Consider the following 144,179-nt stretch of genomic DNA (forward strand, 5'->3'; position numbering starts at 1 on the left):
CGAGGCGGAATGAAACGCATACACGGCAACGGGTGGTTCTTGGTGCGGAATCGCGTACGCTAACAAGCTCCGTTAGGCTACCTTATGCACTAGATTCGTGTCTTTCTTATCAGCCTTTTGAGCGCGTGACTGTCGCTTACCCTATCACTGTAGCGATCTATATGGCTTCGGCATCGGCAAAGGCGACTCGTCTGTAGTGAAGCTGAACTGCTGAATGCGCGGGCCTGGTGAACAGGATGACGCTGTTGTTTTGACTGCAGGCAATGATAATAACCCGGTCTCGCCATCGACGAAAAATACCAGTACTTCTCCACCTCCAAATTACGTTTCTTATGCGCAATACATCAAGGGAGAGAAGTGGACAGAACGCACAGCCGCCACCTCAAACAGATCGCTGTGTCACTAGGGGCCCTGTGAGTGGCGCGTCCATTAGGCGAGCGAAGGGTCGGTCGCCTGTCTGCCAGCCTGTCTGTCACATGGGCCAACACATAAGCTCGGTTAGAGAAGCAGCCCACACGATAAGTAACCAAACTGATCCTCTTCAACGGCTTATGCCGCCTATGCTCTTAAAAAGCTTGGGCAATCTGCATTCTTTTTTAAAATTTTACCAACTGCTGATTACTGCACTACTGGAGCGTGCGCGCCGCTTACCTGTCCGAAGGACGAAGCTTTCGCAAGAATAATTTTGGACGACTACCCCTTCCAGCAAAACTGGCCCCGCTACGATACAAATTTAAAACCTCACCGGCGACGCACTATATGTAGGTTCTTGCACGCCCTGTCCGCTTATAGCAGTTTCAACATGTCGCTCGGACTAATGCCGAAACGTCTATCGCTGGTACCTCTAACACGGAGGTAATTTTCAAGACAAAGCTTTCAAAATACATCGTAGTCGGCAAGAGGAAACCGCAGCGCCCTTTCGCCCAAATTGTGGGTACGGCAAGCAGAGGAATAAATACCGATTTCTTGTTCTTCTTTTCTCAGTAATGAACCAAATGCTAAAGGATAGACAAACTAATGGCCGAAAAAGCTGAACTCCAACACGCGTCACTTAATCTAGACTACTAGGCAATATGCCAGTAAGCTTAACAGCGAATATTAAGCGAAGAACCACAAAATGCAGAGTGCGCAAAGTAATATGTTAAAAACAAACCATCCTATTCGACATAATTAGCCACCACAGCCTTTTTAGCTTCTCTGCAGACACCTCAACTGCTCCGTATAGTAAGGGAGGAAGGTGGGATAGTAAATAGGGTCCCTTTTCAACGTCTAAGATACAAAACCATAGGCTGAACGCGGGTATTGGTATCTAAAATAATGGCGATTGAATATCATTCCATTTCTGGTTCAAAACAACAAGAAAAGCAATCACCTTACACAGATATTGTACAGTATTTGCTTAATGCGGGGACATTTCACTTTATTTCGCCTAAGTAGCTTAATACTCCTTGGCTGTCACTCTCTTCTCGCCTTATAGGCATCGGCAACGGCGGCCCTGCCCAAGTTAGTGATTCACTTGGAGGGAGAGAGAGCGAATGAAGGAAAAAGGGATATTAAGTGATGAGTAAGTGATGCAGTACAGCTAGTTAGTCGGAGAGCGACTGAGGCAGTGATTTTTGAGAGTAAGCGAATGAATAAGTGAGCGAGTGAGTGAGTGAGTGAGTGAGTGAGTGAGTGAGTGAGTGAGTGAGTGAGTGAGTGAGTGAGTGAGTGAGTGAGTGAGTGAGTGAGTGAGTGAGTGAGTGAGTGAGTGAGTGAGTGAGTGAGTGAGTGAGTGAGTGAGTGAGTGAGTGAGTGAGTGAGTGAGTGAGTGAGTGAGTGACACAAATGAATCACAAAATGAGGTTTTAGGTCGATTATCAATAGATATTCGCGGTCTAGACAAGGAGCTGAGGTAACTGAACCTTCATCTAAAGTAGTACTGTAATGTCTTTCGTAGCCTAAAGTGCCCTGAGACCGAAAATATGATTTATCGCCGCAGTGGTGGGGCAGTGGTTATGGCGCTCGACCGCTGTGCCCAAGGATGCGGGATCGAATGCTGGTCGCGGCAGCCGCTTTTCGACGGAGACAAAAAGCAAAGCGCTCATGTGCTATGCGATGTCAATACACGTTATAGAACTCCAGGTGGTCAAAATTTTCAGATCCTTTCACTAGGGCGTCTCTCATAGTCCGAACTGCTTCGGAACGTTAAACCTCCCAAAACGAACCAACAAACCTTATAGAATGTTTCTTGTCCGTTATTTTGTTTTAGATATATTCTACTCCTCCCAGCATTTTCAGTCAATGCTGATGTGCTTTATCGGTCAACAAATATCTGGATGGAAAACCGCGTTGGCTTCAATTTTAGGTCAAACAGTACTGTTCCGATGTAGCTATACATGAGCATAAACAGATTCGAATCCTAGTGTTTAAATCCAAAGCCGATCAATTTCAAACTAAGGCGTTTCTGAGAAGGGAGCCAAGATAGGTGACCTTTTCTCTAAATGATGCACACAAGCTTTCTCTGGTCCCTCATTTTTATAGCAGGAGTGTGTCATAAACAAGGGAAGGCAAAAAGTTATAGTGCAAGCTGTCATAAATGCATCAAGCAGGACGCTTACGTATATGCATCATGCTGTATCAGAATAAAGCTAGAACAGGGTAATCGTTGTATTTTGTTATAAGTGAGCTTACAAAACTCACACTTAAGGACAACCGACTTTGTTATTTAAGGCCTAGCCATCAATTGTGTGGGGCTGTCAACGAGCCTTGGAACGCGCGTAAGTACATACTTCTGTATTTTCCTTTTTTCCCCATCGAGACTAAAGCAGCATGCAGTACCGAGTAGCCAAGTAGTGAGTCTCCTCCATGAGCTCGGGGCAAATGAAGATGAGTGATGAAATTCAACGGTGCGCTAACCCGACCGTTTTTGTGGCTCCGGTTTTCTAGCGTTCGTTAGAAAACCAAAAGGGCATCGAAGAAGCTATTTCTAAGCTGCAAGGCGTAACTTCGTTCCCTGCGTCCATCACAGTATTGGATGCCACGTGCCGCGAAGGAATATGGCGAGAATTTTATGGACCCATTTTCCTCTCGCTAAGCAACGATGCGTGTTGCTTCTCATGAATACCGGGCACCAACGCGGGGAACGATCGTCTAAGCCTTTATTATTTATGCCTCAGAGACCTGTATTCGGTCGTCGGCCTATCAAATGGGATTAGGATACTCTCGACCCGGTGCTTCGCTGTGGCCATCGTCGTAACCGCTGTAATATCTTTAGCTTGTGCTAACAACATGCGAAAGATGCTTACAATACAAGAGATGCTTGTATTCTTCGTGCATCACTCTATTAGCAATAAAACAGAGTTTAAAAAAACAATACATCGGAACATTTCTAGCCTATTTCGTAATTATGTTTATCGTTGTAGCTTATTTCTGACCCGTTTCCCTGGAAGCAAATTATTCAGTAACGTTTTACTCCGATATTCTTCTGAGAGCAAGAACAGCGGGGTTATGGTCGAACTGTTTTTGTCAAGTTCAATTTGGAAGAATCCTCACATCCTCCATGCGTTCAATGCATTCCCGAAATATGCATTCTAGCAATCGACTTGCTACGGAGTAATTTCGACCACCTGGGGATCTTTAACGTGAGAGCAAGCTATTTCACCCTAACATTTTCACACGCTCTTTAATTGAAGTTTGCAGATACGGTATGTGCAAGCCGTAGACACCAGCGCCCTTTCACTTGGACAAGTAATGTTTTCTTATCTCCAAGACAGAAGGCGTGATTTTAGTTTAAATGGAAAAGCGTGGTTTGTTTACTTATTCCCGCACTTGTACGTACGTTGCACTTGATAAGCGCATCTTGGCAAGTTTCAGCGCCAAAAGCACTATAGCTATAATCTTGTTCAAAGCCCATAGCCCCCATCTCACTAAAGAATGGTACTGAATCTTTGTATATACACTATATATAGTAGGTGATTTCAAATGCGTTCCCCACTCTTAAGAGTTATTTGACCTTGCTAGTGTGTGAGCGCTGACCTCGTCGTGAGAGAGGAAGATTACAGTTACACTTTGAATGCAAGCTAACCGTCTAATATGTCTATAGTTTCAGGGGCCTAACCAATTTGTTCGCCTTGTTAGTGCGACGCAAGTCACACATGGCAGTGTGCAAGAGGGCGTTTAGGGAAGCTATCAATTGACTCTGATGGCAACGGGACAGTAGTGAAATCAACGCTCCAGATTGGCATACCATAAAGGAGATAAGAGAAAGCAGGATGGGTCGGTACAGTATGTGCAGGGGTGCAGTGCAAAGAATAAGCTGTTGTAGAAATGCAGCGTCGCAGGGTTAAGAAAAGTGGTCGTTTAAATTTAGCGGACTCCTTGTGAGTGTCGTTCTTAAGCCGGGACATGTGTAGTGGTAAGTTTTCATGTCATTTCACAAATATGAAAAAAGTGTGCCAAGCGGTGTATCCATCTAACTTTGGCTTGAAACAGCAACCCTCGTTGACTGAACGGCCGCAGAGGAGATATTTAAGTTTGCCACCAATGATTGGATACAGCGTTTTAACCACAGACAACCGTCACTGAAAACGAAGCCGTTCATGCGCATCTTGCACCGAGTTATTTTACCAGAGGCAGCCCTACAGCAATGGCTGCAACGTCGTAGCAGTCACAGTAGAAAAGCGCTTCACTACTGAATAGACTCTGTTACTCCGTCAAGTGCGATATCCCGTACTGGCCCCATCCTCATGAAAAGCCCACACCCTTGTATTGCAGAGTAGCAGAGTAAGAAGTAGACCTGCCAGTCCTCCATTAAGCCTCTCCCGCTCCACCAGCTCCCGCACCATTCCCTAATACCCTCGCGTCTCATTCGTCCAGGCAAGCTCCCTGCCGCCCCTGCTCCATTGGTTCGCCTTGTGGTCCAGTTCTTAATACCACGAAGCCATCGATTGTCTGTTTTCCGCATTGAATACAATGCCCATCTCTACTTAATCAGATTAGTTTAAGTTAGGATGCCGATAAGTACCATTTATTACCTAGCACCTCAATGTCTGTTTACTACCAGTAACCATAGTACCTCCTTGAGATATCTTCTGTTCAATATTATGACTTTTCCTTATGTTCCAACTTTCTGCTAAAGCTTTTGTACTGGCAAAAAAATAAGGCGGGGTTCAAACTACTGCATGATTTAGCTATGTGTTTAGCTTTGTGATCCTGTTCCCGCAGGTACTCTGTGGAGAGGGTAGTCCTCCTCTATCGGACGCACCTGCTCACTGTCGACAATAGAGGCAGTAACAAGATTTTGGGCTATATGCAAGATCAATCTGTATTACTTTCCTTAATATTAGGCGCAATGGTCCTTGGGAGTAGGACAGTGATGTATGGCTGTCCAAGTTGCCATGAGCCCAGCTGTAAACAAGCCGTGCGAACTTGCCTGCTTGGGCTAGGGACAGCGTGTCCAACTTGACCATCCTAGAGTCGGGGAAGGCTGGGTCCCAATCTCTTCTCCCATCTCAATGGAGAAGCCTGAGATGGCAACGCCTGCTAGTGCGCCAACTACACGTGATCTCATGACGTAATAAAAACCGCCCAGCAACTGCCACCTGCAAGAGACACAATTGGGAGCGGGACCGTGATATATGCTCTGGCCACAATGCAGAGAAGTAGCACTAATATAAAGGCCCTGTTTCATCAAGCTGTATGAGCGTGCCTGTGTGGCCTAGGGGCAGCTTGTCTAGCTACATATGCAAGAGTGCTGGAAGGGTGCATTACAATCTATCCTTAACATCGTATGGTGAAGCACCAGTTGGTAGCGCCTACTAAATTTTCAGGCACTAAATTGTCAGATGTGGAAAAACACGTAATTTCGAATTCCCGGTTAGGCCTCGTAAAGTAGTTTTCGCACAAAAACAGTAACCTTGTTGAAAGAAGGTTTAGAGGTCCTCCGGGAAAAACGTGAACTATCTGGCTGCTACCGACTTGGGGAAAGGAAAGGTAGGACAATGAAAGGAAGCACGCAAATCTGGGTTGATGATATCATAATGCACTTGCGTCGCAAGGAGTACCCTGTACGATAGACGTGCCGACAAAGATTCAACTGGCAAGACAGTCTGGTATACGTATGCAGCAAATGCACCGGTCAATCGCGCTATATACTAAGGCCCCAAAAGAGATTTCTGCCTTTTATTTTCCGGTGTAACTGGAACTTCCGATTCCAGTGGCAATGAATTTTGAGGCCCTTAAAACACCCCATGTCGGGATGACTTTGGTGCAGTCTCTAATAAATCAATCCTAAGGACAATTTTCAAGGGTGTTTTACCGCTGGCATTCTCTGGCGAACCATTTTGAACGTGTGAATATTTAACTTGTCGCCTCCATTCATTGCCTTTGGGTCGATATTCAGCTTTTTGCCGAATTAAAAATCTCAGGCTGTTTATTCACGCATAAAAAACGCCTTCATTTGTCTGCTCTTCACTCGACCCTTTGCCCGCTTCCCAGGAAAAGAGAATAACAAAAGCGAGGACGGTGAATCCAGAGCTACCTACCGTTGAAGTTCGTCCTCATTATCAGAAGCACCTGCGAAGGCAACGAGTGAAACAGATGAGCCTCGAGGTGCAGATAAGTGCGGCGGGTCGCGGCGAAAGCGGAGGTCTCGCTTCCGAAGGCGATCACTCGTTCGTTCGCACGGCTAAGGAGGTCCTTCGAGGCCGGGACGCGCTAGTGGGACCGCTTATTCGTTATTCGCGCGGAAGTATCGAGATTAACGACGTTCCTGCCGCACGGCGCACTAGCTTCTCGCACTTAGTTGGAGTCGCGGTCCGCTCAGCCTCTGGCGCACTTTGATATACTGGCGAAGTTCGCCGCCCTTACCGAGCCAAAGGAGAAGGGGCCCGGGCAGCCAAACATCCTCCCGAATTCTATCCTTAGTCTCGGCTCCCGCTGGAATCCGTGTTAACGAACCTCATTTGATCCTCTCGCGCCTCCATTCTGCCTTGTCGTAGCTACTTCTCGAATAAACTTTACCTTGAGGAATCTGTAGGCTTAAAATGTACGATGCAGCCATTTAGTCGGCCCTTCCTACATCAGTTCGATTTATTTTGAACTCTGGCGCGAACCGTCGGCCAGCAAGCATATCTACGGCATGTAAGGTGTACGTGAGTGACCTCGCTTTAAAGGAACTAAGCTCTTGTGCTAAGCACGTTCAGTGAAGTCACGACATTTTTTCTAGAGGTCACCATCTTATCTTATTGTTATTATCTTGTCATGATTCGCATATACAGGACCCATCGATGTCAGTAAGAAATATTGAGAGATAGAAAAAATCAGTCACAAAATCAAGTCAAAAAGTGCGGTCGAGGTCTTGAGCTCCAGTGAAGGTTGTGCGTTCGAGCCCGAGAAAACGTCTTCGGCTCGAGTACCAAAAAAGGTCATCGGTTCCAGTATGCATGGTCAAGGGTTTCATTTTCCCTAAAGGCCGTGCAATCGAGCCTTTTGCTCGTGGGACAGCAACTGTGGTGCTGTACATGAGGTCGAGTGTTTGATCTGCTTGTACGCGTCAATGTCGCCATAGCAACGCTCACGCCAGCTTTTGCCCATTCATCGAAGCGCTGAGTGAGACAGTTGGCCTCCATAAGAGATACGCTTGCGCCTTATCGTCTCTGGCGAGCCATCGCCAGTTTCGGTTTCGGCTTTGACGTCAAAGTCAAGTCTAGGTTACGTGAGGGATGAATAAAGTAGCGATATAATCATTCCTGAGTCGCTTTAGTTAACCGGAACAATAAAGCCAGCCTGCCAAAACGGTAGGAAGTACAAAACCTGAAGAGTCAGCGATTATATCGCTTTTTTTTCATGCCGCGCGTGACATATACTTGATCGTGACGTCACAGCCATCTCTCGGCTGCTGATACCGGAACCGAAACTGGAGAGAAAAGAAATTTAAATAAAAAATTACTTACCAGTCATAGAAAGAGCACGCGTGGTGATTCTTATACAGGAATGTCTTACGTATGATTAACAAAAAACATTGGAACCAAATAACGCATGTGACGCATCGCATTTCTATGTCTTAACGCACCAATAACGCTTGCTACGTATTTTCAAGCCAAAATGCAAACTCTAAGAGCGACTATAAATTGGAAAGGTGCCTTTAAGCACCCGATGTTGCGAGGTGTGGGCTGTGCCACGATTGAATTTAGCTGATTTAGGTCACCTTAAAAAAAAAACATGCAGACAAATATTTTAATAAAAGCCATGTTTTAACCTGACAGCGTTAAAGGCCCTGTTATGCGGGAAAATCCAGCGTCGGCGATATCAACGAAATTTACTCGAATGGCTTTAGCAGGTGGTAGTCCTCCTGTGAAATGGCCGCGTAGTGTTAGGTCTACGGGTTCATCACATAAAAGGAGCTGCCAACTCGGGTTTCTGCTTTCAGATGGGTGAGCAAGATTCATCTCACCCACTCATGTAAAAGTTGAACTTCTAGGCCCCTTGGGCGAGACGTTTGACGCCTTACTCATATTCCACGTAGCAACGCTCGGACGCGTATTAGCAAACCATATCCCGTAGGAGCACTCGAGCAGACGACGGCTTTGGCTCTGAGCAGCGCCACCGGGCGACAAATAGTGTATATATTGTCTAAAACGAATAAAAACGCCTTTAAAGGCAACCGTTCCCGTCGTTTTTGTGGCGCCATGGATCAACAGCACCCATCTAATGTCCTGATGCCACTGAAACATCTGTTCGATTCCTGTGTTGTAACTTTTTTTCTGAATATGTTTTTGCACCACAATTATATTCTGCCTTCAGTGAGTGTATGTTACCTTTAGGTTGCGTTCAGAGAGTCTTTCAGCAACAATCGGCATGACAACAATTACACTAAGCAATTACATTCCCCATTATAATTTCCTGCATCAGTGAGTGTATGTTACCTTTAGGTTGCGTTCAGAGAGACCTTTCAGCAACAATCGCCGATTAACTCGCTCAGAGCGTCATCTGCTCCAGTGCGCCTACGGGATATGGTTTGGCAATACGCTGCCCGGACAGTTTGGTCAAAACAGGGCTTTATGCGTATCTGTGACCGATGGTCTTTCACATGATTGGAAATATATATGTATTTATATAAATATATTTGGAAACTAGAAATATAAATAATTTTTCCTTCTTTGTGATTCTACACTCAACTTATTTTGGTGCTTTGATTGGGCTTCCCATAGCTGGCGTCATTGGCTTTTGTTCGAGCCCTGCCTTTCGTCGCCTATGTAAGCAATCCTGTAACTTTGTACATCACTGTGTCATTGTTTCCATGCTCATTAAGGAGGCTGTTCCACTTTCTTGAGGCTACTACATTATGTGAAAGACCGTCCTCTCTAAATATAAAGCTCGGCGTTAACCAAGCGCAATAATCTGCCTGTATGTCCTATGGGCATCGTGTCTAACCCCGGATTCAAATGCCTTAGATTCGACATCACAGGAGCTACACCTCACAGGAGCTACACGAGCTCCCATGCATGCTCACTCCCGTCAACTCGTCTATGTCACTTGCCCACTTGACGTCGCACAAGCCTAAAAATCTCTGTCCGGCCATGCAACCTGCACACTACCCCTAACCAGAGCGCGCCCATAATTTTCCGTTTTTCTCTACCAACGCTAACGACGACAACGCCGGCGTCGAAGCCGAATTTTCTGCAGAATGGGGAAGGTAATGCTGCCGCTCATGGAGGAGCTTCCGGCCAGGAACAGTACACAGGTACAGTGGGTGCTTTTCAACTATACTCTCAAAAAAGGTGCATGAGTGCGACAAAACACAATAAATATCCTAAACACAGGGTAAAGTTTACTCACAGCTTCACTCTTACACGCCCGTTCACGGTCACTTCACGAACTCGCCTGGTCAGCTTGTCAGGATTAGAATACCCGATCTATCGGATACAAGAGCCTCGCTCTAGGCGCACAGTTATCAGTATGTCCCACTTTATTTCCTCATAATAGTCACTGTGTAGAATGTTTTGCATATGAAGTGGTTCTTACAGAAACGCCAGCTAGTGCTACCAGAAACAGCGGGAGCACGTGGAGCAGTTCAAACAAGGTTCTGGAGCAATCTTGCCTCATTAAAAACAATCAAACATATTATGAAATCAGCCATTTTTTCAGTTGTAGATGACATAGTTAAAAGAAAATATAGAGCTAGTTAATTTGATTAACGTAAACTTCTGATAGTGCGAGCAATGCAAGGCTGACTTTGATTACAAATGCTTTCAATCAGCTGTGCTACCTAATCAGATATAACCGGTCATTGACAGGTCGCCTTAGCGGTGCAATGAAAAAAGACGTAGCAGCAAACCGGCCATATAGCGAAGAATAAGGCATCTTTACCACTGGCCGGTTCTCCATGTTGTCAGCGACGTTGTTGAGAAGTTTAAAGACAAAAACAAAAGGCCAAATAAACTTTTTACTCCCTTTCGACCCCCTGTACGTGTTAAGAATATATAGAACTTTCATTATCTGTATCTGTGCATTCCATTCAGTTTATGTTTAGAGATATACAAGTCCCAGAGCTACTGTCCTGTCAGGGCACGCACTGTCCCGACTACCGTCGATAATCTGAAACCTTCTATGAAGGGTGCCTGCATGGACAGATGTATCGAAGCACCCTACCTCAATGTGTTGAGTGGCGCCACCGTACACATATAAGGTTCGTGGGTCGATGAAAGCGTTTCGCTAGTGCCTCATAGAGACGATCCTGGCTCAGCCAGTTGGAAAGGGCTATTGCAGCCTTCCACGTCAATATGGTGTGATGTTAATTAAGGGCCAGTAGATGAGAGAACATTTCCGACCCAAGCCTGATGCTTCCTTTGGTCTCGAACACAAAATTTCTTCTATCTGTATCGTTCCTTGGACTATGCCGGATAATAGCCGCAAAAATAAATATAATAATCTCTCGCACGACGTACCAAAGCAAAGCGCGTTACTCAGAGCAGCGTGGACTACGTGTTTCATGAGCGCAGCTTCTTTTTTTTTTTTTTATTCTTTCCTGATTGGTGGTACCGCCGGCATAGGATTTGCAAGGGAGGGGAAAGAAGTGAAGTGAGATGAGGCAGCTTCAGTGAGAACACGCGAAAATTGGAAAATTCCTTTCAATGCCTGAGCGGATTCAAATTAGGCAAGTTCAAAGAATAGAAGCAAGGCTGCGTAAAACCCCCGTCGTGGTCTGGTGAAGCTCAGCTCATGCGTTACCACGGGGAATGCGGCGCGAAGTATACCCAACGAAAATTGTTCAGGATTGACGTCACAGAGACAAGGCAAGGAGGCCATACTCGGTACCAATTTTGGAGAAATACAAGGGTTGTAGATAAAAGGGTACTGATGTGGTTTTAATTGGTCCTATCTTTCAGCTACATTTGATCCTGCGAGCACAATCCGAAATATGACTGATATAAGAAAAACGAAAGAGGAAACCGCCGCCATTCTTTTCATCTTTAAGATGCGAGACGAGTATCTTTTTCAGTATTCGAAACGAATCTCTGCATTTCACCTCTCTAAGTAACCATGAGATAGACATATGACCAAAGGTTGCACAACTGAGTCAGACATTATTTACTAAAAACCACGCTTTTAGGCACATAAGCTTTAATAATTTTTGCGAAACACACCACGCAGTTACATATTTACGCTGTCTCTTCAGACAAAAAAAGATGAACATTGAATTATTCACACAGTCCTTTCCATGGATGAACTCACGAACTTGGGAGTGGAGCAAAAAAATACAGACGTTTGTACTTTTCTTCTCTGGTGGTTCAAGGATGGTTTGTTTGCTCAATCTTCACAGATTTTGCGAATGCCACAAAGTTATGAATAAATAAACACACTTAGGCTCCGCCTTAATGTCTGATGCGATACTGGTTTGTAATGCTTGCCATACACGCTTCCGCATACAGTCATAGATGCCAACTTACGTGAAACACCGCACGACGTATATAAACCTTCGCCTGTTCCTCTACTGTACAAGCGCGAATGGCTTGGACTAGTTAGGAGCGTGTCTGGCTGTAAACCAAACGTAGTGGGTTTTTAATCTCGCCTATACCGGAGGGAATTTTCTTAATGCGAAGGCCAATACTTTATAAAGTGAAATCGCTTAGGCATGGCGGCGACTTTTTGATTCAAATCTACAGGCCACGTATTAATCGATTTTATTGCATGCGCAACGTCACGTTTAACATAAGTGTTTTAGGAATCTTAAAATTCATTCGCGAGGTCATGTGTCTCTCACGTCATTATAGTGCCCAACAATTAGAATTATACGCTCATGGCCAACTGCATTGACGCCGGCATTTTCACGACAGGTGACCATTACGTTATGCCCTAAAAGCTACCAAGAACCTCGTGGCATAAAAGAATATACGAGTGCAAGGCATCAAGGAATGGATTAATGTCATGCAGCTTTTCAAGGACTTCTCTGGATGAGCTGAACAAACAGTGTTTTGCTTTAAAAACAAAAAAAAAACTGAAAGTGTACTGTCCACCTTGCTCTCCAAGAGTTTTGAGCAGCTGCAGCCTTTACTTAATACAAAGTTTCGGTTCCCACGTCTTTTTGTTCTGGTTTGGTTTAGTGGCTTTAGACAGATTCAGGCTAAGAACACAGAAACGGAGGATTCCAGATAATGTCAGCCACCTGGGGTCCTTTGACATGCGCTGACATCGAACAGTACACAGGTGCGTTTACATTTCATCTCCATCATAAAGCAGCAGCTACGGCAGGGTGTGGACTTCTGTCCTCGACATCAGCAGTCCAATGTCCTAACTACTCAGCTTCCACGGCGGGCGACGTGCCTTTAAAGAACTCTACTACGTTATTCACATTACTGTGGGCTCTCGTATTAATTCTCACACCGATATTCGCAAACTGAGCTGGTACGCATGCGGCTGATGATGACACTTATTTTACTATAATGTTCACAATAGTACGCACCAATTTGGAATTGCTTATACCGCCTTTTATTTTGCAACTTTACAGCTGAAGGAGAAATATGTGTGATATATTTCCAAATTCACAATTTCCGTTGCCTTTACTTCTGCTGCGTCCTGGGTCCTTCTTCAGGCAAAGAAGCAATCAGGCCTTTTTTGAGAACTTACTTCACAAGGAGCATGCATTTTTCAAGTTGTTTTTTTTCTTTCATGTTGTTTTTCATCGTCAGCACAGATGCTAGAATGGTCTGCCATTTCTAGATCTTCTGTCGTCGTCGTGCTTTACACGTGCTGTAGAGAAAGCCAGCTGAAGCAACAATGGCTGAAGACCGACGCAGCAGAGCACGAAATACGAGGACACGGAACGTCGGCAGAAGGGAAGCTTGCCAGCCAACGTGGCACGCGATCGTCGTCTATAAGACGACGAGCGTACAGTTCGTGTGACCCATTCGAAACGTGCTTCGAGGCCTGCCGCACAGCACAGTTCCAAGAAGAGTCGAGATGAAGGTCTTTCCCTTTGCTTTCTTCGTGTTTCTTCTTGTTGCAGTCGCAGTTCGCGCTGACCATGGGAATGGTGAGCATGCTGAAGACGGTGAGTAGCCAGAGCTGATCATTTTCGCCTCAATTTTCCTAAATATGCTAAGGCCGGGCTGTAGAATAAAAAGTGTAATTTTTTTGCTTTGAAATAGGCTGCCACCATTCATCCCTAGTGCAAGTCGCAAGCTTAAGCATGCGTTCAAAATACTGTTTCACAATGATCGAGATTTTATTATTTTTTAAATGCGAAGGATAACTGCATTCTAAATCTTCCTAAAGCGTATCTGCGTGAAGAACTTGAAGGCAGCTGATTATACTGTGATCAGTGAGAAGGAATGACAAAGATCTGCGAAATATGTGGTGTTCTGTTCTCATTAAGCGTCGGCTCCTGACTTAGAAAACGAGTTAAAATACTGCGTTCTTCGTATTTCTTATTAGTGCAGTCGTAGTTGCGCGTTCAGCTTTCCTTGTTAAGTCAGTCTGTTTATAAGAATATTTTTATTGCAGAAGTCAATAAAACTCATTCAAGCGTCTTATTTCCACAGACAGACTGATGCGAAGAAAATCCAATTTTAATTCTAAATCAGCTTTTCATGGCGTTTTATGGTTACAAAATATATCTTTACTGTATATAAAATAATTTTTAATCTTGTCCCACCAATCAATCGAAACCTGTGGAATCCACACCAAAAAGGGACAACTAATTAATTGCTCTTCTGCGAATGGTGGTGTGCCGATTGGCTCTGGGATCAGTGACAAAAACCTTTTTGTTCCTGAAAAAAAAAAAAAAAAAAAAAAACGCGAAATCAGCCGGTGATGGCGACATTCTTAATTTATTTTCGGCCTTTTAAATCTTCTATAAGCTCCGTTTACTGTTTCACATGTTTTGGGATGCCTGTTCTAAGCTCTCTTTAACGTAGCATGACTTCTGGAGCCCTTTCCCAGGCCTTGCACCCTGGTATGCCGAGCATCGGGCCTTGAACTGACTTGCATTAATTGAAGAAAACCGACCTGTATAGTGGGCGTCAAGCCCACTCCATCCCCATTAGCATCAATTTCGTTCAAACTCCATAATCTATATGGTACGTGTTTTTTTAGGAGTTTACAAGTCCTTCTATGAGGCAGGTCAGTGTGGTTTGTGCTGATGGATTGCACTGCAAGGCGGGCATTATACGCGCGGTATAGCTCAGTAATTAAGCAATTAATTACCAGAAATTACCTGACGAACTTTTTATTTTTCCACTTTGAGCGGTCATCACTATAAAAATAAAAGAAAGGCCGTGAACAGAAAAGCTTTGTCAAGATTTTAAATTTTCACTATTGGCAAGGCAGTTCACAATACTTAACGTTAAATAACGTATATATATATATATATATATATATATATATATATATATATATATATATATATATATATATATATATATATATATATATATAGTTTGCGAGAACATAACGTACTAGACTGCTAAAAGAGTATATAGCGAAGTATACGCTTCATTAAAGGAAACATTTTCTATTTTTCATTTCACTCGACGTTGCGATCGAGAAAGATCGGTCTCCGATCGAAACGTCGAGTGAAATGAAAAATAAAAAAATGTTCCCTTTAATGAAGCGTATACTTCGCTATATATATATATATATATATATATATATATATATATATATATATATATATATATATATATATATATATATATATATATATATATATAAAGGGGAAATGAGGGTGATCGTTCAACGTGACGCTGGCGGTAACACAGGACGTTTCACGTCCGCCGCTTTGGTTGAGGGTGGCGCTGGTGAACACTCTCGAGGTTCGTATACAGACAACATTAATACCCAAGAAAGAAGCAGGGGGGACAGCGGCCGATGTAGCTCAGTTGGAAGAGCACCGGACGCGATATTCGGAGGTCGTGGGTTCGGCTCCCACCGTCGGCACGTTGTTTTTTCTTCTACTTTGCGTTTAACTATCTTTCCCTTGAACAGATTACATTACTAATTTATGTGATTATCAAAGTAAACATTAAAAAAAAAGAGACAAAGTACAATCCCCAATGCTTTCCTTGGCCACGCCGACTGTTGGCTTCTATCCTTCACACACACATATATATATATATGTACGACAACTATATATATATATATATATATATATATATATATATATATAGTTGTTGTTTTTTTTTTTTGCCTCGTAAACCTGGCTACTCGTAACGCACATTTTTAAATGGCGCAGCGTTGTCTATTTTATGCCGTAGAAGTAGCGAGTGTTTTTTTTTTTTTTTTTTTCTCAACAGTATAACATCCAACGACATTTTAAAAATGTGCATTGCGGGAAGCCAGCTTTAGGAGCTAAAAATGCGTATTTCATACGTTAAATATTTTGAACTGCATTGCCGATAAAGGGAATTTAATAATCGGACTTCGCTTTTCTGCTGACGGCCTTCATTTTCTTAACATAATGCTGACCCTTAAAGTCCGAAATAAATAGTTCATTACTCAACTTTAGATAATTGTCTAATCACTGAGCTCTACCACGCACATAATGGCCGCCTTCCTGTAAAATACACCCGCACAGACTGCACTGACGTCTCACTCACAGGGTTTGAAATAATGACTTGTAAAAAGTTAAAAATAACACCCTGTATATATGAAATTCGACTTCGATGTCTCATTATAGTGTGTATATTCGCATTAATGAGATGCACGTTCACGCAGATGAAGCGGATGAGCTTCTGGACGACCTCACGGAAGGCAGCGAGGAATTGTCCCGGAGCAAACGGTCGGAGAACGCGGATAACCAGCGCCACTACGGTGAAGACGACAGACACCACTTTCGCTTTTAGAGGCAGCTGTCCCTGCACGATACATTCGCTACGGTGTTGTGCGAATAATCTGTCTGTGTGTCGTTACGTTCACATAAATTTCAGAGGGCTACTAAATCAATATTGAAACCTTGCGGCGGAAACGTTGCACATGATGTTGTCTGTCGCGGTCTTAAGCTATATCCGACTCACGATTTTTTTTTAACTCTAGCATAATTGCCAGTTGCCTTCAATAAACCATGCTTGCTACCATGTCCCAGGCTCTCAATTGAAAATGATGCAACTCTTTCTGTTAAACCGTCAAATGGATGATGCAGACAGTCGCGACTTCCGGATTGAATTTGAATCTAACAGCAGAGCAGAACGAGGGAGAAAAGTGCGCTTTGGATGCAGAGAGAATGACTCCGAAGGGGTAACATAATGGGTGTGTGGTAGGTGGGAGAAGGCTATGGGTTAGTGATATGTCATGTCAGAGATTGCGCTAGTATATATATATGTCATCCCTTGACCAACCTGAAAATAAAGAAATATCAGCATATTCTTCCCGTTTACCACCTTCTCAACAGATCTACCTTGCAAGCACTGCTCCCAACGCTTCGTCACATCAGCAATGCACCATGACCACTAAATACTACCGATGGCAGGTATCCTAGCGAAATGGACACTAAAACATGACCCAGTCGTACAGATGCGTCTTGGGCAGTTTTGACACAAATGTTCAACATCACTGACGTGGGGGAGCATTCCTAATGTGAGAATGCACTGCCGAGTTTCTCCAGGGTTTGAAATTTTCGAGCTTTTAAATTAACAATAAACATCACCGAAGTGGCACTCAAAGCAGGAAGGATGCCTCCCCCTTATGTCCCGCGTTAACCCTACCCAGTGCCAGCTGCGGTCATGTCAATCTTCCAAACCTCTGCATTTCATTTTAACTCCACCTTCCTTTAGCGTCCCCTCAGTTTGTCTAAGCGTCTGCGTTGTAGTAAAGACATGCTCAAAGCTTTAGGGTCTGCAATGTAAATGTTGTCTTTTTTAGTGTGAAGATCTCCATATCAGCACAGGTTGGTCAGCCGTGAAGCATGTTCCCGTACAAACCTTAACTCCTACTCTATAGCAGTGAGGTTTGCATTTAGTAAATACTAAACTCCTCTCCATGACGTTTTATGCCAACCATGTAAACAAGAGGGGCTTAGGTGCAGGCACAGTTGCGTCTAGCTGAGCTGGGTAACATCGCCATGTTTTTATCCTTTGTTTACCCGCTTGCCGCAGTGGCTCGACTAGAAGAGGGAGAAAGAGGTGGCGTCGATGGCGCGGGCGGCGGCGGCGGTAGCGGCGAGCCTCGAGGTGATCGACGCGGAGGGCGAGGCAAGTCCCGCTGGGGTCAGCGTGGAGGAGAGGGCTTACCAGAAGAAGGTGGAGGTCGCCGAAGAGAACGCTACAGGGGCTCACGTCGACAGGGACCTGGTTGTGGGGGACCTCCGGAAAAGGACGGCGGCCGACCGGGAGAAAGACCTGAAGGGGTTCCCAGGGAAGGGCCCGGGGAAACAGAAGGTGCCCAAATATGAACCCCCTGAAGAACAAAATGCTTCATCCACACACTTTGATCACAATTTCACGAAGGAATAAAAGAATATGGATGGCACATGCATGCATCTCCAAACGAAGCAAATTTGAACCGCCTGTCTACATCGGCCTTCCATTTCCTTTGCTTAAAAGAAGCTTTGGTGTAGCGTAGTTTGGTTTACGGGGTTTAAAGTCTCAAAGCGACTTGGGCTATGAGAGACAGCGTAGTGAAGGTCTCCGGAAATTTCGACTACGTGGGGTTCCTCATCCTGCACAGACATCGAACACGCCACATGGGCGCCTAGCTCTTCATCTTCACAGAGAAGCGACAGCCGAGACTGGGTTTCGATCCCTCATCTTTGGGCACAGTAGTCGAATGCCGTAACCACTGTGCCATCCTGGCAGATTTAAGGGAAGGACTATCGCATATCGTGATGCCTGATGTTCCTGCTCCTTAAGCGATATTTAAAGCCTTGGCCCGACGGTTTGTGATTTTGAGAAAAGTGGAAGCTCGGGCTAGTCGGGGGCTCATGAGTTGGGAATGCAGGCTTAACGCGAAAAAGAAGGGGTATGTCAGAGGATTCAAGACGCAGCGCACTCTGTGTCTTTCTCATGTCCTTGTTTTTCTGGCGCTAAGTCTTGTTTTCGAAATCGCACCTGTGAAGTATTCGCACGTATTAGCTTACCTCAACTGCACAACTACTACCATCGTTACGGTGACAAACCCAGCCATGATGAAGCTGAGGACTCGGGAACATCAGAGAAAGAAATAGAAACGGCGATCTAGCCTCCCTAGTATACGTACCCGCCGATTCGTTAGGAAGAAGCGACATGATTTCACAAAATCGAAGTTAGCTCTCAGTAATTCACCTCAATTTTAGGATTTAAAGATACAAGCACGCAGAAAAGGCATACAGCACACATCTAAAGTGGTAGTCTTTGTGAGCCTTGAAAAAAAAAGCCAGGCAAACACAATTTTCTTTCTACAAACGGTTTGAACCGGTGCGGTAGGAACGATGTAACTCGCATTGCAGTAACTGAACGACATGTGCAGCTACCTCTCCCCGATTCTCTCTCCCCTCTTTCTGCAAACAAAAGTGCGTTTATAAAGATCTTCCTGCATTCCGTAGACAGAAGCTACAAACTAAAATGGTACCTGCCAATTCGTTGCCTCAGTGTAGCACTCCCGCAACTTCGCACCTTTTCCTGCCTTAAATTTTTAGGTAACGATACGACCACTGCAAACGATGATATGACGGTTGTGCCTATATCATCCGTTACTGACCTTATATACCTTTCTCTGCATCACATAAGCAATAGTTAGCTAGCTAGACAACTCTTCCCGGACACGGCGGACAACGTAAAAGTTGAGAGAATTTTCGTTTTCATAAGGGTTGTCCACAAGATGAAATTAACAATTACAGACCGATTTCAATGTTGCGTATATTTTCGAAAGTGTTAGAAAAAGCTTCAAAATCACGGCGAAACAACTTCTTTAATAAACTACAGGTTCTCCTGACTGCGCAATATGGTTTTCGAGCAAATAGTTCAACTGTAATCGCCCTTCTGAATATAAAGAAAGCGATTATCGATAATTTTGAAGAAAAAAAATTCGATGGCAGTCCTGTCCTTTAGTTTCGGAGAAGCATTTGACATCAAATTTAAAACTTTTTATTTATTTGTAAAATTGCATATTTCTGCATCAAATTTTATTTTACAAACTTTCTTTTTACGTTATCCGTGGCGTTACGCTTAATCTGATCAGCAGCTGTCTGACGTAGGAATGCCAATTTAATAACCTTAATAGGATATTCGGCTAACTTAAAACCGATTTAATAAGATAGTGAATTTCAGAGTCGTGGTGACGATCCGAATTGATAATCCTGGTGATCCGAGTTGATATTGATGACGAAACCCGAAACAAAACTCGGAACAGGCTAGCAACAGGGCAGACCCCTTCCTCGGCATAACCGACGATTCACTGCACCTTTCCGCGTAGCCAAAAGCACTCAACTGGGCCCTCGGGCTCTGGTTTAACCCATAGGGGTCCAGCCCAAAACCGCATAATATTTCAGCAAGCATCAGCATGATTGGTTGCTTCATGCCTACCACTCCTTTCCACTTTCTCCCGAGGCATCTGCACCCGCAAAAGGAGTATAAAAAAGTAAAAACAACATGCAAACGGCGGTGCCCCGAGTGGCCAAAATTGGCCTGTCAAATTACGGGCTCTGCCACACCACTGCGCCCTGTACCTATTACAGAGAGTGAGAAGAAACAAAGGCAGGCGAGAGCGTAACTTTTCGTTTCTCCCCATGTCGCCTACGCGTTCATATCCAGTACTTGGTCACTTCAACGTCATGATTGTCAATGGTAATTTAGCGTTGTCGTTCAGATGTATTCTTCCCCTACTACTTCGCGCCAGGCACCGCGATTAGTGGACGTCGTCCTGGCTCGCTGCGTTATTGCTGTCCAAACGATAAGCCACGGAACCTGCAAGCAGGTACATCTCCATTGACAATGCCTGAGCTTCGTTGTTCAAACATCGACGCACCATCCACGCTAGCGCATGCTCACCCCACCCGAGGTTAAAGCAATTGCCTTTCTCATGCAAACGTCTAGTCGTCGTAGCTGGATAATAGGCGCAACCCTATGTCCGGCTCTGCTTATTTATGTACACCTGCCTGACTCGGTATGCGGACAGCGATCGTTTCTTTGTTAACGTTTCCAATATGACGCCCGCTTCCCGGTTCTGGCTGAGTTAGCGCGTTCTACGTTTTCTGGGATGTAGGTTTTCGTGCGCCACAAGCGCGTTTCCTTCCCACACGCTTATTCAGGTGCCCGTGACTACCACCAATGCCCTGCTGTCTGGGTGTTAGGCGCCCGCTTACCCTTCAGCCGCTTCTTCAGGCTTCCGGCCATCGTAAGATTCACACAAATACCTCAACACTTATTAGCATTTTCTCTAAAGCTAGACTTTGCTCTAATCCTGCTTAAACGTTAATGAAATTTTGATTTAGCTCGCTCTAATTTATGTCACTCTTTCCGAATTCGGGGCACTACTACAAGGACAAACAAAAGTCAAAGGATTGAGTTTCACAAGAATAAATTTTAGGTATTTTATTGTTTATAATTTACATTAATTATATTGTTGATATAACCAATACACATGAATTATCTGTGCTCGGATGACGCGACCTAGTTGTTGTTGTTTTTTAGGAGAAAATTAATCCCCTCTAGAAATATCCGCGATCCCCTGGCTAGATGAGCTTTCGTGCGAGCTCTGTCGAAACTCGATATAACTTAACATGCAGAAAACTCAGCATGTAGTGTTTGAGCCACGCAATAAGCCTCAATATTTTAGTATCCAGATCAGGTGCAAAGACAATGCCCTTGAACGCGTTTCCATTTACAAATGCTTAGGCGTCCTTTATGAGCAAAATTTATATAGGACACCTCATATAAATGGGATTCACACAAATACCTCTACACCTATTAGCATTTTCTCTAAAGCTAGACTTTGCTCTAATCTGCCTTAAACGTTAATTGCATTTTGATTTAGCTCATTCCAATTTATGTCACTCTCTCCGAATTTGGGGCACTACTACAAAGACAAACAAAAGTCAAAGAATTGAGTTATTGAAAACAAAATGAGCACTGCGTTGCATAGCAAAATTAGATCCTTTGGAATCTACAAACCCATTCTTAAAGCACAATGTTTTTATTTTAAACAAAAGCTTGTAATACAATGAAGCTACCCCCGATCAAGTTTTCTTCAGTGCTTTTCAACCGCAGAGCAATAAACCCTAAGGTTTCACGCATACTTATTTACGGATCCCTCAGATGAGAACAAAGTGCATGAGGCATAAAAATTTGATTACTTAATTCCCGATATACGAAACAAACACCCAATCTCTATGAAATTTCTGCAGCAGCCTTGCGACCATCATAACTTCATGAACAGAGAAAAGTATTTCTTTGATTATTTAGAGTTTTATTTATTAGAATTTTCGTTGTTTATTTTTGTATAGTATGCGCTTCCTATTTAGTTGCGTTTTTATGTCATTAAGCAAACTTTTTTGTTTCATATTTTTCTCAATATGTGTACGTATTGAGCGCCGTTTTCTGCTTTTTGCTTTGTGGAGTAGTATTATTTTTACATGAACAGTTGGTGCTGATTTGTCTTGACATCCTGCTGAGCAATGTAACCAGTGACGGGGCCTCGTGCGGTAAAAGTGAATTGCCTAAATTCCTGTCCCCTGAGACCAAGTGTGTCTGAATAAAATACTTCAATCTCCAGTGGAAACGCATTTTCATAATACTGCAATAAATAGAAAAAAAAAATGCTTTTACCCAGAAGCAATCACCTCTTCGCTTCGTTTGAAAATAACTTCAGTCTCAATTGAGCCTTGTGACTAAAATTTATTTTTTTTTCCCTACATAGTAAGCAAGCTGCGAATAATGTATTTAACGACCACCAAGGGTGTTCATTACTCGTTCAACTGTCGCCATAGCTTTAGTAGTTACCATGCAACACTTTAACACCACTTTATGCCATAACCGAATGCTTATGTCAGAGGCTATACAAAATCAAGGGAAGCAATGGTGAAATAATCGCCTGACATGTAAAACCAACGGTTACGAAGAAAAATAAAAGCCAGAAGCAACCAAATGTAATGAATGCATCTCAAGCGAAGCAAACTAAGAGCAGCTTGGCGCCGTCCTTCTTGTGTCCGCACGCTTCGTCTTTTTCTGGTGTTTTTTATATGGTGACACGCTTGCAAGCTCACGGCGATCTCTTCAAATATTGTTATTTCAGAATATTCTGAGCTCACCTTGGTGAGCTCCGGACTTAATCAAAACCTTCCCTCGGTGGAGCTCTCTCTTGAATCTGCAGTAGAAAGAAGTGGGACTAAATCATAATGACTTGCCTGACCCTGTACAAATAAAAAAGGCAAAATCAGGACAGATGGTTACCAAGATGACCTGAGGCTTTCAAGTATTATGGTATATGATTTTGCCATCCCACGACACAAAGGTAAGTTAACTTTCACTACAGTTAAGAATTACCAGAATACGCAGAGTCAACCACGGAGCACGATGCAAATGCTGGAATGGGTTAGAAAACTACATTTAGGTCGCCTTCTGACAAACTGCGGCGCTGCACCTATCCAACGCAATGACTGTCTTCGATCAATAGTGTCAAAAGCCCTGTGAACACTGAAAACATTTGTTGATGGGATAGTTGGCCCATATTGAATGAAGGCATGTTAATGTGATATAGCGGACTCAAGAGATGTGGACAGGACAAGGGTGTCGTCCTGTCTGCCTCTCGCGTGTCCATCGTGTTTAGCGCTAGGTTGTTTTCCTTGCGAACACGGAGAAATAAAGTGGTTATAGTAGAGTAGAGTCTTCTATTAAGAAGAAGAAAATATGGCAGGTCTTAACTGTCACCATGACCGACCAGTGAGGTTATATTTCTACATCGAGTCGCAAAGCAGCGCGCAGTATGTGACTAGCTGAACATAGCGATGTTCACGTCTTGTTGCAATGTTGTTACTGGGACGGACTTACTGGAAGGCGTGACAGTTCACCTTCAGGAGCACACTCTAAAATCCAGCCACGCTTCAGCGTCCTCGTTGTTCACAGTATCGCGCCAGAAGTCGTAGTCTCGCGACTGTGTACCATGGCAATAAGAATCATTTTTACTAAGTGTCCGAGCTCCTGGTATTCCCGGAACATGCCCACAGAACACAAAACGTTTTCATAACAGTTCACCATATAGCAACTGATGTAGCGCTCACCTAATAAGGTACCGCACAAAATGTCGTTTTGAGGACGATTTCTTCTCTGCTTGCAAGGAAATATGTTTTATCAGCACACACAATCTGCAAATTCGAACTATTGGGTCCAGTTCATTGCATCGCAATGGCACGGCGAGCGCCAGAAATATAAGAAAATGAATCATCTTAAAGAAAGTTGCCTCTTTTGAAAGGTGCGAGGAATATCGAGAATATAAGAACAAACCTGAAGGACCAACTTCTTTGTCACTTTATAAAGACAAAATATTTCGTAATCTGTGATTTGTCTTATAGCGCGAACGCAGAATGAGGCTGGGGTCTCATAGCTGTAGATCTTTCATGGACATTACAGGAGACGATCTTACGAAAGAGTGTGCACTGCAGTGGGCGTACATACGCCCCTGCTGTGCGAAGCTAAGCCGAATCACACAAACCTGATTTTAATAAGCTTTGTTCACTAACTGACCTTTATCATGAATTATTTCGTTTTGGCATCAGTGCGGGCTGCTAATCTCACAAAGGGAAATCGACTAGTGGAGCCTTCAACTATGCTGCAGTATATATACCTTTTATATTTATACTTTTTTCGGTTAAACTTCTGTCGGTCTTATACTTCCTCAACGTTGAGGGCCACTTCAATAAATTTTCCTTTGTTAGTGCATATTGATTTCATCCCCCTATCGAGGTATGCTTAGGTTTCTACAGAAACAAAAGACAAATTTATTTCTTAAAAAAAATGTAACTTATTGATAGCTCGAAGTCAGCGGCGACCTATCCTCGCCTCTAACATTCGCAGCAAAAACTGCGTGGAAACGTAGCAGATTTTTTTTTTTTTTCGGGGGGGGGGGGGGGGGGGGGGGGGGGGGGGGGGAATTGGTTGGTGGTGGCAATATCTGTATTTCATTTGTCGGTTTTTCGTAGCTGATGTAACTTATGTTTTAAGTGCAGTTTCAGCGTAGTTATCCTCTAGGTGCAGTAATCTGTTCATACTATCTCACTTCAACTTCTTCCCGGTGTGCCTTTAAGAGAGCGTGACTTTAACCATATGCAGAAGCAATATAAACAGATGACGTGGAGACGACCTGCAGAAGAATTTAAAATAAAAACTCTTGTGCCTTGTGCAAACATACGAGAGCCCCCCGCTCGCAAGGGCGCTTTCTTTTCTTACGACTGAAAAAGAATAAAAACGAAATATATATTAAAAGAGCCTTGGAGTGGCGCCTCTCGGGGTCTGTCACGATACGGCAGGCTTTGTGCCGTTAAAGACTGTGTATGCATTTCTAATCATGACTGCATCATCAGCAACGTCATCACCGAAATGTGTTCAAACTAATGTCGGCTCCCGGCTGTTATTCACAGGCGGATTTTTCTTTTTCTTGTTGTTGCTTCTATCCTGTTCTTTTTTTTTCTTCTATCTTTTTTGCTCTTCGCTACGAGGGATTTACGCACGAATGATGAAAGAAAAAAAAAAAACAACGCCTGCAGCTGTACCCTTGAGCCCGGTTCGGAAGGCGCAAGGAGGCGGTCGCATGCTAACGGCCTTGTCTTTTGAGCCGCACGCACAGGTCGCTGCGTCCACGGTCGAGTGGCGAACCCGCGCCGATGGCGTGGAGCCGTCACTTTCGAAACAATCACGCACGCGATCGTTCCGTGTCGAGGCTTCCAGCCGGGAACACACCCCAGCGCAAATCCCACCAGCTGCGGAGGGGCAGTGCGCGCTTTGCTTAAATGAAGACCGGAGCAGTCATCGCTTTCTGTTTTCTTTTTGTTTGTTGTTACACTACAATGCTCTTGTCATGCCAATAAAGTCAGGAAAGCGGGCAGAGTGTCAATATGGTCAGTCTCTCGCTTTCATGTAGGCATATGATCAGACACTATAGCGGCGTAGGCAGGTAAGAAAGGGGAGGTCGGAGTTCACTCAGATATTTCCGGCTTAAGGGGTTAACCTACGAGAGGCACTGTACAACCGACAAGTGGTCGAACAAGCATCTTCAGAAACTGCAGCCCGCCCTCTAAGCCACACGCTCTCCTTGTTAGCTGTGCGTAAGCAAGTAGTAATACAGATTTCCTTGGCGAGAAAATATAGTAGAAAATTTTCAGATTTAGTGACGCCAGACTAACGTTGTGACAAGATGAGCAGAAAATAATGCGGCGGGAATCCACTAACGATGTGAACTTATACGTGTCTTGTTCTTCTTTTTCTGGTAGTTGTGAAGTAAACTGACAGCTAGCAGTTTTTTTTGTTTTTTTTTTTTTAAGAAGTTATATATGTGTGCACATGTTAGCGGAAGAAATCACGGGAAAAGCCTGTAAATCCCGTCCCCAGCTTTCAGAAATGTGCCGTTGCAACGGCCTAAACCTAATGTAGGTAGTATCTTTGCCACATGTTAATTATATGCTTCGTCATTTATTCTCTAACCAACATCCGACCATCGAGGTAATGCTGCATGCAGTATAGCTTTAAACCTGACACACGGACTTCATCATAGAACCCTTCTAGCACACAGCAACAAAACTTGTCTGTACCTTTTCCTTCGATTTATCTGTAACTGCAAAAATAACCACAGCTAGCAAAATCTCTTTGGGTAACTTAGTTTACCTCCATTATCCTGGATGGCTGTGCTGCCACACATAGGTAACGTTTAGTTCAACGGGGTCAATCGGAGCTTAATTCCTTTTTAAATGAAGGCGCAAGCACAGTGTACATGTTAAGGCAGGTTTATTACAGCGTACCTACATATTACCTAAAGTACAGTCGCCTTCACGGTATTTCTGTTTGCACTTTATGTTCCCATACACATTGAAATGAAAAACACGTGAATCATTGTTCAAATGATCACTAGAATACTAATATTCATAGGCCACACGCAACTAAATGCTTATTTTCACACTAAATCTGTTCAGGTTTTTAATCGCTTGTTATATATCTATATGCAACTAGGTGCAAATTGCAGTTCCGTTTTGAGCGTTATACGTGTATATGAAATAAGGAAGATTCAGCAGCCTTTATTAAAGTCAACGACTTAAATTATAATGTCGCTCCTGAAACATAGAAACACGATCGCAGAAGTTCGCGCTACCTCCTGCTAGGGCACGCAGCTGCCGCAAAAATGTATTTCATTCTCCTCTGTGCACCTGTTGCTCTTCCCGCTTATTCCACACTCTGGGCAGATTTTCTCCTATTAAGCTAATTACTGCTAGTGCACTAATAACATTTATGGTTTGATTTGCTTTGGTGATGACTTACTTAAATTGCGGTTGTTTAACTTCCCAATGTAACTTGGGCTGTGGGGAGTGCAACGTGGAGTGATTGGGATGATTTCGGTGGCCTGGTGTCGTTTATATTATGCACTGACATCGCACAATTAGGCGCCTTGCAGGAGGAAAGGAAGCGTGATTCCGTTTTCTCAACGGAGGATCCACCCAGCAACCCAGAAACATAAGAGCATCAATTAAAACACCCTCCTAAACTTCTTTCTCCTCACTTGTTGTTTCTCAGCGAGTTAAACAGCGATTGTTGCTGAGAGGTGGCTCTGAACACAACCTAAAAGTAACATATTCTTACTGAAGGCCGGAAATGATAACGGGGAAGATAATTGCATAGTGTAACCGTTGAGATACCATCACCTGCTGACTCTATTCATGGCTGGTTTTGCGGCTATTAAGAATCAAGAACATCACATAATGCAACCTAAAGGAGAACACATCCCAGGAAAGATGTTAGTAATTTATTTGAATGTTGGGAATTGTAAAAAAAGAAATAAAAAATTGAAGTCAGTAGATTTCAGTGTTCAAATAAGTAGTATAAATCAATTGCGCCACAGAAGCGTTGGGAATGGCGGGCGGGAGTCACACGGTGCGGTAACAACGACCCAATGCAATTAACTGCACTGAAATCGTCTAAACCTTTCCATGGCGTGTGTTACCTTTAAAGGCGATAGCCTTTCTAGGCTCATAGAATGAAATCCCGTGCGCGAAAGTTGTGCGCGAGATCTGTGTTGCGAAATCTGTCATATTCCGCGAGATTCCGCGAGACTTAGTTTTTGTCTATCATTCCTGCCATCCGCAATGCCACACTTGAACGCGCGCCAAGGAACGCCACGCGACAGGAGCGATGGTGTACCGTCGAAACTCACTTGCCGTAGAGTGTGTGCCAGATACTACGCCTTTCCTTTCCTCTAAACCAATTATAATTTTATGTAGCACTGCAACGAACACCGATAAGAACCGAACGATGAGAGGCAAATTATAGCCGAAGAAGGGTAAGCATTCGCCGTTCTCCTATCAAGACATCTAAGAGACCCTCTAATTTTATTGCGAAAGCAATACTACGCCAGGTTCGTACGCCAGGTACGCCAGGCATAGTCCGTGGCAGCAGTCATGAATGACCTTGAACAGCCGCGAAGAAGAAGAAGGAGAATGCTTTCGCTCCATATTCAGTTCAGCAGCTTTGAACCCTTCTCAGTTTTTAAGTACAGTTCAGAAAATATTTTGAGCCAAAATCACCCTTCAACTAGCTGACACTTGACCACGGAGGAGAAAAAGTAGTTTTTGAACCCTACAGTTGAGAGATCAGAATTACGCTTTCCAACCACAAAACACTCCCGCGCTGTGCATTGAACATTGTCGTCTTCAATAAGTTCGATCTGCGCCGCTCCTTCATATTTAACCTAGATAAATACACAATACACATGCGCCATCTCGCTAAAGACACGGACCGCAGCCGTACCTAGGGCGGCAGCGAGCCAAGAGCTAAGCGTCAGCACACGACCTCGACTGCGGCCAACAGCTGACTATCTTGAAAAATGGCTCAAGGGTAGATGGACGTTTACATTTTTTTTCTGATTCGCCGTTGAAGCCCTCCTATCGCAAATTCATTTTCCTTATTGGCAGGCTCTTCAGGTTAACTATTTTTTTGGTTTGCACATATAGCATTGCTAAAGCAGCGAATTATCACAAATTTCCGCACGAATGCTGGCCAGCGACCACGCGCTGTCTTTATACTTTCGCCCTGGTATACACTCATTCATTGCGCTGCTGATGGGTAAGAAGACTAGAAAAATGCGATCAGGGCATTTGGAAGGAACGTGATTAGGCTCGATGAAAAGTGAAAATGAAGAACGAAGCTAAAATGGCAATACAAAACCGCAAACACTGTTCTGTGGCAATGCTGTCCCTGGTCCAATCAGCACTCACAAAATAAAGCTGTCGATGTCATTCGTTTCGGCTCTCCAGTCACAGCTTCGGCATTTTCTCCTTACGGCCTGATTTGTGTGGTTGTCTTCTCGCTTTGTTTACTTGCACCAGAAGCCGTACACAGCCGCCCCGTCTAGGTATTAACACCGTGATCGCGTGTCTGGTTTAGCGTGCTCTCAGAGCAATTTTCCAAGAAAATAGGAACGAGTTGTGGCTAGCGGAATTTGCGTGGCGATTTAGGACGCTCTTCGTCGCCAAATGTATTCAGCTGAAGATACACACCGACCGCTTGACAATGAACGCGCGCATCTTCCTTTAGTGCGACAGTATAAAAGCTATCCACGCAGCGTGTCAACTCAGCCAAAGAAAAAACTCCGCCCCTGGTTCCCCAAGCAAGTCGAGCATTGAGCGAACGTTCGACATGGGCAAAGTAAGGGTGGCTGCGCTCGTCCTGACACTTCTGGCCTTCATGGTGGCCGCCATCTGCTCCGTTCAAGGTGAGTAACCATCGGTGGACGCTCTTGTCTTCATAGGCCTAGTTCATCCGATCTAACCAATAGTATATTTCGGTGCCGCCTAAGCAACGTGCCTTTATCTCTTGGAATTAACGGCATCTGCTTGCCAGCCGACATAGTTTGGGGTCGTCATGTTCCCACGTCTGAAGCTTGGCGGCATGCATTTTGATAATACTACTACGGACGAGTGCAAAATGAACCGAACAGTGGCGCGAGGGGACCACTCGAAGCTAGCCCAAAGAAAAATATCATAAAAAACTATCGTATTCTTTCATCATGTTGAACTGCAGTGCATGTGTGGCCTTTGTTATGCGATATGATGGTTAGTGTTGCTAATAAGGTTTATTACCAAAGTAACTCAGAATATGACGTTCGCCGTTGTGGGAGCTCCTAAAATTTAGACCACTTGGGGATCTTTAACGTGCTGCTGATATCGCACTATACACGGCCACAATTATTTTTTTGTCTTCAACGAAAAATGGCGCCACAGCGGGGATTGTACCCGCATTCTTGGGACCAACATTCGAGCGCCTTATTGATTACCCACCACGGCGGGGAATTATGCAAGATCAGCGATGTGTGAATCTTATCCGAGCACTTTTCACTGCCTTATTTGCACTCCATTTTAAGTGCGGCAACACCTATAAGCTCCATTTTTGTAATGTTCCGTCCGTCTTTTTGACTTCGCTGTATCGACGATGTTTGGGGAGAAGGCGTTCACGTCAATTTGGAATAACTCAGCACCCCAATAGACGTTTATATCACAGACATTGTACAAAGTTTGCTAAGTCTCAGACTATAACTTGTATTGAAGCTCCTACACAGAGATAGCAGCTGACATATCCCAGCTCTACACATGCTATTGCGATGGCTATGCATACCGTGCATTTTATATTCATGATAGGTCTGGAATATGTGCTTCCAACGTTCACATCTGATGACCGAAGTAAGAACCTGAACAGTAGGCCTATGGTTATTAGTGGCCCTTTATGAGATGCTTAAAGAAGCTATCTATTTTTCAAGCTAAATTTGATAGCTCTGCTTCCTGTAGCGTTTTGACCTGAAGTAATAATATAAACATTAGGCCTGACCGTTATTTGTGATCCATCGGGTAACGTTTAAAGAAGGAATCGATTTTCCAAGCGGAATTTGATAGCACTGCTTCCTGTATCGTTTTGACGTGCTACCAAAAACAACTAATACGCGAACTTCGCAACTGATTTCGGTATGTGTAAAGAGGTTCCCTCTTACATATCTTGCGTATCGGTTTTGTACAAAAGGACAGCCTGGTGTGTACCTTTAGGGGATATTCCAGTTGCACAAGCTTCTTCACATCATGTCGTTTCTTGTGCTACAAATAACTAGCTACCAGATTACGGTGGCAGTGCCCCTCCTGTAACTTCCCCATCCAAAGTCTCAATGATCCTGTGAAAAAAAAAAAGAAAGATTAGTCTTTTACTTGCTCTACTTAGCGATAGGTGCCATTCAGACTATCGTGGAATGATGCCACGCTGATGTACCCTCGTGCCTAGCTTATTACACAAGTCGTTTCAACCTCCTTGATTTCTTAATTCATAAATCTGTTTTTACACCTGAACTGCTTGAGAGACAAGAACAAAAGTGTTTTTTTTATTATTATTGTTTTTTTACGTATTGGCGAATAATTTCCTTAGCTCAGCTTATGCAAGCACAGGTACTGGATTGCACGGATTCAATGCTTGCAGCTGAAAACGACGCTGGGAATGTTACGTTAAGCGAATTGAGTATTGTCGACGAGTCCCATGTTAACAATGAGAAAGTCATCATTAATATGTTTTGCTCTAAGGCCATGTCAGCAAGCTTTCGTCTCTTTGCTACCCCATGGTATTTTTTGTATTTGTCATTGGTTAAGATGTCCGACTACTGTGCTCCGGCACATTACCCGGGCTCGATCCCGACGGCCGGCGGCTGCGTTTCTATGCAGGCGAAACGAAGAGGCGTCCGTGTGCTGTGCGATGTCAGTGCACGTTACAGATCCCCATGTGGCCGAAATTACTCAAGAGCCCCTCACTACGGCACCCCTTTCTCCCTTTCCACTTTCAATCCTACCTTCCTCCCTTCCCTTAGAGTGCGGTGCAGGTGTCCACGTTACAAGTGTGACAGATAGTGCACCTTTCCTTTCTTGTGAACCAATCATTATATTATTATTATTGTTTCTCCCCTGAAGGGTTGTGCGCGCTGAAGCATAAACAGCAAGTAACTTGAGCGGAGTATGGGATTAAACACTTTCATAATAAATCCCCTTTCTACCAAGTGGATCCCCAATATTTTTTTTTTTACTTTAGTTTTTTTTTTTTTTTTTTTTGCGTCTGCTTTACGCTTTTGTAGGTCAAAGCGCTCGTCAAGTATTATCTTGTGCTCGCCGTGTGGGTCGGCAAAGGTTTACCTTGAAATAATGGTGCAGGCGACTTTGCCTTGAGGCTTAATTTTGTGCGTATGCGCTGAGCTGCTTAATTCTTAAATATCCATTCATATACCACCCGTGGCAATGTACAGGCAATTTCTGCCCATCTTTTCTCATCTCTCTGTCCTCTACTCGCGCAGGAGACGATCTTTCTGACACCCAGAAGGAACACAAGAAACGTTTCATCCGTGCAGCAGCAACCACGCCTGCGACGAGCGAAACCGGAAACAACAACGAAAGTAGCAGCTCGGAATCCTCCGAAGAAAACCCCACAGCAAACTCGACGTCAGCAGGCAACACTTCGACAACCACCAAGGATACCAGTACTCATAAAGACCATGCATCTACAACGGAGAAGCCATAAATGTGCATGAGGGCTCCTGCCGCTGTCATCACACGCTGGTGTCGAATGCGGCAATGCGTTTAAGGAGAGCACCTACTGTTATTGAACTACCCTTCAGACTGTTTGCGTGAACAAGACGCACAGCAGTCGTATACGGCAGTCAAGCAGGAATGCATAAACGTAGCAATCAAGAGTCAACACCAGTTGATTTGTAGCAGTGATATTAGCGCAAAGTCAAGAAATAATAAAAAGCAACTTATCCCCAGCTTCCAGTATGTTAATATTGTTGGTTTAGTTCCTAAACTGAACTTCCCGGCAATCATTTCTTCGTGCCAACGTTAATGCAATATGTTTTAATTACGAAAAAAAGAAAAACCATCTTACTACTAGTGATAACTCACCTCTCACCAATAACCGGGTAAATAAAGCAAGCCCGTTTAGGTATCCTCAGAACGTCAGGGGAACAATCCTTATTTATTTTAGTGCTTCACATGACTGAAAAATATCTCTAACGACGCGATGGGAGTGGAAATGTATCAAAAACACGAAAGAGCAGTTTTTTGATTTCTTCTGGATATAAAGTGGAAGCAATCGAAGCGATTCAGAGCCTATAGTGTCAATAGGAACTGCAGCGATAAAGACGAATCAGACTTAACGAGGAACAAGAAACAAAAATTTAAACTCACAAAGCTAGGCTTGACAGCGCAGTGTGGCTAAAGCGAGCAATCCCAGCAGAGGATTCTCCTGGGAAAGCTGAAACACACAGTTAATCGAAGCTGAGGTTTAATTACAGAGCTGTCTCTCGTGGGAACGTCGGTTTCCTGCAGAGTCTCTGGAGGCACAGCTTGCACGGACAGATGGATCGCGACACAAAGCAACCTGGAAACGACACGGGAGAGATCGCTGCGCGTGTTCCTTGAGGGAAATTCATTAGCGGAGGCGACCATCGTAAAAGCCTGATTTTATGGCGCTGTCGTAAATAAAGGAAAGAAAAAAAAAGCAAAGTTTTTCCGCTCTAAGTTTTATTCCAGAACCCAGCCACAAAAAGAAAGCGGAAGCCGAACTGATACGTATATAAACGAACTTCTAAAGATCGCAGCGAAGAACGGAAAAGGCGGAAGCTGAGGGTGATATCATAAAATGATAAAATAATTCGGTTAATAACCACAATAAGAAGCAGCTGCCTGGAGTAAATAGCAACTTAAACTGCCGAGATACGGCTGCAGGATACGAAGTCTTGTCGCGAATGCTGGTCTCTTAACTGTAAGGTACCACCAATGCCAAGAAAAATCAAGATGCATGGCTTGGTTCCCAGTTGTACAGTACAGCAATAGTGACACTCATCACGTCCTAAGTTTCTCCAAAGTAAGGGCAAACTTTGGCCAGAGTCCTTCAATAATTTTGTCGCCAAAAATTTTACACAGAGAAAGGAGCAGACGCTAGGGGCCCCTTTGTCCATCTTGGGGTAACACCCTTTGATACAGGAAGAAACAACAATCTTCTCCGCGATTCTGGTTTCCTCCTCACGCGCTGCACATGGCGCAGTTTTTAGGCCACGTTCACTATGCGGACATTCGCTTGGTTGCTGTGCGCGCAGCACGCGGGAAGCTTAGTAGGTCAGGCGCTCTGGCGAGTCATAGCGCAGATGGTAAGCCGCACAGTACCAACAGACAGCCTGCCAGCCGGCAACTGCATCCTGCAGAAAACAAAAATGAATAGAACCAGAACCAGCCCCGCTCCCTTGTCTATGAGGATGGCAAGAGGAACCAGTCGTCTCTCACGAATGCGCCGATGTGATGCAGAGCGGAAATGCAAGGATCGGCGCACCGGCGGCTAAGTTCACAGAACATCGCTGCTGTCTAGATCAAAAGGCTTTATCCAGGAGCATGGGAGCAGCGCGGACAAGAGCGCTACCGCTTACCGCCACTGGATGGATGGATGGAATATAGGAGCGTCCCCTTTGAAACGGGGTGGTAGCAGTAGCTATCATGCTCATTTTTCTCCCTATATCTTAATTATTGATTTCGAATGGTTAACTAAACCATCATTCTATTTATTAAATTTTGCTCCTACATTACTAACATTATGTCACTTCTCTGCTTTTAAGCCACCAATCTTCCAGCCGTTTTTTGCTAGTTTCCACCGCCGGTTTATTCACCCTGTTTATTCACTGTCTACCGCTACTACACGCCGTCTGGCCCCAGCGTCCGCCGTCATTTGCCGGAAATGTGGCGCCATCTGTTGGCCGCAAGGTATTCTGCGCATGCGGACTAATGCTAGCGTGGTAGCGTTGGGCGATAGCACTAAGCTGCAGTGCTAAACTAAATGTATCTAATGGCGCGAATGCTGGCGCTGTACGGCACACATCGGAACAGAAAAACGTGTTCAAATATACGGGCGAATGTTGGTGGCATCTACAGAATAGTGTTATTTTAAAAGGCGACCGGGGGAAAGGTAACTAATGGCAATTTAGCGTCCATTCAGACCTTGGAGAAAGAATTTCGATGGCTACAAAGACATGTTACTCGTGCTGTGCTACATACTCCCATCGTTGAAATATATTGCTTTCATGCTCTTGGGGCATCCTGCAGTAGAAACATGCAACAGATGTAGTACATGAACGGCGCAAAAATGACTAGGGACCAGAAGAGAGAAAAGACGAGCGCTGATGTTAGCCGGCGTCCTGTGCCTGTCTTTCATTTGGTCGAGAGTGTTTTGCGCACTGTTTTTTCGTTTCGATGGAGATGGAGAGCAAGAAACGGCCCTGCGGCATACGCCTTTGTACTATGTGACGTCGGTGCGTGTTAAAGAACCACAGGTGGTTTAAATCAACCTAGAAGGCCCCATTAAGGCGTTCTTCGTAGCTCACTTGTCACCAACTGTTTTAATCCCCCAAATTAAAAAATATTTTTTATGCTAGGTTGTCTCGTCACGTGCAAAAATATCTGCTCGCGCTCGCATTCTCGATCCTTGCTCCCGCTCGATCGAGGTCTGCTTCCACGTGATTACTTACAAGTGACGTTGCGAAGATTGTGCATATATGTTTATTTATCGACAGGCTAACTTGTGCCGCTTTTTTGTATGAAAAGATATCAAATCATTGAAAAAAAAAAGCATTCTGAGTCACAGCATGGACTGAGTCCCCTATTACCGTTGCTTTATCATTTGCCGCATAGTCATTTTATATAAGCTCTCTTCATCTTTTAATAAGATCTATAATACCCATAGTAGGAAGCATAAGAAAGCGCACGCGAAAAAACAAAGGCACGTTGCCTGCCACGCCATCCTCTGTCCACATATATTGCCGTACTTGTGAGAATGATCGACGTTTTTGAAAACGTAAGCCTTTGATGCAGTCACAGAGAACAAAAAACCCCCGAAAGCTGAGTGTGCTAAAACAGCAATAGCAGGGAAGCTGACATCACCAACAATTTATGAAGCTATTCTGAAATATTACACACTAAAACGTTTAAGCGCAAAAAAAAAAAAAAAAAAAGAGAACCACACGCACAGAGGGTGAGGACACAAAACACAAGCGCTCACTGCCAACTGCTTTATCGCCGGAAGGTGGCACCTTATACGCGGCGAAAAATGCGTGAGTAGGGTGGGGAAAAAACACAAAAAGGATCGATGACGGAACCGACATAGTAGGACGCAAGCGCAGGCAAGCATGAGCATAGCACTCAAATTCAAATTGTCAATTCTTTCTTTTCATATGATCAACAGTTAGCCGCTTCCAGATAGTCAAACTTAGCTTTAGAAAAGATACGGACGGGGTACTGACGCACTCACTGCCAAGCCTCCTTATGTAGTAGGCTTCTAAACAAATCCGAAACGGCCTGTCTGAACTTTTGCCTAGAATCTTCGTCCGATCAAATCATGCCACTCATCCTTTGTGCTGACTTACGTGCGCAACTAAATGTGCGTACTTGTCATCAAGGATCTATAGCTTTATGGCGTGTTCTCCTAATCGGTCGTTGACGCAGCGGTCAGTTTGGTCGACATCGCACTTTACGCGTGGCATGGGATTATAGTAGAGCAATCCATAGGAACACTTCACAGATGGCATTTCATAATTTTTTCTACATCCTCGTTCATTGGCATTACAGATGCGCGGACACAGCTTTCCAATTTCTTGGGAGCCGAAAAAAGGACAGGCACGGCATATATGCTTGCCACGTTTTTGAGGTTGCGCGAAATTCAGTAGATGTAAGGCGCAACCTCGGGCCTAGGGGTCTTTTTTGTTCTTTTGCCGTATGTCTTTCCGTTTCCCTCCATCTTTTTCACTCTCTTTTCGCTGAATATAAGGTGTCATTTTCCGGCAATAAAGCAGTTGACAGTGAGCGCTTGTGTTGTGCGTCGTCACCCTGTCACCGTGTGGTTGTCGTTTTTTTTTTTTTGCACTATAGTTTTTTAGTATACAATATGCACCAACTCGCCCACAAAGAAGCTGTAATGAAATATTAAAATATGGTACTGTATTTCTCGACTGCATAATACTGCGGGCGCGCTTTATATGCTTGTTCAAAAATTATTCATTGATACAGCACTCTCGTATGGTTTCTTTCAATGCAGTGAGAAGATCTAGAATGGTAGACTGAGCTATATGGCAAATGCTCAAACAGCTTGCAACATGCGAAAAGCATTCGGTAAAAGATTTATGTCTGGAATGTAGCGAATTTGGGGAAGGCAATTCTCACATCGAATATCATACGGCAAGGCTAGCTATTGTGGCCGCTTATGAATTTACCAATGTCCCCCCCCAATATTTAAATCGTGGGATGCTCTCATAAGAGAGATGTAACCCCCAATACAGCTTACTCCTTACCATCTTCTACCAATACCCTGTAATATCTCACTCTGCAGAAGTTAGTAATGCGTGCCAAGTCGCAAATTGTACCCATGTAAATGTGTGTATACGACATAGCTTATAGTTCCGCGCTCTAAAACTGCTCTCAAGCGAGCGAACTCGGACACTATAGCTCCGAGAAACCATCCTTGCACACGCACGTGCACGTGCGGCACGCCGAGCCGGGGGCGCTCGCTTCATCATCTACTTCGCACAGGCGCTGCTTCTTCTTCTTCACGCGCCTGGCAAACTTCTTTCGTACCAGTGCATATCTCCACAAACATGCAACCTTGCCTCAACAGTGGCACACAGGCTCCCAGTTTCCTGCCTACCCTTTTCCTCCATCGCTGCCCATCTGACTGGCTTCCCGGGATCTCCCCCTTCAAATCTCCCTCGACACATTCGCTTCGTCTAGACCAGTCTGTGCTGTCCTTGAGGTTCGCAGACAGACAGAGTAATCGCGTCCTGGAACCAGCGCTTCGGCTGAGTTTCCTTGACATTCGCCGACAGCCATTGAGGAGTTAAACCAGAGCAGACCATATCTGACTACGCTTAACGAAGCTTTCCCTCTCTAAACGTGGTTCAGGTCTATGTGACTCTAACCTAGTTTAGTAACACAGAAAACCAAAGCATAAAAAAATCTTTCGCTTGAATGGCTGGGCTTAGCCGAGCTAAGCCGTACTAATTTTTTTATTACGTCTGAAATCCACCACGCCAAAATGCACTTAAGGGCTAATCGACTCGTCTAATCGTCCATTAGCGCAAGCTCGCAACGGCATATGTCGGATGATAGCGAAAACCAGTGTTCCAATGCCATATTAGGCAAGTTGTGCACGAAACACAGCTTTCTCGTCATGATAGAAATCGGCTATGACGGTATAAAGTCACCCTAATGCTGTCGTCACCAACAAGTACAGCGTTCAGAAACCGAATAAAAGACGACAGACGAGGACGTCTGGCTGGTTTTCCCCTCACGAGGACGTCTGGCTGGTTTTCCCCAATGTGTCATTTATTGGTCTCAGTGAGACATTACACTAAACAGAATACTAAGAGCGTTCACTGGGAAAGCTTACAGAAGCGGAGAAGTAGAGAAAAAAACTAAAAGCGCAAGAATATTACATAACCCTCGCTTCTGCAAACCAGCTTAATATTATATTTTTATTGTTTGGCGTAATGGACCCATCAGCGTCGCTCATAAACGCTTCATTAACCTCTTTCTAGGCAGACTATATGTTTTAGATCGCCGTCCCCGAGGGCGCTATGACACAACCGATGTCACTATACTACCTCACGTCATCTGAGGAGAGACAGTGCGGAACAAAAGGAGCAGTGAGCCGGCCTTTCTTGCTCGAGGACAGCATGAACCAGACCGGGAATGGGCTTTCTCCTTCTGTTCCATTAGTAATTGCGTGCGTTAGAGAGCCTGCCGCAGGCACATCAAAGAACCGAAGTCTGGCGTGTAATCGATGAGTCGCTCTCATTACTAGGCTCCTAAGAGACGTTTCAGAGAAAGCGTTTAATGAAAATCAGTGGGGTCACTGTACTATAAATATGTATATAATAATAAAGGACATAAACAGATAGCCCGTTTGAAAGCCATGATGCAAAGTAAGAACAAGCAATGACGTGCAGCTTCATACCTATGTAGCATCGTTTCAAAACAATGATCGTCTTAAACATTTTTGAGGCAGCGCTGATGATGAAAATAACATAACGAGCATCCTTTCTCGGGCGAGTAGTGGTTTTTGTATCTGCTAGAAAAAAGAAATCGCCTATCTTTGTTCGGGGCATATGACAGCCATCGTCACTCTTGTCCATAAACGAAATCAAGCACATATTTAACGTCCTTCTGAGTGTGGCATCTGATACATCTGCACTCTTTCCTGTTGATTAGATAACCTCCTCAATCCCACCCTACAAAGACAATGCATTGGTGTGAGCGCTTGACATTTTCAGTGAATTGTGTGGATGGTTTATATAGATGACTTAGTGCCGTTAAAGTTGCAGCACCGCTGAAACAAAACAACAACAAAAAAAGTTGAAAGCTGAAGCGCTAGGTCTTTGCAGGATAGCTAGTGAGGACGAACTTGCAAGTGGTATAGTCGGATACAGGAAGTTGTTTGTTTGTTTGTTTTTGAATTTGATCATGAATATTTATCGCATAAAATTCATGCAGCGTGAATAAGAATTTTCACGCCGTGTCAGTGAAGAGTTGCAAGGTTACAGACAGGACAAGTGGATGGTTGCTGAGTTTAGAATAACGGGGGTTCGCTCAGAGTTCGAAAAGCCAAATTGTGTGAACTTTTTTTTTTTTACTATAAACCCTCATAAGCAAGCGCTGCCACAACTTTTAATTGTGTCACAAAAGTGCACTTGGCAGATTTAGGTTTTGATGTATTTGCAGCAAAATTTGTCTGGCCTATCTAATGCAGACCATTTCAGTATTAGGAAATCGGGTATTCCTTAATTAACAAGGGGCGATGAATTAACATCCTCAGTGTTGATTTCGTGGATCTGTTTTTTTCCCTTCCCCATTTTATCGTAATAACTTGCATAAGGAATGACATTGCGCTGTGTTTCGTTTGAAGACTACCTGGAATTCATTCAAGCTTTAGATTCTTACCTCAGATCAACATTTATGATAGCGCATAATGTACTTTATGTCCAGGAGAAAGGAGTCTGTATAGCCATGGGAGGGGCTATTATCTTGAGTAATAATTTTCTGCCGTGCTCCAACCACAGTGTTGAGCCTAATATGAAAGACCTCGCCCTAGGTATAGTAGAGTGCTACTACATGTTTGCTATGCCTGCTTTCAAGGCTGGAACCATGAGCGAGGTATTGAAAGTGTTTACGAAGCGAGGCATGGGATTAAAGGTCACTATTGAAGTGTCACAAGAAGGGTTTATGCATTTTCTTGATCCACGTATCGACGTGCGGCCACACCACGTGTCCTGGGCATGTCCTGATCTTCACACCTGGGCATTCGAGCATGCTGAAGGGGGTGTTGTCGTTACGGGCTTGAGGTCCGCGCTCACCATAAGATGGGATTTGCCTTCCCTCTTCAGAGTGAAATGTTAGCAGCAGTAGCCTATTCACAAGGGGTCGTTGCTTCTGTAAGCTAAAGTTTGCTTAAAAGCCTAAAACAGAGCAATGTTAAGGCACCGGGTAGGAGAGTCGATAGGACAGAAGCCTCTTATCATTCCGAACCTACATATGTTGCCTCATGGTCTGAAGGCGTGAGTGCGAGGTGCAGAATAGATGTGATTTTTTCGCAACCAAAAACGTTTCGGAGGGTCTGTCCTAACCTGAAGCAGAGGATGGAAACAAATCCTCCAGCACGATCTATCGAGTGTAGTATTCCACTCCAAGACAGGTTATATATGCCTTGCAAGATAGTTTTAAAGTAGCCAACAGTCTAAGAGTCCAAGGCAAACGTATGGGAATATTATTATTATTTTCTTTAGTGTTTTGTAGTTGATTCTGAACAGAAGTACTCCTGTGATGATTTTAGGGAGAAAGCATATAAATGCAAAGCGGAAGGAAAAACAACGCGTTCTTTTTCCTTCCGTCTTCCATTTTTATTTTTTCTACGTAGCCCTCAACTACTGCTCTTCTTTTTCTGTTTGCACTTTCATTCCCATCTTCGTCCCTTCCCTTACGGCGTGGTTGAGGTGTCCGCAGAATAACTGTGGCAGATACTGAGCCTTTAATTTCCTGTGAACCAATTATTATTATTAAAAACCTCGGCCCCACCGCGGTACCGCAGCAATTGAGATGCAAGATTACTGTTCCGGAGTACCAGGGTTCGATCCCGATGCCGGCGGTTGCGTTTCGATGAAGGCAAAACGTAGAAGCGTCCGTGTGCTGTGCGATGTCAGTGCACGTTAAAGATCCCCAGATTGGTGGAGACCTGCACTATGGCACCTCTCTCTATTTTCGCTTGCACTGCCATCTTCCCCCTTCCCTTGCAGCGATTATTATTATTATTATTATTATTATTATTATTATTATTATTATTATTATTATTATTATTATTATTATTATTATTATTATTATTATTATTATTATTATTATTATTATTATTATTATTATTATTATTATTCCTAAATCTCGAAATCCAAAGCGGGGCTAAAAGCGCTATTACGCCTACTCCTAAGGCGAAACTTAAGCGTCCTCCTCATTTATTTTTTATTTGTTTTTAGTAGTGTGTGGCACAGCTCTTTTATTACCTGATTTCCAGTTTTAGCAATTCAGTCATTCCTAAGGCTAGATCTGATAGTCCCATATTTATCCGCCGTTATTATGCCATTTCAACAGACACGAGCACAATTTCGGCCTTAAATGTTAAATAGAGTTCGCAGAAAATCTTGCAGCCGTACGTCGGAAAGTTCTAGCTCGAGGCGTCTTTATCGCGTATAGCCATTCCCCGAAAACTGCAGCAACGGAAGTGCCGGGTGGCGTCACAACAAAAAGGAAGTCAATAAACATATATCTATTACGCTCTTTACAGTAAGTAATTTCAATTTAAAAAACGATTTTATTAATATGAAATTTCAATTTCTGTACTGCGCTTCATGCTTGAAAAAAAAAAAACGTAAGGTTGCGTTATATTTTTGAGTGACGCACCCGGCACTTCCGTTGCTGTAGTTTTCGGGGAACGGCAATACGCGAGCTATTTGGCCTAGGAGAGAAAAAAATATGATACGGACAAATTAATCAGGCTAGGTGGAATTAGGCCACATGGGTGCATGCCAAGTACTGTGGGGCATCAACTAGCACTTACGCTGATGACTGCCCCCTTTTTAACAATTCGGTAAAACTAAGATGAGGTATATTATTTACATGGACTCAGACACAAAGAAAGAAAATGTTTTTGTACACTCTTGGTGAACATTGCTTTCGGCGAAGACGACGAGGAAGGAGCAGGCAACCTCCATGGAGGCAGACTCCGGCGGCTAGCCGCGGCCTCTATGCACCGGGCGGCGCCCTGGCCCCGGGCTCCTATTCGCCGCTAGACGCCGCCGACCGCGAGCTGTTCACGCCCTGGGTCGTGGTCATCGTGGTCACTGTCTTCCTCATTGGATTTTCGCGCCACGCTGACGGTCAGTCACCTGAAAAATGCCCGTGCGCCGAATATGCGGCCATTTGCATGCAGTCTTACTAATCTATCCAACGCAAATTAGTTCGTAGTCTACACACTCCAGGCAACATAGCAGTAGCTATTCTTCCCATGCCTAACACATAGCGCCTTGCTCACACGTGACACCTCTGCGGTAGTAGAATAACGCTAAGAGATTTCCGTCAAGCCCTCCCCCAACGACTGGGTACATGTGGTAGCGTGGTAACCTCAAGCACGGAAAAGAGGATCCGATGGTTTGGTCGCCCGCCTAGGCGACGGGAGACAGGTGGTTCGAATCCCACTGCCAGGTACCCAAGCAGTGAAAAATGTGTACAGGCTTACCCCGACCTAACAGCCGGGTTTATCAAGCGAAGTGCCTGGTAGGAGGCTCTGGATATGCGGCTAAGGCCTATGGGCCACCGAGACGGCGCAGAGAAAGGGCTACATAATGGGCATCTGCTTCACGAGGCATAGCTGTCCGATGGAACGAATCGCTGGTCCACCGGCGCAACATTTTTGGCGCATGACCCCTTTTTCAAACGCTCCACCCCAAAGAGCAGAGCACCAGCCCGTAGGAAAGCTTGTAACCATTGAAAATCGGTGGGCGCCCGGCGGTAGCAGGGATCGAACCTGGTACTTCCCGAATGCGAGGCGGGGCCACCGATTCGGTTTCCTTTGCTTGAGGTTAGCTAATCATTTCTTGCTATTGCGCTCCGATGGCTCCTCCTGCCCACCACCAGCACGTGCTGCGCCAGCATCTTGCCTACCGCTCAGCATCTAGCTCAGACTGCTCTTCATTTTCGCCCACATCATCTAAAAAAAGTTTGTGACTAATACAGGCGAATTTACTCATGCAGACAACGCCGAATATTCTATGATAAATTATAAATGAATAAATTGGGCGCTCTACAGTTGGGAGCTCATGCTATCTATTTTACGCCAGCAAGCCATTTATATCGGTTGAGCGTACGCTTTACAGGCTACCTGTTGTCGGTAACAGAAAATGTAAAGCTGAGGCAGTGAAGCAAAAGCTGTGTTGAGAAGATTCATAACTAGAGCGCAAAAAAAAAAAATTTACAATGGCTTAGCTTGGTTAAGTCTGGTAATTGCGAAAGCAATAGCTATGGCTACGCCTAGGTTCAGCTAGTGGTGTAGCTGGTTGTGGTGCTTATGGTTATTCTTATGGTTATGCAGTGATGCACTCTGGCCACGGCATATGGTCCAACTATTGTTTATTGCAGCGGTAGAACAGCCCGAATGCAAGGGAATTAAAGATTGCGCTATCACATACAATGAGATCACAGAATCTTACAAATTAGATCGAAAAGTATACCCTCCCCCAGATCGGTCTCTCACTAACAATGAAGCATGCATCTGGAGGCGATTACAAGCCGATAACTACATCTGCCCTGTCTGGGTTTTCTTAACACAGACCGGGGAGGAAGAAGATTCTAAGTGTAAAAATTTCGCCCAAAAAGGCACGCTAGACCATATAATATGGCAATGCGCCGATTCCCCAGGCGCCGGCATTAACATTGATAGTAGAGAAGCCTGGGAGGTTTGGCTGCGGAGCGGAGATCCCACCGTTCAGCGGCACGCGACCCGCCTGGCGGCTGAGGCCGTGAAGAGTGCTTGTAGCCTCACCTGACCTCAGCCTGCGGAGCCCTCCTGACACGCTCCCCGGCCTGTGTGCCGGGGGCGGGAGATGAGGGGCTCCTTTTCGGTGGAAATAAAGTTTTCATTCATTCATTCCCTCACAGAGGGAGTGGGAGTTAGGCCGCGTCTGGTAGCTACCGCCTCGCGAGTTGACGGCGCGAGTTGGGGCCTGTTGTGCCTGGCCAAAGCCGCCCAGAAATTCAGCCGGAAGCCAAACTTCTTCGGCTAACGCCTCCTTCACAAAATACGGATACTTCTCTGCAAAGCACCAGTACACTGGAGGCGAGCCGTGCCAAAGGGAAAGAAGCGACGTGTTTCAACATGAGCTGAGCATCCAGACAGCACGGCGCCGTGGCCCTGACGGTGAACCCCTTCTCGCCCCGCGGCATATTTGAAGCGAGAGCGCAGCAAGCTCTCCCATTGGCCCTGCGAAAGTGCTGCCGTCGGATTGGATCATTTTGAGCGTCAACGGTTCTCGGCGACGGAGCCTCAAGTGCTTCCGTTCGAGACTCCGAGTGTGAGTTCGTCACTAGCGTCCATCGGGAGCAGTTCGCCCCCTGACAGTGCAGACGCGGCGGAATCTCCCCGGCCGTCGCTGCGCGAGAACAGTCGCGTATGGCTATGTTAGCCCCAGAACCGAACTCCTTGTTTAAATGCCTGTAAATAGTGTATAAAGCTTTTTCTTCATCTCACCAGCGCCGACTCGGATTCATCGCTACCGCCCAGGGAGCTGACAGCCCTCGTTCACGAAACGGGTGACGAGCGCTGCGTCACCAACTCCTTGGCACAACCCTGTTGACGGTGGGCTACTGTGTGATAACCCCACTGGCACAACATTGGATGGCAGCTGCGGGATTGACCGGCGTCAGGCACATCGGCGTGGTGAGTACCTGAAGTTTCCCTTAAACGCCAGACTTCTCTAACACACAGGGTAGCTTAGAGAAAGGCTGAGCGTAGCATGTTAACCTTGCGTGTTTCAAGCCTACAGGAAGTGTTTTGAAAACCAGGGGATGCTGAGAGGGGAATCAGTGTGAGAAAGGCTTGCGCATCTCTTGCTAGGAGCGAGATAGCGAACGTATAGTACACTATTCTAAAAAGGCAAACAACAAGAGGCCGGTAAAAGATGGAGAGTTACAAGGTCAAAGAACTTCTCCAAATTTGTGAGGAGTTGGGCATCGATTTGGGCTCAACAAAAAGAAAAAAGGAAATGCTTGAGATCATGCAGGCAGAAGACGTGACGGTTGAGGAAGCCGCAGAGGCCTGGGATGATATTTAAGAGAGAAAGGGGAAGGAGGAAGCCAAAAGGCTAGAACTCCAAAAGCGTGTAAAGCTAGAACGCCAAAACCGCGATGAACGTCGCGAGAAAGAGGATCGTGAACGTAGGGAACGTCACGAGAAAGAGGACGCCCGCGTAAGGCAACTGATGCAGCTGGAGATTTCAGCGCATAGAATGAGCGTGGAAAAGATTAAAGCTTTTAATGCCATTCAATGTAACGGTTCAATACCGCGAGACTGTCCACCACCGTTCCTCATCGCCGAGGATATGGCAGAGTACTGGAAGATTTCGAGCGTGTCTGCAAAAGTAAGCGCTTCGAGCGAGATACTTGGGCACAAAAATTGGTAGCTATTTTCTCCGCTGAGGCGTCGGAAGAAATCAAGCGCGTGATAGACGTTGACTTGAAAAGCTACGATTACCTGAAAGAGTCTTTGCTGAAAAGACATTGTCTGTCACCAATGGAACTTAGGGACAGGTATCAGCGAGAGAAAAACTGTACGAAAACGTTCTTCGATTTGGCGTATCAGTTGAAAGCCGATATAACCGAATGGCTAGACAGTCAGGAAGTCTCGGAGCAAATTGTACTTGCACCAGAGAATGAGACAGCATGGGGAAGCGGCCGAGCAACGCGATAGCAGCAGCGAGTCGATCGAGCCTCGAACAGAAGTTTCTAGGGTTACCTTGGTCGAACCACTGGCAGCTGAGACGGTTGGAGCCGACTCCATCGGCGAGAAATCCGAAGTGACACCGTCCTGCACGCATTCCCACGTAGCTGTAAGCACTCCACCAATCGAGAGTGAGGAACTGGCAGTAAATCAACCGCCTGACAACTCAGAAGCAGAAGTTGTAAACTGTGACGGAAATGTAGTCAGGCTAGGAGACGACAAATTGGCAATTTCCGAAGTCAGAGTCGACGTAGATCATGACACACAGAAAAACGAAGTTGCGCTCATGGAAATTGCGCAGCTCACAAGTGTTGAACAGCTAAGGCAAACCCATGACACGGACGCTGTCGAGAGCCACACTTGTAAAGTCGAAAGCGAGCGACTAGATAGGAGCCATGAATCTTCCTGTCCGGACGTGCTCCGAGCATGGACCTCACGCGATCCGAAGCGCCGCAGCTGTCAGACGAACGTGATCGCGCCGTTAGCGCTGAGCGATGCGGCACACCGGCAGATCAGTGTAACTTTAGAGGCGAGCCTGCCGAAGATATGCCTAGCTCGGGGGTAGGCGTGAGCGAGCCTTGTCCTTGTTCGGACGCGACTGGCAGTGAGTCATGCGCTGCTGGCAGCGATGTAGGCACGGCAACGCACTCCGACGATGTCGGCGCCATACTAGCTCCGGTTACCGGCAGCTTGAAAGAGCTGGCACCAAAAGAGAGAAAGCAAAAATTAAAGTGCTGCCGCCGAAAAGAGCGGAAAGGCAGGTGCATGAAAGAATGCTCTCATCGAAAGGTCAGAAAACGCAAACGATCGCGAAAGGAAAAGAAGCGGCGATCCCAGCGGCACAAATGCACCCGCGCTGAGAAAATGCGCGATTGGTGCGCCAAGCTTAAGGAACGAGACAGATCGTTCAGCAAAGCGAGTAACTTGCGCTCGTCTGTTCTTTCACACACGAAGTCGAAAGAAAGGTCTCGTAGAGAAATGGACAGCCGAAGCTGTAGCGGAGGGAGGAGAGGCAAACCGCCCGAATACTGCTACGCATTCTGCCGCTTGCGGAAGAGAGCAGCACAGGGCGAACTCGGATGCATTGAGCCATGCATTCGAGACGTAGCTACCTTCGACGAGCGTTTCGTCACTAACGGTAACTTTGTAGGCAGATCGGGGCAAAATTGAATGACCTCCTTGCTTCCTCAGTTGTGGTTTACGGTCTAAGTGATTTCAAGGAGACTTCTTTCCATTACTGATTAATAATTTTCCTTGCTATTTAATGAATCATTAATGTGCAAAATTGTTGTTTGAACCTTGTGCACTGCATCCTATACACTTGTCTCTTGTTGTAGTGGGAGCAAAAAGGGGACAACAATTTAGCTAATTGAATTTGAAATTTTGCCTCTGTCTGGTGTTTGACGGGTGACCGAGGGTACTTGCTTGTGTTGGGTGTTGCCTGTTGTCGGTCGGTTTCGCAAGCCGCAGAACAGTCTACCGTTACCAGTGGCGAGTGGCAAGGGCATCGGAGCGACCCGAGCGAAGTTGATCGGCGTGCCCCGGCAACAAGGCTGTCGGCAGAGATCCTGACCTGGCGAGTGGAACCCGAGGCACGTGAGGCTACCTGGCGCCCGGACACTGGACGCGAGCTTGGAGGAACCTGGCGAACGAGCGCGCCCGGCATCCGAGCCACATGCGAGCAGCTCGTCTTCCCGGCGCATTGTCTGATGGCGGGGGTGCTGTTGTGCCTGGCCAAAGCCGCCCAGAAATTCAGCCGGAAGCCAAACTTCTTCGGCTAACGCCTCCTTCACAAAATGCGGATACTTCTCTGCAAAGCACCAGTACACTGGAGGCGAGCCGTGCCAAAGGGAGAGAAGCGACGTGTTTCAACATGAGCTGAGCATCCAGACAGCACGGCGCCGTGGCCCTGACGGTGAACCCCTTCTCGCCCCGCGGCATATTTGAAGTGAGAGCGCAGCAAGCTCTCCCATTGGCCCTGCGAAAGTGCTGCAGTCGGATTGGACCATTTTGAGTGTCAACGGTCCTCGGCGACGGAGTCGCAAGTGCTTCCGTTCGAGACTCCGAGTGTGAGTTCGTCACTAGCGTCCATCGGGAGCAGTTCGCCCCCTGACAGTGCAGACGCGGCGGAATCTCCCCGGCCGTCGCTGAGCGAGAACAGTCGCGTATGGCTATGTTAGCTTTCGGCCCCAGAACCGAACTCCTTGTTTAAATGCTTGTAAATAGTGTATAAAGATTTTTCTTCATCTCACCATCGCCGACTCGGATTCATCGCTACCGCCCAGGGAGCTGACAGCCCTCGTTCACGAAACGGGTGACGAGCGCTGCGTTACCAACTCCTTGGCACAACCGTGTTGACGGTGGGCTACTGTGCGATAACCCCACTGGCACAACAGGCCCCTCTTTTCGCGCAGCTGTGCTTGGCGGCGCGCCAAAGGTCACGCTAAAGGTCAATGGTAGCTACCGCCTCGCTACGCGAAGGGCTGAAAAGTGATAGTAATGCTTTCGCAATAAAAGACCGGACAAAGATGGAGGAGGGACACAACTGTGGGGTGTCCCTCCTTCATCTTTGTCCCGTTTTTCGAGCTGTAGTTACGGATCATCGTAAACACCAACTCGCCCAAACTGCTTTTGTGTTCAGAACGTGAAGAAATTTTATGCCAAAACTGAACCTTAAATGAACGCTGGCGTGAAACGAGACGATATTATGTCACACACATGGCAGATTTCGGTGTCAGTGAGGCTAAGAAGTCTTCCTTCGTGCAGTGCTGTTCGAAGACATGGGCCTGGAGGCCTATTACGCCGACGAAGAGCTCTACAACACCAGGAATCCCGAAGCGTCAAGGAAATCAGCAAAGGTCCGTGGAGATCCGTGCTGAGCGACATGCAGATCCAGACTTTTGCGCTCTGGCAGAGGCATAGTGCAGAGCTGCACTAGGGGTACGGCTTTGAACCCCCCCCCCCCTCTCCTGGGCGCACTGAGGTTGTTCATTACAGCGCACAGTTAACCACATTGCCGTGTTCGACCCCAAGAGAGTACGACAGGAAACTGACATCGGTACAATGCGCCACTATAAGTCGCTGTGAAGGTCTGAGGCGTTTTTGTTTTCGCCCTATGTCTGTAATTAAATATGCATTAACTAAGAACTGTCGACTTTCAGATACGTGTAGGACTGCCATCATCGAGCACGCAAATGTTTGCAAATGCTTTCAATTCTTTGCACTGCTCACGTCAGAATCGTGAACAGATAATCTTCATTAAACAAATAAACGGTAGTCCTGAGCGACGATATGGTTTTCAAATTTTATTTGCTTTTCAGATGTTTCCCCACGTTCGCAAACTAGAAAAAACACGGTATAAAAATAGCTTCACATATTCGAAAACATTCCGTCACTGGATAAGAAATGCGGACTTCCTTTTACAACCATATTCTTTCTAACGCGGCATGAGCATCGTCCTAGAAACAAATAGCGAACGTAATATTGTTAACGGTGTCCCCTGCTGATAAATAAGCATGAAGCGACGAAGGGCAAGAGATTCTGCGCTGTCGATGGTTCAGGTCGCAGCCTTTTACAAGTGTCGTGTGCTCGTGGTTATGACGCAAGAAACTCGGCAGCCCTCTAAACTCGAAGATTTAACCGAATTTAACCTGGATTCTTTCAAGCCCATTGTCAGATGTGCAAATTATTTGCTCCACTTCGTATCCATTCCATCTCCCGGTAATTGTCGCAGCGCATGTCGACAAGGCGGAGCTCGGACGGAGGACCCGACGTGGAGGATACTGGTCCCGCTCTCCGTCCGCCGTCCTCGTCTCGGAGCGGTCGCCGCGCCAATAGGACCGGGGGCGACCACCATCACCGACGACGCGCCTCGCTCAGCCAGCACGCTGTCCGCAGCATCGCCAATCGACACAAGCCTAAAATCGAACCCAGGCCGCCAGATGCACCCGACAGACAAACCTAAACGCAACCTTGCCGTGGAGAACTATTTGTTGAAGTAGCGTTAAAAGTGAAGGTCCTGTGACCAAATTAAATGCCATCCCAAGCGCAGCGGTAACCGCGTGCTTTATGCATAGTCTGCGTTTCACTTTTTACATGTAGTTGCGAATTTGACCTATTTTCGGCCCCTCCACAAAGCAGAGCATAGTCACCTGCTAGTAAGTAGCGCCATCCAGCTGTGAAAAATTTCATAATAGAGTACCTCGATGCGCGCGCCATCTAGCATAGCGGGAAGGGAGTGCGCGCATCCAGGCACCCTATTTCACATGAACGGCTAGCGCCACGATTATTAACAGTCCAATAATCGCAGAGATGCAATGCAGTCACAGATTCAGTCACAGTTCTTTCGCCTCAGCAACAGTTCCTACCTACATTTCACAAACGCTTAACCTGTGTTCCAGTTTTTTGTTTCGGACTCGATACAAATATGAGCCCACTGTCAAAGCACGCTTGTAGTGAAATAAAGTTCGGAGCATATTAGGCTTAGCAGCAGCGCGTGCGAATAAATTCAGCTCTTAACTAGGCTATTTCAGTACGACTGTAAGGTCTTTCACGCGATCTCCAGTAGGCCGTCATTGTACCCGCCACTGCTTCGGTGGTGGACGACGGCTGTTGTTGCGGCGCACGTCTTACAATCCCCTCTTTTTCTTTCTCCTCTATTTTTCTCCTCTGCCCGCACGAGGCAGCGGAGGTGTCCCGCCGGGGTTGTGCAGTGGTAAGACGCCCGACTACTGTGCCGGAGTACCTGGGTTCGGACCCGACCACGGCGTCTGCGTTTCGATGGAGGCGAAACGAAGAGACATCCGTGTGATGTGCGATGTCAGCGCACGTTAAAGATCCCCAGGTGGTCGAAGTTAATCCGAAGCCCTCTACTACGTATCCTCTTTATCTCTTTCCACTTTCACTCCCATCTTCCTCCCTTCCCTTTCGGCGCGGTTGAGGTGTCCACAGAAAACAAGTGAGATAGTTACCGCGCCTTTCCCTTCCTATAACAATCAGTATAACAATCAGTCAGGCAGCGGAGGTGGCTCGGCTACAGAGCCAGTAGCAGGCCCGTGCATTTTATTTTCCTTCTTCCTACAGCCACAACAATAACAATATGGCGGCACTGTATGACTTCGGAAACACCGCAGCTACAGCACAGTTTCGCTATATTTGCTAGCATAGAAAGCATCACGCTTCCTCGGCGGTATGGCGAAATCCCTTAGCTTAGATGCCACACCACTACCTATACTGGCTACCCGCCCCACACAATCCTATAGTACCCGCTGCGGAGGCTATGTGTAGGTCGCCCGACTGCTGAGCCTACAGGCTCGTGGATTTCAACCACCATGGCGCTATTCGATGAAAGCTAAATGCAAAGCGCCGGTATAATATGCGATTTCCGTACGCGTTAATGATGCAGTTATCTAGAACCCTTCGCTGTGGCGTCTCTGGCATAAGTTACTCAGTTCCCGTGGGCTATACAGTGAGTACCTCGTGCTAGACGTCGTAATAGTAGAAGATGTTGTAAATCTTAGCCTGTCATTTCCAGAAATTCTAAGATTGTGGCAGCGACGTTATTTTGCGCATGCGTGATATGACGTTATATGCATGCGAATATACCTATGTAGACTAGTTAAATTGACGCTGATATAGTGGTTGATCACATAATGGCTATGGTCTACGTTCGCGTGCAACAAAAAGAAGGCGGAGAAAGTACCAGTCGAAAATATGGCGCTTGTATCGTATTCCAGCCAGTCAAACACAAAGCAATACAGTACTAGCTGTGGTTCAAAACACTCGTACCCTCCACTATGACACCTTTTTCTCTCTTTCCACTTTCACTCCCACCGTCCTCCTCACGGCGTCGTTCAGGTGTCCACAAAAGTGTGGCAGATACTTCGCTTTTCTTTTCCCGTAAATCAATTATTATTATCATTGCTTCAGACACCTGGTTGAAGGCCAAGCGGAAAGGAGTAAACCGCAGAGTTCGTTTCATTGACATGGATGCAGGTGCCGGCAATGCAAATGATTGATCGCAGAGGACTGTTTTCGGTGTACCTAAGTTCCATCCCGACCGCCAGTGGCTTCGTTTCGATGGCGTTGAAACGGAGAGAAGTCTGTGTATTATGCGATGTCAGCGCGCGTTAAAGATCCCCGGTAGGTCGAAATCATCGTAGCCGTCAAATGCGGCACCTCTTTCTCTCCTTCCGCTTTCACTCATAATTTCATCCCTTTCCTTAAAGGGCGGTTAGGTGTCCACAGAAAAAGTGTGACAGATACTGTGCTTTTCCTTTTGCTCTAGACCAATTATTATTATCATTATCGCAGAGGGATTTGGACATTGGATCTGCACTCTATCCAAACGTGGACACTGAACGAAACGACTGTTGGCGAATACGGTGGGCAAGGTTCTCGTTGGCAAGGTAAACCATTGCATAAGAAGGAAGAAAACCGGTTTCAGTTATAGCAAACACTAGGCCTGAACTTAGTTCCTTCAGGCGTTTTGACAGCAAGCCTCTCTCGGAGGATTTACTGCAGGGCTCTTGGCGGGACAAGTGGAAAGCTCTACAGGCAATGCGAGCTTTTGAAACGAAATATTCACTACGCCAGACTTTCAGGTCGTCAGCATGGAAGAAAATTTGACCTCGAAAATGTTTGAAGATCAAAAACTAAGACGTGCCATGCAGTGCCTGTTCAGGTTTTCACCGAACAAGCGTGACATATACCGTGTCGTTCCTTTCCTGAGAACCAATTACAACAAATTATGAAAAGCATGGATTGAAAAGGCCGTGTTGCAGAGGCTATCGCTGCAATACTCTCGGCTTTCGCTCTATCGCTAGGTTCAAGCCAACTCATAATTTTGAAGTGATACTTCACTAAGCGAAATAAATCCAAGGTAGCCGCGTGCTTCCGATGTCCTTCAAACATCATCGAGGTCAAGTTGGAACTTAAGCCACAGCCACTTTGGGTAGCTACGTTCCCACCAAAGGTCAAGCTCAAGATCAAAGGGCAACTGATGTGGAAGTAGCTGGCAACTCCGGAGGTTTTTTGACATTCGAATATTCTAGTAAAAATTTTACTGTAGGTTCTCCCCTCTGTCCTGACGCGCATTCTACAAAATTCTGTTCACGTGCAACACGACTTTAAAATATGCTGTTTTCATGGCTTAAGTTGAGACTATTTCTGGGGACAACACTGAGCTTCTGACATCACAAACAGTATATCGGCGTTACTGTCCACTTCCCGCTTAAATATGAAATTGTGAGGCTTATATTGAGCTACCTTTTATGCAGTGCGTCATGATTTCCATACTTTATTTTTACCATCCAATGGACGTACGAGTGTTTTTCTAATACTGAGTGTGACGTCACCAATTCGTCAACTGGGACGTCCTTTCTAGCGGTGAAAACAGTTTCGGTTTCGATTTGCTGTTTTTCTTTTTTAAAAGTACTTCTACTTGGAATTTCGAAAAGCGGTTTTTTGTGTTGGAGTCTGGACGTGCCGAGGAATGTAATTCAGCCAAAACAAAAGGGTGAAAAAAGCCACCGGCGTTGCCCTTAAACGCTAAGCCGCTGCGTGACGAGACACATGATGGTTGACGTCAACATCGAGTACGCAGCCACGCCACTGACTCGGAGTACGCCAAGTTCGAACTAAGACGAACTTCACGGATCACCGGGGTCTCTTCCTAGCCATAGCCAAAGAAACCCCTGTTGAATAAAGAGATGTGCCATGTGTAACTACGCTTCAGCTTTCGCTTCACACTAGGTTTAACCGAAGCTAAACAACAGCCGATTTTTGCAGTTTCTTGAGCGACACGCGACTGGACTCGCACTTGTAATGCAATTTACTGTGCCTGCATATTTATTTCATATCTCTTCTCATCACAGCGTCCCCCCCCCCCCCCCCACGACCCCCTTTCTTCTCCTTTTCTCCTTAATTTGTGCAGAGTAGCAGGCCAGAGGCTCAAATTTCCGGCCGACCTCTTTGTTTTTCCATTCAAAAACATATTTTGACTCGTTGTCGCGTTCAGATTCTCGTTATCGTTTACTGCTTTAAAAAATCTGAAACTTTGTCTGTATATACTTAGAACCTATTTCACGAAAATAACGCAATTCACTCGCAAACTTTTACAGCTCGGCCATTCCGAACATTTAACCGCTCACAGGATGTCGGCATTTGTATATAGATAAGAAAAACATTTGCCCAGTGAATTACTTCCTTTAGCATCGAATGAAGTGTCAGCAAAAAACACCAGCTACAGTTTAACTTAAAATAAAATTCTAGCGCGTGAGGGAAAGTAAAAGCTACAGTGATGGCAGAAGCAGATAGCACATCCTATGCTTTCCGTGTAAGTTACCGACGTTCATTTATATATTAAGCTTTTGAAAAAGAAAACACTAATCCTAAACCCGAAATTACGCGGTCATTCGGCTCATCTGGGGTTCAACTTCAGTAATATATGAAGACTGGGTCAATGACAAAGTCAAAAGCCGAAACAATATTTCGGATTAGACACGGAGCCCTTGTTCATTAAAAAATTGTCTCAGGTAATATACATTTCAGGTCTTTCTATAATATTTCCTCTCAAAATGAAGTATACTCTCAGACCTGTTCAACATGCTGGCCGTCGTCTGGATGATTGGAGACTCCAAATGCAGTCTTGCAGAAGTGTTTTTCGGTTGTCAAGATTTCCGCTTCAACCAAATCCGCCTCGGGGCCAGTTGAATACACGTGTTCTGGAAATTCATTCTCTGATGCGTACTTGTTTCTTGCTTGGTTTGGTTTGTGGGGTTTAACGTCCCAAAGCTACTCAAGCTATGAGAGACGCGTATCTACCTGGTGCGCCTTTAGGCATCGTTGGTAGTCTCCGGTTTCCCAATTAAGATGGGTGCGATGTCGCTGCGTGGCATTTCATAAACAGCGGGGAGCTTAGCGCCCTGTAGTGTGTAGCTGTATGACTGCGCGTAATGAGTAATTACTTCCTTATTAGTGTGTCCTACGCAGTGACAACTTTTTGGCGCGTGTGCAACGTACACACTCATTTTCTGAGCATTCGGGAAATGTTTGCGGTGGTCTGATGCGGTGATAAGGAATCGCTGCTCGTTCCATCTTGTTTGTCGTCAGCTGCTGTGCTCTTCGAAAGCTCCTCGCGTGTGCTCGGCGTTTTTTGTCACTTTTTCAGCCTCACTGACATGCTGGCAGTAACTCCAGGCGCTTCGAGAGGAATTGTGAAACGTCGCGTGAGTGAACATGGACGCCGTACCGCAAAGGGTTATTTGCAGTCTGCCAACTCCGTGTCATCGCCGAGCCAATTCACACGACGTGCTGAGTTCTACAACTCATAAAAAGCCTGTTTGATGATGCAGCTGGGAAAATCTATCTGGAGCCTCAAATGCTCCTGAATGGGGCTCCACTAAAATATTGCTGCATCGCTTCAAATGCTGGCGCTTCCTTTGGTAAACATGAGATGTGAAACTGAACTCATTATGTGCCGAGAAGCATGTGACCGCGCTCTGGAGGTGTTAAGAGCCATATAAAGAACTATAATTAGTGACTTAGAAAAGTTGCTTTAACTTGAGCATTCCGGAAATATTCGTTTCGAACTGTTTTGTGTAGAGTCACAGCCACAATCTAAACGGGGAAGGTTTTCTTTAGCGAGTCCCAAGTCAATTGAAACCATGCGTGAAGCAGCAGTTTTAAGGTGCTAGTTGCAATGAACTCTAGAAGCGTGTTCTTCGCTTCTCATGCTGATAGCCGGATATCTTAGCTAAGGGGCGAATTAAGGGGCAAATTCATTGGCGCTGTCAGCAGCAGACTTCGGGTCACCCATTTGAGCAAATGAATTGGAGGGAGTGCTTCTGATGCTCGCGCTATATGTTTGCCCCAAAAGCTATACACTCGGTGTATGTACAATAGGGCTTTCAAGCGAATTTCAATTTTTAAAAAATCAGATAACGTAAACTCGGATGAGGCGCCAATTCCTGGGTTTCAATAAGAAGGCGTTTCCGGTAGGTTTATTGCAAATGTGCTGACATAAATGAACAAAACTAAGTACTCGCGAAGACACAGAGAGCGTACTGATTGGATCCTCCAGGACACATGGCTAATCTCGCGCTATTTTTTTTTTTTTTTACGTCAACTAGATGAGTGGCGCTTGCCTTCCGTTCTTCACAGAAATGAAGAATAAGTGCCGAGCATAAGGCATGAATTGTGTCGTTTGTAAAGCACGTAGGCCTTTCATTCAGCCGTCAGAGCCACGGCAGCAACAACGAATTACTTGACAAAGTGTTGCGCATAAAAGCTTCGCGGAATTCATTTCTATTGCAATGACAACTTTTGTATTGTACGAGATACACACATACTTTTTCTTATTCATGAAGCCTTTTCCATTACCTTAACAAATCATTTGACTTTAACTAAGTTCGCACCCCGCCGGGGTGGCGCAGTGGTTACGGCGCTCGACTACTGTTCCCAAGAACGCGGGATCGAATCCCGGCCTCGGCGGCCGCTTTTCGGTGCAGGCGAAAAGCAAGGCGCCCGTGTGCTGTGCGATGTCAGTGCACGTTAAAGAACCCCAGGTGGTCGAAATTTCCGGAGTCCTCCACTACGGCGTCTCTCATAGCCTGAGTCGCTTTGGGACGTTAAACCCCACAAAACCAAACCAAACCAAACCTTTCTTCGCTTCCTGGTTTCCTTATTTTCAAATAAATTTTATTTCCTTCATTCTTGCTCTTTTTTCTATCCCTTCTTTTACTTCCAGCTTCCCTTCACAACACCGCCATTCATTTTTAAATGGCATTTATTGCCTAGCCACATAAAAAAGAACGCCCGCAGGAGAACGAAAGCAGCCAAGAACGGGCGCACTGATGATGATTGCCGCGTCCAGTCGTATGGCGCGCAATTCGGTGTAACGGCGAGACGACTAGGCGCCAACGACCAGAACCGGGAGGTCGGCAGAAGGCCTTAGTGCCTGCCTAATGAAACTGCGCACGTACCACCGAAAGCATATCCCACCTTCCAGCGTCCGTAGTGACCAGTATCTACACACACCAGTTTTCGCCTTTCCTTTACACCACGTTGGTTTACATGTATCAAAACTGAGAACTTTCGCTACGCTTCCAGTGTTGCGCGTTCGTGGAAGGAAGGTATTAGGTTTAAACGGTTTACAAACATTACACACGCACACATAAATTTATACAGAGTAGCCTATAAGAAAGAAGAAACACTGATGGTGTTATGATTAGCGCCACCTGGCGTCGTTACCCAGTAAGCTGTTATGGGAATCACCGTACCAAATGGCAGCACGTGTAGTACGTTGCTAGCACTCGGAAACGCCCGCAATAAGACGCAGGCTAATTTAAAGGTCAGGCGGGATGTGTTTTCCAAGAATACTCACATAGCATAAGAGCATAAAAGGCAAATTTCACGCGGGATAAAAACAATCACCAGCTCACCGGAGAGCAAGAAACACTTGAATATGTGCGGTAAGAGCATTTATTTATTTAGAGATACTATCTACCCATCTAGGGCTACGATAGGAGTGGTTACATGCAACCTAATATGGAAAAAGGAAGGGAACAAAACTTTGTAAAAGTACCGCAAACAAGTAATTTGGGCAGAGCTCGGACATGGACGCGATAAAACTCTTTTTTGTTTCAGAAAAAAAGGAGGCATGGAAAGAAAGGTATAACCACTAAATACCTCAAGCCCGAATCAAAATCGCGAATTGCATGACTATTGTATTGGACAACCTTAGAGACATGCGACGCTGAAATCATTGCTGAAACGTTATACCATAGTCGGGTACAAGTAAAGAAACTTAGCGGACTCTCATACTTTTTCCTATAGGAGTTGACGCGAAGCACCTTTAACTCCGCGTCTTCATTCCGCGAATATTTTAAACCTTTTTTTTTTTTTAGTTGGCTTTTGGTAAAAGGAGCGCGTATGTACCAGCCACAGCGCCTTTAACCAACGCCACCTAGACTAGTTGGATGAACGCGGCGCGCTTTCCATAGAGAAGGGTGGCCCTCCGAGCATGACAGCCTCTGGGGCCAAACGAAGCGCTGCAGTCTGGGGCGCTGTCAGCGTTTCGGGGGATGCTCGAACGCGTCCAAGGAACGCCACACGACAGATGTGGCATTGCGCCGGTACCGGAGCAGTCAACCATGGAGAAGTTGAACCGATCAGAGTGATCGCCTTAAGCAAGCAAATCTTCGTAATTTGTCGGATCCAGAAGTTGCAGCCTAGCAAAGAGCAGTAGATCGGAGAAGGCTAGACAAGAGAAAAGGCGAGAGTGCAGCGGAGGGAACGAAATGACGAGAAGAGCGCTTCCGCAATTCTATTCAGGATGACCATTGGTCAAACTACAGCCATTTTTATAGTTTAGGTATAACCGAACAACGTTATACCTACCGTGAAAAAGTAGCGCCTCCCTCTCACAGGAGACTGTTCAGACAATAGCATCAACCGACACTCTTAACGCCGCAGATAATCCGATTATTAGTCCAGGTGTATCAGAGGCACACTCCCCTGATGGGGCTGGGACCGGGAGGTCACCGCCACTTGCGGCGGGGGGCTTTCCTGCCACCGAATTTTTATCTGTTGTAGACCGTCATTGCACCCGCCGCCGCTTCGGTGGTGGGACGGCTGTTGTTGCGGCGCGCGTCTTTCTCTCCCTCTTCCTTACTTCCTTCTCTATTTCCTCTCCTGTCTGCACAAGGCAGCGGAGGTGGCTCAGCTACAGAGCCAGTAGCGGGCCCGTGCATTTTCTTTTCCTTTTTCCTACAGCCACAACAACAACAACAATCCGATTACGTCGCGGGGAACCTCCTTTCATCTGCAGATATACTTCTTGTCACCCCAGTAGGTCGGCGAAAATCGCTCATCATCACGAAAATCGGTCGGTCGATGCTATTAGGTGCAGAGGACCTCTCAAAAGCACAAGCCGTGTTTACGGCGAAAGCCTTTAATGGCTCCTACTCGCGATCATGACCCTGTCCGTCCGGCCAAGAGAAGTTCCAAGGTTCGCGAAATTCCGCGAGATTGTGACGTAATCCCCTGGAGACGTCAGCGGCCATGCCGGATGGGACGTCATTACGACATCACATCCGGCCATATCTAATAACCGGAAGTGACACATGGCGCACGCATTCCGTCGAAGGCGTGCCGCTTGGCTTCCAAGAGTAGAGGACTTGCCAAGCCCGGATACACTGACAGCGGCGTTCTGCGGATCGCCAGCGACAGGAATGTGCGTACTCGGGCAACATACGACGACTATGGACCGCGACATCGTGGAAATGAACAAATCAGCTGCGAACATGGCACAGTGGAAGCGCTCCGGATTAGCAGAGGCCGCCTGAAAGAATCGTCAACGCGCACGACAACACCTAGGCACGCGAACGTTGTCTGAGATCCGCCGCCTATGCATTCGGGGTGAAACGCCATGGCAGCTGAGCAGACGCGAGCGAGAAAGCTGGTCGCAGCAAGTGACGTCCATGAACAGCAGAGCCACGAACCTAGCATGCACCTGGCGAACGGTTCAACCGACGCAAAAAACTGCCCACTTGCACCACGGAAGGGAGGTAAGACACTGGAAGCCCTTGGCAGGGGGTGGTGGTATAATCGTTATTTAGTGAAGGCCTGTAGAAAATAATGTTGCCGCCGTTCCGTGGGTGGCCTTCCGGCTACTGATCGTGGCCTCTAGATCATGCCTGGCGGCGACTTCCGCTGCCCAGGTCGTAAGCCACTGTTGAATATGCGGCTCCAAGCTGGCCAAAGCAGCCTGACGTCGTTGTCTCTCTGTTGGCTGCTTAAATTGGTGGTACGCACGGCTGATAGCCGCTTTTGAGATTGTTGTTGTTGTGGCTGTAGGAAGAAGGAAAAAAAAAATGCACGGGCCTGCTACAGCCTCTTTAGCTGAGCCACCTCCGCTGCCTCGTGCGGACAGAAGAAAGTAGAGAAGGAAGAAAAAGAACAGGGAGAGAAAGACGCGCGCCGGAACAGGGAGAGAAAGACGCGCGCCGCAACAGCCATCGCGGCGCGCGTCTTTCTCTCCCTGTTCTTTTTCTTCCTTCTCTAGTTTCTTCTGTCCGCACGAGGCCGCGGAGGTGGCTCAGCTACAGATCCAGTAGCAGGCCCGTGCATTTTCTTTTCCTTCTTCCTATATGAGCGCCGTCGCCCATTCCTCGATGCTTCTGATGGGCTCTAGTTATTGAGCCCTCCTGACATCTCTGAAGTCATCCCACTCAACGACGGCCGGCGCGCGAGCCCGGCGTGTTTTAACGCCTTTCCCCACTGTGGAGACAATTATGTAGTGGTCACTGCCAAAATTTTAATCCGAATTATGCCAGTCTAGACCTTTTACGTTTTTTGAGAATGTCAGGTCTGGGGATCTATCCTTACTGACGCTATTGCCCACCCTCGTTGGGCTCTCGGGGTCCGTGTGCAGAGTGAGCCATAGGTCATGCGTATCCTCCCACAGCTGTCTACCTTTTGGGCACTGGTGCGGGTACCCCCATTCCTGGTGATGTGCATTAAAGTCCCCCACTATCAACAGTGGCTGGTTGTTTGAAATTTTGAGGGCCTCGCGAAGCAGAGCTTTGAACCTCGCCTTCCTTTGCCTGGGTGAGCTGTATAAATTTAGAATGAATAGACTAGGGTCTTTCTGTTTTCCGGTTAAAACTTCTACAAACACGTTCTCGATCTCTCTCGACTCTAATCGTGTTCAATGGCTGCAATGTTTCTTTTCACGAGTGTTGTGACCGAGGATTTCTCTCCCCTGCCACTATGAAATGCCTGATATCCCGACAATTTTGCGGGCCCCCCGGTTTCTTGGAGAGCAATTGCCAATGGAGTCTCATCTAATAGCAGAAGGTACTGTTGCAGAATCGGCCGCTTGCGCCGGAAGCCACGACAGTTCCACTGCCAGATTTGATTTTCATTTGCGCGCCTGGCCATTTTGCAGTTGCGAGACGACCTGTTCTATATTTTGTTGCCACCCGTTTATGGCGGCCATCTCATTCCTTAACCTTTGGCATTCCTCGGCCTGTTTCTGAACTGCCCCGAGGACAGCTTGAATTTGGATGTTGATATGGTTCATAAATTCGCTCATCTTGGCATCTAACCTTTCCAAATTTTCCATCCTTTTCTCCATAGCCTGAATAGGGTCGGTGTCTTGAATTTTGCGTTTCACCAGTGGTGGGAGGAACGCCTCTGTGACCATCTTATCCTGTCCCTGCGGCTGTTGACGTACCGCTGGGGAGGTCGTTTGTCTAATGGGTTGTTGCGGAGGGGGTGTTGCCTGCCTCTGTGATTTCTTTAAGTTTTGGATCTCGAACCGCTGCGATTCGACTATCCCCGTTAAGTTTTCGATCATTTGCTTTAATTTCTCAATTTCCTCGTCTCGTTTTCCCCTGTGATTATTTTCCTTTGAGACCTTGCCCGCAAAACTCACACCCTGCATATGTGGGAAGCTAAGCAGAGCATGGAGCGTCGTCTCAAAAAGCAGAAATGGAACCGCAACCTCAGAAGAAGGATTGCGCGACATAATAAGGAAATCGAAGACTATACTTTCAAATTATGCGAACAAAATTGGGACAAGTGTGACGAAATGGAGGGAAGCATGAACCTCTCCAAGACGTGGAGCTTCCTCCGGCACTTGTTGGACCCAGACAACTAGAAGACGCAATCTGGTATAAGATTGGCAAAAGCGAGGCACGCTTTCGAAGGGAACGATGATGATTTCATGAGCAAATTAATTGAGACGTATGTGGGGGAAACATCACGAACCCCACTTCCTGACTATGGTGGAGCGCCTAACGAGGCGCTGGACGCCCCCATCGCAGAAGCGGAAGTGAGGGCGGAGATTGTAAGACTTAAAACGAAGTCGGCTCCAGGCCCTGACGGAGTAACGAACAAAATGCTCAGGAACCTAGATGATGACTCCATTAGGTATCTAACGGAGTATATGCAGGAATGTTGGGAAAAAGGCGAGCTCCCACAACAGTGGAAAACGGCAAGCATTACTTTAATACCGAAACCAGGGAAGCCTCCTCAACTGGCAAATTTATGACCAATTTCCTTAACTTCATGCGTGGGGAAATTGATGGAGCACGTCGTCCAGACCAGACTGATGAGTTTCATGGAGCAGGGTGATCTGTGGCCACATGAGATGGTCGGATTCCGTCCTCACTTGTGTACGCAGGACGTCATGCTCCAAATCAAACATGACATAATTGACTCTAATGAAGTCTAATAATGAATAATGACATAATGAAGTCTAAAGATGCGGAAGCAATTTTGGGGCTCGACCTCACGAAGGCTTTCGACAACGTAAAACATGAGACGGTCCTGGAAGGGCTGAACAATATTAATGTAGGTACCAGGACATATCGGTACATCAGGGACTTTCTGACGGGTAGAACGGCCTGCATGAAGTTCCAGACGCTGGAATCCCCCGCAATAGAGCTAGGGAGTAAGGGTACGCCCCAGGGATCAGTGCTGTCCCCCCTACTCTTCAACGTGGCTATGAGGGAACTCCCCGAGTAATTGGCAAAGCTCGAAGGATTAAAATTTAGTATATATGCGGATGATATCACCCTTTGGGTCAACCGGGGAAGTGATTCGTGCGTCGAAAACCTGCTCCAAGCCGCCACCGACATTATAGTCGATTACGCGGCAGAGGGAGGCCTAGCGGGCTCGCCGCAGAAATCAGAATTGTTTATATACAATCCGAAGCACTTAAGGTGCAAGGCACCGTCGGAGATCAAAATTAAAGTGGCGGGTAACGAGGTACCAATTGTCGAGCAAATCAGAATCTTGGGCTTGATTCCCCAGTCACACGGACATAATGGCGAGACCATCAAGAGGCTGGAGAATCACGCGATGCAGACCCTGAGCCTAATTAGGCGGGTGGCCAACAGAGGCCGAGGGTTAAAGGAAAAAAATTTGATGAAACTGATACAGGCATACATCTTCAGCCGAGTGAGCTACGCAACGCCGTATCTAGATTTGAAAGCGGTGGAAAAAGAAAAAATTGAGTCTCTAATGAGAAAATGCGTAAAAAGAGCGCTGAGACTACCCATATGCACATCCACAGAGAGAGTGATGGCTCTAGAGGTACACAACACATGGGCAGAACTGGCGGAAGCGGTGCGAACCTCTCAAATTGAGAGACTTAGCACCACGAACACAGGAAGAGTAATTTTGACGAAAGTTGGAATAAATCCGGATAGGGGTCCCACGGTCAAGGTGGAGATAGCTAGAGAAGTCAGACAAAATTTGGCGATTCCCCCGCTGCCAAAAAACATGCACCCGGAATATAACAAAGACGGGAGGAAAAAACGAGCCGAAGCATTAGAAATTATTAGATCTGGCGAAATTTCGCAACATGAAGTGGCCTATGTAGACGCGGCGGGAGGTGGTGGCAGTTTCACGGTGGCAACGGTCGTCAGCGGCCGGGGCAATCCCGTGACAGCTGCCACTTTGCGCGGGCGGAGCATAGAAATAGCCGAGGAAACTGCGATCGCGTTAGCTTGCGTCGGAACGGAAGCGAAGTTTGTCATCAGTGACAGCAAAACTGCCATACAAAATTTTAGCAAGGGCAGGATCTCGCCCTTAGCAGCCAGAATCCTAGGCCAGAAAAAGTTGGACAGGAAAATTCAAACAATTTGGACTCCTGCGCACGAAGCCGTCCCCGGCAACGAGGGGGCCCACAAGCTGGCTCGAGATCTCTACCGCCGAACCGCTACAGGGCCACTTGATGACCGAGAAAGCGGAGAGCGCTTGCTAAATTATGGGGAGATCACGCAGCACTACGGATTGGATCGTAGACTGGTACCCCCACCAGACCCGAAATTAAACAGCAGACAAGCAGTGGCGTGGAGGCGACTGCAAACTTATACATATCCGCACCCGGTTATGGCGAACCACATGTTCCCTGAGGCTAGGAGTGACAAGTGTAATATTTGTGGGGCGAGAGGGACCCTCGACCACATAATATGGGAATGCCCGTATTCTCCCAGGAGGACGAACAATATAGGCTGTAGAGACACCTGGAAGACCCTGCTGCGCAGCTCGGACCCTGAGCTCCAGCTCCTACTCGTCCAACTGGCTGAAGAGGCTGCTGGGACCCAAGACCTCCCGGCCTGCCTCTGAGGCGGCGGCACCCGCCCCTTGACCTGCGTGTCGGGGGGTGGGTAGATCACCTTATATGTTGGACTTTAAAGTTTAGTCCATCCATCCATCCTTCTTCCAACAGCCACAACAACAACAATCTCAAAAGCGGCTATCAGCCGTGCGTACCACCAGTTTAAGCAGCCAGCAGAGACACACCGACGTCGCTTTTCGCTTTTTTTTTTTTGCTACCCAATTGGCCGATCCCACTCTGTGGGTATCTGCCAAAAGTTAATTGGACAACAACAACAGCCGTCGTCCACCACCTAAGCGGTGGCGGGTGCAATAACGGCCTACAACAGATAAAACCTCGGTGGCTGGCTAGCCCCCGCCTGTAGACCTACCGTCCCAGCCCCGTAGGGCCAAGAACAGCCACCCTTCACCGCCACTCATCGTTGCCGTTTCGCTATGCGCTCCTCTCTTTCCTCAGGGCTCTCCGTCGCTCGTTTCTCCCGAAGCCTTTCAATCCACTCTTCCTTTCTGCGCAACGTCTGTTCTGCGTCCTCGCGAACTTCGGCCGCCCTCTGTAGCCGTTTAGCAATGCGAGCATCCCGCTCTACAGGCGTTTGAGCAGCTCATTGAGCCATGCGTTTCGCGTTCTTAGCAAATTTCAAAGCCCCCACTTCAGCATCGTCTTCCATGTAGACTGCCTGCGTTTCCTGTTGTTGTTGTTGTGGCTGTAGGAGGAAGGAAACGAAATTGCACGGGCTTGCTACTGTCTCTGTAGCTGAGCCACCTCCGCTGCCTCGTGAAAGAAGAGGGAGAGAAAGACGCGCGCCGCAACAACGGCCGTCGTCCTCCACCGAAGCAGTGGCGGGTGCAATGATGACCTACAACAGATAAAATGAGGTGGCTGGCTAGCCTCCGCCGCTAGCGGTGTTGTCCTACCGTCCCAGCCCGTAGGGCCAGGGACTGCTACCCTTCACCCGCCTGCGTTTCCTCTCAAAGCGCTCCTATATATACGCACCGTAGCAGAGACAGCTGCAGCGGCGGCTCCGGCAGCCCGCGCCTCTCCCATGACGTCACTCAGTTCGACGCATGCGCGGAGCGCGCGGCTCCGGCGAAAGTAAACCGGCGCGCGCACAGCTGTGCCTATTCTGAGACCACTGCATACGCGAGACTCGGAGTGTACTAGACTAATTAATAATTGGTTCACAGAAAGGGAAAGGCGCAGCATCTGTCACACTTGCTCTGTGGACACTTGAACCGCGCCGTAAGGGAAATGAGGAAGGTGGGAGTGAAAGGGGAGAGAGAAAGGGGAACAGTGGAGGGCTACGTGGTAATTTCGACCACCTGGGGATCTCTAACGTGCGCTGACATCCCACAGCTCACGGACTCCACTTCGTTCCGCCTCCTTCGAAACGCGGCCGCCGTGGTCGGGTTCGAAAGTTGACTAGCCTAGTGAAGCTGATTAGTTGATTTATAGGAAGGGTAAGGCGCGGTAACTGTCTCACTTGTTTTCTGTGGGCACCTCAACCGCACCGTAAGGGAAGGGAAGAAGGTGGGTTTGAAAGTGTAAAGAGATAAAGAGGAGCCGCAGTGGAGAGCTGCGGAGTAATTTCGACCACCTGGGGATCTTTAACGTGCGCTGACATCGCACAGCACACGGACGAAGCTTCTCGCTTCAAAAGAAGAGGGAGAGAGAGATGCGCGCCGCAACAGCCGTCGTCCACCACCTAAGCGGTGGCGCGTGAAATTACGGCCTAAGCAGATAAAAATTCGGTGGCAGGCTAGCAGTCCCAGCCCCGTAGGACCAGGAACAGCCACCCTTCACCACCTCCAGTTACTTGGACACATAGGCACAAAACACTTGTTTCTCACGCCGAAGCTTGCATGCTGCAGAATGCGCGCGAGAAAAACGGCACGTACAGAATTGCGACCGGCTCGACAAATTGGCTGCGTGCAGCAGTAAGAGGGATAGATGGAGAGAGAAAACTTTTATTCGCACGCGTAAAGAATGACGGGGAAGAAGGCTTTAGCCTACACCCTCAATCATTTCCCTAACCGTCAGCCGGAATACCTTGGGAGTCGACGGTGGCCAGGGCGAGACCGATGACATTATGTTGCTCTTCAACAGCATTAGGAAGATGATTTAGCTTCGACGTTCGGGCGCCGTTTCTTGAATTGTGATGCGACCCAGTGTGCGTTCAGCGGAACGCACCATGTAGGATGGCGGATGATGACAACCCCAGACAGAAAGCAGATCTTGTATTTTAGGAGGCGTTACTGATGCCACAAACGCAATTCGTACTAGCGCAAAACACGCGACGAATAAAGTTCAAAAGCGGCCATCATTCGTCGACGGGCAAAAAGGTCTCCAAGGAACTGTTAACGTAGTCCAAGCGAAGAAGCCTCTTTCTCTTCATCCCTGAATCTGACTTCTTAATGGGAGGAGGGCTCGGTTTCTGCTGTACTACATCCCTTCCAATGGCAACAAAAGGGGCATCTATCCTTCTATCCTTGTTGTCTGCTGGTTTGATCCCGCCAAGTGCGGCAAGTCTGCACGCTGATGAACATTTGTGGCTCCTGGGCAGTGCACGTGTCAAGCAAATGGACGACGACGAAGTGAGCGTATATAAAGCGCGGAGGTGGTACACGTGGCCTACAACAACAACAACTACGTGGCAATTGAGTCGGAGGCATCCATGCTCTCTAGTCCACGAAGTTTATTGTCGACCCTGCATTTGGACATGCGTCCCTACGAAGGCTACAAGAAGTTTCATCTCTCCTCGCTAGACAAAGAGCCTGCAACAGTCACCATACGGTTCCCCAAGAAACTCTGGAGGATCGTGAACGAATGCACTTCAGGAGCCATTTCCTGGTCTGCCGACGGCAAGGCTGTCGTCATAGAATACGCCAAGTTTCAGACACAGTACCTGGACCAACGGCAGGACCTCTTCAAGACCAACAACATCAACAGCTTTATAAGGCAGCTCAATCTTTACGGGTTCCGCAAAGTCAGCCCACACTACAAAGTCCTTTGTGCCAATAAGCATGATGGTGCCAACGACGTGCACGTGTTCCGAAACGACTCCTTCCTCCGAGGCCGGCCCGAATTGCTATCAGGAGTGACGCGCAAAGGTGCAGTGATGCGTTCTAGAGACGCGTTGCACGCCGACGACCCTTGCTCGTCGAAGCAGACTCTCCACGACGGCCACCTGAACGGCGTCTGTGGACACGGTGCTCTAGGTAACAAGCAATGCCAGCCTGAAGGGTGCAGCCGCACCACCCCATACGTCCATCGTAAAGTTAATGTACCACCAGAACACCAGCGTGATAATCCCTGCTGGGATGGTTTGTCCCCTGCCTACGAGGAAGAGAATGGGACCATGCAGTACGTTATGCCGTTTCTTTTGCCGGCAGGTGCTAAAAAGGAAGCCTACAAACCTGTTGGAGACGTGAAAGCCCTCCTTGACCCCAATCAGGAACCCACTATGGTGCTGCACTACCAGGAACAATGTGCCCTATTACCAACGCTTGATGATTCCTTTACACCGGGTTCGATGAATGCATACCCGACTGGTGAAGGAGCACCAGATAAAATCTACAAGATGCTGAATGACTGTTTCCCTGGACTCGCAGACGTCAAGCCTCCACTGGCTGAATTCAAGCCTCCAGCAGCTCAGCAAACAACTAAGGAGTATGATGCAGTCTCTCAAGCAGACAAAAGCTGTCCAACAGGCAGGCACGCAGCACCTGTTTGGCTAGAAAGTTCTGGCCCAGCATAAAGTCGTCATACATATATTCTACTATCATGCAGCTCTCAAGCTGGCATCCACTTCCTACGTGGCTCTCCAACAAGCATACACTTGGCACCCGGCTGCAAACCCATTGGAAGACTGGCATTCGGCTGTCCACCAAGTAACAGTCCAGTGTATGTTTGGAGAGCGCGTAACTTTGCATAACGAAGCTACACAGCCAGAAGCTGTTCCATGCCTAATAGCCCAGCATGTGGCCTTCGAACAAATCAGCAGCCAGTACCAAAGTGTGCAGCACATGACCTTCTGGCAAACTGCCGCCCAGCAGACTGACATACAGAATGGTGCCACCCATGAATCAAGTGTGGCCTTCCAACAAGTCAGCAGCGAATACCAAAGTGTGCAGCACACTGCCTGTTTGCAAGCTGGTGGCCAACAGACTGACGTGCAGAACGACGTCCCATCTGGTCGTGGCTAATTACCGGAAGTGCCGCCGTGATGACGCCATATCCGGTCATGACGTCAACAGGCGCCTCATGCATATACTAAGCTGACCCCGCCGGGCTGCTAATCCAGACGTACGTGCGAAGCCTTTCATTGGACGCTTCTTCGAATGCCGCACCACACATCGTAGATTCCGCAGGATTCCGATTGTCAATTATCCCGATGACGTCATTAGAAAAATAAAAAAATACTGTCTCCACCGGGAATCGAACCTCCATACGTCGCATCCTAAGCTGAGTGTTTTAACAAATTACGCCACGCCTGGGACAGCGAAGGGCACGTCATTATTCTCCTTGGTTGTGTTCGACAAGGGGCGCGCGATATTATCCCGTGCAATAGCAACGCTCAGGTTTTTCCATTTCTCCACTGCAGTTTCTGCAGTGCTCTCTAATTATTTTTTTCTCTCGAGTTGTACGCGACATTAGTTTTGTGGCAGCTTTCAGTCACCGAGTAACGCATTAAATCTCGCCTATTCTGGCGCACCTCTAGGAATTTAGCACAGTTATTCAAGGCGAATAAATGTGATTAATGTGGTAAAATAGGAGTTAGGATCAATGTACCTTATGTGAGCCCGGTAAAGCTACGGCTATTACGGGCTCCCTCTCCTTTTTGTTTTTGTAGCGAAAGCTACACTGGCCACGAGTGAGGAGTTTCGCGTGGCGGGAGGCATATAGCCGTTACCTAGTAACCGACGCAGCTGGCGTACACCACACGCTCGCCGCGCCGTCTGGCAATCAAAAAGCAACCAGAAGAAGATGTCTCGTCTTTAATGCAACATAGTCCCTCAAAAGTATTGAGGAACTATGGCTAAGCATAGTGAGTAGCGCATCTTAATTCTCTATCGTGAGGATGATAATAGGGATGATGATAGGCTAGTCAGTGGCGAATTTCAGGCGAGCGTGTAATCAGCATTGGGCAGGATTGGATTAGACTAGATTAGGTTAGACTGGATTAGACTGGACTCGATTGGACTAGTTTGAATTTGACAGGTTCGGATTGAATTGGACAGGATTGGTTGGAGAGTATTTCACTAAAATGACCTGTATTTGATTAGATTGGATTGGATTACACTGAATTGGATGGGATTAGACTGAATTGAAGAGGAGTTGGCAGCCCAGCGCCAGGCACAACCATACTGAACAACGACGTTCTACCGGGCAATAACCTCAAAATCTCATCAACATAGACTCTCATACAGTAACCAACGTTACTAGCTCTCATACGGTGCACATCATAAAATATATTCCATAATTTATGTTAATGTACAAGAAACTAAGAGATCTTACGCAATTATATGCGACTTGAATATGATTTCTTACGTGAACTGAGTGCGACTGTGAGAGAAAATGTAGGGTTATTGCCTCATACCATTTTTTTCGGTAGGGAAGCCACGGCCAATTTTTTTTCCTTTATTTGGTTACGTGCAGGGACAAATAAAAGGTGCTCATGAGCCTCTGCTGCTGACGTATTCAAACCATGCAAGCAGATCAGGTGGCCCGATTCAATCTGCCAATCACCTAGTGGCACCCCGTAGGGCCCGTACCTTTCCTCCCTACCCTACGACTCTGGCTGGCGTTCTTCGCTTGCCTCTCATCATCCGTCCCCTACACATTCTCTATTTTCCCGCCCCAGTTTTCTTTTCCTTCTGTTCCTATATTGTTAAAACGGAGAAGGGCATTTCCCGCCTCCGCCTGTCTCCTTTCTACCAAGGGTTCACGCTTTAATCCAGGCACTTTTTGCATGTATGTTAGCTTTAGCGCTGGCGAAATAAGAGGAAGTAAGAAGGGAGCAAAGCAAAAAAAAATGAAAGTTAGTAATAATGCGTGTGGCAGAAAAAAACAAAGCACAACTTTTCTAACTGCGTCGTAAATAATGAGACCACACAATTGACTTCAATGTAGTCTAGCGAATAAAAATTACAAGGGTTCAACGCTGCTGAACCAAATATTGAGAGAAAGCATTAGCTGCGGGTTCCGAGCGTTCTTCTTCTTCTCTTTTTCTTCTTCCTCAGCCCACATTTAAAGCGCCGCTTTTACTAACCCATATGAGCGTGCCTTAGTGGCCTATAGGGGTAACGTGAATGCCAGGGTCCTAGCAGGCTGATTCTTACATAACCGTCCCATGTGCAACGAAAGACCCAAGTTGGCAGCTCCTGCCAGCCCGTGTGTCACGTGAGGTGTGACGTCACAGCGTCACGTGGGTAAGGCGCAACTGCGGCCGGGTCACGCGAAGGCTTGAAAGTGCGAGTAGTATTGCTTTTGCAAAGTAATTGTTCAACTATCACGGAACCAAGTTTCACGGACGTTAGCCATTGGCGGCAGCCCCCCTCGTTGCTGCCGCTTGGATCATGGCTCGCTTCCGCGCTTGCTAATCTTCTCTGCAGCGGGCTAGCCTGGCTTCTCAGCCTCTCTAGCACTGCCGCTGTCTGTCTGTCGATATGGGCCCCAGCCCATGAGGCGCTCAGCGGGAACGCAGTAGGCGCATGCTCAAGCCCTAGAACTCAGCTACCGGGCGGAGCACTCTCTTCAGCCTGCCGCTTCCACTGACACTCCCCAAGGCACTCATTTACGCCTTGTTACGTACACAGACATCCTCCAGCATTATCGGCTCGAATGGTGTCTATCCCCCCTCCACACCGGTATCTATCCCGGAGCTAGGCCGTGAATTGGCGCAAAATACAAACAGGAACCTTTCCAAACCCATGGCATATAGCAAACGTTTCATAAAGAATATTGCACCTACGTGCAAACACTGCTCACAACCGGCCACATTCATTGACATGGTGTGGACATGTACACGACACAACGCATACAATACAGCTACAGTGGATGCGTGGGAGTCACTCCTGCGTACCACCGAGCTCGCCCAATAGCGCCAGCTCATTTTGCGCGCATTGGAGGCCGCAGAGTCCCAAGGGATCCCTGCTGACCTTCTCTAAGCAGTGCAACCAGTCTTTCGGCTGGTTCCCCTATTTTGGGAGTAAATAAAGAGCTTATCATCATCATCATCATCATCATCACCATCCTTTGCATCACGCCACCGCTATTTGTCTCCCCCCTGGAGGATTCGCCCAACACTACGCTCACGGACCTCACCCTCACTCGTCCAGATGGCGCTTATGTGTGGCGTATTTACCTATGAAACATCACAAAAACGATGATGTTCGCTGCACAGTGCGAGATTGTGTTGCTGTTTTACGCGAGGTGCGATCGGATACGGCTATAGCGTGCTTTAAAATATGCTAAATATGCTACGGCGGTAGTACAACTTTATTTTTGAAACGGATATGCTAACCTTGCTACCCGTGGCTATGCCCAAAATAAACCTACCCTCGCCACCCACAAAGCAACAATAGGTTGTTTCACAGTGAAAGCAGGCATATAATGTTTTGCCGTTGTCTTGCCCTTCCAAAACGAACAAAGGTTTCATTCTCGCTGCCTTACGAAAGGGTGGGTCTACCAGAGACGGAAATATGTTTTGCGCAGTGCATTTCCAATACTTCAAGATGAGCCCCTTCTTAATTCTTTCACAATGTGATGAACAACAAAGCATGAAAGCGATCAGTCCCACCAAAGAAAGAGAAAGAGGGGATAATTAGTTGGAGCTAGATGGACTGTTCCCCTCTTTCAGGGCTTCAAAACCAACATCAAGGAGATTAAGACCTAGATGCTTGATGTAACAAAGATTCGAAAGATCGTACACTCAGCGTTGAAGACACATTTTAGTATGCTGCACCAAAACGCGACGCTTCTCAATAAGTGTAGCCCTCACCGGGTTGGATCAATTGGTGAGGCACTTGACAACTGGACCCGAACATTAGGGTGCGATACCAATCTTGGCTGCCGGGCTTCCATGGCGGAGAAACTCAAGGTGCCCATGTGTGTTGCGATGTCCGTGGTCGTTATGGAGCCCAGAAGGACGAAATTATGAAAAGCTCACGACTGCGAGCTCCCTCTTACCTGAGTCGCTTTCGGACCACGTAAAATCAAAGTCCAGCAGTAATGCAACTCCTATCGTTTTTTGACCAATATTGAGCTAGTACGAAAACATCACAAGCCTCGCCTTCGCTGGTTTTCCATCTTCGAATATCATCAGCTAGCTGCCACACTGCACATGTCGATCGCGTCAGCAGTACAACACGGCTCGATGTCGGCAAACCTATGAAAACTTCGGTCCACCAGTCGGCATTCTGTGAAATTCACACTTAAAAGAGCAGGGGACGAAATTACTCGTCAAGCCTATTCAGCCGGAATATCTGTAACTCATATTGTGCCAAAGAAAAGTCACGATACGTCATTAATACAAAGTGTCGCCACCCACTTGAGCCTGTGGTGCTGACACAAGCGAATTGGAACGACCTTCGCCGTTTTTCGCCAACAACGCGTGTACAAGAGGAGGCACCAGGGCGTATACTTGCGCTTCGATGACGTCTTGCATCGAATTCTGCCAGTTTTCGAGTGGTTGGAACAAAAAGGCGGACATAAGTTACAATGGTACGTGAGCCTCCAAGCACCCGTATGCAAAGCTTTCTTTTTTTTATATGGTACATATACTAGAGTGTCCTATGAGCCGAAAGTATGGAGAGGGAACGCGAGAAATTGCATGCATTTCAGTTAAGTCGTGCCTACAGGCGTCACCTGATATCAGCAGCTGTTTTGTGAACGCCTTAGCCACGCAGAAAGAAGAGAGTCGAGTAAAAAATTTTAGTAATATGTACTTCATTGAACGGCCAATATTTCAGATATTAAGCTAAATGTTAGGTTATCTGTGCGTCAACGTTCCTTTGCGCGCACTGCTGCGACGACAAATTAGGGAATATCCGTGTACTCTAGAAGAGAAGAAATTTGAAACGAGAACATTCCACTACAGTATGAGACAGAGGGAACACTGTCTTCGTGTTCGACGAAGGCAGCGTTTTTGTCATGGATGCCCGGCGCATTGCCTTGCATGCGCGACCGGCGCACACAAGCACGCAGGAGTTCGACATGGCAATGCTTTATTCGTGACTATGTAAGTTATTCGCGTGTGTCAGCTTGTCTGCTGGTCATTGGCCATCGCTGCGCATACGCAGATCGCTGAGACCCGCTAAGCAAGATCTCACGGCCGTGCAAGGTCGTCTGCTTGCCCTTGGCACTCAAGGCGCACGCGCAATCACACTGTCACGTGACCGAGGTGGCCAGCTTCAATACGGCGGAGGAATCACTTCCGGCTTTAAAAATTTTGACGCCACGGCCTCACCAGTGTTTTCCTTTTTTCCTGATGTAAAACGCTGAGAACATGAGGAGGACGACGATTTCAAACAACGGGAACCAAAGATAGCAGGTCATGGTGGCGACAAGAAACGAAGGCTAGAACATTCCGCACAAGGAGGCACAAACCATTTTAACGAGGCCTTAATCCAAAACCCCTTCGATCTATTGTAGTTCACCAATTCCCCGCGATACTTTAGTGGTGCGGGCGGAGTCTGACTTTAGACTCCATCTTACCTTGTGTAGTTCACCAACTACTTCAGTAAGGCACCCCAAGGAATACAAAACTGGGCTATGGCGGAGTAATGTTTTCGCATTATGCCATTTAGGTAATCTTAAATGTCCTTATCGAATTTTTTAGAGCGATGGCTTTGCTTCTATCATGACCTCCCTGCGGCGAATTTTAACGTACGAACTGTGGCTGCGTAATTTGGCCTCTAATAAGCCCCAGGTGTTCCTACTGATGTACGCATCGCACACGCCCGCTACTGTGGAGAGGAGAAGTGGAAATAACGGTCTAGGGATCCTCCATACGAATGTTGTTGTGACTGTAGGAAGAAGGAAAAGGAAATGCACGGGCCTGCTACTGGCTCGGTAGCTGAGCCACCTCCGCTGCCTCGTGCGGACAGAAGAGAAAATAGAGAAGAAAGGAAAAAGAAGAGGAAGAGAAAGACGCGCGCGGCAACAACAGCCGTCGTCCACCATCGAAGCAGTGGCGGGTGCAATGACGGCCTACAACAGATACAATTCGGTGGCTGACTAGCCCTCGCCGCAAGCGGAGTTGACCTACCGTCCCAGCCCCGTAGGATCAGGAACTGCCACCCTTCACCAATGCCATTTTTAGGATACTGCCAACTCAAATAGGTGTGGCGAGAAGGGGTGCAGCTTTGGTGGGCCAGCCACACTGAGCGGAGAGCGGCCGCTAAATTTTGCAGACCATTTTATTTTACAAAACTGGAGATGTTTTATAGGAAAGGAAAGGCGTAGTATCTGTCGCACTTCTGAATGGACACCTGAAACGCCGTAAAGGAAAGGAGGAAGGAAGAAGACAAAGGGAGACCATAGTGGAGGGCTGCGGAATAATTCCGACGCCGCAAACGTACTTTGATATCTCCGTGTACGGTAAGCCTCCCCCGCTGTCTAATCCGTGCAGAGGAGGTGGCGCTTCGAAGGATTAGAGTTGCGGTGGCCCTAACACCGGCAGTGATTAGAAAGTGGCCTCAATTTCGACATTGGTATCCACACCCTGGGTGCCCCGTCTGCAAATCCAGAAATACAGAAGCTGAATTCCATCACCTGTCCAGCGCTGAAGCCAACGCGGATCCGGCACCTGGTGGCAGCTGGCCACCCTTAATCCGCAGTCTTATGCCGCTTGGACGCAGGGGCCAGATCATCGTTCACTACTCGATTTCATTGCATCAGCCAACCTTTTTTTTTATTTATTTGACTACACCCTTCATCCTTCATACCATTTTTATACCCTGAGGCAATCAACATCGAAAAAAAAAATTTCGACCACTTGCGGATCCTTAACGGGCACTGACTTCGTACAACACACGGACGTCTTCGCGTCCCTCGGGCTCCTGCTCACATGGGCCTTGAGGAAAATGAGGCAGCTAAAGCCGCCGCCCACGCGCTCTCTCACCGGGCATTCCCCTCCGACCCCGATGATCGGGAACTCGAATTCACTCCAGCTTATTATTTCAAAGATATTGTTTTACTATAACAATCTGGTCACGGCATTTATCTCCGTACGTGCAAAGGCCTCTCAAAGGCTGAGGAGCGGCTTCTGCTCCGCCTTTATACAAATACTTTGCTGTGCCCGGCAGCTCTCAAACACTTCGACCACTCTTTCTCGGGCAGCTGTCCGCACTGTGCGGAGAAGTTTTTGGATATTTACCACATGGTGTGGGCCTGCCCCTCCAACCCTACTATGCTTTGACCTACAGGCCCAAAAGGCCTTGGTTGAGCGCGCCCGGGCAGCGGCCGACGCCACTGGAGTCCCGTACTAAGGACCCCACCTAATGCTTATGAGGACTGGCCTCTTAAGGGCTGGTCCAATCATACCTCCCTGTAAATGCTTTTTTGAGCCAATAAATGTATTTCACTACCACCATACCTCGACAGAAACGCGCCGTCGTGGTCGGGTTCGAATTTACGAGTGCTGATGTGATGTCTGTGTCGTTGTTGCGACTGTAGGAAAGAAAAAATTCGAAGAGCACTGCGGAATCTTCTTTTCCTCAAACTTGCCATAACCCATGCCATACAAAATCATGTAAACCGTTTTCTTCAGAACCCAGAGAAGGCTCTTACTATTACATTGTGGAACCTACACTGCAGACATTCGAAAGCCTGAGCGTTGCTGCTACACACGGTGCATCACGTTTGCTCTCATCATTATTAACTGCACCGCTACTGTAATCGCTACTGTCATCACCGTCATCATCCCTAACTGCAGCATCATTGTCATCACTACTATCATCCTTCCGGTAGGCAAGGAGAATTATGATGTGCTAATTCTCACGATCCCGGACGTGGCGCAGTTGGTTGGTTGTGACAGGTTTTGCCGACGGATGGACAACGATGAGCCATTAAAGGCTTTCGCCTTAAAATGGACGGGCCTGCCAAATGTCTCTGTAGGTGAGCCACCGCCCCTGCCTCGTGTGATTAGAGAATTGAAAGGAAGAAGGAAAAAGAAAGGTTTGGGTTGTGGAAATTAACGTCCCAAATTGACTCAGGCTATGGCGACGCCATAGTGGAAGGCTCCGGAAATTTCGACCGCCTGGGATTCTTTCACGTGAACTGGCATCGCACAGTACTTTGATTCATTGCGTTTCGCCGCCACCGAAAAGCGCCCGCCGAAGCCGGGATTCGATTCCGCATCCTTGGGCACAGTAGTCGAGCGCCTTAACCACTGCATCACCGCGACGCGCATAGAAAGAAAGAAAGAAAGAAAGAAAGAAAGAAAGAAAGAAAGAAAGAAAGAAAGAAGGAAAGAAGGAAAGAAAGAAGGAAAGAAGGAAAGAAAGAAAGAAAGAAAGAAAGAAAGAAAGAAAGAAAGAAAGAAAGAAAGAAAGAAAGAAAGAAAGAAAGAAAGAAAGAAAAACGCTTATCCATTGCGAAACAAATGCCTTTTTTTTTATTGCCTTGAAAGAAAGAAAGAAAGAAAGAAAGAAAGAAAGAAAGAAAGAAAGAAAGAAAGAAAGAAAGAAAGAAAGAAAGAAAGAAAGAAAGAAAGAAAGAAAGAAAGAAAGAAAGAAAGAAAGAAAGAAAGAAAGAAAGAAAGAAAAGTGAGTCGCAACACCCGCTGTACGCCACCATAGAAGCGGCAGCGAGTGCAATGACGGCATTCCCATCAGATAGAAAAACATCAGCGGCAAAGGAGCCTCCACCGCAAATGGCGAAGACCCTTAGGTTCCCAGCCCCTTAGAGCCGAGAGCAGCCACCCCGCCCCAACTTCCAACCTATGACAATGCAAGCTGGCAGAGCTGCCATAGTGGAGGGTTCAAGAATAACTTTGACCACTTGGGGATGATTTTCTACGGATCTGAAGAGCGCAAATAGTAGACAACCCATGAAGAACACACAGAGAAGACAAGGATAGTCGCTATCCTGGCGCCTGTCCTTGTTCTCTCTGTGTGTTCTCGGTGGGTTGTCTATTGTTTGCTCTCTTCAGTTTCGTGGAAAATCATGAACCAACTAGGCCCAACGGAAATTTCACTTGGGGATGTCAGTGCAGGTTAAAGGTCCTTAGGTGGTCGATATTGTTCCTGAGCCATCCACTATGGCAGCTCTTTATCTCCCTTCATCCTTCCTTGTTTTACGGCGCGGTTCAGATGTCCATTCACAAATGTGAGAGATACGGTGCCTTTCCTTCCCTCTAGACCGACTTACGGTGATACGCGCTGAGCACACTGGCGCACTTGTGAATCAAAGTAACGGCCGCAGATGCCAGCACAGTAGTTTTATAATAATCGTAGGAACCACGGCAGTTAATTATAGTGATCACAAGACTGTGTTCGTAGATCGTTACAGCGTAAGGGATCATTAAAATAAACACTGAAACCAAAATTATGTCTTATATAAACAGAGATACCGTTCAACGCTCAGTTCAGCAGCGTTAAACCCTCTAATTTTTTTTTCCAATGTTACCCTGTTTACTGTAGATTAATGAAGGGCAACACAGATGAAGTACTGATAAACTTACACACACAATTAAACAACGTCTCTCATACGAAATTAAGCTGGCTGAGATTTCATTTAATCAAAAGAATTCATAAATTAAGATTTTTCTATTGTTCGATAGAGAATTTCTTAACCCTCCAGAAAATATATTACACTTTGGTATGCCCAATGTCAAAAATGGTGTTTGTCCTGTCTCTCTTTTTTCGAGAGAAAATAAAAGCTCGGATGAGCGCAGAACTCGGGGAATAATATGTGCCCCCTTCGGCGTCAGAATAGCAGGAGGCATATATAGCATATGGTTCAGAAAGAAAGTTTGAAATGAATGACGCAAAAGAAAAGACTACGTAAATACGGCGACACCAAAGTGTAGTTTTTTTTTTTTTTATGACCTGAAGCCTAAACCTCAAGGAAGAATATGCGAAAACGATGTCTAATTTGTTCTGAAAGCGGTCAACGTCAGACTGCGAAAGTTAATACGAAAAGAAAACACAGTAAAGTATTGGAGGATGCCGGAGCCCCAATTCCATCAAGCAAAATAAAAAGCCAGCACGTTTGTTTGTCTGAGCGCACGCGGTCATATTCCACTTTCCCTTAGTTTTGTTATTTGCTTAAGAGACACCGATGAGATATCTCCTGCCACTGCACGGATTTCCTATTGGAGAACGCACTTGTATCCTGTCAAAAGGAGGGGCTCTGAAGTGGACAATAGAGAGCACTCATCCGGAAATTGCGCCCTTCAGCACGAGGCGGGCTTCCTTAATTTAATAAGGCATCGACAATGCGCCGAATGCAGCTAGCGTGTTGTTTGTTTGCTAACAGAGACACCACATAGTACTATACGCCATTCGGAGAGCGAGAAGACAGACAGTGCAATGAAAATCGTTTCAGGAATTATTACGTTACAGATCGCATCACTTCACTCGGGACTCTGCAATGCAAATACGTTCCATTCCAAGCGACGCCAGCCTACAATACAGCCTACAAGCAGCTTCTCGAAGCAATAACTTGCAGATTAGTCTTGAAATAACACGAATGGAGCATCATAACAATAGTTTTTATAGGAAACACTCAATAATAATAATACGTGTCCAATTTTTATTACATTCTATATACTTCCAATGCTGCGTCATTTTGTTGGGAGGAGACATAAAAGGTGCATGAATATAGATTTCCTTAAGTCCTGCATTTTTGGGAAGGACAGGTGTCTAATAATATCACGCAGTGCAAATATAGCAGTTAATGATTGCCAAAGAGCTGGTTCTTCGTACCATGATTGCAATGTCATTTTAAGTATACCGCCAAATTCAGTCAATACGGACGAAGAAGCGTTCGTGGAAGAGTAATTCCAATTTCTCAACGGTAGGATCCAACCACTTTTTATTTCTCACTGGGGCGCAGGTTTTTATTTCTCCTTCCTGGTCGTCTGTCAGCTAGTTAAACTAAGATTTCTACTCAGAGCGTTTTCTGAACACCACTTAAATGGTAACACACACCCATGCAAAACGTTAAAGGATTTTGGTGCAGTTAATTGCAATTTGTTATTGTTTCCGCACCCTAATATATGATGTCATCTCCTGGCTGTGTTCACCACTGGTTTTACGGTTGCTCAGACTGAAAAGGATTATCAACCTAAAAAGGAGCACACAGCGACTGGAAAGTGGTTAGTTGCTTGGTGCAAGATGTCAATAAAAACTTTAAAAAATATGACAAAGAGGATTCGATCCATCGACATCGGTACTCAAAAATGCAACGCTTATCCATTGCGAAACAAATGCCTTTTTTTTTATTGCCTTAATTTCACAAAGACTACAGGTTGGTCGATTTTTACGTGTTAGCAGGTTTAAATGGAATACCTCTAAATATAGAACGCTCAAATCGGTCACTTTTTCCAATACATTGACAAACTCAGGTAGACATGACAGAGTTTTCAAAACAGCAATTATCTGGCGGATAGAATCCCCAAAATACTCTCGGATAGGTCTGATACAAAGGTCAGCACGGCGAACAGCCATTCGGCGCTTGAACACTTTTTGCATTCCTAATAGCATTATCACATCATACGGAACATCGTCATCATTTTCTATAGCTAAGAACCGAATTAAATGGGGGTTTAAAGGGAAATATTTCTCCAAAGTTCGCTGTAGGATATTCCAAAAGAAAAACACATCCCAACAATCTATAAACAGATGTTCAACAGTCTCCGGCTTTCTACACAAAACGCAGTTCACACCCCATAGCACAAATATTTATTTCTCCGCCATCCATGTCTTCGCAGGTAGAACTCCTACATGCAATTTAAAAATGAGCATTTTCACAGCAGGCTGTACAGGTATTATTTTTACACGTTTTAGTACATTTTTCCCCGGCCCACAAGTGTATAATGACCGGTAAGCAGGAACAGGTTAGGTCATTTCAAAAATATCTTTGTACAGGCTTTTTTTGTTAACATTGGTTAATTATTCAATTGAAAAACGAGTACATAAAAACCGTGTTGCTTGAACAGTTTCACGAAACTAACCATGATTTCCACCAACGACACGACAAGCAGTTGACACAACGAACATTGCCAAAGCTCTTTCCAAGCGTAATTTACGAACGGCACGTACAAAATAATCGTTTATATATCGTAATAATACGAAATGGTTAACAACTTGACATAAAATTAAGTGCGACAAAGACAATCCACGATCACCTACGCGGCGAAAATTATGTTGGTTCGACGTTTTTTCTCATAAGTTGAAGCCAAAATAAAAACAGCAAACACCTTGTGTATCTATTGTATAGTTATCCTTGAATAATGCAAAACGTGCATCGCATACCATACTTTGCTAAAAATAAATCAATAATATGTGGTCGCGCAAGAAAACTTTAAACTAGCTTTAAAAAAATAGCTATGGTTTAGCTCTGGTTAAATCTGGATAGAAGCAGAAGCTTCTTTGCCTGGCTACGTCTTTGGCCGAATTCAGCCTCTAAGGATATGACTTGAGAGCGTAAGCTATCAGCCAACATATAAAGTCTCGCTTTAACCAAGCCGTATGGACGTGCCTGCGTGTCCTAGGGGTCATGTGAATGCAAAGGGTTCTGGCAGGCTGATTCTGATATCACCCTCCCCCATATGAAAGGAACGACCCGAATTGGCAGCTCCTGTAAAGCATAATGCCAGGAAACTATACCGCCACTTACTGCTCGGCCATGCCAGCTGCCACGTATACAGCCCGCCCGTGCCATAATCGAACAACAATCGAACTCAACGGAACTCAGGTTGAGTTCGATGGTTTTGTCAGAGCAAGGCACGGCCAGACTGTAGCTGGCTATCTGCGTTCTATGCAGGACACACTTCCATGCCTGTTAGGGGGAGGAGGAGGAGGAGGAGGAGGAGGAGGAGGAGGAGGAGGAGGAGGAGGAGGAGGAGGAGGAGGAGGAGGAGGAGGAGGAGGAGGAGAAAAAGAGGGTAGAACGCAGGGATGTTAACCAGAAAGAATGAATTCCGGTTGGCTACCCTGCACTGGGGAATGGTAATGAGGGTATAAAGGGGGAGGGTAGAAGAGGAGAGGAGGTGGGAAAGGCACAGTCTGTCATTCAGGCTAGTCTATCTGCATGTTTGGCTGTAGAGCTGACACAACCAGCGTGGAACACCGGAGAGTTCTCCAACCGTCGCCTCAAGGCATTGGACCTCGGACTGCGCCTGCATATTCCCCACCACACAACACGTCGTGAAACAACGTTTCTATGCCGCTTATGGCTGGGCGTTGCTTTCGCAAACAAATACGCCTTTCTGATCGGGATGGCTGACAGTCCTGCTTGTGAACGATGTGGCGTTGATGAAACGATTGAGCACATCCTTTGTGATTGCCCTGTTTTTGCAACTGAACGACATACGCTGCGTACTGCATTGGATCGTCTGGAAGCTCACCCTTTAACGGAAGGGAAGATCTTGGGACCATGGCCACAAAAGTCATCTGCGCTCAAAGCTTACAAGGCACTTCATGCCTGTTACGAACGTGCCTGCGTGGCATAGGGGTACCGTGAATTCAAATGTTATGGCAGGCTAATTCTAATGTCGCCCTCCCATATGAAAGGAAAGACCCGAGTTGGCGCTCTTTCAGGTACCCACCTACACTGACGCTGAAGGCTTCAGCTAGCTGGCGTAGTGAAGCTTCCGGTTCAAAACTACGTGTTCACCGCAATTAGGCAGATTTCCGCAATGAGGCTCTCGTATTCACAATACCCAGAGTTTGTGCGCTGCACGTTGCTGTGCGTAGTGACCTGCGTTAGCAATTCTAACAATGTGATGCTTTTTGTTTTGTTTTGTGGGGTTTAACATCCCAAAGTGACTCAGGCTATGAGTCACTTTCCGGGACTCCGGGATTCGATCGCGCTTCCTTGGGAACAGTAGTCGAGCGCCGTAACCACTACGTCACACCGGCGGGGTAAACGATGTGATGCGTACGCCTTATTGCGGATAAGCGCCTCATTTATTCATTCATAGGGCGAGCACCTAGTTTTGCCGCTCGACGAAAAGCGGTGCTCGCTGCCGAGACTTCCCACCCACCCACCCCTTCTGGATGCCTAATGCTCGGTAGAAGAGGCGAACCGAAAGTACAGAGAGGGGCATTCGGTTAGTTTTCTATGCATGACGTGGCCACAAGGAGAAGCATTCGTACTGGATGGACTTTTTTTTTTCTGAAGTGGCGCTTGGCATACGCACTTAATTTCGATTCATATATAATATCCCCGTGTTAAAAGACACTTTTTAGGCTGAAAGTACATCCTATTATAGCACTGCGCTTCCACATTTTGTCCGTAGGTGTGCCGGAGAACGGTACCTTCTCATTGCAAGGCCCGTAGCTGCTGAGACTACAGCGACATACAAAGCACTCCTTCCCAACGAGCACGTAATTTATGCTCTTGTCGTAGCCAAACGCACAAAATGTTGAAGACATTTTATCAAGGTGGTAATCTGCACTTGTAGTCGAAGATTATGCCGGAATCGGTCCTGCACATCCCCATATGCCTACCGGCTGAGTTGACGATCATGCACCCAGTGATTGTCGTTGGAGAAATAGGTTAAAAAACGCCTCTTTATCGGACGAGACAACCTGCTATACACTGGAGTCTCCGGTGGTAACGCCTTTGTAGCTGCTTCCGCATGTCTCTGTGTAGGAAATGAAGCGATTAGGACAGTAAGAAGCGGCACGTGAGCTTCAAAGGTAGGCATTTAAATAAGCAAAAATGGTGTTTTCCTATATTGCAGTGCTTAATTGCTTACGCAGGTCGCGAAATTTTTGCTAACTGGCCGCTGCTTCGTAGAAATGCCAGCAGAATCAGCGGAAAGTACAGCTTCTAAGCAACGTGCTGCCATTAGTGGCGCAAACTAGTAGCCGCTACCTCACTGCAGCGCAGGTGAGCCGACGGAACACGGTTCTTAAACCGTAGTCTTGAACGCTACGGTCGGTTCCTTTAATATCGGGGCCTATGACCGGGCATATGTGATATATGAAACTGTTCGAACACAAAACAAGTACAGCCGCGGGTAAACAGATAAGCACAAGTGATGTATTTCTGCGCCGGCAGGTAACAATTCTTGGCACTCAGCTTACGAATACGCCGATCAAAAGAGTATCAGGCGCGTTCGCAAAGAACGAAGCCTCACTAGCAGCACGGTGAAATTTTCATCGCTCTGGTCATTGTGCTCAAACTTTTTTATCCGTAACTATACGAAGCATCAGCTTCTCGGTCTGATAAAAAGCTCTGTTCTTGATCATTCTCAACAAATAATCTTTCTTCGAGGTGCGAATTTGTACGAGGCGTGGTGAAATGATTCCACCCGATCGTAAGGTGCAAATCCCACTGCATAATTCCAGTCCTCACAATGTTCCTATAACGGCGTTTCGAAACGGGTACCTCGCCCCAAAAGCGCCGACTGCTCTCAAGCCAAGCCGAGCTAAACCGAGATTGCGGAAAGCTCGTAAAACGTCCGCCCATTTTGGTGCGGCATATTCACAGTCGCCTTAATGGCCCGACCTCGATGGGGCCCCTCCGGCACGGGTAACAGCCCTTCAAGTGCCCAGGAGTAAAAGTGGTCGCGCCGTTTGAGAAGAGGCGCGAACTACCATTCCAGCGTCTTCCGAACCTGCCTTCTGCGGACGTGCTTTGATTACTCAAAGATGCGGGAACGCATAGAGCTGCGAACGACCTCCCCAAATGAAATTGCTTTCTTCAAATGGGGCTGCCAAGTTTGCTGACCGACATGTGGGTTTTCGCGAAAAGGACGAAGCAGCTCTTTTCTTCCGTATCTGAAATAGCCTCCACGCATCCCTACGTGTTATATATTTGGTTCATTTCTTTATTCGTTTTTTTACTCTTGGTGTGAATCGCGAAGCTTTCAACGCAACGAGTGCCCACAGGGCTGGCCCAGTCTCTGTGCAAATACATGTCAACCGGTACAATTCCTATTCCTGCAGCTGACCCGTGTCACACGTTTGAAAAAAAAAAAAAAAAAAAAAAAAGTTTTATTTTAGATTTTGGTTCCCCCTCCATTCCTGAATCATCACTTGGAAAGCTAGAAAGTTGTATTTTTCTTCTTCATCGAAGCTAAGATGTTGATTGAGCTAGTGAAAAATACAGGCCAATAATTTACTCTGGTTGACCTCTTTGAACTGTTATTGTTCTCCTTAATGCACATAATGGTTCGTTGCCATCGGTGATTGTGGAGGCAAATGAACATTGTTTGGAAGATGCTCTTATTATTTCTTATTGTTCTACTAGTACAACTTCCTTGTAAGGATCGATGCTATATTTTATTTCTTCTAGCATTACTAATTGATCACCAAATGCAGGCTTTGTAATGTACGCTTTATAAGGAGCGTCCTAACTACATGTTGTAAACTGGGACCGGACACTTCAATAATAAAAAAAAAGGTTGCACGAAGACGGTGAAGAATCATTTCAAGAGCGCGAACGGGACACTCTGTAACTTGCAACAGATTGTGATAGCTAACAATGGCATTAGGAAAACGAACTTTGCACGAAACCCTCGGCGCGTGTTATTTCATTTTTCTTTTTTAGTGTCGGGTAAAGTAGCGAAGCCTCTTTCTCGGCAAAACGCCAGCAAGCCATTTCGGCCAGTTCTTTTCCCTGCCACCGTCGGCATCCTACAATTTACAATTTAAGGACCCGTATTGTGCCATATTGTCCCTTTGCAGAAGGATTAGTGGGTAAAAGAGCACATCCTCAATTACAAGGCAGTTGTTTTAAAACTTGATTTCCAATAACTTGCATGCTGTGGAGTGGCATCTTGAAGGTTAGAACGAAGGGCGGAGCAGGAAAAGCGAAAATAATGGGGGTTCTACAATTAAAAATATAGCATGTGTCATGCCAATAATGTCATACCGGTTCTTCCGTGGTTTATTTCGCTCATTCTTGTGGGTATCAGTCGTCTTTCCAGTGAGGGGCGAGTGTGACCCTACGCTGTTGCACAGAAACAACGAAAACAAGAAAAAAAAAACTAGAAGCTGAGCCCTGAAATTGAAGAAGGGGCCTGCTGTGCTCCTCAGTAAAAATGATAGGAAAAAGAAGTAAAGCCATCCAGGGAAAAACGCTCGCCCCGATGGCGATGTTATATCTCGTTCCGGAAGTAAGGAAGGACTTAAGTGGGGCTCAATTTTCTCCAGAGGGCGAAATACGCAATATAAATAACCCATTCTGTTTTGCTGCCAAAGAATACAAAGAACCCAGGAAGGCAGGCAACATAGAAAGCTTTCCATGTATGTGCAAATTTAAAATATGCCTTGATTCTTTCCCAAACATCTAGGTATAGTGGAATCCTCAATATGTGAAACAAGAGAACCTACAGATATGAACGAGGGAAAACAGGGAAAAAATTGGGACGTACAAATATCTTAAGAATAAAGGAACAACATTATTCAGTATGAGGGAAGGCATTTTCCTTTAAACATAATTTAAGTCAATGGGTGTAAGCCAAGACGGCATGGCCAAAGAAGAATGTAATTCATCCTGCTAATAATCATGATGTCACAAAGCTGAGAAAAGGGTATGCATTTGAAAAATCACTAGCACTATCAAACACGCCGATATGAGTGCACGAAAAGATATGGCAATCGAAGCCCTCCACCACGATCTAAAGAGAAGCAGCCGAAATTAGCCTTCAAAACCTGTTATGAAGCCGTTGTAACACCAAGCTGAATTAAAATACGTTAAAAACAAAAGGCGAAGGAGTCCACCGGTGCGAAGTATGTAAATTCATTGCTGCGTCAAGTCCTCGCCATTCTTAGCGATCACCTTATTTCACCTCCTAAATATCTCAGCGCAAGCCCGTAAAATCTGCCGCGTCATATACAGTTAGTACCACTCTTATTTACTTCCAAAAACACTCTCTAATCTCGTTTGCAATAGTAAAAGACGAAGAGGGTATGGAAGGGCATACTGCGCATGACAGTTAAAGCAAAAAAGTACCGACTATCTACTTCATTCGTGCGGTGGCGTATGTGTTAGTACCGAATCTGCTTTCCAGTCGAGTTTCAGCTTCCACGCAGCTTCAGCTGCTCGACACATAGCTGAGTCCGTGACTTTGCTTCGATCAGGGTCTGTGGCACCGTGATGCGTCAGTAGGCGTATGCGCTGTGGTGAGTGAAACCTGCTGGAGGTTAGACGAACGTGGGTATAAGGACCTCTGGAGAGTGCAAATTGCCATGTAGGTGGTTGGTGTAACGCCAAATACATTCAACGACAATGGGCGATAGCAGATACTGGGGCAGGCAAAAATTTTTTCCTTCCTTTATTATTATTTTATTTTATTCAATAAAACAGCTTACTACTACTACTACGATTAGAGCATGCTGACAGTATATCCATGCGACGAGTGATAGCAAACCATGTAGAGATAGCACTCTAACAGAATACCTCCGGGATATTTTTGAATGCTCAGAAAAGCAAAAAAGGAAAATTAAAGCGGTGCAATTTCATGCCGACAGAGGGGAGCCAACGGCCGGATTCTCCCCATAGACATGCAATTCCGAATTCTAGAAGTACGAGGAGGAAAAACAAGACGCGTGGCGCAGGCGCATGTCAAAACACGTCCGGGAAGAAAAGGCCGTGTTGATGCCAGCTGCACAAGACAGGCCGCCACATACAAACCTACCCGAACCGCCAACGTCCGAGCTGAGAACCGTCTGAACCGATGACAGCAAGCACAGAGATGCTGTCGCCCTCCGAGGACAGACCCGTAGCGAGGAAAAGCTGGTGAGACAAGTGCAACGCATTTCCTTCCGCTAGAACTAACGTACTGACTACTCCAGCAAAAGAGACATCCTGTATAAGACGGTTTGAGAACGGGTAGATCCGGCTCCTCATTTCTTTCTGTCTTCTCTCTCTTCTTTTTGCTTTGTTTTCTTTTTACTCGCTGTGGAGACGGAGAAAGAGGTGGAGTAAATGAAAGCATTGCCAAAGAGAAATAAAATAAATCAAGCCTATGCGTGCAATGAAGAAAGAAAGCGGCCGTGCCAGTGCAAGCTGCCCTCTCGAAATAGGGATAGGAGGTTTATATGCATAAACACCGTGGGCACTGCGAATTTTGAAAGAGTTCTAAGTTCTGGTAAGAACACTTTGCCTTTCTGCGTGAGCTAGTGTTTTCATGTAAAATAAAACAATACGAGACGGAACTTACGATTCATTCTAGCGTAAATACACGATGAGACAGAAACCAAGACGGTTTTCCTGAAGTGCAAACTTAGGCAAACGCATGGAGCGAAGTCTCAGTCAGCTGACAATCCCTATGACAAGGGGACTTCCCAAGACGAATGTAAACCCTGCAATACCGCGGTCGAAGGCGACTATTTCTTGTTTGTTTATTCTTGCTCTCTAAGCACTGCCATCGGGCCGTATGTTTCAGCAAATCTTTTTACTTAAGTGCATAACTCTTGTGATGGGAGCTCGTCATGGGGCAGATTGGGTTTTTTAGGGCGCATGCCTGAGATGCCCTTTCCTGGCTTAAGCCGCGTCGGCGTCACCGTCACCATCGGCGCAACCGTTGGGCAGCTATATAGGGTGCCCCAATGTGGCTACCCTGTCAGAGTTGGCACTGGCCAACCTGGGGCGCGAGGTTCTTCTCGGACTGCCGCAATCCGCTACGGTCATCCGGATCATACACATCTCGGACAGTTGGGCGAAGGCAAGCGTATACGTGAAGGCAAGCGTATACGTTAAGAAGGTTCTATACAGATTGTAGCATATATTTCTTTTGCATAGCATGAACAAGCAAGCGTACCGAAGGATGAATCATCGCCCATGATAGCTAAGCAGAATCTCATGGGAGAATATAGCCTGATGGAATTCGCCACTGATGGGTGCACTTAACACGTTGCTGTGCAGCCGCTCACCAAAATACCTTCATCCCCGGGGGACAGCGTTTTCTTGTAAGTAGTCGGAAATAGAAACGAAGCGGGTCGTTTGACAACTAGATCGACATTTAGCGGGCAAGCGCATCGTCAATAGTGTCTTCTTTAGAGGAGCTCGGAGCAAGCCAAGGCATATCTGGAGTGCGTACGCTTCCGTACGCGCTTAAATTTCAGCAAGAAGGAAATGTTTATATTACGGTGTATTTGACGACTACCCCTTATGCTCGGGGCAGGCCAAGGCTACCTGGACCGCGTACGCTTGTGTATGCTTTTAATTTAAGCAAGAAGAAAATGTTCTTAAGTGTATTTGGTGACTGCACCGTATGTAGCCTACAAATAGTCTCGTAAAAGTCATAGTAATAAGTGCTCAGTTGGGCCCCATTTTGTACTTGCTACAAAGCAAAGAACGTGGACAATTAATAAGCATTTTCCGTACGGTATGATAAGCCTCAACCATGAACGATTTTGTTCAGTGGCAATTCCCAAGCATATGCGGTGGGAAAAATAAGGTATCACAGCTCCGTGAGCACTTATCGGGTTGCGACGCAAATTTGCTCGTGAATGCGGCCACAACACTTTGCTGCGCTGCTAAGAATAAACCCTGACGCCGTAGCTGCCTTGATGTAGAAGACACAAGTTGCAACATAGCACGAAATTAAGGCAATGTCCAATCAGAAGCCCGAATGCAGATATCAACATAAGCAATGACGTGAATGTTAGCTGTTCAGCCAAAATGAGCAAATATCACAATGTTAAACTTATTTTGGCTGAGAAGTACTTCGTGTGGAACCCCACGACAACTGAGAACAAGTTCCCTCTCCGTCAGGCATAGATATGTGAATTGAGCGGCCGCTGAAGTACATCGCAAACCACAGGTAACGCCAGCCGTCAATGCCCAAGTCGTCAATCAATTTCAAGAAGAATGGCGCCAAGTAGCGCTTTGTTGTAATTGTCACCTTCAAGTCTTACAGGAAAGCAGCTACCAGTCTGTGGCGAACCTTTTCGCCTTCCACTGCAACAGCTACGTCGTCGACACCGTCGTTGAAAAGCGTCACCGAAGAAACCCAGTCTACATCTACGAACAAAAAGCAGCTTTCAAAAAGCTATTCAAGTCTTGCCAGCATCATTGGCTTTTCCAGCAGTACTTGGTACGGAAACGGGCCGGTATAAGGTAGGCTCGTGAGGAGGTCTTCCAGGTATCAAAAGAACAAATGGGCGGTTGACATTCTAGTATTTTGGAGACGTGCTCAAACTCCAAACTTGGTAATGGTGCCAGCGTTGTGCCCACAACAATATCGAAAATCACGTCGCTGCAGCGGCACTGTCAAAACCTAAAAAGAGGAAGCTGGTTCGCACAACCCAAACACTTTGACAAGACGCAAAGTGCCGCCATCACCCCCCCCCCCCTTCCCCATTCCCACTTACCCCGGCTCCCTTGCTGTGTCAAAACAGATGGCAAACGAGCAATGAGAAACCGTGAAAAGCATGCGGCGGGGGACTCCCGCAACATATAACTTTGCACTAGTTTACAGAAAGAGGAAAACCTCAAGTCGTCAGTAATCGCCGGCAGGACTTCCTTGTTCATTCAGCGGTCGCAGCTGGTTAACAAGAAGGCGCTCATGATGATGGTTCGTGGAAGGTAGGCGGAGTCGTTCATGATGGTAAGGCTTGCGAAGAAGGAAATGGATGCCGAGAAACAGTCCAGACGCTTACGTGCCCAGACATGTTCGTTGTTGCATTTAGGTTTTAACGAACTTTAGCTCGTATTTATTTCCAACCTTTTTTGCCGTGCGTGGCTTCCTACTTAAAACATTTCATTGCTGAATACCATTTGGGGCATATCCCAGGAAATAACCGCCCTAAACGCATAATTGTTTTATCCTTTAAAAGTGCCTTTCAGTCCATGGTAAAGAGTTCGATCCCTTCGATCATAAGTGCGGCTCCGTGCTCTTTACGTAGATAACGTTCTCTTTGTGACATAACGATCTCTGTGGAGGTAATGTCTTTTGTGTGAGATGTACTCGTTTGCTAAGGCAGGGGTTTGTCTGTGTGGCTCCCCTATTGTAACCTCAGCTTGCTCTTGTATGTACTCGTAAATGGTAAGCACACTTTTCTTCAACTCTCATCAAGATAGCTTAGATTGTTTTCCTTCAAGCCGAAGCAGCAAACAATTTTCGAGTGGCCCATTCCAGGAAACAATTCCCGCCTTTATCTTTTCATCACAACACCGGTTATGCACTGGGGAATGAACAATTTTGTAAAAAAAACTAAAGAACCTGAAAATTACTGTCGCAGACCCGACATCCTACCTCGAGGAGCAAGAAACAAAGCATCGCAAAGCAGCTGTAACCAAAGGATGGCTGTGGAAACTACGTTGCGAAAACAATGAGTCACGGAGTGACTTCCTAACTCTCGGATACAGCCTGCAACGATGCTGGCGCTCAGCTAGTGCGATTTTTCACAGATGCTCGAGGTATGCATTCAGGATTCCAAATATGCTCGTCGCAGAAAGCTTGAATATTTAAAATCTTTATTCCCTTCATGCTCTCAACAGATTGAGGACTACGAAAAAAGAAAGCTGCAATAGGTGGCTTGACCAATCCGCAGCCCCGTATAAAGGCGTCTTCTGGACAGCACCCAAAAATAAACAAGGCAATGAACAAATCAAGGCACTTGATCAGTGCAGGACAAAAGTGGAACACTCTGGCCAGATAAACAAACAGTGCAATTATAAATGCAAACAAAAAAGCGTCTAATTAATGTAAACGGATTAAACACAAAACTGTAAGCAGAATTTTGAATTAGAATTTGAAATCAAAAGAAAATGTTACAAGGGTTCAGCGCTGCTAAACCAAATATTGAGCGAAAGAATTAGCTGCGGGTGACCGAGTGTTCTCTTTTTCTTCTTCCTCAGCCTACATATAAAGCCTCGCTTTAACCAAGCCGTATGAACGTGCCTTAGTGGCCTATAGGGGTAACGTGAATGCCAAGATCCTGGCAGGCTTATTCTGACATAACCGTCTCATGTGAAAAGAGAGACCAAAGTTGGCAGCTCCTGCCATGCCGTGTGTCACGTGGGGTGTGACGTCACAGCGTCACGTGGGTAAGACGTGGATACCGCCGCGCTACGCCGACCGTTTGAGTTGGTAGCCCAGCTCTCACCCTAGTGTCACGTGGGGTGTGACGTCACAGCGTCACGTGGGTAAGACGTGGCTACCGCCGCTCTACGCCAACCATTTGAGTTGGTAGCCCAGCTCTCACCCTAGTGTCACGTAGGGTGTGACGTCCCAGCGTCACGTAGGTAAGACGTGGATACCGCCGCGCTACACTGAAAGCTCGAAACCTAGAGTAGTATTGCTTTCGCAATAAAAACTGCGTGAGGTCTTGTAGCAATAAGAAGAAATTATTTGGGTGCCAAAGCTCCAGTATGCGGGCGAAGGGCAGACCGACTTGGCATCCAGAACGCAGAGCACAGCGGGCCAGACCCACACCCGGGACTCGTAGCACGAGCGCAGTACACGGCTGCCGCTCCCGTTATCTGACGGACTTAAGGCCAGGGCGAGCGAAACGTTGCCAACTCAGCACAAGGAGCGGGGGGAACTGACGACAACGCAATCCTGGAGGCGCCGCTAGAGGAGCTAGAGTAAGAAGGCTATACGAAGAGGACGCACAGTGCGTGTCATGGATGGAAATTCACGAAGGAGCGAAGGACGTCACAGCAATGATGGCAATGAATAAGCAGCCAAATAGCTAACCCCCGAGAGCGGGGAACAGCAGAAGTTGTTATCGGAAACACATACTTTAGAAGTGGGCCTCTTGTGCTCGCGATGTCGCTCTGCGTCTGGGAGCGAGTGAAAGCAGTCATAGATTGGCGGCGGCGGCGACTCGGAATTCGTGATTGACGCTAGTGATATTCGAGGCCCTGCCGATGAGGGAAGTAAAATGAGCAAAGCGCCCCCGCTGACACTCGTGCGAGCCCCCTAAGAAGCCATAGGCTAGAGCTCGTGATAGGGAAGGCTCTGAGTACGCTCTTCTTGGTTTTGACCACCTGAACAACTAGGAACGACAAGCACAGCCAGATCCAGCTCTTGACGAGTCTCTTGCGATGGGTCCCGTGACCGAACATGGAAACTTGTTTGCAACTTGCAGGCTTAGCAAGTCGCTAATGCCATAGGGAAAGGTCATATATTGTAACGAACTATAGTTTCTCCAAGTGCGCCCCCGGCGCAGGTAATGATAGACGGTACTGGGGATGGCACAGCCACTTATGGATTCTGTTCCGCTGCAGCGCAAAGGAGGGCATGGGCACGCAACCTCTGTGGGGCCCAGCACGTTTCACGTGGAAGCGAGACTGTAAAGTGCATAATACACAAAATCAAACGCTGTCATGCAACATCGATTCATTGGCAGCTGTGTAAAAAAGCTGACACACCGCAGTACTAAATGCGTCCCGGTACGTTTTTGAGGCAAGTCACGTGGAACAGTCAAGATGGCTATGGAGCCCTCTAAGTTCCTCGCCGCCGGCGTGTGCCCTTGTCCTCTCCCGTTTCTTTAGACATGCATATAGTAATCTGTTGAGAGTAGACCTGCCGCGTCACATGTCTGACGTAGCATTGAGGTGGCGGTGTACTTTGCATTGCCTTTCGTGGTGTTCGAACCCGCTTCCTCTTTTTCGGCCCAGACAGTACAGCTGCACCATTTTCTTCCCGACGTCAAGATAGGAAATAAAAACTGAGTCGACATATGCTCTGCTGCCACCGCAATAGCTATGCGCTGAAACAAAAAGAATCTAAGGGCTCCTTTGTTTACTTAACTATAGAGATGCTGGAAACACAAGTAACCCATAGCCGTCGGATTGGTGATCATCCTACCTCACTGTAGCCTCCCAGCATTGTTGGACCCGAACTGCAACGCTAGAGCGACCAGCGTTAGCGTCGATCTGAGGAGCATATGAATCACGTGACATCATCTTACTACTGCTGGTGCAGACGCTCGATTTGTCAGGCACCTGGTAGCTCATCTCAACTCGCAGAGAAATCTTATATTATAAATGCAATGACTTCTTGCATCTCACTAGTAATGTAGGAGCTTCCGCTCTTTCCATCAACGACGCTAGTCGGTACGCGCAGTCGTCGATTTAAACGGATGCCGAACTACGGTTCGGCAACTCACTTAGTCGAAGAACCTAGAGATTGGGCGCAATCTCAAATTATAATTAAACAGGTCACGTCCGGTGTATATAGAAATAAATAGGGGAATGTAATATGAACGCGCAACTAAACCGCTTAGGAAAGTATCACAGCGCAACAGACCAACGCGCGGTATCCCACTTCATGCGCACTGAACTTACGCAGTCGTCCCCATGGTGCCTACTTCTGAAGATCACCAGACTAAATGTTGCGCGCGACTGCCACTACGTCCAAGCCGCATGGCAGAGGTTTCTACCAAACTGCGACGGAGGAATGCTGCCGAAAAGCAAGCACCCCTTTTACTTCCCCACTAAATTTATACCGCTTACCGTGAAACGTAGCCGTAATGCGATGGTTATTGCTGGTCCTTCTTACAGTTGGTAGTTCTGTAGCCATGCGTTACCCCTTAGAGATTCCAAGGTAGACAATTCGTCGCCATGAACTTCTTTATCCTAAGGTTTCAGAGATTTTCAGAGATCACAATAGAATGTAGAGCGAAAGCTTCTTTTTTCTTTAGTTAAGATACTGCCATATGCAGGGGCGGACGCCTTTTCAGGTTATTTAAATTTCATTTGACTGCTCAAACCATTTTGCTGTTTATTAGGCAGCACGAGACTTTTAACGATGACTTCAAAATTTCTCCCACTCAAGCTCTTATATGCACACTAATTCATCCGCACAAGCAAATTACCAAAGTTAGTCAAAAATAACAATAGCTATTTTCATTGCCTGAGAAACAAAGGACGTCCACAAAAAAGCGGTTGTATGCATTTTGGAGCATGGTCTAAGTTAGCCCAAACCTTCGAAAGGCTCACTCAACTATCGTATTCAGGAAAGCTATTATAAAACGAAGCAGGAGATGATGGTAACAGTGATTCTCCAGACCCCGTGACAGCTGAAAGCGAAAACACACATTCAAAACTGTCCTCATCGCGGAAGGAGGAGCAATTCTACGCCTCCAAAAAGGCCGCGCTCTGCGTCTTGGCTGCTTTGAGCGACCAGCTCGCCGTCGTGCTCCGTTAGCAGGAAATTGAAACGTCGCATAACCAAGAAATGAATAAGCACAACGCCTCCATTTCTTCCTTACCCATCCTCCCGTTCTCTTCTCAAACCCGTAAGGACAGAGTACCATAAAAGCGAATGTAACGAACACAAGTACGAAATGAGCGGGAAGCATGTAAGAAAAGAACTAACATTTAAGTATGATAAAAAGTTTCGGCAAAAAAACAGAGACATTAAGAACATGTTCTCTTTTTCAATAGCGCAGGAAGAAAACACCAGTAGAAATGATAAGTGTGGGCGACAAACACTGACCATAATGTGCGCCGTGAGTGTAGCAGCAACATCGTAGTGCTTTTACGATGGAGTTTCGTTAAACAACAGAGAACTCCTGCCTGACTTTAGCAGAGTGAAGCAACTGTCCCCATCCAACAGGACTTGAGAGCAGTCTTTCTGCAAGAAGCATCAGCACGAGTACGAATCTAAGCCGGTTTTACTTTTTTTCGGTAGCGCAAGTGTGCAAGAAAAAAAGCAATGCGCCGAAAACTTCACTCACTAGAGTCAATTCCACATTTCAAGTGAGATGTTTGTTTTTCGACGGAGAGCCATCGCGTCTCAATATCAACTAGGACAGGCACGGCCAATGTACGTAAGCGCTCAGATCGCCCGCAGCGTTAACGTCTTTAAGTGCATAAATGGCCAAATGGAACCGCTCCATGCGCGAAAAAGAAAAAAAATAAGGAATTGGCGAATAGCTTTCCTTTCGCTGCAGAAATGCTGAATCCGGCTAACACTTGACCAGCTGGCGTGCAGAGGGTAAACGGGGTTGCGAACTAAATGTATGGAATGGAATTTCACGTGTTCCATCGAAGGTCTTGTAAGTCCTATGGAGGGGCTACCGTGGCTCCTGAAACGATTCCTTTATTGTGTTCAACGCTCAAACTCTAGTCTGAACCCTTACAAAGTTTCGAGCTGATGAAATACAACCTTGGTACTTAGTGCCGATGGTACACCACCTCTTCCGTAAGAGATAAAAAACACCATCACATTTTTTTTTTCTTTTTTCACTTTCTCCCTTTGGTGACACTTCGAGAGAACGCTTCACATTTTCGCAGTCTTGCATGCTAGATGTTTTTTTCTGTGGTAATTGAAGCGGTAATCAAAGCCATCCAGGCTATGTGATAACATGACCAAGGACTTTCTAGTGGTATGAAATGAGATTAAAATATCTTGGCTATACGCTGTCCTGCTTATCGATTTGCTTGGAATTCAAAAATATACGTAGTAGTTATGTACCCTAGTGCCTATGCTTCAGGTAGGAACACGGAGGCAAAATGAAAAGATAGAAGATGAATTAAGGACAGCGCACCGAGGTATGACAAAGAAAATGACCATGGCAACGTGGGTTAGAAAACAAACACTAGTCAGGTACGTACTAGCAAATATCAACAACAGGAAATGTACTCAGACGGAGCACTCGCCGCGGGGTATAGTTAGTGGGTGGTTTGATTGGGAAAAACATCAGGTTCCAGTCCTGTATGAAAATATTGTCAGGGTCAGCAGAGCCATAGCTGCCCCGAAGTCATAGTGAGATTATTAACTTTTATGGGAATGAGGGGCTGCGACCAGTGCAAGATGTTTCTGGAGGTTTACAGGAGTGGCGTTTGCCTTGCAGAACTCATAAAGCAGCTAATGGTCAATGGGTATCCCCGCTAACTTTAACCAAGGGTTAGAAATTTGAATATTTCAGATAGCCCAGAGAAATAAGTTGTATACAGCGGCCAACCGTCTTGCGCACCACAGGTAATTTTTTTGTCTCTAAAATAATTCATTGGTTAATTAGGCTAATTTTTCTAATTTACTTTTTATAGACTTCACACAATAAATGTGATTTGCAAAAATGAAGAACACCTTCAAAAGCCTCCATTTCATTTATTTGCTATAAGAAATCCACGCGTGTACCTTTCTTCCGATCCGCAAGGAATGCCCGCGAATTACAAAAAATATCACGTGACGCGAATTTGCGCGCCAAGATTGACCTGCTCTCAACGATGGCTTGAGAGAACAAAATCAGCAGCGGTGGTGACTTTCAGCGCCAGGGCAATATGTGTGCGGTGTTTTTTTTCGTCCGCGTGAGCCAGTCGGCGCATGTGACGGTGCAAATTGCTGCGAGTGTGGTGAGCGGCTGACCAGGCGTTAGCCATCGCCTACTTATCAACCTAACAGTGGAACTGGGCCATCGAGACGCGGCCGAATGTGATTTTCGTTCACTCAATCCACGATTGAGAGCAGGGCAATCGTGGCGCGCGATTGCGCTGGTCACGTGAATTTTTTTTAATTCGCGGGCTCTATTTGGAGCTGGAAAAAAGGTATACGTGAGGCTTTCTTTACCGCAATAAATATAATGAGAGTTTCTGAAGGTAGTGTTCAACTTTTCAAATCCCATTTGTTGTCTAAATTCACTAGCAAGCCAATTAGAAAAATTCACCTAATTACCTTTTTAATTATATTCAAAACAAGAAATCGTTTGTGGTGAGCAAGACTGCTGGCAGCTGTATGCAACTCATTTCCCAAGCCTATCTCAAATACATAACTTTTTAAACCTTGTTTCAAGTTTGCTGGGACACCTCTTATCAGTGGATATTTCATCATGCGTATTCTCAATGTAAACTGCCTCTGCACATACACCGCACTGCAGTTTTGCATTTCGGCCCCGTCAATAGCACGGCTTCAGTAGAAGCAGGCTCATCCCGCTACCTAGAGTTCAGCGTCTTGGCGACATGACAGATGCTCTACCGCAACCGCTATCCCTTCTCGACAAATTTCCATTGAAAAATACTTTTTGTACGCACGAACACGCACACGCACACGCGCGCGCACACACACACACACACACACACACACACACACACACACACACACACACACACACACACACACACACACACACACACTCAACGTGGCATTCCAAATTTTCCTTGGAACGAGGTAATACTGGCATTGGCAGAACTTTGAAGAAGCATCGAATTTATTCGAAAAAGTGGTCACCGTGCTCAAGGTGTGCTTTGTCACAATGTTTTCAATTATTTTTATTTTCAATCCACGTTGAATATATTGGGCCGATTTAACATGATTCCAAACTCCAGCGTAAATATGTCATGCCAATGTATTTGATTAATTACTGAGTGCTCATGCGACTTTTCGGGGAGTTAGTAAGTAATCGTGACCCGCCAATACCTAGTCAAGAATGTTTTAGACCCACGAAATATTAAATTGCATACTCACGCAGGTACACTGCCAAGTCGTACGAACACACAACCGACAATCACGGAGCAGTTTGGCGCACGAGACATCAGTAAACAATCAGTAATCAGCAGTGACGTGGGCGATTGTGCATGCAGTTATATTCTAATAATGACCTGAAAAAACTCATATGGCTGCATACTCGTGCGAAAAAAAAATTCGGTGCACCTGAAACGCCTTAAAAACGCGGTGTATCGTTCTGAGGGTTCGATTTCAGCGTTAGAACGCCCAGGCATAAGAAAAACAAGTTATAATTAAAAGGACGAAGGAAGGCGGTGATGCCTTACGCTCATAAGATATGCATTAGCGGCTTAGCCGCTTAAGTGTGCTGTTCTCATTATACGAGACAAGTGGCAAGTGACTTACTTTTGCAGGAAACGAGCTTCACATTACATCGCAGCACTTGTAGGAAACAACCGCGAGTGAAGGCTGCAAACAGCAGCGTGAAGCGGAGAACACTCGAAGCAAAAAGCTACAGAGAAACTGTTGAAACGCTCAGCGTTGAAACGATTGCTGCGCCAAAAGGCCAAGTGAAGTACTGGAACTTTAAAATAAAAATAAAAGAACAATAAAGGAACTAGTATATTTTATACTTTCACATAAACTTGCAACGATAGAAAAATTCATTTTTGACTAGAATGCGTACAACAAAAATACGGGCTATGCGTTGCATCGCAACCGAGCGGGATGACACTAAGACCAAAGTTGCGGCACAGGACATAGGAAAGGATACTTGCCTGCGCGAGTGGACCAGACCGTCACCACTGAGATTCTAACAAGGCCTTCCCATCACCTTCTCTCCATCAGCGAACGTCACGACAAGCGGATGAGCGATAAAGGATCAGCCACTGAATCTGCGGGCACAGGCTTGGCTAAAGGGGCGAGACGACATCATGTGACTCGAGTCAGATTCGCGCTCACACCTTCATTTACTGGTACTTTATCGCCATCCGCCTGTCGTGACGTAGGCTGCTGGGGTGCGCAGGCCTTGTCAAGATATCGCTGGCACCGACCAGGCCCGCTGAGCCAACTGCTAACTCATTTGTAGCAGCATTCGAAACGTAGGTGCCATGCATCTGTACACAATCGTCAGCCACTAAGCCAAGAAAGAAGAGGAATTTGCAACATGAAACAAATGTCATCGCTCAAATATCTGCTTCTCGTCTTGAAGATCCTCATGTAACCCAATTACTGCTTTAAACACGGTATTTTGGCTGTCCTCGATACGGACGGTGGTTGGGATAAACCTTGCCTTCAGCTTCAGAGTTCAAGTGAAAGGAGCGCTCTTAACAACAGGGCTTTTGCTTCCCGAATAAACAAGTTTGAATACCTAAATAGTGCTTAGATATGTACTAATTTGTGTGGCGTTTTCTTCAATTGCTGGGATAAAACATGTTGTTGGAAACGTTTGTTGCGATTTGAAATTCTTTCAAAACGGCAGTAATTGTGTCAATAGTTGAAACGTAATTGCAGGTTGCAGAGAGACGTTATTAAAATGTTAATAAAAGAATTTTTGAAACGTTTCTTGAGAAAAATCAGAATAGACACCCTAATATGGGCGCTTTGCCTTGACAGATTTTGGTCTTGAGCAAGGTGTTTGTAGCGTTTAGAAACTGTTTCAAAAACCTTATATGACTGACGTTCTGTGTGTCGGCTGTTATATTCTGATCACTGTCACTGGCCACTCGTTAGTTTCGCCTGATTTTGTTATCATGCTAACCCAACAAATGCTAGAGAACAAAATGGATCCGAAACCAGCAATGGAGCGCTGGAAAACACACCCCCAGCGCTTTTTTTTTTTTTGTTTTCGTTTGTTTTTTTTTTTTTTTTTGCTGACACGAGCGGCAGATGACGCTCCTTATAAGGGCTGAGGCACTAATAAAACGCTCGCCTTATGTATAGAAAGCGAAAGAAAAAAAAAGAGAAGGCAGTCCATGATTTCAACGTTCTCTTGACATCGTGCTTGACATCGTGCTTTCGGCCGATCTTACCAACGGTCAACAGGTGCGGTGACGTGGAAGTCACACCAGATGCCCGTACAAAATGCCTATAAGCACATGACGTTTTAAGTGCTCGCCACTTCACGGAGCATCAGTAAAATTACACAGCGGTAGTAAACGAACGCTGGCCAGACAGCACCGAACATTAGATTAATGTTATAAATGTTAAAGTAATATTTTGAATAACTCTAAAACAGCATAGCATATACAGGTTGTGTCCGGAAAATAATGCAATCGTTTTTTTTTATTATTATTTTTTCTGGCGCTCTAGTCGATCCTACCACGCTCGGATGGGTTGAGTTAAGCAAGCGGGACGTTCAACATTTTATCACTGCCTAGCGCCGACTGCTCTGAGCTCTTGGAGCTTCATGATCGCTGTTTCAGTGTGTCTGATAGTGCCCTTGTCACGACGTGCGATGGCATCCACACGCGAACAACGCTACGCGATCAAGTTCTGTGATAACTGAATGAGAGTCTTGGCAACACCTATCGAATGATTCAGCAAGTCTACGGGAAATATGCTTTGTCCTGCTTTCGTAGTGCCGAATTTCTATTGTCATAGCACCGTGAACCGCCAAAGTTCCGGATGGCAAACCTCAGAGCCCCGCGTCCCAAGAAGGCAAAGATGAGCCAGTCGAAATTGAAACAATGCAAATGATCTTTATTAACGCCAAGCGTGTAGTTGACAACGAATTTGTACCGCAAGGACAGGCAGTGAACGCTGTATGCCAGGTGGGTGTGCTCGAGAGACTGAGAGAAGGGGTCCTTCGAGCTGGAAAGGACATAGCCGATATCTGGCAATTGCGCCACGAGAACGCTCCCGGCACACTCTGCGCGTACGGCAGTTTCTGGCCAAGCACAACTTGGCGAAGCTGCCCCGGTCCCTCTATAGTCCTGACCTGGCTTTTCCAGAGTTCTTCCTTTTCTCGAGGATCAAGAGAGCCCTGAAAAAAAGGCCGTTTTGGGGCATCTAAGGGATCCTCCGTGACAAAGGCTCTAAACGACCAGGAATGCGTACAGTGCATGACAGAGTCGCTGGTAAAAACGTGTAGATGCCAAAGAGGACTTCTTAAAAGAATTGAAACGTTTGTAAAGATATCGTGGATAATTTCTTTTCTACCGATATAATTGCATTACTTTCCGGACACACCCTCTAAATTTCAAACAGAGTCCCAGCACTTTTGGCCTTTTTGGTTCCAGTAACCATGTTTTTTTCAAAAACATATCTATCCAACTAGAGCTTTGAGATGATGCCCCTCGTAGAATGAAAACACAGCTTTAATGTTTTGTTAGCAAGATTTGCTTATTATTCATTCGCCACTATCACTCATGGAATGATTGTCGGCGATGGATATAAAAGGTTGAATCTATATTTGTTCAGAGGTGAGTGTAGGAGCTGTACTGTAGCATACAGTTGTACTGCATTGTGGTCTTTGTAAAGCGTGCAAGCTGTGTACCATCACGAGTGGCGGGTCTATATGCTCGCGCAAAGTTGCTCTACATTTTCATAAATATTTCGTTTAGTTTAGCGTTTGGTTTGGGTTAGGGAATTTAACGTCCCAAAGCGACTCAGGCTATGAAAGATGCCGTAGTGGAGGGCTCCGGAAATTTCGACCCCCTTGGGTTGTTCAACGTGCAATGACATCGCACAGCACGGGTGCCTTGCTTTTCGCCTCCATCAAAAAGCGGCCGCCGCAACCGGGATTCCATCCCGCGTCCTTGGGCACAGTATAGTCGAGCGCCGTAACCACTGCGCCACCACGGTGAGGCATTTTCACAAATGTTACATTTATATTGCATACTTGTTATATTTATGTAGTTTAAATGTTCATCAAAACATTCACTAACCCTCATATGTAACATTTATAAAACATTTGAAAAAACAAGAAATTAACAACGTCAAAATAACGTTCGACTCAAACAAAAACGTAACATCGCTGTAATATTTTTATTTATTTATTTATTTATTTATTTATTTATTTATTTATTTATTTATTTATTTATTTATTTATTTATTATAGTACCTCAAAGGCCCACGAGAGGCGTTACATGAGGGGTGGGCTTACATCAAGTTATTATATCTTCAATCAATGATTTGAAACGCGCGTTGTCGAGATGAGTCGCAGCTTTGGCAGGCAAACCGTTCCAATCTTTTGGTGTTAGAACAAAAAATGAATTGAGATGAGATGACGTAGATGCATGAGGAGGTTGGACGGCTTGTTGGTGGTTGATCCGGGCTGAGTAGCGTTGCGCAGGGGTGATAACGGCAGTGCGCAGGGGTGAGTGGTAGAATTTGTGGAAAAGACAGAGCCTGGTGGTTTTACGGCGGGATTCTAGGTTTGCAAGGTTAACTTTGTTTTTTAGTGATGAAACACTTGTGTGACATGAATAGTCTGAAAAGGGAAATCTTGCCGCTCTGTTTCGGACGGATTCGAGTGTTTTTGTAAGGTTGGATTGGTGTGGGTCCCAGATCAAGCAAGTATACTCTAGTTTGGGGCGGACTAAGGTTAAATAAGCGGAAATAAGCGGTGTTACATGGGTGGAAACTGAGCAAGGAACTACGGAGCCACGTTTACTGGTACGCCATGTTCCTCTTATATCATTGGACAACCGGACCAATCGCACAAAGCTGCTAAACACATCCTCTCTCACGGTCGCCTTCCAGACACGTTTTCCAGCTTGGCTGTCACCGAGACCCTCATTTTCTACAAGCAAATATCTTTTCTTTTATGTTTGGATACTTCGGCTACGTGTAGTTCTACCTACAGTAAGTACAGCCCTACTATCAATGTCCCATCATCGCGTGTGGACACTAGAAAGCTGCATGGAACTCTCCTATAGACGCGAAAAAGTTTCTATTCCATTAAAAAAGTAAAAAAGGTAATACTTCATTCTGTCTGTTGGCTTTTAATGCGGGGCTGCAGTGAAGACATTTTTGTTGGCACCATGAAGCACTTTATTTTTATTTATTAGTGCAGGAATGCCAATGAAGATTGCAGAAAACTTCAGAGGAAGCTACATCCACAGGTCGGCGGACTCATGAGTCGACTCACTCGGGCTCACTCGGGCTCACACTCAGATCATTGTCTGAATCGTCAGTGAGTCCGCACTCACATTAAGATCATGATCTGAGTCGTTAATGAGTCTGAACTCACACTCAGATCATGACCTGAGTCGTGAGTGAGCCCGGATGTGAGCCCGGGCTCACACTCAGATCATGATCTGAGTCGTGAGTGAGCCCGGACTCACACTCAGATCATGATCTAAGTCGTGAGTAAGTCCGGACTCACACTCAGATCATGATTTGATTTGTGAGTCTGGACTCATACTAAGATCGTGATCTGAGCCGTGAGTTCGGACTCAAACTCAGATCATGATCTAACTCGTGAGTCCGGACTCACATTTAGATCATGATCTGAGTCACTCACACACACACACACACACACACACACACACACACACACACACACACACACACACACACACACACACACACACACACACACACACACACACACACACACACACACACACACACACACACACACACACACACACACACACACACACACACACACACACACACACACACACACACACACACACACACACACACACACACACACACACACACACACACACACACACACACACACACACACACACACACACACACACACACACACACACACACACACACACACACACACACACACACACACACACACACACACACACACACACACACACACACACACACACACACACACACACACACACACACACACACACACACACACACACACACACACACACACACACACACACACACACACACACACACACACACACACACACACACACACACACACACACACACACACACACACACACACACACACACACACACACACACACACACACACACACACACACACACACACACACACACACACACACACACACACACACACACACACACACACACACACACACACACACACACACACACACACACACACACACACACACACACACACACACACACACACACACACACACACACACACACACACACACACACACACACACACACACACACACACACACACACACACACACACACACACACACACACACACACACACACACACACACACACACACACACACACACACACACACACACACATACACACACACACACACACACACACACACACACAAAGATAGGCAAGATTCTTGGTGCGTACTACGAAGTGGTGATATACGGTATGGTTGAAAGTAATATACGTATACGTATAACCACACATATTAATGGTGATCTATGATATTTATTATAAGGTGGCTCCAAAATGTTAGTAATTCTAAGAGAGGTGCCGTAATAGTATCTTCTCAATTGTTCCTTTAGTCGCAGAACTTAGACCGTCGGATGAAAACGCGATTCAGTTGTCCGTTGCGTGTAAAAGCATCAGCCAACGTTAGTCAGCCGTGAATTTAAATGGGCAAATTAATCCGATTGAGAAGAAATGGGTGAGAAAGTGCAGGTGAATCTAAATGATGGTTCGTATGAGTTGTGGAAATGAGTGAGTCCATGATGAGTGAGTCACGATGCGTCGAAATGAGTGAGCACAAATAGGCCGTGAGTAGAAATGAGTGAGTCCACATGAGTCTGAGTTCAGATGAGTCGTGAGTCGAAGTGAGTGAGCGCAGAAGAATCGTGAGTCAAAAATTAGTGAGTCGAGACGAGTGAGTTCAGTTGAGTCGTGAGGTGAAATGAGTGAGTCCATGAAGAGTCTGAGTTCAGGTTAGTCGTGAGTCGAAGTGAGCGAGTGAGAGCAGATGAGTCGTGAGTCAAAAATGCGTGAGTCGAGATGAGTGAGTTCGAATGAGTCGTGAGCTGAAATGAGTGAGTGAGCCCAGATTAGTTATGAGTCTGAGTGAGCGCGAGTGAGTCGCCAGCTTGAGTGAGTTTTAGTTCATGAGTGTGAGTGAGTTCGAGCCTTGTGAGTCTGAGTGAGAGTGAGCCCGCAGATGGCCCGAATTTTTCTGAGTGAGCCTGAGTGAGCACACGTAAATTTGCCGACCTATGGCGACATCCGAGGGCGTCCGGTCGTTTGTCGTGTCAGCACACTTCGCTAGTCTATATTACCCGTGCTGCCATCTGAGAACAGTTTACTAAAGACAACGCTGGAGTAATTTCGCACAACTGGCGCAGGGTGCGCTCAAATCGGCGGTCCCTAGCCGAGGCATGGGCCGAGGCGCGAGCATCAAGGCACTGTGCAGTCCCTTCGGCGGCCTTAGGCATGCAGGTAGTAAAAACCCACGCCAAAGCTAGCGCTAGAAGTACGTCTGATTTGACAGGAAGAGTGTTTTCGTACAGGCTTTCACTTTCAATGAGCTATCGGCTCGCCACTGCTGGCGGTCTTCCAACCGCGAGAGGTTCTCTAAGCCTTGCGCCATTCCTCCTGCTCACGAAAACTTCCGTTGAGTAGGTGCTCTTTCCAGATAATTAGTCTACTAACTTAAGCGCTGTCAAGTCGTAATGGAAAAGCGAAAATAATACAAGATTTTGGAGAGTGTGTACTTCTGCGCTTTGCCTTCTTAAATATTTGGTTCCTCATTGATAGCTGGACTAAATGCATGGTCCAGCTACAAACATCCATAGAGGGTTGCAGTTTGAAAAACATGCAAAAGTAAACACGATCAGTACGACTGATGCGGCAGAGTATGCGTTATGATGAGTGTGACCTCCCTGTCAGAACACCCTGCCATACACTGGGAAAATGTAAAGGGTATGACAGGCGTTTGAAATAGACTAAATTCCGGGGTCATAAGCTCCTCCTTTAAAGTATGACGCACGATTAATGCCTTCTGTCTGCCAGCTATCGCCGAGTTTTCCCTTTCGCGTTAATGCACTTCTCTACTGAACTAATCCCTAATCCCCTAATCTCTTTCTCTGCTTTCTCACGCATGCTCGTCCGCATACATTAGTAATTAAGCGACCCCATTACATGCAAGAGCACCGGACATTGATACACAGCTCCACTTGAGTCAGGATGTACGAATGTGTCTGCGTGTCCAAGCAGTAGCGCGCATCTGACCCAGGACTCAAAGGCCGCTGTGGATCCGATTTCCATCTCATCCTTCCATCGATAAGCCCGATTTGAGCAACCTACCAACTGGTGGGCGTCATGTGTTCTGCTGACATCACATAATCCGCCGACAAATCAGTGCGCAGCCATGTCATGTGCAATCTACAACCTGCCAGAGGCATGGCCCTGATCAGTCGCTTCCAACTCCGTTGACGATGCCGAATTTTCTGCAGAATGGAGCATACCATCCTGTCGCGCTAAAACGAATTGATTAAATTGATTTGATATTCACCCAGACGTCGCGTTTATTAAGATCATACTTCAAGACCAGGACATAAGAAGAGTGAAAACAACTTTGATAAGTCCGCGGTAGATATTAGTAAAGACATTTTTGAACATTGGAGGCTTAAGCATTGGAGGCCAGATGTGATTTCTGGACTGAAATACTTTATCCTAGGTGCTAACGAACCGTCACAAGCAACATTTTGCGGCGCAAAGCACACATTCGGCAGTAAACCTCGGCCAGTTGACAATTATCTGATTGGATACGATCACCTCCTTTCGTCGCGCTACATGCTCCACATAATGGCCGCCAACATGACGGTTGTGCATACTCCCTATAGCCTAAGTTAATGAAATTTGTGCTTTAAAATAAAGTTGTAAGACTGTGCTAGGTATGGCGAGAAAAATTTCCAACGTATATAGGAAACATTTCTTACCCTGTTGGCATCCATCACCCACCGCTTCAAAAGAGACGTTTATATTATCCTTTGATGCACTTTTTGTGAATGCAGAATAAAGTGAAATAAAAAGCCTGAAGTGCTTTAATATGTGGTCATACAAGAGAAGTGTGGGGAGCGTAGAGGAAATTGCCGCTGCTCGAATACAATTATAAATACCCCGTAAGGTGAATACGTCCACGCCAGACACTGCGTACATTAATTCATCAGATAGGGTTGCAGCCTGAAAGTTTCAGAAGCAAGTCTTATCTATGTAATTAGTCGTAGTGAGTTTAGCACATTTTGCATTGCTGATTTTGTTATTGAACTCTGCCAAAATAGAAGCCTGGGCGAGTTGGTATGTATACATTCTAAAACAGCGCAAAAGAACAGGGACGAGAGAACGAAACGTACAACACGAGCGCTTTCGTTCTCTCGTCCCTGTTCTTTTGCGCTGTTTTAGAATTGTTATTGAAGATTCAGAGGAGTGATGCTTGTACTGCAGGCACTAGATGACGGCTGCTCCATTTACAGCAGCACACCACTCCTTCATTTTTGACATTGAATGAACAAAGCTGTGCAATTTACAATTCCCACTGCAGATACATGTGCGACAGGCATTTCAGAGCCAGGCTATTCCAGCATCTGTACATAGTGTCAAGTCGACTGATGTCTCATCAGTGCTAAAATGTGCTTGCTTTATGCCACCACCATACTAGACAATACAGTTATTGTAGCTTCACATTTCTACTATTGAGCCACCAATGTGAGAGGACTAAAACCTACAGTTCTTAGTCAGTGTGCATCATGATGCAGTGTACATTTGGTTTTGCTTCAAATACATGCTGTTCAAGCACGAATAGTGCATTGACAGACCCTATCATCAAAGGCATATAGTACACTTCTCCTAAAGGGCCACTGAAAAACTACTTCAGGAAAACTTCTAATGCAAGAAATTCATAGAGGTGATCTTTGTAAGTATTTGAGTCATATTTGAAAGCTGTAAGTGGAACCAATAATTTGAAAATAATTTTTAAGAAATTGTCTTGGCTACCACTCGCAGCCGATTTGGCCGACACATCGCCGTGCACCAGCCTTCCCACTGACGTCAGTGGAGCTGCTTGGCACGCCAGCTCATTAAATGCTCCCACGTTAGGCGAGCGGTACGGGGCGTGGTGGGGCGCCGTTGCGGGGAGAAGAGGAGCATCATTTTCGATCATCCAGATGTTCGGTGCTAATGAAGCTAGCTTAAAAAAAAAATTGTGTTGCAGAGAGGATTGATGAGACACCTGCTGCTAGTGCGCGTTTTATAATTGTAGTAAACAGAATTTCATGAGCCCATTAAACCTCCATTTAGTTGAACTTAATCTACTCTGTAACAAAGTGAGGGAAGTGTATTTTAGTAATTTAAACAGCGCGAACAAGGAGAGACAGGACAAGATAAAAGGAAGCCACAGTACAAGCGCTGACTCACAACTATGCCTAAGCCTTTACTCAAAGGCCCAAATAAAAACAAATACGACGAAAACGAAACACTCACGTGAAACAACACCCGGCTTCACCTGCTGCACAAAAAGTCACTCACCACAAAGAAAAGATGACGAGAGAGATAGTTTAATCATATTTTATTTCAACGGACATTAAGTGTGTCAGCAAGACTTCTCTTGGTCTTTCAAGCAAAGAGGTGTCTTTTGTGAGTGACTTTTTGTGCAGCAGGTGAAGCCAGGGGTTATTTCACGTGATTGTTTCGTTTTCGTCATATTTGTTTTTATTTGGGCCTTGGAGTAAAGGCTTAGGCATAGTTGTGAGTCAGCGCTTGTACTGTGGCTTCCTTTTATTTTGTCCTGTGTCTTCTTGGTCGCGCTGTTTAATTTAATAATGGATGTTTACCAACTCGCCCAACAAAGTATATTGGTAAGTGTACTTTAGGTTGGAAGGCAAGGAATGACTACATAACCACTCGTCAACAGATGCACGTGCGTGATGCTCACAGAAAGCCTGCAATTTGAATAGTTTTCCTAACTGTGAAATCATACTTGCAAAAAATCAATTAAAACTTGTGCACGATAACGATACCCATGCATTGCTTTGCAAGCTCAGAAACGTCAGTGCAACTGCCATTCTACGAGGTCCCACGGCCACACAAACTGCTTCAAACTTGCACTCAGACCTTATCACATATGACAGGAGAGAGCGTTGGCAAGCTTGTCTTTGTTCTGCACCCATTAAAGTATGACCTCTGAAACGAAAAGCTTCCTTCAGTTGATTGATTGCATTGGTAAAACGTTTATTCGGGGCCTGCAGTAGAACGCGCGCTCACGCGCGCGCGCTCCGGACGGGGCTTACGTCGTCCTCTGGGCACCGGCCGCGCGGCCTGGGTCCCCGCTCGCCGTGGCCGGCTCGCTGGTTCCCTGCTGGGCCAGCGCCTTGATGACCTGCTGGACGGCCTAGAGTTGTTGCTCTTGATTGTCGCTCCCTGCGGCTGCTTCCAGTCGCGGCGGGGTCCTCCCAGACTTAGCTTCTTCCTGATACTTGGTACAATTCCGCAGCATATGTGCGAAGCCGGCGTCTCCGTTCGGCAGACTCTGCATTTGTCTGTCGGATGCGTCTCGGGATACATTCTATGCATCAGCGACGGGCTGGGGAGTGAGCCCGTCTGTAGCTGTCTGAATAAAACTGCTTGCTCTCGAATGGGCCCGGTCAAGGGGGTGGAAGAGCTCTGCGAGCTAGGCGGAACACCTAGGTTATTTCGTTGTAGTCGGTCATTCGGTCTTTGGTGCTGAACCACAGCAGCCAGTCGACCGAGGCGCGGTCAGTTAGCGCGCGCGCCTCGGCGTGTGCCGTCTCGTTGTGGTTGGCGTTGCGGTCTGACGCCTCACCCGCGTGCGCCGGGAACCACTTGATTCTCACTTGTCTGCTGCCGCCGTCGTTTTTGGTTGCCTGCAGTATGCGCACGGCTTCTTTCGCTATCCTGCCTTTGGCGTAATTTCTCACCGCCTGCCTCGAGTCACATAGCACTGTGTGGCAGTCGCGGTCGGCGATGGCCAGGGCGATGGCCACCTCCTCCGCTTGCTCTGCCTTGGTGCATCTCGTGCTAGCGGTCGTGCGAACGGTACCGGTCGCGTCGACGAGGACCGTCGTGAACCCGTGTATCTTGCCATACTCAGCCGCGTCAACGTAGCGTGCGTGTGTGTCGGCCGCGTGCTGGTCAATCAGCGCCTTGGCTCTCGCTGCTCTCCTCCCTTTGTTATACTCCGGGCGCATGTTCTTCGGTACCGAGTCCACCCTGATGTTGCGCCTGATCTCATCGGGGACGGGGAGCTGCGTCTGCTCCCTGCCTTTATATCCAATTCCCAGGTTGTCCAGAATTTTCCGGCCGGCCTTGGTCGTAGACAGTCCTTCGAGCTGTGCGGCAAGTTGGGCCTCCGCTATCTCCTCCAGTGTGTTAATGAAACTTCGTGTTAAAAGCAGCTGCTGCTTTTTAACTAGAAAATGACTGGAATAGTTTCTGTGGACAAAAAGAGTGGACTGATTTCACACCGTCTCTATAATGCTAGGAAGATCTCTGCGCGGTGTCCTAGACATAGCAAGGGTACTCGGGCACCCAAAAAGGAAATGGCGCAGGTAGTCGAGCATGCATTGAGGTGTATAGAGATTTTCGTATGCACGTGCATCTAAAATATATCTTATTATCGGGTATAAAATACAATACCCAGCAAGCACTTATTAATGGTGAAATATCCAATGTATATAGGCAAGCATTATATTTGTGGAGAAATTATAGCCGGCTTGGGACACAAACAAACGGCAAAGGATCTGTCGGATTCTGAAGAATGCTTCTCGATAGTATGTTTTCAGTTGTGACAAAATCGGCAAGCACAGGCTCAATAGTTACTAATATGAAAGCATACTTACATCTCACGCTGTTATCGACTCGAATAAAACTATTCCGCCTCTCAATATTTCATAAAATATACTACCATAACTCACAATTGCACTTCTTATGGATTCAACCAACATCCTACATTTCATTTCGCCGTAACCACAGTCAAAAGACAAACATTCCGCACTCAAACGCCTATTCTAACTCGTTTCTTCTCCGCACCTGTAATGATTGGAATAGCCTGTCTGCATTCCTAACGAGGGCTAAAGAAGGTCGCGACCTCAGACGCTGAGCCATTCGGCAGATCAGCGGTCTCAGCGTAGCGTGTCAGATGGTAGACGGCGATGATCCAGCGATTGGCTCGTGAGGACAATTCAGGCGACTCGTATAGGCCGATCCCGACAAATGCGAAAGGAGTGACAGGGCCAGGTAGAGGCTCTAAAAGGCCAGCGAGAGATTAAGTCGGCCGCTTGCGACGCTGGCATGACAGGCAAGAAGCGACGTATTTTGCCACGCTTGAGGAGAAGCCAGGCCAGAAGAAACGGCTTTTCACGCGGTGGTAAGTTTTGTGAAAGCCTAAATGACCGGCTCTAGCATCATCTTGGAGGGCCGCCAGAATATGGCAGCGAAGCGCTCCCGGAACCACGGAGACCCAACAGGTGCCTTCAGAGCAATAAACGTAACGGGAGAGCACTCCGTTGTCAAGTAGGAACTGTTGAAGCTGCCTGCGCATCCTAGCAGTAGGAGACTGAGTCGCACCGATAAGGCGGTCGATTAGAGAACGGCAGTATAGATCTGCTCGCTGGTGGAAAACAAGGGCGTCGCGATGCGGAGCAGCGGCATAAGGTGCACTAGTGATGTCTGGAGCCCTTGACGACATTGGGGCTTCGAGGGTGCAAGCAGGAAGGAGCAAAGCAGCAGCAGTTGGGAACTCTGAAAACGGGCAACGGGAAAGAGCATCGGCATCGTGATTTTTACGACCCGATTTGTAGGTGACATCGAAAGTGTATTCCTGTAGACGCAGAATCCAACGGCCTAGGCATCCAGTCAAATTTTTGAGGGTATAGACAGCCAACACAGAGCGTGGTGATCGGTAACGACCGTGAAATGGCAGCCGTAGAGGCATAGGCAGAATTTCTGAGCTGCCCAAACGACGGCAAGTCACTCCTGCTCAGTGATGGTGTAGTTGAGTTCCTCTAGTGTCAGAGTGCGACTGGCAAACGCAATTACCTTCTCCCGACAAGCGCTATCATGCTGCAGAACGACGGCGCCGATACCAAGACCGCTGGCACCGGTGTGGAGAATGGATTCAGCATTGACATCGAAGTGAGCGAGGACAGGGTCTAAATGAGAGCGTTCTTGAGAGTTTTAAAAGCTTCCTGGCATTTTTCGGACAAAATGAAAGCAGTACGGTCGGTAAGAAACTGGTGCAGTGGTGCAATGGCAGCGAAATTGAGACTGAAACGGCGAAAGTATGAGGATAGGCCGAGAAAACTACGAAGTTCTTTAGTCCGCTGAGGGCGCGCAAAGTTGATAACTGCGGCAAGCTGGCGAGGGTCGGGACGAATGCCATTGCTGCTGACGAGGTGGCCTAGAATCTTGATTTTTTTTTTCTTTGCGAAATTACACTTTTTGTGTTCAGTTGGAGACCGGTGGATGCCAGGCACGTTGATACTTGATCAAGGTGGCATAAATCATCAGAAAAAGTCTCAGAGAAGATAACTATGTCGTCCACGTAGCACAAGCAGGTTTTCCACAGCGTCAATCATACGCTCAAGTGTAGCGGGAGCATCGCAAAGTCCAAAGCGCATGACATTGAATTCGTAAAACCCGTCGGGAGTAGCGAATGCGGTTTTTTCTTTGCCGGCTTCGTGCATCGAAACTTGCTAGTAACCGGAACGCAGATCCAAGGTGGAGAAATATTCGGCGCCCTGAAGGCAGTCGAGGGAGTCGTCAATCCGTGGCATAGGGTAAACGTCTTTGCGAGTAACCTTGTTAAGTGCACGGTAATCAACACAAAACCGCACTTACCCGCCCTTTTTTTAACCAAGACGACGGGGGATAACCAGGGGCTGGCTGAGGGCCGAATATTGTCTCGTCGGAACGTATCATTTACATTATCTTCGATGGTTTTACGTTCTGATAAAGAAACGCGGTAAAGGCGGCAGCTAACAATAGAAGTACCCTGGGTAATGATGCGGTACTGTGCAGCAGAAGTTCGGCCCAAGGTTGCAGATGTGACATCAAAGGATGCTTGGAGTTCGCGAAGTAATTTCTGCAATGCTTGGCGGTGAGAAGCAAGGAGGTCTGGATTAATGGTGCTGATGAGAGCAGACAGAAAGGCATTGGAAGGAAGTGCTGTTCAGGAAGAGGAGGTGGTAAGGGCGGTGAGGGACACCGGTTGAATGTCCAGGACCCAAGGAAAACAGGTCCCTTTGATCAGCCTTATAGGCTCAGGGGAAGTGTTCAAAGCAACTACAAGCGCTGTGCCGTGCTCAAAGCGAAGAAGACTTGGTGACAAGGCTCTTTCACGGGTTGGATGGCAATCAGAAGGCGCGATAAGCACATCCCCATTATCAATGTCGTTAGAAGTGCGATATGTTCGCATCCAGGAGGCAAAATTAAGTCAGTAGCGGCCATCAGGCAATATTGAGTCTCGGGCAGATCAGGAGGCAGATAACCCTGGCTGATGCGGCTGATGCGGCTGATGCTGGCTGATGCGGCAGGCAAAAAATTCCGGCAAAAAATAATAGGATGAGCGCATGGAGACATCACGGCAAATTTTACATAGTGGCGGACACCGTCAACAAAAACTCGCGCCGTAAACTTAGCACAAGGTAGAATGATTGCATCATTAGCTCCACGGAGTTCAGGTCCATCGTAAGGCATTTTCACTTTGCGCAAGCGGGAACACAAGTTAGCGTGTATCACAGAAACAGCGGCGCCCGTGTCGATCAAAGCCTCAACATGTAAGCCTTCAACCCATATAAAATCATATTGGAGGGACGTTCCGGAGGACTTTTTTGATGGCCGAAGAATGCAGTTTTCTCTCCTAAAACGGCAGTGGTTAGTTTTCCGATAGGAGTGGGGCACTGGAGAAGTCTGGCGAAGCGGCGAGGTTGAGCGGCGAAAAGGCGAAGGAGAACGGCGTCTGGAAGACCGGTAACCATGAGGCACTGCGGAACTTTCTGGAGGGGGTGATGAACATCGGGGATAATCAAGAAATAACGGTGGTTATAGCTGTATAAGCGGTTAGAATAACCTTTTTCAAGTGGTTCGTAGCCGCGACGTTAATTTTGGAGTCGGCAACGACAGAAATAAGAAATATGACCCCTGTAGCCGCAGTAATAGCAAACATGGCGGGCTAGGTGCCACGTAGGGTAGTATGACGACGCCGTGATAGGTGGGGCCATGCGGCGACGTGGGCACTGGGAGGCACCGATGGGCGCTCGAAATGCAGGCGGCAAGGATGCGATCTGGGCGTACGTTGGCACAGGGCCGGTGGTAGGAGCGGCTGACGGGGGGGGGGGGAATAAGTCATGGAGGCCAACTCTTCTTTGATAATAATTTAGTGATAGTCTTTAGTAGAACTGAAGGACGTCGGATCAGGCTGTAGACGGATGAACTGAAGTTCATCGTGTCGTTGACAGGTGGAGATGACGGCGTCGATGGTGGTAGGGTTCTGCACGACCAGGGCGTTGAAGGCGAGTGATCCAATGCCCTTAAGGACGTGCCGGGCCCGCTCGGCCTCTAGCACGGTGTCATTTACACGCCGAAAAAGTGCGAGGCCGTCTTCAATATAAGATATGTAAGTCTCACCGGATCTCTGAACTCGAGCATCCAGCACCCAGCTTCTTCTTAGCGGATTCCGTTCGAACAGCCGGAGTGCAGAATATCTCGCGTAACTTTTTCTTGAATGTGGCCCAGTCCGGAATTGTCGACTCGTGATTCATAAACCAGGTTTTAGCCAGATCGGACAAGTAAAACAAGACGTTTATAAGTTTAAGGTAGTCGTCCCACCGGTTGATGGCACTGACGCGGTAGTAGTTGTCAAGCCAGTCATCAGCGTCAACGCCGCGGAGACCGGCAAACATTTGGAGGTCGCGCTGACGGCTGCTCAGAGTCCAAGTAGTAAGGGGAGCTGGGGTGGAATGGAAAGAACCCACAATAGTGGTGGTCCCCTCTTGGGGCATGACCATGGTGGTAACGGTCAAGCGGCGACAGGAACGTAGCTCCAGATAGATGCAGGTGACGAGGCAGCGGGGAAACCAAGACGCAACTCGACCACGTGTAAAGACGGGCCTGGTGGACCAGGTTTATTGGAGACCGGCAGCCCGGGCCGCGCACCTAAGCGAATCACACTGAGCGATGACGATGGGTCTCTCCAAGAGAGAAGGATGAAGATGAAGCAGTACGTGCATGCCCGCGTGAAAGATGAAGCTACAGCTGTGAAGATACAGCGCTCTCACTATTGCTACAACCTGCAGGACACCTCGTAACAAAATTAATTTGTTTCACCCTAACATTTCAACTGAAGTGTAATAACCATAATATTAAAATGTACTCTTATCCGAATGCGCCGAAGCAACTATCGGACGAGAAAAACGAATAGAATAGCACTAACAAAGGCTAACATTTAGCATCGGGAAAATAATTACAATCGTAGTTAGTTAAATTTTCCCCCGCTTTCGCATAAACCCTACGACACAGTATTGAATTTATAGATAAGATTTCCTGATTCCTCGGTCATGATTAGTTCCGAAGCCAGATTCTAGAACCGTAACAAAAATCTTATCAAATGTGTGACCAGGAATAGGTATATGCCTTGGCAGCAAAAGGTTTGGAAGAGACCGAATATGTGCCTTAAGTTTATTGAAGCGTAATCTAAATGGGGTTTCAGCCATGCGCCCACGCCCCGTAGGTTGCATACGCTATAAACTGCGGCAGATAAACGACCTTAGAAGTATCACAGGTGAAGTTTCCGCGGATGTTAAAGCTCAAATTAGCGCTACTATCTGTGATTTGGTCACTTGCGGACATACATTACAGCTACTCTTGTTAAGAGATCGCAGCTTATATAATCGGGTGAATCGATTTTATACGGTGTTAATATACCTCGTAGGTTGCGAGATCTTCTGAAAACCGCAGTAGGTAGCTCTACGTATGTTTATCAGCCATTCGCTCTGCAACGCCTTTAAGTAATTTTCATTTTGCGTTCGTAAATTACTCGTTAGTGCTTTGTTGTTTTATTTGCAAGTTTACGAGCGGTGTTGGCCTGCAGCTGACAAACTGTTGTCTTCCTTGGTGCATTTGTCTGTTAAGCTGTATTGGTTTGATTTCGTTCATGGGCTATAAGGTCGCAAAGCGACTCAGGCTGTGCAAGGCGCCGTAGTGGAGGGCTCCGGAAATTTCGCACATCTAGGGTTCTTTAACGCGCACTGACATGGCACAGCACACTGGGTCCTAACTTTTAGCCTCAGTCTAGAAGCGGCCTCTGCGGCCAATATTCGATCCCGAATTCTTGGGCACAGCATTCGAACTTTCTAACCTCTGCACCACCGCGGCGGATGTTTGTTAAGCTGGAATTACTGATTCTCACCTTACATAAATGTCCTAATGAACTTTTGTCTATATACAGTATATTCTTCGCGGCATGATAACCCAGATGTCATTGAATGCAGTGACCTTGAACCGAGCTCGACACCTTACGATGGCTGATGGTTCCCAAACAAACGTCCCCCTTAGACACCACCACTGCAGATTTCCACTTGTCCTTCTGGTTTCCTCTGGCAACAGGGCATTTAAATGACATTTAGGAAATAATATTTTTACAATAAATTCAGTTTGGTCGGGCTTTTAACATGTCATCAAACACGAAAGGCTGGTTATGAAAGCTTGCTAAACATAGCTATAAAGAGCGCTGCGGTCCTCCCGTCGCGTTTGGAGTCATTCGGGTACCAGAAGGCAAACACAAACTAAACGTGCTACCAACAGCCGCTCACATCGAGTGCACTATGCATATGCCACCACAACCCCTACAAAACGCTTGCAAGGATAAAGACCGATGGAGACAAGCGTCTTACTAACGGGTACTCATATGGAAGACCGGTCGTAAAAAAGCGATTAAGCGGACCCGCACAGCCGCTTTGTGTGCCAGCTCCACGAGCACTTTCAGCTCGCAACAATATGATCCACTGTCATCGTTCGCGTGGAAAGAGTAGACAAATATCACAAAGTGCACACCTCATTCGCAGCGCCTGTTTGGTCTCTGCTGTTTGAGAAAGGAAACCGTTCTGCTGACATTCCCTTCTGGGGGCAATCGAGCGCATCTATTTAAAGGCATGGGCACGCCTTTCTTCTTTTTATAGAGCAACATTATACTTCCTCCTTGAGTTCAGCCAAAGGTTTTATGCCGGCCAACCTTTCACCCTGCAGGGAAGGTTCACTGGGTTGTCGATATAAAAAGATGCCTTCAATGCAAGACTCGAAAAGTGCACTCACCCTAGGGTTAGCACACAGAACAACAAAACAGCGCTGATACATAGTTCTTGCAGTTCAAGGATATGCTCCGCACAAAAACCTCCGACAGCTTCACCTCTCAATAACAACCAAACTCTTAAACAAATTGTGCGGTTTACGCTTGGTTCGAATAGTGATGCAAGAGGAAGCTGTATTAAGCTCGGTTGTGAATGGTTTCGCAACCTTGTACATAGTTTGACGGCTTAAATTAGGAGAACTTTTAAGCTTCGCCCCGACCGTAGATGCGATAGCCCCTGTAACAACGCTTTTTTATTCCACCATTTTTTCATATATATATATATATATATATATATATATATACATTAACTTTTAGGGAAAGGTAGCCCCATATGGGTGGTCACTTACAATTACTTAGATCAAGATCACACCACATTTTTGTTCAGTGGTTTTTAATACGTCCAAATATTAAACAGCTCATAATATCTAGATGATAGAGGGTGCTCAGACTCGGCCCGGAGTCTTCGAGTCACAGGCCAACGACAAGTATTGGCCTCTGGTTCTTCCATAGCTCTGCAAAGCATCGAGCAGCGCCCGTTCCGGCGAACGCCGAACCGCTGTGCGAAGCGAGTATGCGGCGGCGAGCCTGCGACGAGTCGCGTGGTTAGTACCCTCACCTGCCGATTGAGTGAGTGACGCGTCACTGGTGCGTAACGACGTGCCCTTGAGCTTGGAATTTGAGAACTGGAGCTTCCGATTCAAAAAGGCGATTAACCGGCAGTTCTGTAGGTTAGTCAGGCATCTTTACAATCATGCAGCACAAATGTATTTTATTTAATATGTTAAACTAAGCTACGGCTCCTTAAAGTAGATTTAACCCTAAGTTGATCCTTCCTATTTTTTTTTCTCATCCAGCAATCCCAGCCTAATTGTGATATTATACCATTTAACGCACAATGGTAGGCAGCGGAAAGTATCACGTATAATAGGTATTGCATGGATGCGTGAAAGAGGAGTTTTTTAAGGAAAACCTTTGCGAGCACTCAATGCTAGACCTCACGTAAGCGGACAATACGCGGAGCAATCGGAAGGAACAGTTCTATCTCGGCATATGTGGAAGGAGATGTTGCGATAAACGTGGATTCCTTAAACAAATCCTATTTTCACACCTCACGGGGCCCGCATATAACGCAATTCGTTTTTAATTATATTATTATTATTATTATTATTATTATTATTATTATTATTATTATTATTATTATTATTATTATTATTATTATTATTATTATTATTATTATTATTATTATTATTATTATTATTATTATTATTATTATTATTATTATTATTATTATTATTATTATCAAGTCCTGTTCTGCATTGCCTGTTGGCCTAGCTGCGGGAGTAAATATTTTTTATAGGGAAAAGCTATTGCTCCTAATCGCATTCGCCAGAAACTTGAAACGCCAGTCTGTGTAATAACTAAAGCGCCGTAAGCACCATACGTGCCTTCACATTCCTCAGCCATAGTTACCCGGTTTCACACATCCCTCACACAAACAGCTCCATCTTGCTCAAAGTTTCGACCTTACAGTGTCATTCGAACACCCCTTCAGTTTCAAAACATTTCCGATTCTCACTAGCTTTTTTTCCTTGGCAGCAGAAAGCAAAATACGAAGAAAAATTAAAATAAGAAAGGTGGGGGCTTGTGTTGAAGAAGAGGGGGTCAGACCAGGACAAGAAAGCGTCTCACCGTCCTCAATTGCTCTAAAATCTCAATACTTAATCTAGTACAAAGAATGTACAGAACATCTCTTTCTTCTTTATATTCTTAGCTTCTAAAAGATACCAGAGTAGGGACACACGAGACACGTGTATGACCTAAAACATGCAGCACCATCGTTGCCGTCGACGAAGCGCGCTATACGCCAAGGAGGAATAGCGCAATCAAAGCGCCAGAAAAAGAGCGTTAGAGAGGGAAAAATAAAAGGAAGGCGCTACCGTGCAAGGCAGCCCAGTTGTATGAAAGGATTGGAGCAGAAAAAAAAACTGAAAAAGATAAAGAGACACCATTTGCCGGGGGTTCTTTTTTGGGAGGCGCGACTGCACAGACCATCAGAGGGCACATCTCGAGCTGTACCCGACAGGCACCTATGCCATTGCAAAGCAGTCGTCGTTGTTAAGGCACCGCTCTCAACAGGCAGGTCCATTTGGATTGGAAAGCTCACTGTCGCATTTACCATTGTCAGCTGCGTTCAAACCAGACATCAGGGAGCGTGCGAGTTCGAGCGAGAAAAGAGAGCAGCGGCACGTTCCAAAAAGTAACACTGCAGCCGTACATTGATCAACGTATGTCTGGCAGGTGTATGGCATGAGAGCCAAGGCTAGTATTTTTTTGGTGACATCTTAATTTTTTTTATTCACCCTGTGAACAGGCTGTGGTGTCTCTACATAGAGCGCAGCTCCAACGGTCATCGATTGCCGGAATATACAATATGTTTGGACCACCGCAGACTAGCTCTCAAGGCTTAGCCCGAAGTGATGTGATGGTTGCATTGGTCTTGTATGTCCGGCATCATCCAATCATACATCTTTAAAATTTAGAGAAACCCTGTAAATATTTGAAAATATTACACGAAAGCTGCGAAGAGCTGAGAACGCTCACGCAACCTGGTTGTCATAAACTTTCCCAAGTTTTAAAACCTTATCTTTCACCATAGCATATATTCAAGTGGTTATCAACATGTAATTCCAGTCTCCTGAAGAACCTATTCGAAGAAGGTCGGGAGTTCGGATACCATCAGCTGCCTATAGTTGGTTCTTCAACATTCTACCCGATTATATTTAAGACATGGATTTGGGATCTTTTCAGTGTGCTCAACGTTCAAAGAAGTTGTCAGCTATGAGGAAAGGGAAATTATCATCTCGGTTTCTTCAACGTGCCCTGGCTAACCTCTCACAGTACACAGAAAGCGGCTTGCACTTTGCTTCCATCGAAACGCTGCCGATTAGCCGCGATCAAAACCATGTTATCAGAATCAGTAGTCGAGTGCCCTTACCACTTAGCCAGTGCGGGTGAAATGTTAACCGATAAATGAGCTGCACTCTTCATTTTCCATCAACACTACAAATAACAAAAGATTCAGAAACGTTTCACTATTTTTGCTTTGAATTTACTGACTGCTGGCTTCGTTTATGTCACATGTGACAACTTGTTCCTCATAACCTTACACTTAGCTGCTCAAACAGCTCTTTTCAGAGAATACCCCTCAATACATGCAGCAGTTATGAAAGCGAAATTTCTCAAAACGGCAGTATATTTTATCAGACGGGGTATAAAATATTAAATGCTTAGACCTTAGTACGTACTAGCAGTTATTTATTTATTTCAATGCCTGCGCCTGAAACTTTGACATTGATGCAGAGGGGGCAACATGAAAATATCACAGAAGTAGCATGGTTGAGGGAGAGGTAGCGGGGGCCATGGTAACACAATGGCCGGACACAATGTCATTCAGCAAGGTGTTCACACAAAAATGTGGATATCTTTATATGTGAAAAAACAAACAAAAAGCCTTACAGTGTACCTAAAAGATGTGGATATTAAAACTAGAACTGCCTCAGCATGTAGACGAAATACGCAAGAATAAAGAAGCTTACATGGCAAAAACATAATTGCTGAATGATTATCAACACAGATTGGTGAGGCGTCGACTATTTCCTCATCCTGGACAGCTTTAGGAAAGAAAGATTCCCGAATATACGCTTGTGTTATTCTCAGACTCTGACATTTAGGGAGAAGTCGAGCCGGGCGGACCTGTAAATAATATCAAGTATATGCTTATTTCTTTGAGCCTGTTGAACGTTCGCAACCGTAACGTGGATTAATTTTAACTTATTTCAGTATTTCTAGTACTCGTAGAAGCGGCCACCATAGGTTTATTCTTAGATATGCCAGATGACCTTTCGGTGGTATGAAAATATTCACAAACCGTGCTGAAGTTTTTTGACGCGTTCTAATTCGTCAATACATGTCCTAGTTTCAGGGTGCCAAATGCTGCATCCATATTATAAGATAGTGCACGCACTGCAACAGTGAAGTGCTTTTTTTGACCGAGCGAGAACTGGCTCAATATTTATTTTGAGGAAGCGGCCGGCCTTAGCGTATACCATGCTGTCTTCAATGTACAGCGGCGCTGCGCTTAGGCACTAGGATGCAGGAAAGAAAAACACGACAACAGTAACGTGCGAGAACTTGAACTGTTTATTTGTAGTGTGGCTTTCTGCTATAAGTGGGCTCATCAAACAGGAACTTACAAAACGCATGGCAAAACAAATTCACAGACGCTCAATCAGTTTCCTACGGCACACAAGCGAGACTTACTTTTCTGCAGCGTGCAACTTGATTGTATTGTCGATACGGAAGGAAATAACAGAGACATTATTGCTCGTTTCCGAGCGACTTAGAGTACGGTGGCAATTTTCCTGACGTCCACAACCTGTCGACCAGTCACACGTCCGGCGACTGCCATTAGCGAAATGAGTTCTATCGTCGTGCCATTTTCCACCAGTCAGTAGCACGAGTCCGTTGCTCTGCAGGACAGTGCGGGCTGGGCAATTTATTTTACACAGCCCAAACTAACGCATGTCAGTTGCATACCCCTAAATTTTCGAGGCTTCAAACATCGGTTGCAAGTCCAAGGGCTTCGGTGTTTGTAACCTGCAAACTATCACCTGCCAGAGGTAGACTCGAGAATCTTGGGGATGCGAGGTCGCTGGATAATTTTTTCCGACTTGGATTTCCGCGCTCTCACATTAAAAAATAAAAGAGAAAGCAAACACGAGTCAAGAATCCGAAGAACGTTTTACCCCGTTTCTTCTCTCGCTTCCTGTCAAATCTCCATTTCACCTCGAGTCAGCCCTATGAACGGATTGCTTACGCATTCTCCGGAACCCGCTCTTGCTATTTCGTACGCCTCAAATATCGACCTTTCATTTTTTCTCTCTCTATCCGACCTATTTAGTAGCTCCAGTTAATTTTGTTTGACATCTACTAGAATTCACCACCTTCCTGGCCAGGTTACTGAAGTGACTGAGCTGATCTGGCCGGAGTTCCTTCTGCGTTCTATCCATCACGTGTTTACGCATCTCTGCCTAGCCCCAGTGTCTTTTGCTGTATAGGCATCATTTTTTAGGAAGAATTCTCAGGTATTTGCAATTTAACACCTCTGTTAGATTTTCGCCACCGAGGAAATGTGCAGCATGTAGAATATGTCTTGACTGTAAACTGGACAACATTGAACTTGAAAACATTCAGTGTCACAATACACGTTATCTACCCCAGTAATATAGAGTCAAGGTTACTTCGTAATGGATCATAATTTAAGCTATCGATTTAGTCGGGGGTCGAAGACATGCCGTCTGGAATAGATATCATCGCTAAGACAAATACTCATCAGCATACGATCTGAAATGATTTAGTACTTAGCCACATACACCATTAACAAATATATAAAAAGATGTGCCAGAACTGATCCCATAGGAATACCTGGCAACACTATTTTATGCGATGACCTCCACTCGATAAGCACAGTGGGCTATTTTCTGTCAGCAAGAAAGGCCCAGAGCACAGGAAAAATACAGCAGAAATATTTCGTGCAAAGAATTACACCAACGCCAAGTTATGTGCTACAGAGTCAAACGCCGTTCGAAAAACAGAAAGATAATAAATAGTTTGTTATTATTGGCGCAGTTACACCAGGGGAAAACACCACTATCAGGCGTCGTAGGAAAGCCCTCTTGTAAAACCCTGATGTGTTAAACATATAAAGGTTGTTTTCATGGAGGTGAGCCAGGAAACTGGACCAGATTATGTGCTCTAGAACCTTTCAGGACATAGGGTCCAATCTGCGGTATCCAATCTTCAGATAAGAAGCCGTGGTGTAAGAAATTAATCGCAAAAATGGGGTAACTGATTAGGCAGATTTTTAGCATGTAATTAGAGATGTGATCGAGGCCAGAGTCCAGTTTGAGTAGTGGTGCGGTTTCCTATTCTGAAAAAAAAAAAAAGAAACCCTTTTAAAAATATTCTCGGCAGACAACATATGTTACTGCCTTGTTTGTTTGACTATAAAATCAGAAATTTAAACAGTTATTAAATGTTTGCCTTCCTTTCACCTTCGCGCCATAATTATTGTTACCGAGAACATTTAGAAGGGTACCCTTTACCCTGCATGCGGAAACCATTTCGGGTTTACCAACTATATCAGCCTCACTCAAGGATACACATTTTATGTGTTCATATATCCACTGTACGCGAACAAGTGCAAGAAACAACTCATTTACAGCGAACGTCGCCAACACATAAAATACACAAATATCGCGTTTTTACTCACCATTGCCAAGGTAAATGTGTCTCGAAGAAAAAAAAAGTTTTTTATGTCTCCTTGGCTCTAGCCTTGCCAAAGGGTAAATACATCAATTGACTAGCCTACTACATCGAAAGAGAAAGCGAAACAGCGTCGTGCTTGAGGGGCGTGGATGACCTTGAGGATTATATTTATCACGCCTCATGACGACTGCACGTCGTACTTGGCGGTTAATGGTTAGGTCATATTAAGAGAAATAATGAGCCTGACCATTCGTTGTGCGCACGTGTCTCCAACGGAAAGTACGTGTTATACGTCTCGGTTTTTTTTTTCTCGCTCTTGTACAGAAGGCTTGCTACGCACGCACTATAAGTGGCACTCTAAAGTAATCGATGTAGCCAGCGTACAATGGTACGCACAAGGTTATTAGGGATGACATCATACGAGTGTTGATTCTCAATATACCAGGCACATCATACATCCTGCTTGAAGCTGCATTTGCCTGAGTAAAGGGGCAAGCACTAGTACTGCATTTTTATTCTCAGTTTGTTGTTACTTCCGTAAGCCGCGAATGACTACGTTCGTTGCGCAATGGAAGCAAAACTTTCCCACTGAAAGAAAGCACGCCTTTTGTAAACAAGAAATGGGTACAACCGGAAGGAAAAACAACCGTGACATTTCTTCAAAGCAATAACCATATCTTTGTGAGCGTGCTCCCTCACTGGGTACAACCGGAAGGAAAAACAACCGTGACATTTCTTCCAAGCAATAACCATATCTTTGTGAGCGTGCTCCCTCACTGGCACATATTGCGTTATGCCATGACACGCCTACTCATTTTGATCTAGGACGCGCATGTTCCCCTTCAAAATAAAAACGCCGTTCAGCGACACAACTCCGCTCATAGCTCGACGGTATTCACCGTTTTTATGGGGCCGGTCGCAATTGCCATTTCCTGTGTGTTGCAACCAAGTAATTGTCGAAGGAAGCTAGGACTTCTGTTGTGCCACGCAGCACGTAGTGTGGGTGATGGTCTGTACTGTTGTTTACCCGCACGGTCATCGCTGTTGTGACCCCAGTTCTGCCAGCAGCCTCCCCAATGGGAGAAAGCTAGGTCGGTGACACGATGGCCCGCCACGACCTATAGGTGACGCAGCGTATAATGACAATAGAGTCGATTGAGAGTAGCGGCTAAAAAGTTTAGAAGTAACAAGTATTACCATTTTCATACGACATGGCGTAAGGCGTCGAATAGTGTTTTTTTTTCCTCAATGTAACTAAACACGAAGTGCAACCTCCTATATTTTGGCCATATAGCGCGTATATACTCTAAAGAAGAACAGAAAGGTTCTCACATGAGACAGCGCTATATCCTGCAAGAAACGTTACTCGCGGATAGCTTTCAGTGGCTATGCAGCCAGGAGCGGGGCTTACTCCCGCAAATCCAGTTCACGCAAATCTGTAGCAGTTCACGCATATCTGGCCTCATTTAAGGTTTCGGCTGCATTACTGCCTTTGAGATGAAATAATAGCTTGCGAACTGCCAGCCACGCATTTTTTTTTTTTACACCATTGAACACCTATGCGAAGGCAAATTCGGGGCTAATCAATAGCACACAATACCTAAGTGTCCAAAGAAACACCTTGCGAAAGCTTACAGAAACCTTCGGGAGACATGACTCGCGTGCGCTTCGCTGGATTCCGTATAAGCGGCTCAACCATCGGTGTGCGCATGACATATTGCACTAACTTTATAATGATCTGTACTAACCCTGTACTGGTTATATAGTATTGTAGTGCAATCTTAATGTAATATTATCTAGAATATTTTGGTAATTATATAATATCTCATAGCACGGTCCGCTAAATTTCCGGTGGGACTACATTCTACTACGCTGTGATTGACGCGTGTAGGCTCTGTAGCTTTCGCTACGTAGCAGCAAAAAGTTGTCCCTGACTATAATGCTGTGCTTTGATTGTTGCCCTTACTGTCGTTGCAGTTGTACCCAACAATTGCGGTATTTTCAGTGAGTAAGCATTTCTTCGCTTATTACGTGAAAAGCCAGCGATGTTTTTGCGTAGACTAGAGCAAGGCAATGGACGACATTATGAAGAGGCCTTATGACGAACACAACACGCTGAGCATGGAGAAAGGGAAGAATCACAGAGCGGCCGTTACGTCACTATTTTTGAAGCTGGCCGTGACGGCTCAGCCTCGCCCACTAGCACAAACGTCTTCAGCATTTCCATTGTTATAGATCTATTCAGTACTTCTGCGCATGCGCCACTGTTGTTTTAAACATCAGAGTGAGCAGACGAACATGCGTTGCGCCTGGCCTTTGACACCTGACGCGAGCTTCCAAACCCACTTCCCAAAGATGCTGAAGGAACTAAACGAGCAGCAGTGAATGCCAACGCTCAGTGTAGAACTTCAGAACTTTGTGCCATCCGCGAAACGCAGCGACTGTATAAAAATGCGAATTCCTAAGCCTACCCGGCCGGCTTTCTCATCAACATTGCAGTTCATATGGGTGGTACAGACAACGCGTACGACGAAGCGGTGTCAGGGAAGCCCAGTAGTCCTTGCGAGATCACGTCACTCCCGTCACAATTCTTGCTATGCATTTCGGATTACGAGGCCGTCTCCTAAACTCTCTTCTCATGAATGCATCACATGGATGCATCCGCTGCGAACGCCATCGCGATTTTTTGCCTTCTTACACATGTCGTTCATCTAGATGTACTCATCACTGCCAACCTTCATACGGCGCCGTTTTTTCCAGTTTTAAACCAAATTGTGACGTAACGACCGACTATACAGGGTACGATTTTTCGTTGTATATATAGCATACATGTGCTATTCCTGCTGAGACCAAGCTTGGTAGAGGAATTCAAACCAATTACATAAGTACGTGCCTCCAATTGCACGCTTTTGAACTGTGGTTTTGGCAACGGCAGCTTCCAGGTACCGCGTGAACCGTGGCAGTCTACGTGGAATGCTCAAACACACACACCGAGAATAATACCAGCCGAAGGAACTTAAATACATGCAGAAAACGCGACTCCGAAATTTAAAAAAAAAAAATATGATATCGTGTGCATAACTGTTGCTAGCCTTAAATATATCGATCGAGTTTATTTTCTCATTTCTGTCTTCACACAGGATACCATGTCCGTTCCTTCAACATTTTTGCCAGTTCCATATGATGATATGTAACGCCTTCAACGCCTAGCCTCCTAAATTTTTCGATACCTTCTTACGCAGCACAAACACAGTAACAGTCCATCTTCAACAAAAATTACGTTAGCAGTGGCGCCCTTACCCTGCAACCGGTGGCCAGCTGTAATAGTAGCCAGGGGATCCACCCTGTCACAGATTTCAGTGGTAAACTTGAGGCGCAATATGCTGCTAGGCCTCCCTGAACACGACATAAGCATCCGGAACACAGCCGTCTCGCAAAGTAAATGGCAGCGATTGGATCCTGGGTGACCCTTTAAATCTGTCGGGTCCTCTATAAATTCGATGCCAAAGTGTACTCGGGAAAGGCAGCCTCGGGCGGCCACCTTAGTGCAAATGGCAAAAGGCCGACTTGGGGTGGGGCAATCGATTCTACACGACCTCGGACAACATTCCGTGATAATACGGGACGTTGACGTCTCGGACAATTCGTGAACGACTACGCCGAACACCTGATGTACTCCTTAATGCTATTGCGTCCTTTCCTTAAAATGAGGCTTAAGTATTCCCATTCCCTCACCCCTACAAAAAAAAAGAATAATTATTTATGCATGTTTTAGATAAATACACGTAGTTTCATAAAAAAAGAAAGAAAAAAGAATACTTGAGTAAAAACTAACTTTTTTTGCGTTCTGAAATTGCTCCGGAGAATCATCGTACAGCATAGCGTAGCATAGCGTAGCATAGAACGCTTTGTTGAGTTCAGATCAAGTGCCAAAAAGGCTGACTTGCTCTCCTGTCCATGTCAGGCGGCCGAGACCTTTTGCGGCCTGGTGGCTTTGAAAACTTGTCTGATGATGGTCTTATAATCTCTGAGGTCTCAGATTCGTATCAAAGCCTCCGATAACTCCTTAATGCCAATTAAAATGGTGGGCAGAGCTCATGCCCATATTATATGGGGTAGGGTCACTCGCTCTGCACAGGCCCTACATTTGTCATTGTTAAGTCCGGCAGGAACTTATTCAATGTGGCTGAGTTCGGTAATGTGCCCACTTGCAACTGCCTTCCCGCTGTCTGGCAGACATATATCCTTCAGCACCTGGTGTACTCTGCGACGCAGACGAAGGAACTTGAGGTGGGAATTCCTGCGGAAGTGAGACTGAAAGTAAAGATGCCGCTTCCAACGGTTTGTACATTCCTGTTTTCATGAGGAGCGCATGAAAGACAAGGAAGAAAGGTAGCATCGGAAATACGCATTGCGGCAAGGCAGAGTACGCTAGACGAACAACCAAGGTAACAGTGGTCGCAAAAGAAGGTGCCTGGATAGTAAGTAGGTGCACACTCAGAAGAGGCATTGTCACGACGGCGGAGGAGGTGGCTAGTGCTTTCGTACCCACACAAGAAGGTTTAAGTGGTCATTAGCGACCCTAAGAAGGCGATACGCAATTTTAATTTAACCAGAATATATCCAGCTCTCTATTCTCAGCACGCATATATCGAATTGTAAAATTGAGAATCCGATCGCGAAGCGGTGCGTTTATATGCATTCCAGTTCATTTTGAAAAATTTACTCGATTGACCGCTAGCTGTCGTTGCCCTACCGGAAGCTTTTGCCATCGCGCTATAATTTGTCGTTATATAGTATCTGCGATTCACCGCTAGCTCACGCAATTGAGGCTGCTCAATTGAAATCATTGCGGACAGAGGGACTGTACAATTCATATAGCGTATGTATGTTTCTCGTTAACGCGGTTAACGATGAAGACGTCAGGTTCTCAGCTACCTAAAAACTGGGCTCAGCTTTCACATTACCGTGTATAGTAATGATCGGTGCAGTTATGTTTCTTTTTCAAAAATTTGTGTGTGAATTAACTCAGCCAGTAGCACCATGAACCTTCCTACCTTTCCTGCGGCTAAGCGGTCAGTATACCTTGTTGAAAAGAACGTTTAACTCAGTTGCACTGGAGGTTATGTTTTTAAGGCGAATGCTTGCACATAAAGAGAACTTACTTGTCTTTATAGCACGAGCCAGTTTTTCTCTCGCTCTCTCTTTTCGAACGAAGTAAATTCTAAGCAGTCACACAGATTTCAGTCGATGACATTTCACACCCGCGCCGTCGATATCATTCATTTATAAGCGAGCGACCTGGTTGGTTTGGGAGGTTTAACATCCCAAACCGACTCAGGCTATGACGAACGCAGTAATGCAGGGCATCACAAATTTTGACCACGTTTGGTTTATTTGGCGTGCACTGACATCGCACTGTACACTAGATTTTTTTGTTTCTCCGTCATCCAGAGTTAAGCCGTCGAGCACCCTCATCACTGAGGGACCGTGGCGGGGCAATATTGCAAAGCTCTATCGATATATTTCCTCTTCAGCAGAGCTATTGGAGAGTATTCTGTGAAAGGCATTACCACTGAGTCCTAAGTCTGTGAAAACTGTCGGGCAGTAAGAACTGAAGTTTCTTTTCCACCTCATACCACGCAACTAATTCCGCAATGTCGTCGTACTCAATTCATTCGCTTTGAAAAACAGTACTTTTTCCAAGATAGTGACTAAATGCTTAGAAGTTTAAAATTACAATCGTAGGTGTCCCTGCATTAAAACCGAAGCACAAGTCTGCAGAAAAATGTCCCTTCTCTTCCCAAGCCTCTGATACGGCGCACCTAAAACGTATAACACTCACCAACTGGATATGAGGCTCGCACCCAGTAATATTTCGAAGATAATACCAATGAAACGTCTATACACCGTCACAGCATGTATATTCCTCCTCCAATAACTCGTTTTGATACATTTAAGTATAGCTTCTTTCCAGAACGATAAAAGACTAGAACATGCTTGCAGATTTCCTAGTTCGGTCTGCATCTTTTAAGGGTTTTCTGGATAATTTAGCCATGTTATTTATTGTGAGAGTGCAGTGCGTTAACTATGTGCGTTTTTATGTTATTTTGTCGTTTTTGTTCAAGTGTATTATTTTTAACACATGGCTCTAAAGGCCCGTTCACACTTGCGACTAGCAGCGGTCGCGCGACCGTTTTGGTCGAAAAGCGACTGCCACGGGCCGATCGGGCACTGCTCGAATTTCTAGTCGCGCGACTACTAGTCGCAAACCATTTCACCAATCAGCGAGGTCCCGGAGTACTTGATCGAGCACCTTCTCAATGCAATTAAAGAATACCCCTACCTTTTCAACAAACGGTACCCGGAAATCAAAGACAGGGAGAAGGATATGGCCTAGCTGGGAGGAGATTGGAAAGATATTCGGACTATCCGGTAAGTACCATGAAATTTTGAGAAATGGGTTTTTCACGCAGGCGCAACATTTTATATTGACACCACGGTGATTGACACCGTCTATTCGTCGTCGGCGTTTTCGCCTGAAAAAGCTGAAGTGTCGCAAGCGGCTGCTACCGACGTTCGCTGTCATCGCCCTGCAGCTCTCCTACTCCCAACTCGTTTTTCGAGAAGGCGACAGACGCAGGTGTGAACATCGGTAGTGGTGAGCTCCTCTAGTCGCAAGTGTGAATAGACCTTAAGAGCGATGAGCGATTGACTTTTTTGTAACGCAGTGTAGTCATGCATTGCGCAAATTTCTGTGTCCTTGTAATTAGTTATTATTTGTGCATGTATTGCGCGCTTGACTTAATTAAATGTGTTGGCATTGCTTGTCTTCATTTTCTTTGTGTTTCACCCTTGTAATGGCCTCCCATAGGACAGGCAGTGTCAATAAAGAAAGAGCAAAAAATTACATACGCATCCACCGCTATATCAACCAAAAATGCATTTTTTTTCTCCATTCATTTGCTCCATGTTATTTTTAAACATATTGACACGCTGCATTCTTTATTTTCCCTCTGTGCTGATCGCGAGCGTGTGCCTCCTCGAGGCGAAGAAGCCGACGTTCGTCTCCTCGAGGCGAAGAAACTGAAGTTCTTCTGTCGAAGCGGGCCTGCTAGTTTCCTGCCGCACTGTGACTTCTGTTACTCCTGTGTCCCGCGGTGACTTCTGATCAGAGACTTCACACCGTGACATCTGGTAGAGGTGCTGGGTAACGCAACCCATGCTCCGAACACCTCCAACCAGCCGAGACTCCAGCCCTCAAGGATCTCCTACCATCGAGATTACGCCTACCCATCAGAGTAGCCGACGGCTTCGAGGGCTTGATCCTGAATTCGCGCCTCTACAATTTTCTCGTACTGCGAGGCCGCCACCATCTTCTCCAGCACCACCTTCGGAGACCACACAACCACCCGTAATGACGCAGGTAGACACCACTGCCCCCTCCTTCGTGTTGCAGCAGCCGCGGGAGATACCCATCTTCCAAGCCTTTCCTGGCGACGACCCGGAAGACTGGCTAGATAAATTTGAGCGAGTAGCCCAGTACAATCGCTGGGGCGACGACCAGAAACTGCAGCATGTATTTTTTTCGCTCGACGGTTCAGCTCGTACATGGTTTGAAAATCATGAGACTACTATCACAACGTAGAGTTCCTTCAAGGACCAATTCCTGCAAGCTTTCACCACCGTTTTTCGGAAAGAACGCGCCGAGCTGCTCCTACAGACGAGAGTTCAGCTCCCTAACGAGAGCGTCCTCGTTTACTTCGAGGACATGACGAGGCTATTCCGTCGCGCTGATCGAAACATGTCCGAAGAAAAAAAACTTCGCTATCTCATGAAGGGAATTAAGGAACAGATCTTCGTTGGATTAGTACGATGTCCCCCCAAGGCCATCGGGGAATTTGTATTCGAGGCCACTACCATTGAGAGGGCTCTAGAGATGCGATCTAAGCACTACGAGCGGCCGTCCATCCCTATTGCTGCCGCCATCGCGGACACTGGTAGCACTGACGTGCTCCGGGAGACCATACGGGCCATCGTACGCGAGGAGCTGCAAAAACTATTTTCGACGGCAGCACCCCCTCAAGTATCCAGCCTTTCTCAGATGGTTCGGGAAGAGGTCAACCAGGCACTCAACCCACCCGAGCCACTCCCGACAATGCCACCACAGCAGGCCATGACCTACGCCGCAGTCACTCGCCGTGCCTGTCCACCTCCCAGTCAGCACCAAGCAGCCCCTGCATACACTCGTCAAGCACCTCCCGCTCGAATTTCTCAGGTGCATCCACGCAAAAGCGACGTCTGGTGCACTCGCGATAATCTCCCGCTGTGCTTCCACTGTGGCGAAGCTGGTCACCTGTTCCGCGATTGCTATTACCGACGAATGGGTCTGCCGGGATTTAGCGCCGACGCGCGAAAGCCGCAGCGTGGTGAACGACCCCCTGCCATTGACGCGTACTTGGCTGAATCATCCGGAACGCCCTATGACTACTCGCAGTCGCCTTCACCGCGCCAATACTCCTCGCAGACACGTGGTAATGCCGGCCTGACGCGGGTCCGCTCCCCTAGCCCCCATCGGGAAAACTAGACGCGGCAACCTTTGGAGGGAAGGTTGCTCATCGACGAAATTCTCAAGCTCCTCCACCGCTGCAACCGGATGGCCACTCCGTTTCACGACGACACGACGCGCCCCACAATGATCCGCTGCCTCGGCGCTCCAGTTCTCCGACGACACGAAATCAGCTAGTACCACACCGCAGCCGTGACCGGACCCCGCGACGTTCCGGTAACACCACAGCCGTAACCGCCGACCTGAACATTTCAGTGGACGGAACCGACGTGACAGCGCTTGTGGATACCGGCGCCGATTATTCTGTGATGAGTGGGCCTTTTGCCGCCACTCTGAAAAAGGTGACTACACCCTGGACAGGCCCACAAATTCGTACCGCCGGAGGCCACTTGATAACGCCGACCGGTACCTGCACTTCTAGGGTAACTGTGCAAGAAGAAACGTACTTAGCAACCTTCGTCGTACTTGTCCAGTGTTCCCGCGACGTCATCCTTGGCATGGAATGGAGCCGTTATCGACCTGCAGACTAAGTCAGTGACCTTATCGACTGAGAACGCAATACACAGTGCTTCAGAGCGACCGACAGCACTGCACATCCTTGATGATCACGTCACTATTCCGCCCCGTTCCAGCGTGATGACGTCTGTGGCTGCGAATACACTGCGAAACTTTGAAGGTGTCGTGGAGAGTAAACAGATCTTACTTTTCGAACGCAGTCTTGCTGTAGCCAGAGGAGTCGTTCGCCTCGAAGACGGCAAAGCAGACGTCCTACTCACAAATTTTGGCAGTGAGCACCAGCATTTAAGCACTAGGACTGTAGTGGCCCATATTTGCGGTATCACGCATGTTCGAAAAGCCTCTGGACTTGCGACGCTGTCATTGACCGAAATGGAGAGGCCTACCACCGATTTACACTTCGACATTAACCCTGCGCTTTCTCAACTGCAGCATCGCCAAGTGAACCAGCTCCTCCAGCGCTATCGGGCGACCTTCTCCAACTCTTCACGTGTTGGCACAACCGATCTCGCCAAGCATCGCATTATTACGGATGATACCGTGCCACCTCTCAGACAGTCGCCTTACCGAGTGTCTCCGACTGAACGCGCCGCTATCACCAGCCAAGTGAAAGAGATGCTTCGCGACGATGTCATCCAGCCCTCGCGGAGTCCATGGGCTGCACCTGTCGTTCTTGTGAAGAAAAAGGATGGTACGCTGAGGTTTTGTGTGGATTACCGCCGGCTAAACAAAGTTACAAAGAAAGACGTCTATCCCCTGCCACGCATCGACGATGCTTTGGATCGTCTCTGCTCCGCGAAATATTTCTCTTCAATGGACTTGAAATCCGGATACTGGCAAATAGAGGTAGATGAGAGGGACCGCGAGAAAACGGCGTTTATTACTACGGATGGGCTCTACGAGTCCAAGGCTATGCCCTTTGGTCTCTGCTCTGCTCCGGCTACTTTCCAACGGCTTATGGACACCGTACTTGCAGATCTCAAGTGGCAGACATGTCTCGTTTACCTTGACGACGTTGTGGTCTTCGCTCCAACGTTCGAGGAGCACCTTCGGCGCCTTGAAACTGTTTTGCAAGCCATAACATCCTCTGGCCTTACGTTAAAGAACGAGAAATGTCATTTTGCTTTTACGGAGCTCAAGTTCTTGGGGCACGTCGTAAGCCACGCTGGTGTCCTGCCGGATCCAGAGAAAACGACAGCTATTGCCAACTTCCCTCCGCCCAAAGACCAGAAAGCTGTTCGACGATTTCTTGGCTTATGTGCCTACTACCGGCGCTACGTCAAGGATTTCGCTCGACTCGCCGAGCCCCTAACACGTATGACAAAGACAGACACGCCTTTCACTTGCGACGCACCACAGGAACAAGCATTCAAAGAGCTTCAACGCCGCCTACAAACACCTCCCATATTGGCTCACTTCGACGAAAACGCCGACACGGAGCTTCACACCGATGCAAGCAACATAGGCCTGGGCGCCGTTCTAGATCAAATCCAGGGCGGCCAAGAACGTGTAATCGCTTACGCCAGTCGCTGTCTATCTAAAGCGGAATCGAACTATTCCGCAACAGAGAAAGACTGTCTAGCCATTGTGTGGGCGACGTCGAAGTTCCGGCCATACCTTTACGGGAAACCATTCAAGTTAGTAACTGACCACCATGCCCTATGCTGGCTTGCAACCCTAAAGGACCCTTCAACCCGTCTTGTAAGATGGAGTCTACGATTACAGGAATTCGACATAACTGTCACGTACAAATCTGGCTGTCAGCATTCGGACGCAGACTGCCTCTCACGGGCCCCTGTAGATCCCCCCGCAGATGAAATTCCTGATGAGGCCATACTGCTAAATGCCATCAGCACAGAGTGCCTCGCTGAAAGACAATCTGCAGATCCCGAACTTCGTCACATCATGGACTATCTAAATGGTGCATGTACAACCGCTCCGAGAGCTTTCAAGCGTGCTCTGTCATCGTTATGTGTGCGCAATGGTGCCCTCATGAACAAAAACTTTTCCGCCAGCCAAACGCCGTACCTGATTGTTGTACCTATGTGTCTACGTGATGAAATCTTACAAGCTTGCCACGATGAACCAACCTCTGGACATTTGGGAGTCACCCGCACGCTTGCAAGGCTCAAGGAAGAGTACTACTGGCCTCGAATTCACTCAGACGTTTCACACTATGTGAAAACGTGTCGCAACTGTCAGCGTCGTAAGGTGCCGCCGACTAAGCCCACCGGACTCTTGAAGCCAATAGACCCACCGTCGAGGCCTTTCCAGCAGATTGACATGGACATGCTGGGACCATTTCCCCTTTCACACTCCGGTAACCGGTGGGTCATTATTGCCACGGATTACCTTACACGATACGCGGAAACCTCCGCTCTATCCAACAGTACTGCCTTAGAGGTTGCAAAGTTTTTCATCAATTGCGTTGTCCTGCGCCATGGCGCACCGGAGATTTTGATTACTGACAGAGGAGCCGCATTTACAGCCGAATTGCTGCAGCAGATTTTAATTCACAGTCATACTGAACACAGGAAGGCAACATCTTACCATCCTCAAACGAACGGCTTGACCGAACGCTTGAACAAAACACTCGCTGACATGCTCTCAATGTACGTCGACGTAGAGCACAAAACGTGGGATGAAGTGCTCCCGTACGTTACCTTTGCATACAATACAGCGGTCCAGGAAACAACGAACATGACACCTTTCCGTCTGGTCCAAGGCCGCGAAGTGACCACAATGCTTGATGCCATGTTACCACATCTAGACGACGGCAACCAACAACCAGATGTTCACACCTTTCTGCACCTCGCCGAAGAGGCCCGTCAGCTGGCCAGGCTGCGAATTCAGAATCAGCAACGCCACGATGCCCAACGATACAACCTCCGACACCGTGACGCCCGGTACACAGCTGGAGACCTGTTGGGTTTGGTTTCCTGTGCGTCGACGAGGCCTCAGCGAGAAACTGCTGTGTCGTTACTTTGGCCCGTACAAAGTGGTAAGCCAAGTTGGGGACCTAAACTATGAGGTTGTTCCTGATGGTTTTAAAAAGTCCCGACGCTCCACGCTCCCGGACGTGGTCCGCCTGAAATCGTATTACGACCGATAGTGTTGACTCTCTCTGTGCGTGAGCAACTGCCCTTCGTGCAATGGTTTTTTTTTTTTTATCTCTACCCACACTCCCAGCATCGGGACGATGCTTCTTGTACCCGGGGGGGCAATGACACGCTGCATTCTTTATTTTCCCTCTGTGCTGATCGCGAGCGTGTGCCTCCTCGAGGCGAAGAAACCGACGTTCGTCTCCTCGAGGCGAAGAAACTGAAGTTCTGTAGAAGCGGGCCTGCTAGTTTCCTGCCGCACTGTGACTTCTGTTACTCCTGTGTCCCGCGGTGACTTCTGATCAGAGACTTCACACCGTGACAATATGTGCACTTCCAATCGAGCAAGCACATAATTATTTCATTTTATTATTTTTTGTTTAACGTCCTCAAGCAACTCAGGTTCTTGGACGCCATAAAGGAGGGCACCTGAAATTTCGACCTCCTGGAGTTCTTGAACATGTACTTACACGCACAGTAAAGGCATGGAGCTATTTACTTGTAGAGCATCTCATTCCAGGTATATATTTAAAAATGAATTAACGTATGCTGCTTATAATTCTTGCAGTCAGGATCAGGTCTCACGGATTTTATTTTCGCAGTTGTCGTATACCACCGGCAGTAGACGAAGGAAACACGACGGAGCATTGATCTATAAAATCTATTGATGGCCACTGTTAACAATAATTGGGGGAGGGTAATACACAATGTCAGCATTGTTAAAAAAATTTGAGCTTTATTGCCTTGGCCGCCTCTGGAACATCATATGGGATGGCGCTCACTTCCGCAGTATGTACGCTAGTTGCCCGTGAGACAGATTATACAGCACAAGTGCCCGCCGCAAAAGTGGAGCCCGCGTTGCTTAAACTTTCCAGCTCGGTTTGTGAGTCTTCATGAAAAATGTTGTCTCGTAGAAAAAAAAACGTACTTGCACTCACATGAACGATTGCTCGTGACTAGAACATAGAAGCCTGATCCACTATATGAAAAGCACAGAAAGCGCACGGGTCCAGTGACAATGCGGTAACTTCCTTCCGCAAGCCCGCCATCGGGTAAGGGCTGCTATTATGCACCTTAAGACTGCCACGCATTCCACGCACATACATACCTACTCTCTTTTCTACGTTAAACAATGCGGTTAAGAAGTCTAACCGCAGCGGTAAACACCTATTACCTAACCTGGCCATTAGAGATTGCGCTCCGACGATGGACTCCGGGTAACCCTCATCCCGTGATCCACAGTCTCCCCCCATCCTCCTCCTTCGTTTCCCCTGGCGCTGTCTGCTCGTCAAAGTGAGAGAACGTGAGACTCCAGCCTGGCTCGTCGGGAGCGCGTAGACGGTTCTTTAGAAATAACGCAGAAGTACATGAAGTGCAGGACAGGAGCAGGACGGCGCTGAGAGAGAGAGGGCGGTTCACGGAAGCAGTGGTGCGAGGGACGGTGCAGGGGCGCCCCGCGCACTCTCACGGTGAGGGCGGTCACTGGCGATGTCGATTAACCCATTTCGGCGCCAAAACACCGACGCCGCGCCGGAGAGTCATCGCCCTGTCATCTACCCCGTGTCCGAAAACTTCCCGGGGCGTCCCCGAAAACGGAGAGTGCTGCTCCATTGTGTCGCCAGGGGCGGACCCCGTTGCCGAAAAGAAAATGAAGAGGTGTGTGTGTGTGTGAATACGCGTGCGTGTGGGAGCGAGTGAGTGAGCGATGGTAGTGATGTCTGAGATGAAGTGCTACGAAAAGAAGCTACCCTCGCCACTCACGACCGCCTGACACACGAGGAGGAGGCCAGGCTATAAAAGTGAACTGCAGTGACGTGCAACGGCGACTGTGACGGTCCTCAGGACAAGATGCGGTTACTGGTACGTACGTCCACGAGGCAGTTTCTCTCGGCATTTTCTTTTCTATTTTTAGAACTATAGTCGTGACGATCAGTAAGGTAGCAGCATCAGATTGCTTACTCTATATCCTAGTTATGCAAACCGCGATGGTGAACTGCACCTACTAACCGCTCAATTTCGTTAGCACAGCAGATACATAAACAAGCGAAGCTTAACGTGCGCAAGCAATACACGTCTCTCTCCCATTCCAGCAGTGAGAGTGACTTCCGGAAATCGACTGTCAGCAACGTCTTCAGAGATTACGTAAACAATAAAACAGACACAGTCGCAAAAGTGTGAGAAACAACCTTTTGATTCATATATTTTACTACTGCAGTAAATGATGCAAAAATGGCACTGAGGTATGTTTAGCTGTTACTTAAAGCGGTAGCAAAAAGGTAAACGCAGAGGTGTACAGTTCGCTGTTATGCGTAACTATTGTAGATGTAATTCGGCACGCCTTCGCTAAGCAAGTGCCCTCATTGGAAGCACTGCTTGTGTGAAAATAGACTGAATGGCCAAATGAGGCCTAAATTTAGAAGAAAAGGAATCGCTGACTGTAACCTGGCTTGTGTATGCGCCAGCATTGACGTTCGAGAGAGTTCGGCTTCACACTATACAACGGATTACCACCCCAGAAGTCATCTACGATGCTTCCTCCGTTAGCTTGCAGATTTCCAAGTTAACTGTTTCCGTAAGCGAAAACGACAATTTTCAGTGCAAATCCATCAAATGTGTAGTCTTCCTTGTGATGCAGGGAATAGACAGGGCTAGAGTTTTACAAATTCATAAAATCGCGTAATGTTTCAAGCCGCAAGCGTCCCACTGCTTGCGCACAACGTAAAACGCTGTGTTCCGAACGATTTCGCTTTGATGCCAAGTTGACGTAATTGAGTGGTCAGGCTGAGTAATTTAACCAAGCAGTTAAACGCGCAGCTTCGATATGAAGGAATCTGAATCTTTTCAGTGTCCTTTGAGATGTTTATAGGCGTCACAGCCTTCGTAGAGCCGGAGACGTCAAGATCGGATGCGCTTTTTTCCTTACATTATAACTAGAAGATTTGAAGCCTTCGTAAAGAACGGGTATTGAGTGACCATCGTTCCCTACATGAGTATGACGGCCGTGCGCTGTAGTTGATTGATAAGAAAGGAGGTGTGATTCCTAAATTGATCGGATAATGCAGAGAACTGTGCAGCCTATATGTTACTTGCAAAAAACGTTATACTCCTCTCTCTGTTACCCTTATTAAAGACGTTGTGAGCGTTCGTCGAAAAGGAAGTGAAATAGGTTGTGAGAGTATAGAGATCACTGAGATTCCTCAGAACAAACTTGCCATGCGCACTACGATCTACGCAGTTCAATATTTTACTCTTCAATGTGTCTCAAGTAACACTTTCCGAATATGTAAGAATATGAATTGTAAGGTGACACTATACGCTTTACCCATCTTGCTTTATTTTAGGCCATGTTGAATACAAGCAACACAGAGACTCCATTTTTGGGTGCAGCTATTACGATGTCAGCATTCTATGTCCAGACCGTAATTATACCGGGATTCCTCTGAAACGAATATAAAGAGTTTCATTGTCCCGATAGGTCTTAAAATTGCTTCCAAACGTTATGAAGGAAGCTTACTTGACGGCACTGCCAAGTCGAAGGGTGGGACATACCGGACTTTTTGAATGAAATTTTATCTTGGTATATCTTAATGAACAATTACATCTGGATAGCTATCGCCCTAAGTTCACCAATCGGATAGGAAATTCTAACTTATCTTTCTGAGAATGATGCCGACGATTTACTGAAACGTCATTGTCCACGAGATGTTTATTTGACTTAAGACCCTTGTATTGATGCTCCATGACTATATATTCACATCTCATCATATATTGGAGCACTTTTCCCCTAGCACTTTTGAGCAACCACTCGCTCTCACGCTTCATTTAGGCTCACAACCAAGGTAAATTGCGCAGCTGTATTCAAACTGCTAAAACATGCGGCTGTCCCTTTCCTGGAGGTGTAAGAATGACTGCTCCCTGCCGGTTCCCACTTTGCTAGCCTGCGCAACTGACTATGCACGGTATTATTCCGGTGGTACAGCTTTTTCTGACACATAAATTCAGAGCCGGGAGGGCCTTGTTAACACAAAAAACTGCATGTCATCCAGCAATTTCGCTGTTAACAGCATCGGGGTGGATTCCATACAAGAAGACATATATATACTATGGTGAGGCCGCCCAAAAGTAATAGAAAATAACATGCCTCTGCCCGCGCAACTAAGTGTAACGGGCTTCATATAGGAAGAAAAAGAGACAATTGTATGCAGCGACTAGAGAGCCATCACTGTTTGCCCCTCTCCATGCCTTTTGTAACTCACCTTCAAACAATTCGCGCCCTCCGCAGCTGGCGAGTGCGGTCGTTATGGCGGCCGTGTGTGCCGTTCATTGTGGCGGCGGCGGTTGGTCCGGTGGCGGCGGAGGAGGTGGCTGGAAAGGAGGAGGCGGAGGAGGAGGCTGGAAAGGAGGAGGCGGAGGAGGAGGCTATGGCGGTGGTAAGTGAACAGCATGCTGGAGATTGACTATAGCCGTCTTTGAAGCTTTGATGAGAGGTAAATAAGAAAAAAACACTATGAATTACAGAATAAGAGTTTTGATGTGATGTATAGAGCTGATCTCTCCAGGAAATCTGTCATTGTAGAGCAGTCGGCGACAAGGAAAGGAAGGTACGTGGAGGGTAAGGCTGAAGTCTAGTCGAGCAGATGAAGTTTTTTCCGGGTTAGGTTGAAAGACTACGAACGAAACACAGTAATATGAGAACACTGCAACTGTGTTATTATTGTAATGGACATATATAAACTTGGAATAAGCTGAAGGAAAAAGGAAAACGCATTCACGCAAACTACGAAATCCTGTCTCCTGCGTAGTTTTATGTCTTCAGTATAATGCCTTGCCAACTAGCCCCTCATCACACACTCCTTTAATTTATTGGAAATGTCAAGCCAGCAACTACAATGAAGAAAACGAAAATACTAGTAAGGGTTTGAGCAAAACCTATTTTTTCTAACCAAGCATAGAAGCTCTGCCTCAAGTGTAGATGGATTATAAACTTTCAAACAAATGTTAATATACTGCAGTAAACTTAGCGCCATGCGCTTGCTGTATTGTTTTGCTCATGCATAAAAAGAATTGAATGCAAATAATACGTTTAAACAAAATTAACAGGCTCGTAACCGAATAGTATCAACAGAAGAAAGAGCACATGGCTTTGTGGAGTCATGACGTTACACATGTTGGACCATGTGGTGGATTCCATTGTACTTACTGGTGGCCACATGATTAGATAAATTAGAAATTATTGCAATACTGTATAATCATTGCATGACTTGGCGGCCACCTTTAATCAGATAGCGAATGAGAAATCGGCAAAAAACTGTCAACTTTAATAGTAAGAGCGAACGCTCTTAAAAAAGCCTGTAGGGAAAATCACAAAATTAAAAACTGACGAACGGTTATCTCTCTTGAGGAAAACGAAGATAAGGAGATAAGGGCACTACAAAGTTTCAGGCTTACAGAGCTCTTTATAAAGAAGTTTATTTATACAAGTGCTCCAATATATTCTGATCTCGTAAGTCTATTATTTCACGTGCAACCGCATCGAGATTCTGCCAAGCATATTAATGCCGCTAGACACTAATGTTTGTGCTGGGCGTCATCACCCCTCTCTTTAGTCTCATAATTCACTTCTTGGTGATAGGCTGCCTCCTTACTTGGTTTGAAAACTAACTTTTGCTTCTTTTGTTGAGAAACTAGCTGGACCATTTTTTTTCTTTTTCATCGCTGAAGCCACCTTTTATAATACTGCATGATTGCGTTATCAGTGGTGTTTATTTCTGAAGACATAAACCATTGAGTTGCCATTCTAGTGAACGTACAATTATATAGACTATCCTGATGTCTCAATTCTGTAATTTTAACCGTGCCCTTCGCGATGAGATTATAAACTAGAACAGCAGATTTGATAGCGCACCTAACCTTGGTGATTATGATGACGATAATAACAATGTTAACGGTGGCAATAACAATGATGATAATAGTGGTGATAACGGTGGTTAAAATTTAATTGTAGGCATGGCGTTAGTTAACGGTTCCCATAGCCAATGAACCTGCCTGACAGCAGTATATCCAAGCACACTTAGGATGCCAATAAACCCACGAAGGCTTTCAGAGGTGTTAATGTTGCTTCCCTTAAACGGTAGATAGATTTGAAGCTTGAAAGGTGCAGTAAATTCCCTATTTCAGTGCTAAAAAGTTGCCCGTCTTTTTGGGCACTTTTGACCAATCTTCTACATCAAGGTAGAATCAATAAAAAATGGCCAACTGTGGCACCTCGCTAGAAACTCGCACCGCAATGTGGGATGAGTTCCCGCGCATTCAGTTACGATGGTTAGCACTCACCTTAATGGTAGCGGGGACCACAAAAAATGTCTGCAAGTGCTATATGAACTTTGGGGCCACATGATAGTAATTCCTGCCGTCGTAACCTCGCAGGGAAGCCCACTGCGTGAACCTCGTTCAGTTATTTTAAGTGCAATGCACCGTCTCCTCGGGCATTGAAGCTGTTAGATCGAGTTCACTGCGCACATGTGAAATGTTAGGGCAGATCGCTACGGCTGCCTCTGCCAGCGCCCCTACTGTGAGAAATCATTCCGTATGCCATAACCATTTCGCGCACACTAACTGCATAGTGAACTTGTCTAGTTGGCCTACGTGTCGTGAAATATGGTCAGGTGATTATACTGAGTCAAGTGACATTAGTGCCGTTTCTGTGCAACTAAGCAATGTTGTACGATGCGTGTATTTCATGTTCTTCATTTCTTGTACCGCATAATTATAGCACATCATGTAAGGGTGTGAAAGCAATCGTACACTTTTGTTATTCACAGCCACTTGTTCAAGGCCCTTCCAGAGGGTTTCAAAAAGTGTAATCATTAAGTTCTCAGAAGCTAAAATATTACCCGTAGAGGTTGAGGTCACCTTTCGGCATCTTTCTTAATGTTTGCCGTGTGTCAGCTTGCTCCGTTCGCCCATAACAGTACATGACTAGTAGACAAAAATAAAGAACATGCATATTTCTTAGATTGCATGAGTATTGTATTAAGTGTCAATGCATGAACAATGACACAGTGCCTATCTGAGGTAATATTCTTAATTAACGTCATCTTGTATCCGAACAGCTAAAAGCCTTCCATGCTCCTGAAGCAAGAGCGAGAATCACAAAAACTAGCGAAAATGAAACCACGTTAAGTAATGTTGAAAGTTGGGCGAGTTGGTTAACGTTCATGATGGAAGATAGCGCAAAAAAGGGTAAACGAAGGACGGAAGGACGACACGGACAAGAACGAAAATGAAACTATGGAAAAACGTTTCCTCGCAATCAAAGCTCGGAACCCGAAATATTACCAAACTTGTGAATTAAGCTTTACTTCCAACCTACAAAGTGCAATAGTCACTTACCACCAAAGGTCAGAAAACGAATTGCAGAAGTTACAAACACATGAACATAACTACCTGGGCGGACTCGTGACTCAGTCTTAGGGTTCACCTGGCCCATTATAGCTTTTGATTCGGGTTCGCTATAGTTCTAAACTCTACTACGAGAATGCTTTCCTAAGGCATTATCTGCAGCGAGGCAACTTGGCATGTAAATTACGCGTTTTCGCGCAGCTTAGCTCTCGCTCTGTGCCAGATCAATAATTGCAGATGGTAGCTTATCTACCCAAGATATACACAAGAATAGCGCACCGCAACCGCTGCGACAGGAAGACAAAACAAACTACGCATACGCACAGTTCTTGAATCTTCACAGCACGCTGAAGAAAGACGCAGAGAGTAGCACAACAAAAGGGTAATGGTAGAAACAGAGCCCAAGAGAGCAGAGACTGCAACGCTCGGGTTGTGCTTGCATCTTTTTTTTTTTTGTCATTTGCGCGCGCTATACCTTGACCAGCACAGAGTTATCACCTTGAATAAATGCAAACAGATTTAGAGAAAAGTGCAAAGATCATACACACCTTTACTCCCCTTCGCGAAGCCACCATGGTGCAGAACTAGTTGCAATCCTTACATTAGCCATGACCCCGCCATTCGAAGCTTCAGCAACGTCTAAAACTTTCAAAGCGCGTATACGAACAATAAACACATAGATATTCTTGTCTCAAACTTCACACGGACTGTTCGCGCTATCTCCCGGTTCAATTGCGTATAGAATCAAAGGTTTTCAATTAGTTCAAAATAAATCCAGACCGGTATCCACGTCCTGCCCCTCTAAGCCGGGCTTACGTCTTAGGCATATGGAAACACCACCGTGATTGCACAGTGAGTACATAGCGTTCGGTTGCTGCGCATGAGTTTCCGGGAGCAATTCTGGCAGCGGCTGCCAGATATTGTGCAGGTAAAATGTTAATGCACCCAGGTAGTGTAACATTACGGCGGAAGCCTATACGGTCGAAGTGAGTCGAGGGACCTCTACTTCACCGGGACTTTTTCTACAGAGTTGTTTTTTCGGGGGAGAAGTTTTCATCCCAAGTCTAAATTATTTAGAAACTATAAAGCTTTTACCCTTCCTGTCAAGGTGGAGGTGGCGGCCCAGGAGGCGGAGGAGGGGCAGGAGGCGGTGGCGGTGGCGGTGGTGTCAGCCAGACCTACAAGACGGGATCTACGTACCTGGTCAAGTCCCTGCACCCCGTCAGTACCGGTGGCGGTGGCGGCGGCGCAGCCAAGGGTGGCGGCGGTGGAGGTGGCCATGGAGGTGGCGGTGGCGGTCACGGTGGCGGTGGAGGTCACGGTGGCGGAGGCGGTGGATGGTCCGGCGGAGGAGGAGGAGGTGGGGGCTGGCCTGGAGGCGGAGGCGGTGGAGGCTGGGACTGAGATCGCCCGTCCGCAACTCAGGCAGTCTACCCGGATCAAACGACCCCGCGATCAACGGCCCCCACTAAATCGCTCGACAACGATCACCCACGACCTCAATCCTTTGTGCAATAAATCAGCGCGACCATCAGAGCGATCGTTACCATCGAAATCACAAAAAAGTAAACGTCTTCGTGTGCGTTTACTCGTGTGTGTGTTGGC

General features: G+C 46.4%; 2 protein-coding genes and 1 long non-coding RNA gene across 3 annotated transcripts; 2 read left to right on the top strand and 1 right to left on the bottom strand.

Annotated features, from left to right (window-relative positions):
* Positions 1-17,417: 17,417 nt before the first annotated feature.
* On the bottom strand, positions 17,418-97,880 carry LOC146186033 (uncharacterized). Its single transcript, XR_014707836.1, has 3 exons — positions 97,793-97,880; positions 22,697-22,752; positions 17,418-17,813 (listed from the first exon to the last, which is right to left on the bottom strand). It is a non-coding gene; the product is annotated as an uncharacterized LOC146186033 (long non-coding RNA).
* Positions 29,280-49,689, top strand: LOC146186034 (uncharacterized). The gene is made up of 5 exons (XM_084605818.1): positions 29,280-29,355; positions 31,957-32,101; positions 41,918-42,111; positions 48,492-48,583; positions 49,459-49,689. The coding sequence occupies exons 1-5, from the start codon at positions 29,280-29,282 to the stop codon at positions 49,687-49,689; spliced, it is 738 nt and encodes a 245-aa protein (XP_084461944.1).
* A 41,593-nt stretch (positions 97,881-139,473) lies between the features above and the next one.
* LOC146186035 (uncharacterized) lies at positions 139,474-143,978 on the top strand. Its single transcript, XM_084607976.1, has 2 exons — positions 139,474-139,603; positions 143,683-143,978. Exons 1-2 carry the CDS (start codon positions 139,474-139,476, stop codon positions 143,976-143,978), a joined length of 426 nt encoding a protein of 141 aa, XP_084464102.1.
* Positions 143,979-144,179: the final 201 nt, after the last annotated feature.

Source organism: Amblyomma maculatum, chromosome 6 (genome assembly GCF_055883805.1).
Source record: "Amblyomma maculatum isolate TAMU_Amacu chromosome 6, ASM5588380v1, whole genome shotgun sequence".
In the NCBI taxonomy this organism is placed as follows: Eukaryota; Metazoa; Arthropoda; class Arachnida; order Ixodida; family Ixodidae; genus Amblyomma; species Amblyomma maculatum.

What these genes read in the sequence shown, in the direction of transcription:
- LOC146186035 (XM_084607976.1), top strand. Translation starts at nt 139,474, where the DNA reads ATGGCGGCCGTGTGTGCCGTTCATTGTGGCGGCGGCGGTTGGTCCGGT. An exon ending in AGGAGGAGGCTATGGCGGTG is followed by an intron (nt 139,604 to 143,682) that starts GTAAGTGAACAG and finishes CTTCCTGTCAAG; the next exon opens with GTGGAGGTGGCGGCCCAGGA.
- LOC146186034 (XM_084605818.1), top strand. Translation starts at nt 29,280, where the DNA reads ATGGGCAAAGTAAGGGTGGCTGCGCTCGTCCTGACACTTCTGGCCTTC. An exon ending in CGCCATCTGCTCCGTTCAAG is followed by an intron (nt 29,356 to 31,956) that starts GTGAGTAACCAT and finishes CTACTCGCGCAG; the next exon opens with GAGACGATCTTTCTGACACC. An exon ending in ATTTTCGCGCCACGCTGACG is followed by an intron (nt 42,112 to 48,491) that starts GTCAGTCACCTG and finishes TCCTTCGTGCAG; the next exon opens with TGCTGTTCGAAGACATGGGC.